This window comes from Schistocerca nitens, chromosome 3 (genome assembly GCF_023898315.1).
Source record: "Schistocerca nitens isolate TAMUIC-IGC-003100 chromosome 3, iqSchNite1.1, whole genome shotgun sequence".
Classification (NCBI taxonomy): Eukaryota; Metazoa; Arthropoda; class Insecta; order Orthoptera; family Acrididae; genus Schistocerca; species Schistocerca nitens.
Genome location: NC_064616.1, coordinates 606,060,159 through 606,204,337, shown reverse-complemented (window position 1 = coordinate 606,204,337; position 144,179 = coordinate 606,060,159). Strand labels below are relative to the sequence as shown.

Sequence of the window (144,179 nt, the reverse complement as noted above, 5' to 3'; positions counted from 1 at the left end):
CATTTCTATTGAGGTAACAGTGACACACACGACTTGACTACTGTGTTTGACGCTTTTCAGGAAGACAGACAACCATCTCTCTCTAAACTTATTTACATCTGCTGATGTCATGGCCGTCATCTTGGATTACGTCATGGAATGGACGATAGCTCTCTTTGGTGGTGGCACTGTGTACTAGGTCCAGAGCTCCTGGTGAACACAGTTTCCCGCCATCTTGGATAATGGTACTAGCATCATCAGCTGACGTCATGGTGGCCATCTTGCATTACGTCACGGATGAGGGCGCTCTCTGGTGGTAGTACTGTGTACTCGGTCAGTTGGACTGCGGATGTCATGGTGAACACACTAGATGGCTGAACTGCATCAAATTGTTTAAATAAATCGTGCATGCAAAATAAAGGCTTATGTCCAGCATTGGTCACGTCCTCTTCCCATCATTTACTAGAATGGGGTGGCGGTTGAGTGACTTAGGTTAGTGGAATTGCGCTTTCATTCCCGCCATTTTCTTAGGTTAGTATAGATAGCCCAATTGACCTAGCTTCCCTCCAAAATTCATACTTCCCGCCAATTCCTAGAAAAGGTGGTGGTCGGACGACTTATGTTAATGGAAGTAGCCCAAGTGCCCTTTCTTTCACACCATTTTCTTAGGTGTGTTGCATTGATCTGATGGAATTCGAATTTCCCATCATTTTCTGGGGGAGAGGGTTAGGTTAGTAGAGGTAGCCAAATTGACCTATCTTCCCACCAAAATCCACCATCTTGGATGATGTCATAGCTACCATTTTGATGACATCATATGCTGTTGCCAAATCTACACGCTGCCATCTTTGATGACGTCGTCACCGCCACATGGAATGCATCTGGCAACACTGGAATGTGGGGTGGAATCCGCCTAGCCCCACTACTAATATCGTTGTGTGTTTTTTAACATATAACAGTTTATAAGACGATTACACCTATCTTTCTAAGACATGGTGGTAGCACTTGCAAGAAAAACTTAAGAGACATGTCCACCCATTGTTGATTTTAGGTCAGTATTGTTTAGTACAATCTGAAATCAGTTACTGACGAACTTCTATACTTAGTTGTAGTGGGGGGGGGGGGGTTTGAGTGATAGGTTCACCATCAGCATCAGGCTTATAAAGCATGTGTTTGTGTTCTGACATGTGCAAAGGTAATGATTATGTCCAGTTGTAAGGAAGGGTATGGATCTTCGACATGGAATACTGTGATAGCAAAGGGGAGAGTACGTCAAGTCATAAGAAAGGTACCGGTATTTCTATTTCCACAGCCATAGCCATCAGCCAGGTGTATTTCTGATACTTTGCTCATTATCGAATGTCATTTAACTGAGACAGCAATTGTAAAAATGTTCAAATGTGTGTGAAATCTTATGCGACTTAACTGCTAAGGTCATCAGTCCCCAAGCTTACACACTACTTAACCTAAATTATCCTAAGTACAAACACAGACACCCATGCCCGAGGGAGGACTCAAACCTTCGCCACGATCAGCCGCACAGTCCATGATTGCAGTGCTTTAGACCGTTCAGCTAATCCCGGGTGGCCAGCAATCGTAGCATTTAGTTGTAAGTACAGGGATAAAATATATATTTGACCGATTTCATAGGATGATTCTGTCTATGCGTGTGCTGTGGTGAGCATGATTCTCATGTTTCCCATTATTGTAGAAGCTGTCTGAATGGTAAGGCCTGTTGGAATGAAGGAATGTAGCTCAGTTAACTGAGTCATCCTCTAGACTGCTGAATAATGAACTAATACGTAGTATGTTTAGGGCAGCTTTTGTGATTACGCAAAAATTTGAGAAGACTCAAAATGGAGGTGTATTTGCGCTGGACCGTTATCCCCTCCCATGTAAATTGTTTGGTTGACTGCTTCTGCACATTTCACGCCTTTATTTAGTTGAGGGAAAATGGGTTGTGGTGTGTGTATCTAGCAGGTGAAAGACACGTTTGCTGGTTCTCTGGACATGAGAAACACCTTAGTTGACTTTGTAAATTATAGGGATAATTTGGGATCTGTTACATCACCGACATCAGTGTTTCTGAGTGGAAATATCATTTTCCTCTATTTGTTTCGAGTTATAACGTAAAGGTCTTTGCAGAGGGAATAAGTTTCTAGTTACTCAGTGGTCTAGAGCACGCTCCACCTCGCTAAAGTTTGTGGTTTGTGGAGAAATAATTTCCAGTCTATATCTTCAGAATTATGTTGCGCGAGCCATCGGTATGATACTGCTGTGTACTTGATATCAAGAAGTACTGCGAAAATGGTATAATATTATGGCAAACCATTCTAAAATACATGAGTTCTTGGAATCCCAGAGTTTGGAGATGGGAGTAGAAATGTAGGCAAGAAAGTGGATCCAGACTACAAACAGTAACGCGTTTGTGCCGAGGTAGAACGTTTCCGAATTTTGTACATAGAAAATTATGTGCGCTATAGTTACTGAGATTTGTTCCAGAACCACAGCTGTCAAGACGAGACGTTACCTGTACATCGATCGGTGTCAGACTGTAGCAGCAATCGTAATATTTAATTGTAGTTACACTGGTAAATATGTTCCTGGTTTCCAATATTCTTGTGAGTATTGTATGCATTGATGACCTGTAGACAACTTTTGCGGGGTTTAACTGTCAATGCAATTTAGTGGTCTGTACAAAACATTTTTACCTCTGAAAGTCTCGCCTGCAGAAAAGAATGGCGAACAGTGCTCCCACAATGACAGCAGCAGTAGATTGATTGGTAAATTCAGTGACGAATGGGCTGTTCAGTTAGGATCGCTAGGAACAGTGCATCATGTGCTATTCTGGGTAGCATTGGAACATCTCTCTCAACACTGGACCTGCACTACAGCTATGCGTCATCACGCCAGCAACAGTAAACACACGCGCACGGTCCAGAGGATGGCTTGGCGCTTATTTAGATAGACATGTGACATCAGTATAACACTTGAAGAACTTTCACAGTGGAGTGAGAGTGATGGCTCACGCTGGCTTGCGCCCTGGGTGGCTTGCAGGGGCACTGACACGCTCTGCAAATAGGTCTTCTCTCCCGTCTGGTTGCATCAGCAACAATGCCTAGGTGAACACGTATTTCGAGAGGAATTTCTCAGGTACCAAGTATGAAAGGAATGTCGCCACCTCATGCTTGTAGGACGCAAACGGGCACCTGAGCATCACTTCGAGAGCCTGCCAGTGCATCCCGACTTCTGGGAGCACGTGCGGTAGCGTCCTGTGCAGTCCAGTGGACAGGTGGCAGCAGGCAGTGCATGCGCGCGTTGTTTGCGTGTCTGTTGCATTATTTTGCAAGCAGCTGTGTAGGCTGTGCTATGCACTAATTCGACAGTTTAGGAGTTGAATTCGTGTCTGTAGAGCATTATTCGTGCATTATTTAGGAGGAGCTAGCATTTCAGTGTGCTGTGTACTGAAATTATTTTGGTGATTTAAGAGTTGTTTGTGTGTCTGTAATGCATTATTTAGGAGTAATTTATAGGTCTGTAGGCTGTGTGGTAGGACCCCAAGCATGTCAGTGCATGTGTTTTGTATCAGTGTGATAAATATGCTATCTCAAATTCATTGCTAAATAAATTGTTCCAAAATAAAGAAAATACACTCCTTCCTCTCTCCAGCAGTCCAGCGCAAGCTGAGTCATTTTCCCCTCCAGACAGGCATCTTGGGTTACGTCACAGAACAGATGACAGCGCCCTCTGTGTGTGGTACTGTGTACTAGATCAGTTGGACTCTGGACCCCATGATGACCTCACTGTTTCCCTCCATTTTCCCCCACCATCTTGGATTACATCACGGAATGGACAACAGAGCCCTCTGGTGGCGGTACTGTGTACTAGGTCAGTTGGACTCAAGACTACATGGTGCCCACACTGTCTCCCTCCATTGTTCCCCACCATCTTGGATTATGTCACAGAAAAGATGACAGCGGCCTCTGGTGGCAGTATTGTACACTAGGTCAGTTGGACTCCGGACCTCGTGGTGAACACACTGGATGGTTGTTCTGCCTCTAATTGCTTGAGTAAATACTGCATGCAAAATAAAGGCTTACATCCAGCACAGGCCGAGTCCTTTTCCTGCCAATCCCTAGGAAGAGGTGGCGGTCGGATGACTTAGGATAGTGGAGGTAGCCTAAGTGACCTATTTTCCCGCCATTTTCTTAGGTTAGTAGGGGTGTGTTGCATTGTCCTGATGGAATTTGTAGTTCCCGCCATTTTCTAGGGGAGGGGAAGGGTGGGGAGAGGGTTAGGTTGGTGGAGGTATCCCAATTGACCAATCTTCCCACCAAAATTCAAACTTCCCACCAAAATCAGCCATTTTGGATAACGTCAAGGCCGCCATCTTGGATGACATCATCGCCGCCATCTTGGACAACGGTACTTGGGATGGCGCTGACCTTGTCCTGGTACTGCAAGTAGACAGTGCTCTAAGTCAAATACAGAACACATTGTGCTTCGTTACAGCTCCATTTCAATCGATTACCCCGTCCACTTCTGTGATTCTGTAACAAAGATGCATGTAACTTTAGAGGTAGATGGTATTTTGTTTTCCTTAAAAACATTAAATAGCGTAGTCAACTCGAGTGTATCACTGTTACTTCAATAGACATACAATAGCATGCTGCCTTGACAGAGAAAAAGAATAACTGTTTCCCTGGTTCCCTTCGCTTCAATGTCGACGTTTTCTCGGATTCCTCTTGCTGTCGCACACTTGTTTCCATGTACAAGAGCTGTTCTGCTCCAACCAGAAGACGCACAAGTACTTCCTCAACCTCCCCGCATTTCAGCATAATTTCCCTCAATTTATACTTATTTTACGTCATTTGTCTCAATTCTATCTATTTTTTATGTTTATTTTACCCAAGCGATCATGATATAAGCTCTCGTTCCGCGTTCTAAAACTGCTTGTAAATGTACTACTGCTGCCAACACCTAGCCCAAATTCACTATTTTTCTGACCAGGAGGCGTAGTATAGCACTGTACTCTATTGAATCCAGTCGCCTCCACCCACATATTCGACATTTTCGGTGCCTTTGCTCTGTTTTCTGTATGTCTGTGTATGAGGAATCACTCGAAACAGGACGCAGAGCCATCAGCTATTCCGTCACTGTGACACATGAGTTTAAATGGAGAGGTCGTCAGTCACCTTTGGACTGCAGTTTGGAAACTCTCCACAACACCGCCAAATTCTTCCAGTTTCTTTAAGTTGTAGCTGTCTTTTATTTAAAATCATCCAGTGTGTGAGGTGTCTATGGTAGCAGCAGTAACAACATGACTTATACAGTGTGACGCCTAGTTTACTGAGAGAAGCAATGGATAAGAACGTGTTAATTTCACTTTAGAACCTGACACAGACCTCGAAGTCGTAGTGGAAAAAACAAAATGTATGGCAGTGTACAAAGTATGTTACAGGAGAAAAAAGAACAATGTGTCAAACAACGTTACAGGGTCACAAAGAGGGTCTCTTCAACTTATAGTGTAGCTTGTGGGATACGGTCATCATCCTGCAGTACATGTGATGAAACTTCAAACTGGTCTGTGCAGTTGATTAGTAGCTGTATATTTAATAGGACCGTCACATGTGCTCGATGCTGGCACGCATCCAGTATTTTTTTTTTCGATATTTGGGAGGAGAGAGATGCGGTAAAAATCTTATCGAGTTTTCTATCGGATGAAGTTAGTGAGTTTTCTATGGGATGAAGTTAGTGGAGCTTTTATAGTTCGTAATTTTTCTCTGTTGGATGGTTCAGAATAATGAAGATAGAATCTTGGGGTAATAGACGTGAATGGGCCCTGAGAGGCGCGGACCTGCTTCGGACTGTATTATCTGTATGTAGTTTGGGGACGCACCGCAATGCATTTGCAAAATCCTTGTCATTCTCCCAGTACCCGTACTGTCTTCTATACTATCTAGTGCAGCAGGAGCAGGCTTCATTTGCATCGAATGGTCAAAACATAGTTCCGTCTCAGTAACTCAGCTTCGCCTGTTTTTACACAGATTGCTGAAGGTGGTAGATATAGCTTTCTCCGACTTCTACACAGGTGCGACTTACATTGGAACGATCACATGCAGCAGGGATGGTAGCGCAGAGTCTGATGGGGCAGTTGCAGGATGCATAGGGGCTACCAAAAACAAGGTGGGAATTTTAATGTAGCAGATAGGTTCGAGGAAGGTGACTCGTTTCGAGCCATGAGAGTGCCAGAAATATGATTCAATAGTGACTGTAATCATTAAAGGACTTCTCCATAGGATCCAACGCATCTACATCTACATCCATACTCCGCAAGCCACTTGACGATGTGTGGCGGAGGGTACCCTGAGTACCTCTATCGGTTCTCCCTTCTATTCCAGTCTCGTATTGTTCGTGGAAAGAAGGATTGTCGGTATGCTTCTGTGTGGGCTCTAATCTCTCTGATTTTATCCTCATGGTCTCTTCGCGAGATATACGTAGGAGGGAGCAATATACTGCTTGACTCTTCGGTGAAGGTATGTCCTCGAAACTTTAACAAAAGCCCGAACCTAGCTACTGAGCGTCTCTCCTGCAGAGTCTTCCACTGGAGTTTATCTATCATCTCCGTAACGCTTTCGCGATTACTAAATGATCCTGTAACGAAGCGCGCTGCTCTCCGTTGGATCTTCTCTATCTCTTCTATCAACCCTATCTGGTACGGATGCCACACCGCTGAGCAGTATTCAAGTAGTGGGCGAACAAGCATACTGTAACCTAGTTCCTTTGTTTTCGGATTGCATTTCCTTAGGATTCTTCCAATGAATCTCAGTCTGGCATCTGCTTTACCGACGATCAACTTTACATGATCACTCCATTTTAAATCACTCCTAATGCGTACTCCCAGATAATTTATGGAATTAACTGCATCCAGTTACTGACCTGCTATTTTGTAGCTAAATGATAAGGGATCTATCTTTCTATGTATTCGCAGCACATTACACTTGTCTACATTGAGATTCAATTGCCATTCCCTGCACCATGCGTCAATTCGCTGCAGATCCTCCTGTATTTCAGTACAATTTTCCATTGTTACAGCCTCTCGATACACCACAGTATCATCTGCAAAAAGCCTCAGTGAACTTCCGATGTCATCCACAAGGTCATTTGTGTATATTGTGAATAGCAACGGTCCTATGACACTCCCCTGCGGCACATCTGAAATCACTCTCACTTCGGAAGACTTCTCTCCATTGAGAATGACATGCTGCGTTCTGTTATCTAGGAACTCTTCAATCCAATCACATAATTGGTCTGATAGTCCATATGCTCTTACTTTGTTCATTAAACGACTGTGGGGAACTGTATCGAACGCCTTGCGGAAGTCAACAAACACGGCATCTACCTGTGAACCCGTGTCTATGGCCCTCTCTAGTGGAGGAATAGCGCGAGCTGGGTTTCACACGACCGTCTTTTTCGAAACCCATGCTGATTCCTACAGAATAGATTTCTAGTCTCCAGAAAAGTCATTATACTCGAACATAATACGTGTTCCAAAATTCTACAACTGATCGACGTTAGAGATATAGGTCTACAGTTCTGCACATCTGTTCGACGTCCCTTCTTGAAAACGGGGATGACCTGTGCCATTTTCCAATCCTTTGGAACGCTACGCTCTTCTAGAGACCTACGGTACACCGCTTCAAGAAGGGGGGCAAGTTCCTTCGCGTACTCTGTGTAAAATCGAACTGGTATCCCATCAGGTCCAGCGGCCTTTCCTCTTTTGAGCGATTTTAATTGTTTCTCTATCCCTCTGTCGTCTATTTCTATATCTACCATTTTGTCATCTGTACGACAATCTATAGAAGGAACTACAGTGCAGTCTTCCTTTGTGAAACAGCTTTGGAAAAAGACATTTAGTATTTCGGCCTTTAGTCTGTCATCCTCTGTTTCAGTACCATTTTGGCCACAGAGTGTCTGAACATTTTGTTTTGATCCACCTACCGCTTTGACATAAGACCAAAATTTCTTAGGATTTTCTGCCAAGTCAGTACATAGAACTTTACTTTCGAATTCATTGAACGCCTCTCGCATAGCCCTCCTCACACTACATTTCGCTTCGCGTAATTTTTGTTTGTCTGCAAGGCTTTGGCTATGTTTATGTTCGCTGTGAAGTTCCCTTTGCTTCCGCAGCAGTTTTCTGACTCGGTTGTTGTACCACTGTGGCTCTTTTCCATCTCTTACGATCTTGCTTGGCACATACTCATCTAACGCATATTGTACGATGGTTTTGAACTTTGTCCACTGATCCTCAACACTATCTGTACTTGAGACAAAACTTTTGTGTTGAGCCGCCAGGTACTCTGTAATCTGCTTTTTGTCACTTTTGCTAAACAGAAAAATCTTCCTACCTTTATTAATATTTCTATTTACGGCTGAAATCATCGATGCTGTAACCGCTTTATGATCGCTGATTCCCTGTTCTGCGTTAACTGTTTCAAATAGTTCGGGTCTGTTTGTCACCAGAAGGTCCAATATGTTATCGCCACGAGTCGGTTCTCTGTTTAAGTGCTCAAGGTAGTTTTCAGATAAAGCACTTAAAAAAATTTCACTGGATTCTTTGTCCCTGCCACCCGTTATGAACGTTTGAGTCTCCTAGTCTATATCCGGCAAATTAAAACCTCCACCCAGAACTATAACATGGTGGGGAAATCTACTCGAAATATTTTCCAAATTATCCTTCAGGTGCTCAGCCACAACAGCTACTGAGCCGGAGGGCCTATAGAGACATCCAATTACCATGTCTGAGCCTCCTTTAACCGTGACCTTCACCCAAATCATTTCACATTTCGGATCTCCGTCAATTTCCTTCGATACTATTGCACTTCTTATCGCTATAAACACGCCTCCCCCTTCACTGTGCAGCCTGTCTCTGCGGTATACATTCCAATCTGAGTTTAGAATTTCATTACTGTTTACGTTTGGTTTCAGCTAACTTTCTGTCCCTAGTACTATATGGGCGTTGTGATCGTTTATTAATGAAAGCAGTTCTGGGACCTTTCTATAGACGCTCCTGCAGTTTACTATTAGCACATTTATATTGTTATTCCCTGTTGCATTTTGCCTACTCCTACCTTGCCGCGTCCCAGGAGGCGACTTGTCGGACCTAGGGAGGGAATTCTCTAACCTAAAAAACCCCCACATGCACTCCACACGTACTCCGCTACCCTTGTAGCCGCTTCCGGCGTGTAGTGCACGCCTGACCTATTCAGGGGGACCCTACATTTCTCCACCCGATAGCGGAGGTCGAGAAATTTGCACCCCAGATCTCCGCAGAATCGTCTGAGCCTCTGGTTTAAGCCTTCCACTCGGCTCCAAACCAGAGAATCGCGATCGGTTCTGGGAACGATACTACAAATAGTTAGCTCTGATTCCACCCCGCGAGCGAGGCTTTCCGCCTTCACCAATTCCGCCAACCGCCTGTACGAACTGAGGATGACCTCTGAACCCAGACGGCAGGAGTCATTGGTGCCGACATGAGCAACAATTTGCAGTCGGGTGCACCCAGTGCTCTCTATCGCCGCCGGCAGGGCCTCAACCACATCTCGGATGAGACCCCCCGGCAATCAGACAGAGTGAACACTGGCCTTCTTCCCCGACCTTTCCGCTATTTCCCTAAGGGGCTCCATCACCCGCCTAACGTTGGAGCTCCCAATAACTAATAAACCCCTCCCCCCGTGCTCGGACCATGCTGAAGGAGCAGCCACATGTCCACTCACAGGCAGAGCGGGCGATGCCACACGACCAGCCTCCACATTTACGCTCCGCCTCGTGCGCCGCGAACGCTGCTGAACCCGCCACTCCCCTTGGGGAGAGGGTGGTCCAACCGCGCCCGGTACCCGCGAAGATGTCTCGACAGCAGGGACAGTGGGTGAAGCATGTAACACCTGGGGTGTACCATGCGACGCACCAGACTCCCCACTGCCGCTACACTCCGAGGCAGCAGCCTGAAGGCGGCTGACCGCAGCCATCAACACGCTCAGCTGTTCGCGAACAGTGGCCAGCTCCTCCTGCGTCCGTACACAGCAGTCACACATCCTATCCTTCCTAAGGAATCAATTTACTGTAGAGAGTTAATCAACTTTTAACTCGACTGCTAATTCACTAAAGGCGGCTGATTGTTGACTAAACTGTGATTGCTAGCCACTTCTTGTAGAAAACAATGAAAATAGTACTACCTGTCTCTGGACTGTATTCAAAACAAACACTAGCACTACTGGCACTGTGGCTGACTAAAGGGATTCTCTCTGACTGTATTCAAAACAAATACGAAATCTATGGAACACTATTACTAGCACTCGACAATTAAAACTTCCTAAAAGCAAAAACACACGGAAGAAGAAGTGACAAGTAAGAAAAGTACAGTTAATACTTAAATAAAGGTAACTCACTGCACAGCAGACGTGAAGCAGGCGGCAGTTACGACGACACTGACACTACTGGCACTATGGCTGACTAAAGGGATTCTCTCTGACTGTATTCAAAACAAACACGAAATCTATGGAACACTATTACTAGCACTCGACAATTAAAGCTTCCTAAAAGCAAAAACACACGGAAGAAGAAGTGTCAAGTAAGAAAAATACAGTTAATACTTAAATTAAGGTAGCTCACTGCACAGCAGACGTGAAGCAGGCGGCAGTTACGACGACAGTTACGACGCAGGTATGTGGTTGAATGGAAAGACTAGATTCCAAATCCCAGACAGAATTTCTACAGGAGAGTGTCACACTAGAGATCTGAAAAGTGTGTGTACATTTCTTATGACCTAAATCAGCACACCATCTACCACTGTTTGTGATCCTTCTCAATCAGCCATCTCCTGTAACCAGTCGATATATCACCGAATCTCTGACATGGCTTTGAGACAGAATATGTCACAAATACTGGAGAAATATCTAGCGGTCCTATGAGGGAGTTGCAAATACCAGCTTCATACTACGTTCCTTAGCTGAATCACTTTCTAAATCCAGCAATTTTATCACGAGGGTGCACCGCTGGTGACGTGTAATAACACTGCTGGTCTGATAATACTCACTCCAGCGATCACCATCAATATTCAGTGTCGCGGTATTTGTCTCGAAAAACCTCTTCATTCAGAGGTAATGCCATACCTCTATTTATAAAGCCGGTATAGCTTTTAAAATGGATACTTGTGTGCACCTGTAGAACCAAGACTGCTAATGATAGTAATATGGTCTTGTTTTTTAACATCTGGCGGTTTGTAAGACGATTACGTCTCTCTAAGATACAGTGGTATCACTCGCAAGAAAAATTTATGAGACATGTCCACCCATCGTTGATTTTCGATCAGTATTATTTCATATCACCGGAAATAAGTTATTGGCGAAGTATTATGCTTATTAGTAGGGGGTTCGTGATAGGTTCGCCATCAGCATCAGGCTTATAAAGTATGTGTGTGTGTGTGTGTGTGTGTGTGTGTGTGTGTGTGTGCTCCGACGTGCAAAGAAACTGACTACGTCCAGTCGTAAGGAAGGTATGGATTTGACGTGGAATACTGTGATAGCAAAGGCACGAGTATGTCAAGTCATAAGAATGGTACAGATATTTCTATTTTCAGAGCCACACCCGTCAGCAGGGTGTATTTCCGATACTTCGTTCATTGTCAAATGTCGTCCAGTTGAAACCGCGATCGTAATATCTAATTGTAAGTACAGGGATAAAATATATAGAGGCAGGTTTTTTTTCCTAGGACGATTCTGACTGTGCATGCTTGGCGTGCAGCAATGGCGGGAATGATTCACGTTTCCGGCTAAAGATAGGAGCTGTCCAAATGGAGAGGCCTGTTTGGGTGTAGGAATGTAGCTGACTTAACCGTATCATCCTGTAGACTACTAATACTTAGTATGTGCTGCACATCTTTCATGATCTTGTGAAAATTTGAGAAGATTCGGTATGGGCTTGTGTTTATTGACTGCTTTTGGACATTTCGCTCCTTTATTTAGTTGAGACAACATCGATTGTGGTGTGTGCATCTAGCAGGTGAAAGGTGGGTGGAAGACTCGTTTGCTGGTTCTCTAGACATGAGAAACACCTTGGCTGACTTTGTAAATTGTAGAGATAGTTTGGAATCTATTACATCACCAACATTGGTATTCGCGAGTGGAAATATCAGTTTCCTCTATTTTTTTCGAGTTCTCACGTAAAGGTCTTCGCAGTTGGGGTAAGTTTCTAGTTACTCAGTGGTTTACAGCACACCCCAACACTCGCAAAAGTTTCGGGTTTGTAGAGAAATAATATCCAGTCCATATCTTCGGAATTATATTGTGTGAGCGATACTGCTATGTGTTGATATCGAGAAGTATGGCGTAAATGGCATAATATTATGGCAAGCCATATGAAAATACATGTGTTCTTGTAATCCCAGAGTCTGGAGGTGTGTGTGTAAAAAAGCAAGCAAGTCGGGTCCAGAAACAGTAACGCGTTTGTGCCGAGAGAAGCCGACCCCCAATTTGTAGAACAGTTCTGAGGGTCACTACAGTCCACTGAGGGTGCTCTGGTTACATGTCGGGAGTGGTTGACTTGAGACCATCGGTTGTGGGAAAATATCTAGTGCTGCAAGAAGTACATACAGTGCTGTCTGTCTTCACGGTATATGTATGAGTGTCTGGTGGTCGACAGCTATACGAATGACGTAAAAGGGACGATTTTGTATGCTGTAGGATATGAATCGTATATTTACTACATCGACACGGTACGTGGTGATATTTATTGCCAGGTTGGAGATCTGTTTCACGCTCTTATATTCAATCTTCCACCCTCAGTGACATAGCAGTGTAATTGAATCAGTGTCTTTCTGTATTGGACGATCTGGAGGCCACTTTGCAGGGTTTAATTGTCTGTGCAGTATGGTAATATGCACAAAATAGTTTTTGCAGCTGAAAGTCTTGTCTGCAGAAATAAAAAAAGCGAACAGTGGTTCCACACCAGCAGAATCAGTAATTTGGAGGGTAAATTCAATAAAGGCCAATCAGAATGGCCCATTCATTCACAAGACGTCCTTCATGCCGGGGCATAGGGGCGTCTACAAACTGATTCGAACAAGAAGGAGGTAAGGTATCTATGGAAAGTTCTGAGAAAGCAAGTGTTGAAAGACAAGTTGAAGCAGACTATCAGTGTCTGGGGGGGATGCTGTCACTCATCTGCCACTGTGGCATTAGGACATGTCCAGACCTGTAGCTGTAGGATACCGAAAATTCCCGCCATTTTTCTCTTCTGGTGGACAGTGCTTCGAATTCTGTTTGCGTATTTGTTCTGATTTCTCCCCATCTGTGCTTAGACAGTGCTCTACTTCCAAGCATTGGAACAGATTTCTATAGTAAAACCTGTGATGTCAGTGCCCACAGGTGGAGAGAGATATCGCACGCGTGGCCCAGAGGGTGAGTTGGCGCTTATTTAGGTAGACATGTGATGTCAGTATAACATTGCGAACCTTTTAGCTACTATACAAACATCTCTCTCGGCTCTGGACCCCCAACACAACTATGCATCATCACGTCAGCAACGGTGCCTAGGTGAGCATATATTTCGACAGGAATTTTTCAGGTGTCAAGTATGAAAGGGATGTCTCCGCCTCATGCTTTCGAGACCCGAAAGGACACCTGTGTGTTGCTCAGCAGCTGATGGCCACGTTGTCACTTTGCAGGGGCCTTCGGTGCATCCCAACAGGTGGGAGTGTGTGCGGTAGCATCATCTGCAGTCCAGTGGACAGGGGGTGGCGGGCAGTGCATGCACATGTTGGAGCCTTTTTTTAATGAGTTGTTTGCGTGTGTGTTGCATTATTTTGTGAGCAGGTCTGTAGGCTGTGCAATGCATAATTTTGACAGTTTAAGAGTAGTTACCATGTCTTCAGTGCGTTTTACATCTGTTATTTTGATAATTTACGAGTTGGATTCGTGTCTGCACTTCAGTGTACTGAATTATTTTGGTGAGTTACGAGTAGTTTGCAGGTCTTTATGCTGTGTACTGCATTATTTCGGTAATTTACGAGTTGTTTGCGTGTCTGTACATCAGTGTACTGCATTATTTCGGAGATCTACGAGTTGTTTGCAGGTCTGTGTGCAGTGTACTGTATTATTTTGGTGATTTACGAGTAGTTTGCTGTTCTGTAGGCTGTGTAGTGCGACCCCAAGCACGTCAGGTTGAGTGTTTTGTATCAGTGTTCAAAATGTTCAAATGTGTGTGAAATCTTATGGGACTTAACTGCTAAGGTCATCAGTCCCTAAGCTTACACACTACTTAACCTAAATTATCCTAAGGACAAACACACACACCCATGCCCGAGGGAGGAATCGAACCTCCACCGGGACCAGTTGCACAGTCCATTACTGCAGCGCCTTAGACCGCCTGGCTAATCCTGCACGGCTTGTATCAGTGTAATAAATATACTATGTCAAATCCATCCCCTCCCTCAAGCATGGGTGTGTGTGTTGTTCTTAGCATAAGTTAGTTTAAGTAGTGTGTAAGTCTAGGAACTGGCGACCTCAGCATTTTGGTCCCATAGGAATTCACATACATTTGAAATCCATCCTTCCTCTCTCCAGCAGCCCAACACAGGCTGAGTCATTTTCCCGCCATTTCCCCCCATCCTGGACTGTCTTCTTGGATTATGTCATGGGAGGGTCAGTTGGACTCCAGACCCCGTGGTGAACACACTTCATGACAGTACTGCCTCTATTTGTTTTAATGAAGACTGCATGCAAAATAAAGACTTATGCCCATCCTATCTAGCACATCCCAGTTTGTTTTCTTGCCAATTCCTAAGAAGAGCTGGTGGTCGGGTGACTTAGGTTAGTGGAGGTTGCCCAAGTGCCCTTTTTTCCCCTCCATTTTCTTAGGTTTTTAGAGGTAGCCGTGGTGTGTTGCATTGTCCTGATGGAATTTGAACTTACTGCCATTTTCTGAGGGGGAGGGCAGGGGGGGTGTTAGGTTAGTGGAGGTAGCCCAATTTATCTATCTTACTGCCAAAATTTGATTTCCCCACCATGACGTCATTGCGACGTTGCCGTATCTATCGCCGCCATATTGGGTCCGCCGTCTGGAATAAATTTGGCAACAATGGAGAGTGGGGTGGTGCCCACTTTGCCCTACTACTACTGTGATCTCTCTCCCTCTTTGTCTATGTGTGTGTGTGCGTGTTTGTACACAAGTTCCTCGGAGCAGCTATACACTTGTAGATCGGTATGTGGTTGTTCTTCCATCAGCGACTGTAGGACAGTTTCCCACCAATTTCGAGCGTTATCGTGGACTAGGTCACACAGCAACATCAACATACAGGGTGAGTCACCTAACATTACCGCTGGATTTTATTTCGTAAAGCACATCAAATACTGACGAATCGATTCCACAGACCGAACGTGAGGAGAGGGGCTAGTGTAATTGGTTAATACAAACCATACAAAAATGCACGGAAGTATGTTTTTTAACACAAGCCTACGTTTTTTTTAAAATGGGACCACGTTAGTTTTGTTAGCACATCTGAACATATAAACAAATATGTAATCAGTGCCGTTTGTTGCATTGTAAAATGTTAATTACATCCGGAGATATTGTAACCTAAAGTTGACGCTTGAGTACCACTCCTCCGCTGTTCGATCGTGTGTATCGGAGAGCACCGAATTACGTAGGGATCCAAAGAAACGGTGATGGACCTTAGGTACAGAAGAGACTGGAACAGCACAATACGTCCACATGCTAACACCTTTTTATTGGTCTTTTCCACTGACGGACATGTACATTACCATGAGGGGTGAGGTACACGTTCGACGGGCGTTTCATAGGACGTGGAGGACGCATAAATTGGCCAGCCCGTTCTCCTGATCTTACACCTCTGGACTTCTTTCTGTGGGGTACGTTAAAGGAGAATGTGTACCGTGATGTGCCTACAACCCCAGAGGATATGAAACAACGTATTGTGGCAGCCTGCGGCGACATTACACCAGATGTACTGCGGCGTGTACGACATTCATTACGCCAGAGATTGCAACTGTGTGCAGCAAATGATGGCCACCACATTGAACATCTATTGGCCTGACATGTCGGGACACACTCTATTCCACTCCGTAATTGAAAACGGAAAGCACGTGTGTACGTGTACCTCACCCCTCATGGTAATGTACATGTCCGTCAGTGGAAAAGACCAATAAAAAGGTGTTAGCATGTGGACGTAATGTGCTGTTCCAGTCTCTTCTGTACCTAAGGTCCATCACCGTTTCTTTGGATCCCTACGTAATTCGGTGCTCTCCGATACACACGATCGAACAGCGGAGTGGTACTCAAGCGTCAACTTTAGGTTACAATATCTCCGGATTTAATTAACATTTTACAATGCAACAAACGGCACTGATTACGTATTTGTTTATATGTTTAGATGTGCTAACAAAACTAACGTGGTTCCATTTAAAAAAACGTAGGTTTGTGTTAAAAAACATACTTCCGTGCATTTTTGTATGGTTTTTATTAACCAATTACACTAGCCCCTCTCCTCACGTTCGGTCTGTGGAATCGGTTCGTCAGTATTTGATGTGGTTTACGAAATATATCCAGCGGTAACGTTAGGTGACTCACCCTGTATAGACATACGCGATCGAAAAGGGGAACAAGATCCATTTGTAGCATCCTCAGCCGATCCCTATACACCAAGGCAAGCACCTTTGGTTCATTCAGTCTGGGGTAGTGGAATAGGACGACGTTGTCCCCAGCACCGCGGATTAACTGTCCATTTTAAAAAACACAAACAGCTCCAGCACAGGCAATAGTCTCTATGAGTTGTGAATCGCATCTTCAGTCACCATTATTTTCTGAAAAGTAGTACCCCTTCACTTGTCCATTATCACTTTCTTCCATTCCTCGTACAGGGAGCTGTGGGTGCAGTCCTCAGCTGTATACTTACAGTTAATACACTTAATAAACTCTTCTCTGTCCATTACAAACATCTTGTCAATTGAACACATTTCCTACCAAAAAATAAATAAATAAAAAAATATCTTACATCCGACCTCTCCAGCCTTCTTCCCGCCATTTCGCAAGTGGAGGAGGGGAGGCCTCTGTAGGACAATCCAATACATCCTTACTATTTAGCATCTCAGCCCAGATTGAGTCTTTTTCCCGATAATTCACAGGTGGGGAAGCAGAGGAAAGGGGGTTTGGGAGAGGGGAGATGAGGGAGGGAAGAGGAGGTGGGAAAGTTTGGAGTAGTGCAGTGGGAAGGACATACGCATTTCCCAGAGGAGTGAGGTAGCGAGACAGGTGGTTTAATTGATCAAATTAATTAATTAGTTAAGTAATTTGATATCAATTTGATGCGACAATTGCGCCTGGACGGCTCTTATTCCCCTACTAAAGCATTCACTATGCTGTTCATAGTAGCTTGCCTGCATTCCTAGTTTCTTATTCATTATTAAACTACTCCTGCATAACTCCCATTTAATTTTGTATTTATAATCCTGTATTCATCTAACCATAAGTCCTGTTCCCCATACCATAGAACTTCAGTAATTTCCACTGTAAATAACTTCAACCTATCCACTTCCCTTTTTATTTTTTATAATCCACCTGCCCAATTAAGAGATTTAACATTCCATAGAACACCTGTTTTGTTTCTCCTGATGATGACATCCTCCTGTGGAGTTCCATCCAAAAATCCAAATAGGGGACTATTCTACCTCTGAAATATTCTACTCAAGAAGATGCCACCATTATACATTATACAGTATACATTATTATACATACAGTAGAGCTGGATGCCCCTGTGCAAAATTTCAGCTGTAGTTTCCCCTTGCTTTTGGCCATTCACATTACCTGCTCAGTGAGGACATTTTTGTTGATGTTACAAGCCCAGATCAGTCAATCGTCTAGACACAGTCGCTGCAGCTAATGGAAAGACTGTTGCCCCTCTTTGAGAACCACACATTTGGCTGGCCGCTCAGCAGATACCCCTCCATTCTGGTTGCACCTACACTATGGCTATCAGTATCACTGCGGCATGCAAGCCACCCCATCAATGGCAAAGGTTTATGGGCAGCGGGGAGAGGGGGGAAGGGGGGGGGAGGGCAGTGCGGTCACAAAATGTATAAACAAATGTTTCAATTTGAGGGTAAAACTTGTACATCGCATAAAATGATGTGCACAGCGTTTAAGTGTATATCAACAGCGTTTCCTGTCAGATCACCATAGTTAAGTGCTGTCAGGCTGGGCTAGTATTTGGATGGCTGACGATCTGGTCTGCCGAACGCTGTTGGCAAACGAGGTGCACTCAGCTCTTGGGAGGAAAACTGAGGAGCTACTTGACTGATAAGTAGCGGCTCCGGTCTCGTAAACTGTCATATGGCTGGGAGAGCGCTGTGCTGACCACAAATATATCTATTTACAACAGCAGATAAAAATTTGCTTGATGCCTTCCTAAGAGAGAGTCTCCATTCCTTCCAAGCTATGGCTCAAATTCAAAGATATAGTAAATTTGATAGATTCATACCGCATAAGTTAATAAGAGACGGAACTGATCCACTATGGTACACAAAACATGTCAGAACACTGTTGCAGAAGCAACGAGAAAGCATGCCAAACTCAGAAGAACGCAAAAACCCCAAGACTGGCTAAGTTTCACAGAAGCTCGAAATTTATTGCGGACGTCAATGCGAGATGCTTTTAATAGTTTCTACAATAAAATATTGTCTCTAAATATGGTAGAAAACCCAAAGAGATTCTGGTCGTATGTAAAGTACACCAGTGGCAAAAAACAGTCAATACCGTCACTGCGCGATAGCGATGGAAATGTTACCGATGGTGGGAACAGCTGTTAGCGTGAGTGACACAAAAGTAGATATCGTAGGTGTTGCGAAACAACTCAAATCATTTAAGAAAGGCAAGTCTTCCGGTCCAGATGGTATACCAATCAGGTTTCTTTCAGAGTATGCAGACACAATAGCACCTTCCTTAGCAATCATATACAACCGCTCACTTGACGAAAGGTCTGTTCCTAAAGACTGGAAAGTAGCACAGGTCACACCAATATTCAAGAAAGGAAATAGGAGTAACCCATTGAATTACAGACCCATATCACTGACCTCAATTTGCAGTAGAATTTTGGAGCATATACTGTACTCGAACATTATGAATCACCTTGAAGAAAATGACTTCTTGATACATAACCAGAAAATATCGTTCTTGTGCGATACAGCAAGCTCTTTATTCTCATGAAGTAATCAGTGCTGTCGACAAGGGATCTCAGATCGATTCCATATTCCTAGATTTCCAGAAGGCTTTTGATACCGTTCCTCACAAGCGACTATTAATCAAATTGCGTGCATATGGAGTATCGTCTCAGTTGTGTGACTGGATTCGTGATTTATTCTCAGAGAGGTCACAGTTTGTAGTGATAAACGGTAAATCATCGAGTAGAACAGAAGTGATATCTGGCGTTCCGCAAGGTAGTGTCATAGGCCCTCTGCTGTTCCTGATTTATATAAATGATCTAGGTGATAATCTGAGCAGCTCCCTTAGGTTGTTTGCACATGACGCTCTAATTTTTCCTCTACTAAAATCACCAGACGATCAATTCCAATTACAAAATGATCTAGAGAGAATTTCTGTATGGTACGAAAAGTGGCAATTGGCACTAAACAAAGAAAAGTGCGAGGTCCTCCACATGGGTACTAAAAGAAATCCGATAAATTTTGGGTATACGATAAATCGCACAAATCTAAGGGCCGTCAATTCGACCAAATACCTAGGAATTACAATTTCAAGCAACTTAAAATGGAAAGAGCACACATATAATATTGTGGGGAAGGCGAAACAAAGACTGCGCTTTGTTGGCAGAAGACTTAGAAGATGCTATAAACTCATTAAAGAGACATTACACTTGTCCGTCCTCTGCTGGAATGTTGCTGCGCGGTATGGGATCCTTACCAGGCAGGATTGACGGAGGACATCGAAAAAGCGTAAAGAAGGGCAGCTCGTTTCGTGTTATCGCTCAATAGGGGTGAGAGCGTCACTGATATGATACGCGAGTTGGGGTGGCAGTCACTGAAACAAAGGAGGTTTTCTTTGCGGCGAGATCTATTTACGAAATTTCAAACACCAACTTTCTCTTCCGAATGCGTAAATATTTTTCTGCCACCCACCTACGTACGGAGAAATGATCATCATAATAAAATAAGAGAAATCGGAGCTCGAAGGGAAAGATGTAGGTGTTCCTTTTTCCCACGCGCCATTCGATAGTGGAATGGTAGAGAAGTAGTATGGAAATGGTTCGATGAACCCTCTGCCAGGCACTTAAGTGTGAATTGCTGAGTAACAATGTAGATGTATATGTAGATGCCCCCTCGATATCCACATCCAGTGGCGCCAGTCGTCTGAGAATGACAAGGCAGCTGGCACCGTTGGGCCTTCATGGCCTCTTCGGGCGGAGTTTAGTTTAGTTTAATAGTTTTTATTACTCACTGCAAAAGACACATGTTTTTTAAACAACATAGGATAACTAGACACAATGTGCCAAGGAGATAAAAGTTTGTACTAAGCATAGCGCAGACTGTGGTCGACTTCTGGATCGGTTATTCTCACAAACTGCGACGTTCGAAATGTGAAATTTCTTACATTATTACAGTCTCACTTAAGCGAATTTCTTTCTGTATCGACGACAGCAACCTTTCAAAACAACCCATGCCCATTTTCACAAAGCTCCGAAATCTTCGGGCCTCATATTCTGCATTAACAGGTAATATATGACTCTGCCTTGGTCCCTTCCTCCCATTCAGGGTCGAACGCAACAATGTCCAGCTCTACAACGTCATCGTCGTTCTGCCCTACTCCCAACGATCTGAGCCACTGCCAGGGCAATACCTGCAAATGTAACTGCGTTCTTCAAGTTCAAAACGCTACAAAAATGTAAATTTAGACAAATATATGAATGCGAAAACAACTGCCATAGCATAAAATGAACAACTGAGTCCATAGTTTCGAACAGTAATATCGCAATTCCGTGATAGCTACATAAGAAAACGATAATTACTTGCCCGCATCTCGTGGTCGTACGGTAGCGTTCTCGCTTCCCACGCCCGGGTTCCCGGGTTCGATTCCCGGCGGGGTCAGGGATTTTCTCTGCCTCGTGATGGCTGGGTGTTGTGTGATGTCCTTAGGTTAGTTAGGTTTAAGTAGTTCTAAGTTCTAGGGGACTGATGACCATAGCTGTTAAGTCCCATAGTGCTCAGAGCCATTTGAACCATTTTTGATAATTACTTAATGCGTAAAAACCTTGACTTCTCAGAAGTTTCCAGAATGAGATTTTCACTCTGCAGCGGAGTGGGCGCTGATATGAAACTTCCTGGCAGATTAAAACTGTGTGCCCGACCGAGACTCGAACTCGGGACTTTTGCCTATAGAGCACTTGCCCGCGAAAGGCAAAAGTCCCGAGTTCGAGTCTCGGTCGGGCACACAGTTTTAATCTTCTCAGAAGTTGTTCATCTGGAAAAAAAAAGAAAAAAAAAGAAAGAGAGAGAAATCAAACATTCCATTTCGAGTTTTTCACAATGTATATCTCTCATGTATCGTGTAACTGGACAAGAACCAATTTGCAGCTACAAACATGTACACTTAGGGGCTGCTGCAGGGGTGTACACCTTTGGTGCACCATTTAATAAGGGCTTTAGAGATAATGGTCAAGTGAGGTGAGCGAGTAAAGACAGATTAATGCTGGATGTCAATGGAATGGATAGGATGGAGACATCACTGTTAAATGGTGGTGTGTTTGGAATGGATAGGATGGAGGCATCACTGTCAAATGGTGGTGTGTTGATACTAGACGGAATGTGAGCACTACGTCGCTTCACAGTGGAAGTGAAGTTGAGAGGTACCATCTGTGATACAAAATGTCGGAATACGTGAGGGTCGTTCAATAAGTAACGCAACACATTTTCGTTCTCAGAACATATTTATTGTTAAAAGTCAGATGGTGACAATATACATCAACATGTCTTGTCCATGTCCTATTTTTCTACGTTGTCTCCATCACGTTCTATGGCCGTACGCCAACGTTGTGGAAGAGCATGTATTCCCTGCTGGTAAAAGCTCTTCTCCTGTGGGCGTAGCCATGTTTTCACTGCATGACTGACATTCTGGCCAACTTCAAAGTGTATACTCCATAGAAGTTCTTTAAGTGGCCCAAAGAGATGGAAGTCCGAGGGTGCCAGGTCTGGACTATAGGGTGGATGTGGCAATGATGTCCAACCCAATTTGACGACATGTTCCCATTTCTCAGACTTGTGTGTGAGCGTGCATTACCGTGTTGGAGTAAGATTTCTGATGGATTCTTGTCTGATCGAACACGTCGGGAACGGTTCTTGAGTTTATTCAGTCTTCACGTATGCCTCTGAATTGGTGGTTGACCCTCTTGGCATCATATCCTCGAGAATGACACCATCACAATCCAAGAAGACTGTCACCATGACTTTTCCGGCAGAGGGGGTTGTCTTGATTTTTTTTTTTTTTTTTTTTTTTTTTTGTGGTGAATGAGGATTATGCCACTCCGTGGACTGCCTTCTTTTTCCGACGCAAAATTGTGCACCCAGCTTTCGTCACCCTTAAGGGGAGTTGGAATGCCGGAAAATGGAAAAAATTCACATTTTCAGTTTTTAACCTTATAACTTAATTTGAAATTTTCTGCTTAAAATGGTGCAAAATTTGTTAAGAAATTCCAATTGGAAGTATTTTTATTTAATTTTTCAAAATTACATGTGCGCCCAGCAAAGTTACCCATCTTGTGATTTGTACACATTTAAATCTTCGCATTTCCGAAAACATTACATATAGAAGGCTGTGGATTTCACTCTTCAGTTGTAGAATCTTTGATCCTTCCATAGGTACCATTGTTTTTACGACTAGCTGTGTTTATTGTTCAGTTTTTGATCTGTGAGTGTTTGTTTTGAGCCTCGAGTTTAGTTTGTCGCTCATTTGGAGTTTGTTATCTGTCTTGTTTTGACTTTCAGTGGTGAGTGCGTAGTTTCTACGATGCCTAGGAGTGCATCATTATTTAAAAAGCGAAAGTTTCGCGGTAATAGATTTACAAATAACGTTTGTTCAAGTGATTCTGCTTCAGCACCTGTTGATGCTGGTGAAAGTTCTGACGTTTGTACAGCTGAGATGTGTGAAGGAGACACGCCCACCAGTGCATCAAAAAAGAAGTTATCAAACTGTGCAAGTGAAATTACAGATGAAGCTTCTAATGAACAATATGTTTTAGTCGACTTTCCTGTTTTTACTGAGTTTATGAAGAAATGTTTGTGTTGTAATCTTTGTGGAGGTTCTTTTGATATGAACATAACAAACTCTATAGGACTTTCCTGCAAAATTGCTATAGTTTGTGCCAGTTGTGAAAATGAGACCTGTTTTTGGAGCTCTAAAACATGCAGTAGCAATTTGTTTGAGAGTAATATCAGGCTAATGTATGCAATGAGAGCAATTGGTAAAGGACATACTGCTGCTCAAACATTTTGTGCCATAATGAATCTTCCACCTCCACCTGCTAAAATTGACAATTACACTGAAGTGATAGGAGATGCTGTTCAGTCTGTAGCAGATTTATCAATGAAAGCTGCTGCCAGTGAAGCAAAATATATAAATGAAGGAAACCCAGATATCCCTGTTGCTTTTGATGGAACCTGGCAGAAAAGGGGTCACACATCCAAAAATGCTGTTGCTACTGTTACTAGTGTGGACAGCGGTAAAGTTTTGGACTATGAAGTGCTCACTAAACATTGTTACCATTGTGCATCTGGTAAGAAAGAAGCAGCTCACATATGTAGCAAGAATTATGAAGGTACGAGTGGAGGCATGGAGGCTGCCGCTGCTGTGAAAATGTTTAGCAGATCAGAAAAAGAACGGGGAGTATTTTACACAAAATTCCTTGGAGATGGGGACTCCAAGGCATACAAAAGTGTTACAGAATCCATGCCATATGTCAATAAGACAATAACTAAACTAGAATGTGTCGGTCATGTTCAGAAACGAATGGGCACTCGTCTAAGGAAACTGAAACAGAATCTGAAGGACAAAATTTTGTCAGATGGTAAAACCATTAGAGGTCGCCTGTCAGATAAAATTATAAATGAATTACAACAATACTATGGTATGGCAATAAGAAATAATGCAAATAATTTGCAGGAAATGAGACAAGCTGTATGGGCCACATATTTACATCGATCATCAACTGATGATAATCCTCAACATTTTGCTTGTCCAGATGGTCCTCAGTCATGGTGCAATTATAGAAAATCTCAAGCTACTGGGGATCCTTATCACCATAAAAATTATATTCCATTGGCTGTTATGGAAGTAATTAAACCAATATATAGAGACTTGGGGCATCCTGATCTTCTGCGAAAATGTCTTCATGGTTGTACCCAGAATCAAAACGAGTCGTTCAACAACCTCATTTGGACTCGTGTACCTAAGAATGTATTTGTTGGGATAAAAACATTGAAATGGGGAGTCAGTGATGCTGTTATTTCATTCAATGATGGTCATATGGGTAGGCTAAAGGTCATGGCAAGGCTCGGCATTGCTCCTGGTATCAACACCATCAGAGGTCTTCAGCTTCTGGACAGCGTGCGAGTAAGGAAGGCTCAGTATGCAGCTGAATTTAATACAAAAAAAGCAAGGGCAGCAAGGAGAAGAAAGCTTCTAGGTGAAGAAGAAGAACTAGAAGATGACCCTGATTACTCTGCTGGACACTTTTGATAATAGAATAAAAGGTATTTGTGAATTTTCATAATAAATTACTTTAATCGCATTTTCTGGCATTTGACATTTTTAGTGTTACATGTACCTTTATCTCATAAACCACTCAACCAACAACATTCAAATTTTCAGAAATGCTGCAAAACAGTTCAAAGAGGCCACTGAACTAGAATCATGACAAGAACTGGCTTATTCTCTGAACTAGGGAAGTTTATGTTATACTTTTTCCAATAAAAAATGGCTTAATGGTAAAAAATTCATAAATACTATACCAACAAAAAGAAAACATTGGTTCTAGTTCAGTGGGCTCACAATATATGCTGAAAACCTCTGCCAGAATTTCAAAGTTCTGAAGATAATAGTTCCAAAGAAAAAGGTACACAAAGTTAGCAAATTTAACATTGGCGAGATAGGGCATTCCAACTCCCCTTAACGTCCATGACAGAAAGGTCTCTCCGTCAGTCCCAAAGCACTCCAACAATTCAGAGCAAATGACCTTTCTTTGAATCTTGTGGTCCGCTGTGAGCATTCGTGGAACCCATCGTGAGCACTTCTTTGAATATCCGAGAGTCTCGATCAGTGCAGACGCACTTACAACGCCGACTGACAACCGTAGAGCCAATTGTCAGCACGAATAATGGCATCCGCACGATTCAGCATGTCTGGAGCACTGGCTGTGACAGGACGCCTCGAGAGTGGATGATCATGGAGCTCTGTTTCTGCATTTCTTGGGCTGTAACTTTCTTTACCCATCGCCCAGGTGTACTCCTATCAACTGCAGCATCGCCATACATTGCACAAAACGTTTATGGGTGTTCACCACAGGTTTTTTTTTTTCACACAAGAATTCAATAACAGCACGTTGCTTGTAACGTGATTCGTATGTAGACGGTATTTTGACGCTGTACTACGGCTCTGCTATCTGCCACAACATCACCAGCACACGGAACAAACATCAAATGTGAAGCACCAACGAGGACGTTTATGTATCTATATTAATGGCTTTTTCAAAAAATGTGGGGCATTACTTATTAAACGACCCTCGTAGAACCAGAATTAACGAACTAGCAGTGAAAAATTTATTACTGGCCAAAGAAACATTCATAACGGAACTCCTTGATAAAGTCTGCATGATAAGCTACTGAGAAATGAAACAATAGAATATATGTCGTCCCAATATTTTAAGATACCGAGATGTTTTTCTAGGGGAAAATACACACACACACACACACACACACACACACACACACACACAACAATAGTTAGAGGGAAATACATTGTTTACCTTAACTATTGTGTATTTTTCTTTCTGATGACAAATAATGTCAAAAACAACAGTATTTTTCTTCCTCAACATGAATGTTCTTTTCACTGTTTTAAAATGTTTTTAATAAAATCGTTTCATAAATTCTTGTTCTTATTTATACACAGTGTAGATTTTTCTTTTTCCATGTATTTTAAAACTGAAATCACTTCCCGCTTTCAGATATCTGGCCTCTTTTCTGGAAGAACACTCATATCAAAAACTCCAGGTTGTCACTGAACTTTTGAAATGCGCCAGGAAACATGGTAAATAATAAATTAAAGACGAAAAAGAAACAAAAGCACAAATATCTGTTATTGCAAGTATGTGCACTGAGAAAAGATTAATTTCTAATGTCAGCAGACAACTCCACCATCCTCCCAATCAATGTCAACATTTCTTTCTCGAGAAATCTTGACCCTGAACTTCCATTACGTTACCCTGACGACTTGTGTGAATACCACCATTTGAAACGCTTTATTGCAAAGTCAACTTTATACAAGATGGTGTCATAAGATGTGGCAAGTCTGCGTGAAGAGTTTGACAGAGCACTGAAAGACCTAAGTCGAAGCAAGGCCCTCGGAGTAGACAACATTCCATTAGAACTACTGATAGCCCTGGGTGAGCCAGTCCTGACAAAACTCTACCATCTAGTGAGCAAGATGTATGAAACAGGTGAAATACCCTCAGACTTCAAGAAGAATATAATAATTCCAATCCCAAAGAAAGCAGGTGTTGACAGATGTGAAAATTACCGAACTATCAGTTCAATAAGTCACGGCTGCAAAATACTAACACGAATTCCTTACAGACGAATGGAAAAACTGGTAGAAGCCGACCTCGGGGAGAAGATCAATTAGGATTTCGTAGAAGTGTTGGAAAACGTGGGGCAATACTGTCCCTACGACTTATCTTAGAAAACAGATTAAGGAAATGCAAACCTACGTTTCTAGCATTTGTAGACTTAGAGAAAGCTTTTGACAATGTTGACTGGAATACTCTCTTTCAAATTCTGAAGGTGGCAGGGGAAAAATACAGGGAACGAAAGGCTATTTACAATTTGTACAGAAACCAGATGGCAGTTATAAGAGTCGAAGGGCATGAAAGGGAAGCAGTGGTTGGGAAGGGAGTGAGACAGGGTTGTAGCCTATCTCCAATGTTTTTCAATTTGTATATTGAGCAAGCAGTAAAGGAAACAACAGAAAAATTCGCAGTTGGAATTGAAATCCACGGAGAAGAAATAAAACTTTGAAGTTCGTCGCTGACATTGTAATTCTGTCAGAGACAGCAAAGGACCTGGAAGAGCAGCTGCACGGAATGGACAGTGTCTTGGAAGGAGGATATAAGATGAACATCAACAAAAGCAAAACGAGGATAATGGAATGTAGCAGAATTAAATCGGGTGATGCTGAGGGAATTAGATTAGGAAATGAGACGCTTAAAGTAGTAAAGGAGTTTTCCTACTTGGGGAGCAAAATAACTGAAGATGGTTGAAGTAGAGAGGATATAAAATGTAGACTGGCAATGGCAAGGAAGGCGTTTGTGAAGAAGAGAAATTTGTTAACATCGAGTATAGATTTAAGTGTCAGGAAGTCGTTTCTGAAAGTATTTGTATCGAGTGTAGCCATGTATGGAAGTGAAACGTGGACTATAAATAGATTAGACAAGAAGAAAATAGAAGCTTTCGAAATGTGGTGCTACAGAAGAATGCTAAAGATTAGATGGGTAGATCACATAACTAATGAGGAGATATTGAATATAATTGGGGAGAAGAGAAATTTGTCGCTCAACTTGACTAGAAGAAGGAATCGGTTGGTAGGGCATATTCTGAGACATCAAGGGATCACCAATTTAGTATTAGATGGCAGCGTGGAGGGTAAAAATCGTAGAGGGAGACCAAGAGATGAATACACTAAACAGATTCAGAAGGATGTAGGTTGCAGTAGGTACTGGGAGATGAAGAAGCTTGCACAGGATAGAATAGCACGGAGAGCTGCATCAAACCAGTCTCTGGACTGAAGACCACAACAACAACATTGACTTTGATTATTGGGAGACGTGCAACGACTGCTAAACTGTTTCCTTCAGATTCCCAATGACCACTGAACTGCCTGCAAAGACGAGTTTCATTACTGAGCTAATAATATAGGAGTGATAGCATTACAGTGTGAAACCATCCAATAAACCGCAGTCACATAATATGTTAGTAAAATATGATGTATTACTTACAGCTAATGTGTATTATTACTAATTAATAACGCTTTTCATGTGACAGGCAAATACTGTCCCAAGATGAGCAGGTAGTTGTTAACAGTGACGGTAAGAGCTGCACCATGGTATATCAGTTCCCAACTAATACTAACACGCCTATAGCAATTTCCAGGAGGTTGGATTATTCCAAGGATGTATAGAGTCCTTGACGAGAATTTGGAAGTAGAGAACATAGTAAGAATTGATATTTTTAAAGGTTTGCAAGGAGATTAGGAAAGCTACTGTGCTTTAACATGTCACTATGATAGAATGATGTGTTACTCAACCTGCACCTAGCCGATGAATGTTGATCACAATAGTTGGAAATTTTATTAGTTAAATAGTTTGAACCGAAAACTGTTTGGAGGTTTCGTAATTTTTTTTGCTTGTGGACAGTTCCAGATGTACGCAGTGTGTCTTAAAGGTGGGTCAGTGATTGCAGTATGAGCACGAGTTGCAGTATCTACTGGGCATTGCATTTGTTCCACGCTTCGACAACCTGACTTGGAGAAGCGGGATGAGCCACAGAGTAAAGAGTGCCCCGTGAAAATTCTGGTGGCGTCACAGTTAAAGAGAAATGTATAGAGAGATCTGTCAAAAATTGATTATTCAGTTGTTGTATCTCGAACTGTCAACTTGACAGTTACATTGAGATTGAGAGCCAAGCAATATTGTGATGTTTCCCCTAAAGAAATGTTCAATGTGAAGAGTTACTGTAATTGAGTTGAGGTATATATGGCACATTGACCTGAGAGGTGTCTATTCATTTACACAATTGTGTGTTGTGCTAAATTCTTGGCTTTCAACGTTTACTGCAGGTTCTGCCGAAAAAATCTGAGATTTTAGTACCTATGGTAACAAGAAGTAAAAGGTGAGCTAAATAATATCAGGTAACACAGCTCACAGACAAATTAATCTTCAACGTAGGGGAACATCACAGTACCTGTGAGCTCAACCAAAAATTACGTGACAATGTGATCCCAGGAATTCCAAGACCGCTAATCTATCGGTAAAACCGAATTTCCTTACTGAGTTATTAATATACAAACAATATTTAAAGACCGCATCATAGTGTGAAACCACATAATAAACTGCATTCACGTAACATGTCAGCAAAATATGGTGTATTATTTATAGTAAATGTATATATTAATAAATGAGGTTTTTCATATTCTAGGCTCATACTGTCCAAAGAGTCCAAAAATTCCGTTCGAACAAGCCTTCAAGACCCAATGTTATCTACCAAGTACCATGTCATCCTCAGCCCATGGGCGTCACTGGATGTGAATGTGGAGGGGCATATGGTCAACACACCACTCTCCAATCTGTTGTCAGTTTTCATGACTGGAACCGCTATTTCTCAATGAAGTAGTTCCTCAGTTAGCCCCACAAGGGCTAAGTGCACCCTACTTGCCAACAGCACTCAGCAGATCCAGACAGTCACCCATCCAAGTGCTATCCAAGCTCAACAATTCTCAACTTTGGTGATCTGATGTGAACCAGTCTTACTGGTCCTTTGGCTTCCCCTATCTACTGCATTAGACTAGGAAACATTTTCATGAAAGACTGAAGTGAGTTAAAGATCTTTGTAAGAGAAACGAACAGTGGCTTGCAGAAAGTAAAAGCTTTAGAGACATGTTGTAACGTATCATTTCCAGATCACACCTATGTGCTCATCATGTGGTTATTGTGTCCACCAGATATGGGGGAAGGAGGCATCCTCTAGCCTGGAGGTGTTAGGTGGGTCTCTCTCTAATCCTCCAAAATAGGTTGTTGCTGCAGACTATGTGGCTGGCTTACTGGAGCATGATTTTCCTAAATGACTGATATTTTCCAACATCTGTTGCAGAGAAACTTGTGAAAGTCATTCCAGAAAGCAATAGCTTTCATAAGCTCTAATGGTGGGAGAAGGAAATAGTCAATGAAAATGTCAACATTTTGCTCCTGATTCTGATTGGCTGGTTAAATAATCTTATAGGGCACTTTGGGAGTTCCCAAAATTGAGTAGTCGACCAGCAGCCATCATGAGGTGTAGAAGTTGTGCACCATCTGGTTTGGAGGCTATGTTTCCACAGCAGTATTTCAGAAATCAGCAGACAGACCCCACCACATGAGAAGATGGAAAACAGAGATTCTATCCTATAAAACCCTAGTACTTTTTAGAACAGGGAGTTCACTTGGCATCAGTCACACAGACGCCAAACCTGTGACGGTGAGTCTCTGATGTAAAACCTCGCATTTTCGCACCTTGACTCCCTGCAGTTAGCCCTGGTAACACTACGCTGAGGTGACACATGTCATAGAATACCTCCTATATCGTGTGGGACCTCATTTTTTGCCTGGTATTGGGCAGCAGCTAGATGTGGCATGAACTCAACAAGTCGCTGGAAGTCCTTTGCAGAAATGCTGAGTCATGCTGACTCTATAACTGTCCATAACTGGAAAAGTGTAGGATTTTCTACACGAAATGATCTCTCGATTATGTCTCATAAATATTTTATGGGGTTCTTGTCAGCGATCTCGATGGCGAAATCATGCACTCGAATTGTCGAGGATGTTCTTCAAATCAGATGCAACCAATTGTGGCCTGGTGGCATGGCGCATTGTCATCCATAAAAATTCCATCGTTGTTTGTGAACATGAAGTCCATGAATGGCTGCAAATGGTTTCCAAGTAGCCAGTGACATGGTACATTGCCATCCACAAAAATTCAGTAATTATTTGGGAACATGACGTCTATGAATGGTTCGAAATGGTCTCAAAGTAGCCAAACATGAGCCTTTCCAGTCAATGATCGGATCAGTTGGATCAGAGGACCGAGCCGATTCCATGTGAACACAGCCCACACCATTATGGAGCCACCACCAGCAAGCACAATACCTCGTTGACAACTTGGGTCCATGGCTTCTTGAGGACTGCGCCACTCTAGAGCCCTGTCATCAGCTCTTACCAAATGAAATCGGATTTCATGATATCATCTGTCCAGCCTACAGTTTTCCAGTCATCTAGGTTCTAACCGATATGGTCACAAGTTCAGGATAGGTGCTGCAGGCGATGTTGTGCTGTTAGCTAAGACACACGCATCAGTTGCCTGCTGCCATAGCCCATTCACACAAAATTTCGTCACACTGTCCTAATGGAAACGTTAGTCGGACCCCCCACATTGATTTCTGCGGTTATTTCACGCAGTGTTGCCCGTCTCTACGCAAACGTCACTGTTCTCAGTCGTTAAGTGAAGGCTGTCCACCACTGTATTGTACATGGCGAGAGGTAACTCCTGAACTGTGGCGTTCTTGACACACTCTTACCACTGTGGATCTCGGAATATTGAATTCTCTAACGATTTCAAAATTGGAATATCCAATGTGGCTAGCTCCAAATACCATTCTGCTTCCAAAGTATTTTAATCCCCATTTTGCAGGCATAATCAGGTCGGAAATCTTTTCATGTGAATCACCTGAGTACAAATAACAGCTCTGCCAATGCACTGCCCTTTTATACCTTGTGAACATGATACTACCGCTATTCGTATATGTGCATATTGCCATCCCATGACAACTGTCACCTCAGCGTATATCTCTCATAGGATTTAAAATTTTTTGTTCAGTTCCTCTGCACGTATAGCTGTTCAAGAATAGAATGTACACTACTGGCCATTATAATTGCTACACCAAGAAGAAATGCAGATGATAAACAGGTATTCATTGGACAAATATAATGTACTAGAACTGACATGTGATTACATTTTCACGCAATTTGGGCGCATAGATCCCGAGAAATCAGTACCCAGAACAACCACCTCTGGCCGTAATAACGGCCTTGATACGCCTGGGCATTTTGCAGGCATAATCAGGTCGGAAATCTTTTCATGTGAATCACCTGAGTACAAATAACAGCTCCGCCAATGCACTGCCCTTTTATACCTTGTGAACATGATACTACCGCTATTCGTATATGTGCATATTGCCATCCCATGACAACTGTCACCTCAGCGTATATCTCTCATAGGATTTGAAATTTTTTGTTCAGTTCCTCTGCACGTATAGCTGTACAGAGCTTGGATGGCGTGTACAGGTACAGCTGCCCATGCAGCATCAACACGATACTACACTTCATCAAGAGTAGTGACTGGTGTATTGTGACGAGCCAGTTGCTCGGCCACCATTGACCAAACATTTTCAATTGGTGAGAGATCTGGAGAATGTGCTGACCAGGGCAGCAGTCGAACATTTTCTGTATCCAGAAAGGCCCGTACAGGACCTGCAACATGCGGTCGTGCATTATCCTGCTGAAATATAGGGTTTCGCAGGGATCGAATGAAGGGTAGAGCCACGGGTCGTAACACATCTGAAATGTATCGTCCACTGTTCAAAGTACCGTCAATGCGAACAAGAGGTAACCGAGACGTGTAACCAGTGGCACCCCATACCATCACCCTAGGTGATAACGCCAGTATGGCGATGACGAATACACGCTTCCAATGTGCGTTCATCGCGATATCGCCAAACATGGATGCGACCATCATGATGCTGTAAACAGAACTTGGAATCATCCGAAAAAATGACGATTTGCCATTCGTGCACCCAGGTTCATCGTTGAGTACACCATCGCAGGCGCTCCTGTCCGTGATGCAACGTCAAGGGTATCCGCAGCCACGGTCTCCGAGCTGATAGTCCCTGCTGCTGCAAACGTCGCCGAACTGTTCGTGCAGAAGGTTGTTGTCTTACAAACGTCCCCATCTGTTGACTCAGGGATCGAGACGTGGCTGCACGGTCCGTTACAGCCATGCGGATAAGATGCATGTCATCTCGACTGCTAGTGATACGAGGCCGTTGGGGTCCAGCACAGCGTTCCGTATTACTCTCCTGAGCCCACCGATTCCGTATTCTGCTAACAGTCATTGGATCTCGACCAACGCGAGCAGCAATGTCGTGATGCGATGAACAGCATGGATAGGCTACAATACGACCTTTATCAAAGTCGGAAACGTGATGGTACGCATTTCTCCTCCTTACACGAGGCATCACAACAACGTTTCACCAGGCAACGCCGGTCAACTGCTGTTTGTGTATGAGAAATCGGTTGGAAACTTTCCTCATGTCAGCACGCTGTAGTTGTCGCCACCGGCGCCAACCTTGTGTGAATGCTCTGAAAAGCTAATCATTTGCATATCACAGCATCTTCTTCCTGTCGGTTAAATTTCGCATCTGTAGCACGTCATCTTCGTCGTGTAGCAATTTTAATGGCCAGTAGTGTACACAAGAACTTCATAATTGGTCCCTCTGGATTCCCTTTCTCTGGAAGTTCCTTTGATAGCTGCGTCCAGTACATTTGTACCAGCACAGGAAACTTAGCTGTCTGAGTTTTCACCGTTAAGTTCACGGCAGATAGGTGCTGACATTCCGGAACACATAAAGGTGACACACAGATCACACAGTCATGACATTACTTGTGTTGACTGTATTTCTTTTCTGTGGCTGCCACCTGGAATTTGTGCTGAGTGTGAACAGTTCATTAGTGTGTTTTTACTTCAGAGCATTTTTAAGGAGAGTGAAACAAAGAAGGAAACTGAAAGAAAGTAGACCAGATCGAAAGGGTCTATTAAAAAATCGCTGGTACAGTTGGAGACAGATAAGGAAGTGAGGGAAGCAGAAAAAAAGAGTAGGATGCTAGGAAAGCACAGAGGGAAGCGAAAAAGGAAAGAGATGTAGACGAGAAGAGGGCCAAGAAAGAACATAAGGGGAAGCAACTGGAGGAAGAAAGAAATATGACGTTATATCCAAGCAGTTCATATTATGGCAGGAAGCACCTAAAAAGAAAATAGAGGAACAAGAAGATGAAAACTCAGCGTCACTAGATTGGAAAGGTGATGATGATAATTATTCAAAAGATGATCTTCCCCAAGATAATTTGGAGAATGATAATGTTTTAGCCAGGTTAGTAGTTGAAGAGATGTTGCCTGTTGCCACTAATATTAAATGTAGACTACATAAATTCTTCAGGATCAGAGCATGAATTAGAAATGTGTGGTGGAAAGGCTGTGTTAACTTATTGTAGTGCACTTTTGCTAGACTTTTGATGATGATGATGTTTGGTTTGTGGGGCTCATACAAATTCCAAATCTTTACACAGCTCAATATCGCCACTTTCACGAATGATGATGAAATGATGATGACAACACAAACACCCAATCCCTGGGCAGAGGAAAATCCCCAACCTGGCAGGGAAACGAACCCAGGACCCTGTGATCCAGAAGCAGCTATGCTAGCCACTAGACCACGTACTGTGGACTGGGTACACTTTTGCAAACTAATTCAAACAATGGATAGAATAGCCAATGGTAGGAACAAAAAAACTGTCTGAAACTCTATCAGAGCAATAGTACTAAACATCAATTAAAGACGCATCAATGCATAACAGAGATATATGGAGACAGGGATTCGATAATGAAGTTTCAGCAACTCAGTTCATTCCCTTTTGATGTAAGCAGTGGAACATGAAAATTGTGTGCAGGTTGGTAGTACACCCTTAGGCTGAAACACCAGAGCCTTTGGGACGCCCATAAGAGATGTACCACAGTCTAAAAAAACACTCCCGACACTCCGTCTGGTTTTTGTTACCCACAGCGGTAGCAGCTCGCCAAGAGGCCAGCAAGTGACACTTCTGAAGACGATATCGGATGGATGCGAATACTATCGTTTATACTGATTTGTAACATAATTGTTACCCTAGGGAGGGTGTGTATTGCTACAAAAAGACGATAACTAAAAAATGGCAAGACGTTTGTCATTTCTTAGTGTTCTGAGGACCTTGGGAGGTATGAAACGGTAGATTACAGCACAGTTTATTTACTATTCTCTTTTTATACTTACTGAAGAAAGCCATTTTATTTTAATAAAAAAAATTGCCAGTAAATCACAGAAGATCTGACTTTTTATTACGTCCAGACTTGTCATCAAATGTGGGGTGTCTAGGAATCCTTCATACTCGGTTTGCAAGACAGTCAAATCAAACAAATCGTATTAATGAGTTTCATTACAGAAAAGTAAATGACAATACTTAACTTTGACAATTACACAGAAGTGTTGCAAACAAAGGGCGACATAAAAAATAAGCAATCTTCTTCAGTATATGAAATTCCAAGTCCGAGCTACAGTACAAGCGAAGTAACAAGCTCTGACACTTCTACCCAAGTCGCTAGTCTTGAAGTTACTGTTCAGATGGGAGATCGTCAGTCGGTCGCGGCACTTATGTCCTCTTGACATAGGGCCACTGCTGTCACGTTGTCGCCCTGGAGAGGGTTTGGTCAGCTTGCGATTGGCTGACGTCTTCTCACAGCCATCTCTTCTCTGTCGTTCCCGACTTGCGTGCTAGCACTTGACTTCATGCCGTAACATTCCTCCCTTCCAAACCGACGGACCGTCGTTGTATATGGGACACGGCAACTGGAGGATGGCAGGAGCGTGGATACTCATTTGGACCGGGAACTGTGGTTGCAGGGGATGTCGGACTTACAGTCGCAGCCTGCCATCCAGCCTTCGCTCTGGTGGAAACGTCCAGCAGAAAACGCCCAGAATGGTATGTGTCCATCTCCTGAGGCCCATAACCAGATGTAGAAGGTGGCGGCTGCTATGGTGGCGTTTAGGTCCAGCTCCATCGGTAGGACAAGAATAAGTAGAGGAGGCGAAGGCTCCATCTCCATGGGGCCGTCCCGTGGTGTTGTGATGACACCCTCTGGTGGCTGCTGTGGCCGCACTGTCCTCGGGATCCATGAATCTGGGGGAAGAGATATAAAAGGATCACAGTCCACGTAACAGTGGCGAATTTGATTGTGATGTCGGCACTGCAATCCGTCTGGACCTGAAGTGAGATACTTACATGCGCCAAGTAGACGAAGGATGTCGCCTCGTGCCCACCGTCTGCTGCCACTAAAAACCCTGAAAAACACGATATCATACGGCGCGAAGCGATACTTGTGGCTTTCCTTTGGCGCCGGATGCTGAGGATAGTGGAGCAGGTAGAGCAGTATGAGATGGCGGCAGCCATGAAACAATTCCGCCAGCGATGGTCCATCTCGTTGATAGGAGGCTACGAAAAGTTGCAATGTTTGATCCCTGGTGTTTGCGGTGCGAAGTTTGGCCAACTGCTGCTTGAATGTTCTGACAAAACGTTCCGCCTTGCCGTTGGACTGTGGATGGAACGGTGCACTAGTTAGATGCTGTATGCCATTGCGTTCACAGACTGTTTCAAATTCATTTGACGGAACTGACGTCTGTTGTCTGACACTATGACTTCCGGCAAACCTTCGAGTCAAAAAATAGAGGACAACACCTGAACTGTGCTACGTGGTGTTGTCGAGTTCATTGGCACAGCAAAACGAAACTTGCTACAGGAGTCTATCACAATCAACCAACGAGTGTTCCAAAAAGGTCCAGCAAAATCTATGTGCACACGTTGGCATGGTGATTGCGACTTAGGCCAAGCAGAGAATTTTTGTGGTGGAGCGGACTGATTTTCCGCACATGAGCGACTCTGGAACGTTATCTGTTCTATTTAGGTGTCCATACCCTGCCAAGTATAGTGTCGACGAGCTAACTGTTTCTTGCGAACAATTCCCCAGTGTCCTTGGTGAAGTAAGTGCAACACTTCTTTTTGCAAAGCTTTGGGGATCACCACACGTGACTGTCCACTGTCATTCTGAACAAGAATCACACCTTGCTGTATAGCGAGGCTATGCCGATGTGCGAAGTTCAAAAATGGTTCAAATGGCTCTTAGCACTATGGGACTTAACATCTGAGGTCATCAGTCCCCTAGAACTTAGAACTACTTAAACCTAACTAACCTAAGGACATCACACACATCCATGCCCGAGGCAGGATTCGTACCTGCGACCGGAGCGGTCGTGCGGTTCCAGACTGAAGCGCCTGGAACCGCTCGGCCACCACGGCCGGCGATGAGCGAAGTATCGGCGCACTACCTCTGCCAGGCACTTAAATGTGATTTGCAGAGTATCCATGTAGATGTAGATGTGGCGAGTTATCTATGCTATGCAATGAGCGAGGCCAAGATGTGCGAATATATCTTAGCAAAATGTTCAAATCGGAATCAGCTTCCGTGGCCTGTGCAATTTTCTGATAATTCAGAGGAAAGGATTGCCGCAATTCAGAATCCTGATCATCAATGTGACAAAACGCAGTAGAAGCGTCAGAGTGCGTAACAGGGCCAATCGGAAGACATGAAAGTGTGTCCACATTACCATGCTGAGGTGTCGGACGATACACAATCTAGTACTGGTATTAAGACAGTAACAAAGCCCATCTTTGCAATTTTTGGGCAGTTCGTACAGGAACCGGCTTTATCGGATGAAACAAGGACTGCAATGGCTTGTGATCCGTTACTAAGTAGAATTTTCGGCCATACAAATAGTTGTGGAATTTGGTGACACCATATACAATAGCCAATGCCTTTTCCTCTATTTTTTAATAGTTACACTGAGCTTTTGACAACACTTTTGATGCGATAGCGATATGCCTATCTTTATCACCAAATCTGTGCGAGAGCACTGCCCCAATTCCGTAAGAAGCAGCGTCAACTTGCTACACAACTGGTTTGTCAGGATCAAAGTGAACCAAGCATCGATCACTGAGCAATGCATGTTTCAATTTTTGAAAAGCTTGTTGGCTCTCATCAGTCCAAACAAAGGGGACGTTTTTGCGACGCAAGTGATGCAATGGAGCTGCGATTTGTGCAGCATTTGATATGAACCGAATATAATAGTTCCTTTGTCTCTAAAACTGACTTCAATTCCGTGACATTGCGAGGAACTGGCGGCTCTCGTATGGCTAACAAATGAGACTGAAGAGGATGTACACCCTGACTATTCATGACATGACCAAGATAATGCAACTAAGATTTTTAAAAAGCACACTTGTCCAGTCTACACTTAGTCCTGCATCAGATAGCACACAAAATAAAGCAGGCAAATTTGCAATGTGTTCTTCAGGTGTACTACCTGCTGCGACAATATTGATCAAATAGTTTGAACAGTTTGGTACTTGGGCAGTCAGCTGTTCCAAATACCATTGGAAAATGGTGGGTGCGGAAGCACCGACAAAAGGCAAAAGCAGATATTTAAACAAACCCAAAAGAGTGTTCACAACACACACGGTTTGAGATTCTTCATCTAGTGGTATTTGAAGATATGCATCGCGCAAATCAATTTTTGAAAAGTAGCGACCAGCGCCTAATCCGTCCATGGGATCCTCCGGACGTGGCAATGTATAAGTATCAATCACAATTTGTGGGTTGACTGTATACTTAAAGTCAACACGGAGGCGAATGCGACCTGAAGGCTTGAGGAGCAAAAAGAGTGGACTTGCCCATTGACTAGCTTGTATGGGCGCAACAGCTCCGCTATCATGTACGAGGGCTATTCCGAAAGTAAGGTCCGATCGGTCACGAAATGGAAACGACTATGAAAATCCGATAAAGCTTTGCACAGATGTGTTGGGTAGTGTCTCTAGTATAACCCCAGTTAGCATCACGTCGCTCTTCTCATTTCTGAGCTCGCAGCGAGTGCGTAAAGATGTCTAGAAAATAGTGTCTGCCGCCAAGTACGGGGGCCTGGTGAGAAATTTCCCCTGAAGCTATGCAGCTAACATTACATAACTGTCGTGCTGTTTCGTCTTCAAGACAATTCTCAGCCGCATTCTGCAGGGGCAATGAAGATGCTCCTGCATCGTTTTCAAATGGAAATGTGAGAGTACCCACAATACAGCCCGTAATTGTCTCCCTCTGAGTTTCAGCTCTGGTCACATGAACCGCTGGTTATGAAGACAACATTTCGGCACAAGACAACGAGCCGTAGGCCAGCGTAGAGAATTGGCGGAGAGCACTGGCGGCTGCCTTCTATAGCGAGGGTATGGGAAAGTTGGTACAACGCTACGATACACGTCTAAGTCGGGTCGGCGACTATGGAGATAAGTAGCTGCAAGGTGTATCTAACTGTTGCAAATAAAACATTTTTGATTTTTACCGTGGTTTCCATTTCGCGACCTATCGGACCTTGCTTTCGGAATAGCCCTCGTAATTCTTTAAGTTTGGCAACTACTTTGTCACGTAATGCATTGAGAACAATTCTGGCACGGCAAAATTTCGGCTGAGCATTGTCTTTCATAGTAATATGTGCAACAAAATTGTTATTATCCTGTATTTGAAAGCCAAACAAATCAAACGAATCAAGACCAAATATATTCTCAAAACCGCGTAATTCTAGACGGTGAAAGTTACAGTTCGCGTATGCCAATGATACATTGCAGGCAACGTACATTTTCTGAGAACGGGAATGTCTTGTCCATTATAAGCCGTCAGGTGCGTGCTAGTTTCAGACAGGCATGGGGAGCCTAACAGTTCATATGTGTTACGATTCAGCAATGTAACAGAGGTACCCGTGTCCAACTGAAATTTCACAAGTCTTCCACTAATATGCAAATTAACAAAAAGCGTAGCACTGAAGAAACTGTTCGCTTCCTAGTTTTGCTAATGCCTGCAGCAGTCTTTGAATACACTGCATCGATTACATGGGCCTTGTGACTAGATTTTTGTGAGCAGGCAGATTTTTTATGTTTGTTCTGTTACAAACATACGGATAGTACGTGACCTTTCTTGCCACAAGCATAACACTGTGCTTGTCTTGACAGGCAATCTTGACGTTTGTGCCATGAACAGCACCAAGGGCATGACTTAATTCTGTTCGCCTGTGTCGAGGACTGTTTATACAGCTTTACGCCCACGGGCTGTTGATGTCTACTGGGCAGACTGTAAGCAAGGGACGCCTAAGCTCAACAAATTGGTGGCTGCTCAAATTTATTGGCCAACACAGCACCTGAATCACACTGATCTAGAATTTGCACTGCATGCTAGGATGATGGATGTGTACACGATAACATCAGGCAATATAACGTCTGAATATAAAGCATCACAAGGGCATTTGAATTTGCATTTCCTCGTCATAGCCTGCAAATCTGTTACCCATTCGCGACGAGTTTGTTCTGGCCGTTTCTTGCAATGACATGCATCACATTCACTTGTTGGTAACAATAGTTAGTTAGAGAATCTACAACCTGATCATCGGAAAGTTCACTTGGCGTGGCGTTAGGGAACAATTTCTGAATGAGGTGAGAGACTGCACTGCCTACCCTTCACAAAAAGTAATGTAGTTTCACAGTACCTGGTACGTTGTGAGCAGTGATGTGGGCTTTATACTGTTACAATCACTCGAGCCATTCCTCTTCGTTTACATTAAACTGGCAAAAATGTGGTACAGCACCCAAAGCTACAGTTGTTTCCTGTTGCACTATATTGGGGGCTTGATCGGCGAGTTGCTGCTGTAGGTACTGTGTTTAGCAGCGTGGCTATCTGCTGTGTCTGAAACTGAAACATCTGTGTTAGCTGTGTTGCATCTATTGCTTGCAGCTGAGGCGACTGAGCAGGGGGCGGGAGAGGTGGGTTGCTCATTTCAGAAGCGGCAAATGCAATAAACAAACAATGCAAGCAATAAAAATAAGCACATAAGCAAAGAAAATTTCTGCAATGCCCACCTGCAAACTCTGACTGGCAAAAATACTATACTGTTAAAACATGTAAACGCACCCCTGCAAATAAGAGAAAAAGTAGAATTATGGCGCCAGCAAGACGCAAAAGCCCACAGGAAAATAAAACTGTGGCAGCCAGGCACTGGGTTTTCGCGTTGCTGTTCTCAACCTTCTCTTCTCCAAATATTACGTCCAGCCTTGTCGTCAAATATGGGCTGTCTAGGAATCCTTCATACTTTGTTCACTAGACAATCAAATCAAACAAATCGTATTAATGAGTCTTATTACAAAAAAGTGAATGACAATACTTAACTTTGACAATTACGCAGAAGTGTCGCAACAAAAGAGCGACATAAAAAAGAAGCAATCTTCTACAGTATACACAATTCCAAGTCTGAACTGCATAGAGTGTACAAGCGAAGTAATGAGCATTGATGCTTCTATCCAACTCACTAGTCTTAAAGGTATTGTTCAACTGAGGTGTCGCCAGTCTTTTGGGCGCTTATGTCCTCTTTACATAGGGGCCGCTGCTGTTGTGCTGTCATCCTGGAGAGTGGTCGGTCAGCGTGCGATTGGCTGACATCTTCTCACAGCCATCTCTTCTCTGTCGTTCCTGACTAGCGTGCCAGTGCTTGACTTTACACTGTAAAACGTTTTGCAGAAAGACGTCAGTGTCTACCCACCAACACGAAGTTTTGTTCACTAGACGTCCACGCTAATTCACTCGATGTGGAATGTATGAAACCTGTATGAAATGTAATAGTTACATTATTTAACGTACCACATTACTCAGCAAACCTGTTGCAGAAGGGAAAACCCCACAGACATCATAATAAAACGTCAAAAAGCAATAAAAGTGTTTCCCAACAGAGAAGAGACCAATTCCACAATTGTCACTGCATCTGAGCCACAAATGGATAGAATCTCCAACATATTCGGTTTCGAAACAAAAGTAATTACATTTACAAAAATATTTCTCTATCAGAAAGTCGAATAAAGTGTAAGAATGGGTGAATCATTAGGCTCCATAATTTTTTTTTTACTTGACAAAGAAAGTGTCTTTCGCTATAAGACACAGCAACAGAAATATATACTGTTCATGCATGAAATATGTAGTTATTTTCTCTCGCTGTCAACGAAGTAATCTGAAATTATCCACATAATTGAAAACATTTCTTCATGAATAACTAGTACCTTATGTCACTGAATCAGTGAAATTCAGTTGTTTTTACATTTATTTCACAATGATTGATGACCCTGGGTATCTTAGAAATGCACATAACGCAAAAATATAACAATTATTTCGTTAATTAAGTAGAAAAATAAATAAAACTTTCACTATGTAAAACTTTCACATCAGAGAGTGCCACGATTGTTATATTACACTGTGGCTGTACTCTGAGGAAACCACACCTTGAAACCTCTGCTACATAGAGAAAAGTGGGATTTCAAGGTGCAGCCATAAAACTAGCTACTAAGTGCTCAGAAAATATCATGTCACATCACATATCAACAATTACAAATACGTTGACCAGCATTGTCTAAATCCATGTGGGAAATATGTGACATGTGTTCTGATAATTTATATTCTGTAATACATTATTGAGAAATTCATTTTAATCTATATTTTGGGGCAGCACCATCTCAGAGACTTTAATTACGAGCTGCACCAGACCATAGCGTTTGCTTGGAACAATTTAGGGAAATCACGGAAAACCTAAATCAGGGTGACTGGATGTGGATTTGAATCCAATCGAGTCTAGTGCGAGTTCAGTGTGCTTACCACTGCACCAACCCACTTGGTGCCACTCTGTGTAACAAATAGCCAAGTCGTCATGGAACATTTGAAACTATCACGAAAAGACGCAAAAATCATGAAATACAGTAAAATAGTAGTAGTAGCAGTTATTCATCTGTAGATGAAAGGTATTGGACATGTCTAGTATCCAACAACATAATGCATGCTTATGCAGACAATTACATATCTACAGGTCTAGTTTGGGACAAGTAGCTAGACATGGCTTATAGTAGGAGCTATCCCAGCATTTGCCTGAAGTAATTTAGGGAAACCACAAAAAACCTTAATGTAGATGGCCAGGTGAACATTGGGGCTTCCACTCTCCTGAAAATAGTTTTTTACAAAGTTATTTAATAATATAAAAGGCTAGTACTCCACTGTTCGTTTATTTCTCACTCCTAGTCACTGCACGGGCCACACACATTGTTCCATAACGTAACATTATACACACTATCAGCTGATGTCAGGACTATAATGATGTTGCCCGGTTACCATTTTGTGTGCCGCAACTTCCCACTTGCTAGCTTGAAAAACTGAGTCACTCTATGATGAGTGAGATGTTGAGCTCAGAAAGAGAATAAGGTGTTAGTATTACACATTGTGTAGCTCTTGGAGTAAGTTTTTCCAGGAAATAAAATGCGAAGCAAAAAAGTAGTGTGAAAATGTCATACAAAATAATAAATGTTTTATTATCATTGTTTTGATTTCCTACATGTGTCACATTTTTACCAAACCACTTCTCTGTGTTGTCTAAGTGATCCTTCATTGTGCAGGCCTATAACGGCTTGCTTAACAGGTATTTTAACCACTTTTTAAATACGTTTTTTAGTAATCTCTTTAATCTCCTTTGGTAATTTATTGTAGTTTTATTCCTTAATGCTATTTTGAGTTTTATGTTTATTCTTTCTTGGTAAATGTAAGATCAGTGTACTGTAAAATAGGGTGAATAGAAACAGCAGGGTGAATAGAAAAAAAACTTGATATACACAGTTACTTTGAATGCTATAAGGTTGTACACGACATTAATTTTAACTACTTTTGGGTTGGCAACACTTCATACTAACAAGGAAATTATGTTTTGTTGGGTCGGTAGCATTATAGGTTGATGTTTATCTTTGTGCCAGGGTCTATAGTTTTTAAGTTGTTTTCCTACCTACTTTAAACTTCTCTAGTAAGTAAACATGTATTCTACATATGACAGTTAATGGCATTGTAAGTATGAGGTATAACAACTATATAAAAGAGTAAAGGCTGGTTTTTGTTTCACTTTCAATGAAATCAGGTCTGTACATTTTCAATTTTTTTAGATTATGCTCAAAACTTCGTGGAATGAATAGAAACATTGTGGACAAATTGAAAATATGCAGCGAATGGGGCTATCCTATTGACTTTACAACCTTAAGACTTCTAGTAAAGGATTCTCTGGACAGAAGGGGGAAGAAAGTGAAAAGATTTACGAATAATCTCTGTGGTCGTGATTTTGTGGAATCATTTACGAGGCGACACAAAGACCAAATAGCAGTGCAAATGTGCCAAAACATAAAACGCTCCAGAGCTGGAGTTACACCAGAAACTATCAACAGTTACTCTGATGAACTGTCAAAGGAATTGGAGAATGTGCCGCCATCTACTATAATAAATTATGATGATACAAACCTTACAAATGATCTAGGAAAACGAAAGGTAGTCACATGGAGGGGAAGTAAATATCCCAAAAGGGTCATGATCTCCTCAAAGGCATCAATCTCCGTAATGTTTGCAGCAGCTACAGATGGCACTATTACTACCCCCTTATGTCGTGTATAAGGCTTTGCATTTATATCTAAGCTGGACTGAAGGTGGGCCAAAATATGCAAGAGACAATCGGACAAAATCTGGCTGGCTCGATTCGTTCTACTTCGACGATTGGGTCCCTACAGTTTCTGTCCCATACCTGAAAAAGCTGGAAGGTAAGAAATTTCTCATTGGAAACAATTTATCTTCGCATCTGTTCATACAATCAGTTAACCTGTGTCAGAACAATGACATAAGATTTATATTCCTAGCAGCAAATTCAACACACATGACACAACCACTGGATGTGGCATTTTTTTTTCAGCCTCTTAAAACTACTTGGCGCCAAATATTAGAAGAATGGAAGAAAGACCCAGGAAGAAATGAGGCAACAATTCCTAAGGATGAATTTCCTCTGCTCTTGAAAAAGATGTGTGACTCCCTGAAGGAAAAATAATGTTTTGGAGGTTTTAGGAAATGTAGGATTGTACCTCTAGACCACAATAAAGTGTTGTCAATGCTCCCAGGTACTGGTACTAGTATACCAATAATTGAAAACCAGGAAGAGAATACTGAGCGAGGTGGTGCAGTGGTTAGCACACTGGACTCGCATTCGGGAGGACGATGGTTCAATCCTGCTTCCGGCCATCCTGATTTAGGTTTACCGTGATTTCCCTAAATCGCTCCAAGCAAATACTGTGATGGTTCCTTTGAAAGGGCACGGCCGATTTCCTCCACTGTCCTTCCCTAATCCGATGACGCCGATGACCTCGCTGTCTGGTCTCCTTCCCAAAAAATAACCCAACCTCAACCCAGGATGAGAACAATCTTGAAGAATCCACTAATGCTGTTGACAATACTTTTAAAGAACTCTTCCAGAGTCATAAACAAGACCAGACTTTTAAACAAAGGAGAAAAAGGACAAAACTTAATGTCCAACCTGGGAGAAGTGTTAGTGTTGATGACTTTGAGGACATGGATGGGGAGGATGTAACCCCCCATTCTTCACTTTACAGTGATCCAAGCCCTTGTACATACAAACAAGCTAAGACAACGGAAAGAAATACCAAGATAAACAGAAAACATCAGAGGGTGAAGATGTACATTCAGTGCAGGGCAGTGATGAAGACTTGATTTTGTCCTCTTCAGATTCTTCAGATCAAGATGAAAATACTGGTATCTCCATAAGCCAAGGTGACTATATGGTGGTCAAAGTATATGGTAAAACATCATCCATTCGATGTTATGTTTGGAAAGTTAATTACCTTCTTCACAATGGTTTTGATGGAACATTTTCCTCAAACCAAACAGTTCACAATGACTGATGAAGAATCTTTTGTCTCAAGAAACGATGTCGTCCTAAAATCGTCGCCACCGATTCTCAGTTCAAGTGCCCGATTCAAAGACATGCTATGTGTTGAGGATGATCTGTCTGATTTAACAATTTGTTAATAATACAGTACGAGGCTCATGGTAAACAGATGTGTTCAGTTTGTTCACCTTAAGTTTGAATAGATTAGCCATGTGATGACACAAACATTATTGTATATTTTACTTACTTTTAAAATTAATAAACCATTATCTTATGAAATAAATGTTTATATGTTAATTTTATAATAGAAAAAAATATATTCCATTGCTTTTATCAACCTTTCTTTGCTTTGAAAAGAAACAATGATAGTTTTATAAACGTGTTTCTATTCACCACTATGTGTGGGGTGATGAGAAACACCATGTTTAATTTTTTTAAATTTATTGAAAGAAAATAATTTTATAATAATATCATAAGCTGATAAGAGCAATGCAGACCTGAATTTTGGGTAGTATTTTTTTGTTTAAACTTGACGAACAATAAGTAAATTTTTCAACCACAGTTCAGATTTGTTGCTATTCACCACTTTTTACGGTAGCTCTTGTTCCATGATAATGGGCTAAGCTGTTTGTGCAATAATTATCAATGTAATTTTTGATGTGTGCAACTGATTGGTAAATGTACTCATATTGAGTCGTTAAGAGCCCACAGGGTTTTGAACCGGTCTTTACATTGCACTCGACTACTACTATTTTCGGCTATTATTCTTATTGACCTGGATGTCTCTTTCCGTTCCTTTGACAGCCTAAGTGAATTCCGTCATTTGAAAAGCGTTGTGGAATGTTTTGATTTTTTATTCTGTCCCGTTAAGTAGAAATCGGTCTTTACTGAACGGTTAAGACTTTAAAGAGTGAGGTAAGAGATAGACCAACAAGAAAGTCGAAATCTTGCAATATGAAACTAATAACGGTCGTCAAACGTAAAATTTGTATTTGACGTTCGTAATAAATAGAAAAACAACAAATAATACTTAAAGGTATTAAATATATTGTTTCTGCCTTTATCCTTTTGCATCTCGTTTTCTTTATAATTGAAAAATAGCGCATAAAACTGTAATTTATGATTCAGTGCAACTTGTATTTAAGCAGTATGGAAGGAGATGTAGAATTTTCAAGTAAGAAAAACATTAAAAACTATCTCTGTTCTCATAAATAAACAGTGTACACTCTTCCTTTGTTTGGATATGGTAAAACTTTTGCCGTTTGGATATTGGGTCCTTTTTGGTGGGAAAACGATCGGACATAGAAAGAGAAATGTCAGTTTCTGATGCAACCTTTGTAGTATGTTACGGGAAAAGGCAAGCAATAAAGGAATTTTAAGCAAATATGCACAACAACAGTACAACTACATGGATGCGGCTAAAATAGGTTAAATTCCTGGCTAGCAGACGACGCCACAATAAAAACTTTTTCCCGAGCACATTTGTGTCTTGACGCTGAAGGCCTGTGCAAATATCACCATTTGAAATGCATTGTGCAATGTTTTGACGTAGGTGTGGCGTGAAGCCCAGTGTGAATCGCCCGTAACGTGGAAATCTTCAAAATAATAGCTGTGAACGTTATAACCGCGTCACCACCGTCGCCGATTTCCATGGAGACAGACATACTGTAGTTGTAAATGGAACCTGATTGGTGAAGGTGAAGGTTATGAGGGGAAGCTGTATACAGAATTCACCAATGAGCGAGAAACACATGAGAAATACGTAAACATAACTGTATTTACGTCGATGTGACAGTTTACGCGTTGGTGTGGTCGAGGGGTGGGGAATTCGCTTGTTGCGTGCGTTTGCAGTACTTTTCACTGATAATGGTTGATAAAGTGGTTGCTTCGAGTTATTGTGTATGAGTAAGAGTTCAAGTGACGTTTTCGTGTGCAGCACGAATAGAAACTTCAGTCTCAAAACTCAGACTGCTATTACCTAGTATTGCAACAGCTGATGTAAGGTGAAGCTGTTCTTCCATGTCTTAATTTCAGGAACAGCGTTACAGGTTGACACCAGTGTCTGTTTCGTGGTATCAAGCACAAGTCATTCCAGACAACATTGGGTTACGCTTACACGCGTTTAAGCAGTAACGTTTTGTGTAAGGAAGAGGACATTTATTTGTTTCGTTGATGTGAAGTAATAAGGTTCTCATTCAGTTTTATACAAACAAATTAATTATTGCTGCGCCTAGTTACGATGAACAGGTGTATCCTCGTTTTTGCTATTTTCGTTCATGCTACAGGTATACACGGAGATGACAGTGTTTTACACAACCAGTGCTTTTGTCAGGTGAGTTGCTAAATGGCAGACAGTGTAGTGTATATATGACAAACCAAATGGAATTATGTACTGTTATAAGTCTGTTAACACGTGTGTGTGTGTGTCTGTGTGTGTGTGTGTGTGTCGCAAAAAAGCTTAAGAGAATAACCCATAAGTGGTGGAGGGATGGAAAACTGTTCACATGTTTAAAACTTAGCCCTATTTGAGGAAAGCTTAAACTGCCCCTTTCGTAATTTGTGCATACTTAATTGAAACCACGTCTGTAAATGCTTCAGTTATACAAAAGAATATGATCATTCTGGTAGATGAGCAAAGATGCAAACACACCATCTAAAAAAGATGTAATAAATTGTTACACCACAATGTTTTCATTTTCGTAAGAGCAAACTATAGACAAGCTACTGACAGTTTCAGCCCTCAACTAAACAGTGACCCATACAACTTCGACTTTGTTATGGCCTACCCTTTGTGAAGCAGAATGTTTGGTTAAGTGCTATGGTGACAAAGAAATGTTGTGTAGTGTGGGAATCTCGCTAATAACTCCTTTTAAAACTTCTTGCAAAGTATGTGTAATCATTTTAGTAACTGTGTATAGTGTCTGATCTTATAGTTTTGCTCTTAACAATAATGAAAACATCATTTGTGATGTTCCATGCCATACTTGCTTGTGACATATATTTATGTGGTAATTCATCAAAGTGACTTGGTGGCCAATTGGGTGAGTACCAGACTGACAACCTAAAGGTATAGGACTCAGTCTGCAGTTACCCCTGTTACTTTTGGGTCAACTGAAACTACAGAAATCAGATACGGACATTGTAACATAATCTAACAACAATGTGGCAGGTGAAGACACAGCATTCACTAACAGAAAAAGAACAGAATGTTGACAATTTTTCTTGTGCTGCTATATTATTTGTAGGATGTTTTAGGCTTCTAGGTTGTGTTGACATAATGATCTGTAGTGTAGTCGGAGTTCTAGGTTTGTCTGAAAGGTGAGATTTTGCATGTGAGTTTGCAAAGCGGTACCAGTCGCTTCAGTTGAAGCACGTAAACTGCAGATAACATTATGGTCACATAGTGAATCTTTTGGATGTGAATTCACAGTTATGCAAATTGGTGATCAGTGAATTCTCAAAATGAAATACAGATTTTCAGTGTTGGAATTGATTGATAAAGTATTAAGATTGACCCTTGTGCTTCAAAATGCTGTGTTAATTAATGGCATTCACTTTAAGTGACAACAATGAAGTGCAGATGCTTTCTTTTTAACGAATACAGTAAGGAATATTGACATGCATAGGCAAACAGTTTTGAAAAAAGTTGCTTCAGGGTGGTAGGCTTGTAAGGTATAGGGCCTATGTATAATTTATTTTATGACTTTTAGTAGGTTTTAAATTGTCCAGGTTGTACAAATTACCAGCCTATTACAGCTTTATATTACAACATGAAATTCAGATCTGAAGTGTAGATAAGGTGGGAAGTGTGTGTGTTGTACCACAACTAAGTCCATGAAATGCCACATGTGAATTTTATTTCCTGAAACAAACTTTCCTAAAACAAAATGCTTTAAATGTGAAATGTCAAGGTCCTAAAGGGATCTAGGCACATTACTGACTCCGCAAAATATTCGTACAATTGATTTTGTAGAAAGAAATAGATGGGACTTTAGCTGCATTTTTCTTAACTTTCAGGAAAGTAAATCTGCCACCAACCCAAGGTTTGATTTGAATAGCACAGTGCTTTATTAGGCATGCTCCTAATGGGTTTTATACTGTATGCCCTTGCCTTCCTGCGAATTTTGAGTTGACTTACCCTGCCATTGATTATTATTGTTATTATTATTATTATTATTAGTAGTAGTAGTAGTAGTAGTAGTAATTTATTCATCCGATGGTCATTTTACAGAGACACAAGATATGGATAAAGGGACCTACAGTTTAATGTAGAACCCGCAGCATGCAGAAACTTGGTGTATTTCACATTAACAAATCATTACCAGAGGTGAAGGAGTGATAAGTGATGGAAAAAATAAGGGCACTTACCGAGTTTAGGGGGACACCCATGAAATCTTTGATTTTTTACCGATTATTGTCAGTTTGACTATGCTGATCACAAATATGATGTATTTCTCATCAGTTTTGAAACAGTAAAACAACATATTGTCATTTAATCAAAATGTAGCAATACAGCAACATAATAACAAATTTACCATACGAAATTCGGTCAAATCAGGGAAAATTCTAGTCATTATGACGTAGTAGAACAAACACATAGAACAAACACCGAACTAACACTTAACTATACTCTTATTTGACTTTAGTGTAAACTGAATGAGGCGATTTTATCAGAGTGCTTTGATGTGCTACGATTTAGCTTGAATGATGTTTGCAAATAACATATTTGTGGTCCGGTCAAAATATGAGAGAAAGAAAGTTTCAGTAAAAATTTTTTTTACTCTTGATATATTAAAAAGTTTTTATCAGGGATGAAAGTAAATAACATCTTAGAGATCGACATAGTGTAACTGATCAAAAAGTGAGAAAAAATATTTTCGAAAATTTTGGCCCCCTAAAGTCGATAAGTGCCAAAATAAGTGTGTACTGAACTACCAATGTTGGACGTAAACTTTGTCCTGTGACCTAATGATGTTACATCCTGTGACTGTGTACAGGATGAGAATAGAGCATTGATTGTTTCTTTCCCCATGGCTATATTATTTTTTGGAATGTCTGTTGTGGTGACAGACTGATATCTTGTATAGGCCAGAGCATCTTTGACAAGATACATGCAATAAACAAAGATCTATGTTTTGTAACTTTTGTGAGTAGTGTAAGCTCTAATAACAGATCTACTACAAGATTCAAAATGCAATTTTAAGACTTGTTGTTGTTGTTGTTGTTAATTTTACTTAAGTGACAATACAAAATTACTATTTCATTCTCTCCACATAACATTTATAATACTCAGGGGGAATAAGTAACTTCTGGTTACTGTTTGCCTATATACTTGGCTGCTCTACATAATTCTTTGTTTGTCAGAAATTTTTTCGTGGTTTGTGAGAAAATTCTTCTCAGTTTTGAGCCTAAGTAATTTTCTTGTCAGTGCTAAAGCTAATGTGATACTATAATGTGGAGGTAACTTTTCTCTGAAATATTTGTAGCCTGTATGAAAGGCAGTTCAGTTTTTTTCTGTTTCTTGTGTTGTGGAATGAATGATTTCGTTGAGCTCCAGTTTTGTGGGATCTCGCAATGCCATCACAATTGTATTTGATATATACTGTCATGGAAAAGTTAAAATATTAAGGCCCTTAAAATGGTACAAGATTCTTTTTGTCTCTCTTTCTGCAAGTATGTGATCATGGTTTTTGTAGTGGGGGCCTTCGTTTCATTCCTGTGACGGTAGAGTTTCCCCATACTGTGACTCCATAGTGTATATTTGGTTCAAAATGACCATGGAGAGAAGCATTGGATCTCTTGATAGGCATATTGAGTGAGTTGTTTCAATAGATATCAATGAGCTTAACTTCTTGGTAACAGTGTTAACCTGTTGCTTCCATTTTAACGCACTGTGTGTTGTTATTACCTAAAAATCTAACTGAAACTACTTCTTTCAGGCCCTTTTCAACCAAAAATATATCCATGTGTCCCCTTTTTTTGTGTATCTTGGAGAACTCTGTGCATTGTTTTTACCATGTTAATGATTAGCTCATTTTCCACTGTGTTGTATTATTGACAGATATGCAAGCATTTTTCTCCAGCGTCTCACAATTTTTGGCTATCATATGGATATAGTATCTCTTTCATTTTCATTTGTTTGGACATTGTGTACAAATAATCTGAATAAAATATATCCCAGTGGAGGATCTTGAGAAATGACATACCTTACGCTTCTACTTTCTGATCTGTATAAGTTTTCAGTTACTGAGACGCTGTTTTTCAGTCAGCTGTGTGTTCAAAAATACCTGAGTTCCCTAATTTCTTTGGTAAGACTGTTGTCTTCAGGGAAACATTGTTGCTGGTAATGTCCTCTACTAATAGAGGTTAACATGTATATGAAGTATAAGGTGTGACCAAATGAAAAGGAGAGTGTAATTATATGTAAAGAAATTTTAATAATAATATTATAATTACAGTTCATGTGGAGCAGTACAACTACACATAGTTGCCATTGATGTCAGTACATTGATACCAGCTTGTACGAAGGAAGTGGATGACTTAATTGCAGACGCTCCTTTGTTGCTGGTTTATCCAATTTTCCATGGTGTCCTGCACTTCCTTGTCACATTTGAAACTCTGACCCTTCACAGTTTGTTGTAAGATACGAGAGTCCCAGGGGAAGATATCGAGGGTGCAAGGAGGATGTTCCTGGTCTTCTTGGCCAGTAAAGGTACTTGCTCAATAAAAAAGAAACTGAGCATTACTTTCCCAGCCTTCAGGGCAGAGTGGGCTTTCTTTGGGTAAGAGGAGCTTAGATGCGGCCACTCCATGCTCATCTGTTTGGAGGCAGGTTTGAAGTGATGACACCACATTTATTGCATGCCACAATCGGAGTAATGGAATCTGTTCCTAGCTCTGCATATCTCAGCAGATGGGTCTGGCAGACATCAGTTCTTGCCATCTTCTGATTCTCTGAAAGACGGTGTGGCATCCACTGTGCACAAACTTTGCCGTAATGAAACTCCTTGTGGATTATGTGATGCACAGTTTCTTTGCTTATCTATAGTTTAGCAGCAGTTTCATGTGCAGTGACTCTACAGTTTATCCATATGATCTGCTCCACAGCCGAAATTGTGGCACTGGTGGTGACAACATGCACCTGCCCAGGGCATGGCCTGTCCTTGATGCTAGCATGTCTTCATAACCCGCACACATCGGAATGTTGTGCGGGGATAATGGAAGTGTCCAATTCCACCCCTCCGCTTTGGGTCAAGGGAAGTGATCGATTCCAGTGGAATTTGGGAAGGTTGTGGGGTCTTGTTATTTTAGTGTTTTTTGTCATTTGGTGTATTGTTGTGTGTTTATATTTAATTTGGCCCCACCCAAAACCCCCCAATTTCCCCCGCTTGTTCCGTCAGTTTCATTATATTTTTGGAGGAATATCTGTTTGGTGGTTTTCCGATCTATTTTCGTGTTTGTTGTCATGTTTACGTGATGACATCATAGGAGCGGTATGGGAGTTGTTGTGAATGGTCGTTTCCGCCCTATTGGTGACGTCATTGGTCAAAGCCGATGGGTGGAATCGGATGCTTCCGTTGACCCTTTTGTGCAACGTGAGGCATACTGCTCTCAGCACAACTCCATCCTGTGATGAATTTGTGAAGCATTCTCCCTTCTGCACCAAGAAATAGGATCAATGCTCATTGTGTTGATCAAGAGCAATCCATCATGCGAACTGCGTAAACTCGTCTTGAGAAATGAGGAAATTCCTGTGAAGCTGTTGTTCAACTGGGAATACACCACACCCTCTTTTGGCAAACACATTCACCCATTGGGATTACATACCATGATGTTACAGCGAAGGTCTCCTTTCCAATTGGGCATACTTTATAGCTTATAAAAACAATAAGTGTGTTTTGGAATAAAACTATATTTCAGAAAAAGAACAAATTCTCTTTCTAACTGTCCTATGTTTCCTTTCTCACAGCTGAAGGGTCGAATTGATGACTGCAACTGCACAGTGGATACAGTTGATCACTTTAATAATGTTAAAATATACCCAGTATTGCATAGTTTGCTGATTAAAGATTATTTCCGGTTTTATAAGGTATGTATGTGAATGCAGATTCTTTTTGAAAGCATTAAAGTTGAACAGCTGCAGTGCTTATGTTATTGGACAATCTTTTCTTTTTCACTCTTTAGGTGAATCTTAAGAAAACATGTCCTTTCTGGGCAGATGACAGTAAATGTGCCATGCGCTATTGCCATGTACAACCGTGTCTGGATGTGAGTACCTTTGACAACATTTTTTGGGGTAAGAGGATGGCTTATAATTTTTCAGTACCATTGGATGCGTGTGCTAATGCTGTGTGTTTGATAGACACAAATACAAAAATCATTTTTGCCATTATACTGTGAATTATGATGAGTGTGTGCATTTCTTTACTAAATAGAATACACCATTCCAATTTCAGTAATATGTAACACTGTATATAGATTTGCAAATCAGTTTTAGATCTGAATTCTGCAGAGCATCTTAAGAGAATGTTCTTGAGGATGTTTAGGATTCCCTACTGTGTCATATCCCATCACTGCACCTGCTTGCTGTTGACTAGCCCTTGATGAGTTCCTTGTTGATATGATGATGTAAGGAAAGGTGTAGAGAAGTATTTTGGAGTCTGTGTATTATTCCACTCAATGGAGAAGACAATAATGTGATGACTGTTCCCTGAGGTAAATTTGTAATCTCACTTTATATCCATACTAACTTTTGGTCGTTCTCATTTGTCAGTTGGTTGGTGTTAAAATTTGTCTCACACCTACTGGGAGATGTCGGTGTCAGAAGACTCTTTCAGTAAGTGAAAGGAAATTTGTGAATGTAAGCATGAGCCTGTGTGTGAGAGAGAGGATGTGTTGCCCCATACCTACATTAGGGCTTTGCACAACATAAAAACGGCGTCCAGCAGTGAATGGATTGTAATACAAATGTGGTCCGTCACCACCCTGATGCATCACTATTGAAGGCTTTTGATCAATTCAGAAGGAAGCCACTTTTTCAGCTAGTTAGATACATGTTCCACAGATAATTTTGCGCGAGATAGCAGTGATGTGGAATTGGTCATTTTACATTCACATTGCAAATTAATTTGTACATACAGTTACATTCTGAACATTTCTAAGGTTTTTTTTTTTTTCCCCCACGAAAGGAGAAAAAGATATGTAGATGCAAGTTAGTAATTTCTTTCAACCACCTTTTACACATTACAATAATAGAAACTTTTCTACCAAATAGGAGAAGTTGTCAAGGAGAAATTTTCTCAGTATGTTATCAAATTTTACTTTGCTGCCTGTCAGATATTTTATATCACTGGGTAAGTGATCAGAAATTTCTGTTGCAGCATTGTGCACCCCGTTTTATGCCAAAGACAATCTTAATGTGGAGTAATTAATGCCATTTTTCTTTATGGTACTGTAATTATGTACCTCATTGTTCCTTTTGCACTGTTGTGGATTATTAACAACAGACTTCATCAGGGAATAAACATACTGGAAAGCAGTAGTCAGAATGCTCAACACCTTAAAAGATGTCTACAAGATGATTGTGGGTGAGCACCACATATTATTTGTACAGTACATTTTTGCACAATGAAGACTTTATTTATTAAAGATGGGTTACCCCAGAATGTTATTCCATATGACATTATTGAATGAAATTATGCAAAGTTTGCCAACTTACTGATTTGTGTCTCCCCAAGGTTTGCAATGATTCCAAGTGCAAATGTGTCTGAACTAAGTTGTTTTAGGAGTTTGAAAATGTGTTTTTTGCAATTTAAATTCTCATCAGTATGAACCCCTAAGAATCTTGATGTTTCCATCCTGTTCATTGGTGTAGTACCTCTAGATGTGCAAATATGTTGTGTCCTTTTAAAATTGAGAGTGAGACCATTCACAGGAAACCAATCAGTGATACTTTTAAGAACTTTGTTTACCATTTCTTCTGTTTCTGTACAGATGCTTGGATTGATTACAATATTAGTGACATCTGCAAAAAGAACTAATTCTGCTTGTTTACTTGATGGAAGATCATTTACATATATGAGGAACAGTAGCGCACCTAAGGCTGAACCTTGGGGAATCCGATATGTGATTTCTCCCCAGTCAGAATTGTCCCTGGACGATATTTCTTGAATTTTTATGTACAACTTTCTGCAATCTTTTTGGTTGGATATCACACTACCCACTGGTTGGTTATACCATCAACCCGATAATATATCAATTTACCTAAGAGAATACTGTGCTTCATACAGTCTGTTCAATGCTTGTAAAATCTGGTGAATGAAGTGTAAATGACATTATTAGTAGAGAAACCCAAACTGTGATTTACTAAGTATATTTATTGTTGCTAAGGTGAGATATTATTCTAGAAGAGATACTTTCTTAAAAATTTTGGAGAATGATGTCAGCAGTGAAACAGGTTTGTAGTTAGACATCTCCCTTATCACATTTCTTAAAGATGGGTTTAACAATGCCATATTTCAGTCTCCCTGGAAAAATCCCTTGAATTAGTGATGCATTACATATTTCAGATAAGACGGGGCTTATTACATGGGAACAAATTTTTTGTACTCTATTGGAAACACATCAAAACCAGATGAGATTTTATTTTCGAGAGAATGTACAATTTTCTTAATTTTGGAAGAAGAAATGGTGATACGTTCATATGATTGAATTTTACAAAAGTTACATTTTCAACATTCTGCTATTATTTTACTCTTGAACTGTTTGCCCCTAAGATTTCTACTATATTTAAGAAATGATTATTAAATGCATTTGCTTGTGACTCGTTATTCACAGCCCCTTTCATTGAGTTCAGTAGTGATGATGTATTCTTCTGTGAATGGTTGTCCTGTCTCTCATTTCACTACATTCCATATAACCTTAAGTGTGCTGTTGGAAGTACTGATTTCTGATGTTATGTGCATGTTCTTTGATTTTTTAATACCTTTTGTTAGTAATTTTGAGCAGTTTTTTACTATGCAATTACTGCAGGTTCCCTGGTTGTTTTTGCCAAAAGGTACATTTGCCTTTTCTTTTCACAGCATACTTTAATCCCTCTAGTGATCCATGGTTTTTTACCTGGCTGTTTCATGTCCTTTTTGATTAGCTTATGTGGAGAGCTATTTTCAAATAATGATATGAAATTATCACGCAATAGATTAAATTTTATGTTTGCAATTGGTTCATTATAAATTACATCCCATGTCACCTGCTGTAAACTATTCTTAAAAATGTTTGTCTTGGAGTCATTAGTTATTCTAACTGAGGAGTATCTATACTGTAAGGCACTGTGGAATTTATCCTAACTTAATGTGCATCATGATCAAAGAGAGCGTTTGTTCCTGGGTAAATAGTTATTTTCTTACTTTGAGCTTCATCAAGGAAAACATTATAAATTAGGGTTCTACTGTCTTTATCCACTGTTTTGGAAATTTAACTACTGAGACAAAATTTTGGGATGCAAATAAGGTTTCCAGATCACTTTTCGTACCAGAACCCTTTAGCAAATCTACATTGAAGTCACCACAGACTATTAACTGCTTGCTGCTGTCTAACAGATAGTGCAGTAAGGAATCCAGATTCCTCATGAATAGTTCAAAATATCCCAGTGGGTTTCTATAGACAGTTACAATTAAAAGTGAACTATTTTTCAGCATTAATTCACAAGCACGTACTTCTGCATGCTGATCAGTATAAAGTCTACTTGTCTCAATATTTCTGAACTTGTGTTCTGTTGTGATGTATGTAACAACTCTTCCTTTTCCTGTGTTATTTCTGCATGAGTAACCCACAATATAGTAATAATTCAAATGTAACTTATCTAACCTTGTGGTTATGTGGTGCCCAGACAGGCACAGGATATCTGTCTCTTCACAGCTCTCTAAATTTTCCAAACAGACAAGAATCTCTTCTATCCTCAGTCCTCTAATATTTTGATGAAATAAGCTAACCTTACTTTTCTGTCTATTATTAAGCATTTTGTGGGGCTCTTCTGTTATTTTCACTTCTTTCAAGACAGTGTAACTGTATCATGACTCTAACCGAAAAAAGGTGCCCCAGTGACACCAGTAAACACAGGAATCTTGCGATGTGTGATGGTGACCCCATGTATATTATCTGCAAGAAGCTCAGCCAACCTATCTTTCCCTCACCTATTCCGTGTAAGCCATGTCTAGTATATTCCCATCTCCCAATTGTTGCAACTGGCACTGCACTCATATGAGATTTTGTTTCAGTCACCAGCAGCCTGCATAACTCAGTGTTCTCATGGCTCAAGGCAGTGTTTACCCAGGACTGGTCATGGCACTGCAGGACATCCTCAAAACTGAAATTTGTGTGTGTAGTTGCTACTCTTATATCATCCAGGTCACCCCTAATGCAGTAATTACTGTTCTTAGCCAGGCTGTTTCCTGCTCCACCACCTAGAAGAACCTGATACTTCATGCCAAAACCTTTGCACATGTTACCTGTGTCCTCTGTCACCTGGCTAAGGCTAGCACTTGGCTTCACAATACTTGTCACTTGGTACTCTGGCCCTAATTTGTCCTGTACCATCTGGCCTACACCCCTCCCATGACTACTGCCTTGCAGCAAGACTTTTCTTCCTACTCTCTTTCGGCACCGTCTACATTGAGTTTCTTTCCTAGAAGTTAGCTGCACCCGACTGTGACCTACAGCTGGATGAGACTCTTTCCCTCCTACTTCAGGTAAAAAGTCAAATTTATTGGATTCCGTTAGCTTGAATGTAAATGAAGTTGAAGAGCTGCTCTTCTTTTGCTCATTGCTTGTTACGTTTACCTAATTCCCAAGATCTTTTACCCTCTCTAACCTACCCAGTTAAAATTTCATGTGATCTAGTTCAGCCCGAAGGGCACAAATCTTTGCCCCCTGCTCAGTGATTCTCTTGTCTTTTTTTGCGAGGCCTACAGTTCAGTGGGAGAGCCTCATTGAGTTCCCATTCAGTTTCCCACTACAGTCACCCAAATGAAATTCCAACCCACAGTCTACGCATACCACTCCCTCTTTGACTATCCTACAGCAACATCCACTCTTATCATGCATTGCAAAACAGATTACACACTTCCAGGTGGAATTGAACCACTTAACACTACACGAATTTTCGTTAATTGCAGAAATTAGGCCTATAGATCAACGCTTCAGGTGTATTATACAACATAAAAAAGTTATTTATTTCTGCATGCAACAAAAACTTAGTACTTTCTCAACTGCAGTATCCGTTAAATTATCTTCATCACAACAGAACGTAACTTTATTGCATGCAAACTGCACATAAACAACACAGTAGTGCAAAAGTTCTAAATCAAACAAATTAAGATTTATGCTGCTTTCCAGAAATACGAACTTAACAGTGAATGGACATGCTCAAATTAAATTGTTGGGGAAAAAAAAAAAACACACAGAACAATTAAGACAGATTCTCTAAGTTAATTGTGCCAAAATATAGTAACTGATGCCTTTATTGGTACGCTTAATAAACACACTGATACACATATTTAATGAGTAGTTTGTAGTGAACTAACTGTTATTATTAATATAAATAACTTGTCCTTACAAGAGCACAAAAACTGAATGTCTTGCTGGGCACAGGGAATAGTAAGAACTGTCACATGGTAATTGGGGGTAGGTATTGGACACAGGAGGTTAAAGTGCGAGAACTGCAGAGGATCTCTGAACATTTCTCAGTGGGTAGTGTTGAGTGCATTGTATTGTGTGGCTAGGATTTGTTTGCTCTGTAGTTGTTTACCAAAATGCAGCACCTGTCATTCCTGTTTTCTAGTTGACATACTCTGGTTGAACGTTAATAAAACCAACAAACTGCAGGGATGTATTCCTGACTTGAAATGGAAAAAAAAGGTGCTTTGAACATGTGTCTGGAAATGGATGGTGTGCGTGCAATGAAAACAAATTGTCCCAGAACACAGTACAGAGTTGCATCACATCCATGGCACAAGAGATGTTGAAAGTAATCTCCAAGGGATGCAAAGCATGAATTGATGTGTCACATCCTGGATTACTACACATTTTCCCATGTTCCGGCCTCTCTCTGAATAGCATCACAGGCATTGTGAACTTGCTGTTGAAGGATATGCACATCAGGAACTGGTTCAGCATACACAACGCTTTCCAGATGCCTCCAGAGGTAAAAATCCAGGGATTTTAAGTCTGGTGACCTAGCAGCTGAAAAGTTCCCGCTACTTTGTGAAGCATTCCTATTACTATCGATGTGATCAGTGAGTTCTTCACATGTTAAAGATTGCATAAAATAGTAATATCCGCACTTACAGAATTAAGCACCTGTTTCTTTGTCTCCTCCACCACCAGATTAACATCTGGAAAAACTTAAAAAAAAAACTTCTATTTATTGAGTCAGTTTTCTGTTGCTGGTTGAGGAGCACTTAACCTAAATTCCTTTGGATGTATGTTGCTCCACTAGGAAAGAGAATCCATGGTTTTACTGCAGCTGGTCTTGCTATATGTGTATGTTGCAATAATAACCTGCCGAATTTTTGAGTCATTGTCGTTTATTCATGAAAAATACAAAACATTTCCACTGCCAAATTGTTCCATCAATACTGTTGTTGTTGTTGTTGTTGTTGTTGTTGTTATGGTGGTGGTTTGGTCTTCAGTCCGGAGACTGGTTTGATGCAGCTCTCCATGCTATTCTATCCTATGCAAGCTTCTTCATCTCCCAGTACCTACTGCAACCTACATCCTTCTGTATCTGTTTAGTGTATTCATCTCTTGGTCTCCCTCTATGATTTTTACCCTCCACGCTGCCCTCCAATACCAAATTGGTGATCCCTTGATGCCTCAGAACATGTCCTACCAACTGATCCTTTCTTCTAGTCAAGTTGTGCCACAAACTTCTCTTCTCCCCAATCCTATTCAATACCTCCTCATTAGGTATATGATCTACCCATCTAATCTTCAGCATTCTTCTGTAGCACCAGATTTTGAAAGCTTCTATTCTCTTCTTGTCCAAACTAGTTGTCGTCCATGTTTCACTTCCATACATGGCTACACTCCATACAGATACTTTCAGAAACGACTTCCTGACACTTAAATCTATACTTGATGTTAACAAATTTCTCTTCTTCAGAAACACTTTCCTTGCCATTGCCAGTCTACATTTTATATCCTCTCTACTTCGACCATCATCAGTTATTTTGCTCCCCAAATAGCAAAACTCATTTACTACTTTGTCTCATTTCCTAATCTAATTCCCTCAGCATCACCCGATTTAATTCGACTACGTTCCATTATCCTCATTTTGCTTTTGTTGATGTTCATCTTATATCCTCCTGTCAAGACACTATCCATTCCATTCAACTGCTCTTCTAAGTCCTTTGCTGTCTCTGACAGAATTACAATGTCATCGGCGAATCACAAAGTTTTTATTTCTTCTCCATGGATTTTAATACCTACTCCGAATTTATCTTTTGTTTCCTTTACTGCTTCCTCAGTATAAAGATTGAATAAAATCCGGGAGAGGTTACAACCCTGTCTCACTCCCTTCCCAACCACTGCTTCCCTTTCATGCCCCTCGACTCTTATAACTGCCATCTGGTTTCTGTACAAATTGTAAATAGCCTTTCGCTCCCTGTATTTTACCCCTGCCACCTTCAGAATTTGAAAGAGCGTATTCCAGTCAACATTGTCAAAAGCTTTCTCTAAGTCTAGAAATGCTAGAAATGTAGGTTTGCCTTTCCTTAATCTAGCTTCTAAATTAAGTCGTTGGGTCAGTATTGCTTCACGTGTTCCAATATTTCTACGGAATCGAAACTGATCTTCCCCGAGGTCAGCTTCTACCAGTTTTTCCATTCGTCTGAAAAGAATTTGTGTTAGTATTTTGCAGCCGTGGCTTATTAAACTGATAGTTCGGTAATTTTCACATCTGTCAGCACCTGCTTTCTTTGGGATTGGAATTATTATATTCTTCTTGAAGTCTGAGGATATTTCACCTGTCTCATACATCTTGCTCACCAGATGTTAGAGTTTTGTCAGGACTGGCTCTCCCAAGGCCGTCAGTAGTTCTGATGGAATGTTGTCTACTCCCGGGGACTTGTTTCGACTCAGGTCTTTCAGTGCTCTATCGAACTCTTCACGCAGTATTGTATCTCCCATTTCATCTTCATCTACATCCTCTTCCATTTCCATAATATTGTCCTCAAGTACATCGCCCTTGTATAGACTCTCTGTATACTCCTTCCACCTTTCTGCTTTCCCTTCTTTTCTTAGAACTGGGTTTCCATCTGAGCTCTTGATATTCATCCAAGTGGTTCTCTTTTCTCCAAAGGTCTCTTTAATTTTCCTGTAGTCAGTATCTATCCTATCCTTAGTGATATAAGCCTCTACATCCTTACATTTGTCCTCTAGCCAACCCTGCTTAGCCATTTTGCACTTCCTGTCAATCTCATTTTTGAGACGTTTGTATTCCTTTTTGCCTGCTTCATTTACTGCATTTTTATATTTTCTCCTTTCATCAATTAAATTCAATATTTCTTCTGTTACCCAAGGATTTCTACTAGCCCTCGTCTTTTTATCTACTTGATCCTCTGCTGCCTTCACTACTTCATCTCTCAAAGCTACCCATTCTTCTTCTACTGTATTTCTTTCCCCCATTCTTGTAAATTGTTCCCTTATGCTCTCCCTGAAACTCTGTACAACCTCTGGTGTAGTCAGTTTAGCCAGGTCCCATCTCCTTAAATTCCCACCTTTTTGCAGTTTCTTCAGTTTTAATCTACAGTTCATAACCAATAGATTGTGGCCAGAGTCCACATCTGCCCCTGGAAATGTCCTACAATTTAAAACCTGGTTCCTAAATCTCTGTCTTACCATTACATAATCTATCTGAAACCTATCAGTATCTCCAGGCTTCTTTCATGTATACAACCTTCTTTTAAGATTCTTGAACCAAGTGTTAGCTATGATTAAGTTGTGCTCTGTGCAAAATTCTACCAGGTGGCTTCCTCTTTCATTTCTTAGCCCCAATCCATATTCACCTACTACATTTCCTTCTCTACCTTTTCCTACTACCGAATTCCAGTCACCCATGACTATTAAATTTTCGTCTCTCTTCACTATCTGAATAATTTCTTTTATTTCATCATACATTTCTTCAATTTCTTCATCATCTGCAGAGCTAGTTGGCATCCATCAATACCTCCTGTTTCATGTGTGTGAGGATAGTGAGAAGAATAACTCCCAAAATGCCTCTGTGCATGCTAGGGGGCTTTTGCATACTCTTAGACTGGGTTGCACAGGATAGTTGACATCTGTGTTCCTCCACCTGCCACTTCATTTTTTTCAGCACTACCTAGGACCATTTGTGCCGCCCTTCTGTGAATAGAATTGGTATCCCCACTTAGTCCTATTTGGTATGGGTCTCACACTTTAAAAAGTAGCTCTTAGTGAGGAGTACAATACCGAATATTCATAGTATTCTTTTCCCAGCAAGAATCCAGAAAAAGTGCAAAAAATTGTTGTACTCACTTTGGCAATACATATTCTAAAATTGTAACGATACAAAGAAGATTAGCATTGTCCCTGTGCAAGGATGGCACACAATCACAAAGCATTCCAAATTTTTGCTTTAAGGTCCAAAGCCAGGCCTGGATTATAGGACCCCCTGCCTATGAAAGAGTCCAAGGCTACTTGTTGAACTGACTGGATACTGGAAGAATTGTACCTCAGACTATATTTTTAAAATTAAATGTAATGACATTTTTAAACCACCACGTGGATGTTATTAGTATTTACGTGGATGGGTCTGTGCAGGAGGATTTTATTGGCTGCTCTGTCATGTTCCCTGGCATAGTCCTCCCATAGCAGTTTTCAGTTTTTTATGCAGAATTGTTTGCTGCATTGAGGACACTGGAGCAGACGAGATGGCATTGTGGCAAGAAATTCCTCAGATATTCAGATTCCCAAAGTGCCCTTTGTCTGTTGGTCAGATGGACCCAGCAGATCAGATGGTGCAAGACCTACAGGATGCTTTTCCTTTTGCAAAGGCGGGAAAAAGAAATACGTGTGTGAATCAAATGAAAACCTCAAATTTGTAATAACAAATCGAAATTTTGCGCAGTTATCGTGTAAGTTGGTAAGTGTGCTACAGTGTGCAGAATGGCCTGTAGGTGGCAGCATAGTGCAGATGCACACATATCGTTGCAGTATCAGTATAAAGATGGCGACTTGCACCAGGGAAGAACAGCGTTCTGTTATTTGGTTTTTGCGTAGTGAAGGTGTGAAACCTATTGAAATTCATCGACGAATAAAGGTTCAGTACGGTGATGCATGTTTGTCACAGCAGCAAGTCTACGAATGGAGTAGGAAGTTTGCAGATGGTGTGACTTCAGTGGAGGATGCTCCTTGTCCAGGTCAGGCACAAGAAGTTGTGACTCCACCGAACATTGCAGCAGTTGAAGCCATAGTGAAGGAAAACCCCAGAGTGGCACTGAATGATATTGCAGCATGTTTACAGATTAGTCATGGGTCAGCACACCACATTGTGCATGATGTGCTCCAGTTTCACAAAGTGTCTGCAAGCTGGGTGCCACGGCAGCTGACTCCTGAAATGAGAGAACGATTTGTTGATGCATGTGAAGAACTTCTTCGGCGCTTTGAACGAGAAGGTGATGGCTTCCTTGCAAGAATCGTTACTGGGGACGAAACCTGGATTCACTTTCACCAATTGGAAACAAAGAGAGCGAGTAAGGAATGGTGCCATTCCTGATCACCAAAACCGAAGAAGTTTCGAACAGAACCATCAGCAGGGAAGGTTATGCTGACTCTATTTTGGGACAAAAAAGGTGTCGTTTTGGAGCATTACATGCCTAGAGGGACCACTGTCACCAGTGCATCATACACAGATCTCCTAAAAAATCAACTGCGACCTGCAATTAAATCAAAGTGTTGTGGATTGCTGTCGGCAGGTGTCCTTTTGCAACATTACAATGCAAGGCCCCACACTGCCCGTACAACAGTTGCAACAATCACAGACCTGCATTTTGACTGTCTTCCTCATCCACCATACTCACCAGACCTTGCCCCAAGTGATTTCCATATGTTTGGACCACTCAAAGACGCAATGGGGGGAAAGAAGTTCCGTTCTGATGAAGAGGTACGCCGCATGGTGCACAAGTGGTTGCGCGGACTACCAAAAGAATTTTTTTCTAAAGGAATTTATGTACTTTGTAAGCACTGGAGACTTGCATTGAGCGTGGGGGAGATTATGTTGAAAAGTGATACAGATTTGTACCACTTCTGCACAATAAATCATATTTTAAAAAATATTTAAGGTTTTCATTTGACTCACCCTCGTAATTTTGTGTTGGGTTCTAGGGTGCACAAGGATCTGGGGAACTGAACTTGCTGATGCAGCTGCCAAAGAGGCTGGCTTCCTTTCGTCTCCTGCTCGCTGTTCAGTTCTCGTGCAGGATCTTACCACATTTGTGACTAGAAGACCATATGGTTGTGGGAGGCTCAGTGGCTGCAAATGGGGAATAAGAATCGGCATTCAGTGAAACCAAAGTGTGACTGTGGCTTACCTCCTACCTACCATGACGAGCTGAAGAAGAAACCCTTACAAGGCTTAGAGTAGGAGATTACACATTAACATATGACTTTCTCTTACATTGGGGGAGCCCCCAGTGCGCCATGGATGTGGTACATAGCTATTGATACGACATATTTTAATTGAGTGTGTTTATATAATGACCTGAGAGCAGACATGGGTCTCCCACAGGACCTGCCCTCTATTTTCACTGAGTTCATGTTGTAAATTTTGTGTAATGTCTGGGCTTCTTCCCAAAATACAGTGTGTGAGATTTTAATGCGTCACAGATTGGCTCGGCCACACATTATTTCTAAGTAGTCACCCAGCCACAGTCATCTGCCTCTTTTTGAACTATCTCTGTACTAATACTTTATTTTATCTAGTTATTCTGCTGATTTGTCTGACATTTATAGTTGGTCTTTTATGAATCTCACCATCTCATGGTTGTGTTTTCAATTGTTGTGCGCACATACAAAAAATATCAATGCACTTAGCATAATGCTGTATTTATAAGACCTCTGTAGAAAATGTCTCATTTCATTTCATTGGTCTGCTAGATAGCTATATATGCAGATTTGTTTTTGCTGACAACATTAATCTTTTTGTAGGAACATATTCCACCCGGACTGAAAGGCCATTTAGCAAACCAGAAGCAGAATATAGCACATGCTGCCTACAAAGTGAGTAACAGTAAACTATCTCAAAATGTGTGTGTGTTATTTGGACTATATGTTGCTCTTCAGTAAAATGAGTGATCTTGTGATTATCTGTCTTATTTATATCAAAGTTCATATCTTTCTGATTTCGCTTAATCATTTGAGATGAAATTTATATGTCCTTACCTAGTGTGGTGATGCAGTGATTAGTATTAATGACCCATTAATCACAGCTAGTTCAAACATTCAGGAACTTCATTCAGTATGTTTAAGATAATATCCCAGCCAAAATTAAAGGCACTGGTTGCAAACAGTTGCAGCTTGTTGCCCACCTCGGAACAAGTGGTGCTGTTATGTTTGCGGAGGCTACACTAGGTCCCTGCTGACATCTGACAAAAGTAGAGCAATCAGCCTTGCTTGTGGTACATCATTGCTCACAATGTCGAGAACAATTCTCAGAACTTGCTGAGGCTTGTGCTTTTGAGCAAAGTTGAAATCCTGCACTAAAGACTTCGGTGAGTCTGTGATCATTGAAGTGTCTAGGTTTGAAAGCTAAAGGGTCTCACTAAACAGTGGAGAGATGAGTTCCCACCAGAGGAAGCTACCAATGTCTGTCCACAGAATACATACATTTATTTTAATTTATATGTAAAAGGTCAGTCTGATCATGGCCCTAGGTGGCCATCCAGCTCACCTGATCTGTCAGTGTGCAATTACTTCATGTAGGGAGCTCCCAAGTCTTAACATGTTTTGCAACAACCCTCAAAGTCTTCAAGAACTGCAGCAGAACATTTCAGATGAGACTGCAGGAATTCCAGCAGTCCAGTTTCGATCCGTCTTCTGCAATTTGCTGACTGGGGCCCAAAAGTGCCAAGATATGAATGGTGGTCACTTTCAACATCTGCTGCATTTCCTTTCCTCTGCTGTGTTTCTTTGTACGCTGGAACTCTGTTCTCAGGACCACTTTCATTTGCCCCACCCTGTATAAGCTCGTAGAGAAATGATTGATATTGACTGCTGAGAAAAAGTTTGATTCGTTCCCTGTCACACATTGCAAGCAAAACTATTTTCTACCTTTCTTAACACTAGTTTTACAGCCTATAGTCATTGATGCAATAACAGCCTTATTGTCACAGATTCCCTCTCTTTGTTAACCAATTCAGAAAGTTTGGGTGTGTCCATTGCTAGACAGTCTGAGACCTTGCTCTCGGTAGTTGGTTCCCTAACTGTTGTAAGTAATATTCAGAAAAGACATTCAAAACTGTCTCACATGGTACCCATTTTAATCATGTGACTGTCTCACATGGTACCCATGTTAATCATGTGACTTGCCTGTTCAATAGTTGGCAAATAAAGTAGTTCCCTATTACAATAACATATTACTGAGCTTTCCAAACAGTTAAGCTCAGCTACTCCCGCTCTTCATACAATTGCTAATTTTGAAAACAAACGATCAACTTCCTGGCACATTTCCATTCAATAATTTTGTATGGAATCATTTTCTTGGGTAACTCATCATGCAGAAAGAAAGTACTGATTGCACAAAAGTGAGCAGTAAGAATAATATTTGGTGTTCACCCACTGATATCATGTAGGTACCTTTGCAAGAAGCTGGTCATGTTAACTGCACCATCACAGTGCATATGTTTGCTAATGAAATTAATCATATATAATCTGTCACAATTTGAGAAGAACCGCGATGTCAATACCTGCAACACCAGAGGGAAAAATACCTTTATTACCCATTATTAATCCTTTTGTGGCTACAGGCATACATTTATGGCCTGCAGGTAGAACACCCAGATGGCTACAGGTGTACATGTTTGCCCAGCAGGTAGAACAGTCAGACAGCTACAGACGTTCATTTGCGCCCTGCAGGAAGGAAAACCTGACAGGTAACGACATTCGTGTATGTCTATGGGAGCAGATAAATGGGCACTATAGAATGATGACTCACTGTTTTCTGTATTTGAATGTTCCTGCCAACACTGTCGTTATCTGTTTTTCTTGTCGGAAAGTGCTGAATTTTCGCCAGCTTGTGGTTCCTCTTGCCTTGAGAGTGGATCTGTTAGCTGCAATTTGATTTCCTAATGTACCCAAGACAGAAGATACAAAGACATATAATCTGAAGGGCTGGAATTATCCTAATGAACTGACATATCAGATCTTGCAAGTGGTGAATAGTGCAGCAAAATACATGCAGTTTCTCTGCAACAGTTCCTGCCATGCGGAATAGCAAACTGCGCACACTGGCAAGAAAAAAAAAAAAAAATGCAATTTGATTTCCTAATCTACAAAGTACATACAGTACAGCCATATGTAATCTGAAAGGGCATGTATTTTACTACAGAAGTGATGTATCAGAAGTTGCCAAAGGAGAACGCTGCAGCAGATACCTCAGATTCTCAGCAACACTCACAACTGCGCAGAACAGAAGATGGTCCTAGTTTTGGGCATCTTCACTAGAATCGCTCGCTTTAAAACTATACGTCTTGAAATGGATTTGTTCAATGTTAATGAAATTTAAATAGGTTATAGGAACATATATATAGGTAGTGTAAATCTCACTGCAGAATTTTCCAATCACAAATAAAAAAGTTCTTATAATTTTTGTAAAATAATTTTTCTCAAACCAGAACAAATATATAATAGGAAGCTTGGATTAGTTTTGAAGCTCTCTTTTGTGGCTATCATAAACTGCAACCACTGTGATAATGCAGTGTGATACTGATTTTAAAGACTGTTTCTGAAGAGTGGTTCTGTGTGTGCTGGAATGTATGATTAGACAACAATGACCATAGCCAGCAGTGATCATTGGGCTGTGTCGGCCATCTGCCAGCTAGGCACCCAGTACATTCACCCCATTAGGCAGTTAGGCAGGCAGGATGCTTGACGCTACCAGCCGTGAAAGGATTAAATCTGTCATTGGCATTGAAAGGAGTTCAGTATGCTGCAACAAAAATTTTGGATAATTTGCCTAATAACGTAAAGTGTCTGACAGGTACCGAAGCAAGTTTTAAATTTAACATAAAATCATTGCTCCTGGACAACTCCTTTTATTCCATTAACGAATTTCTACTTAAAAACTAGCAGCCATTTAAAAGAAAAAAAAACCTTGTCTTTGAGTCTAGTTGCTTGAGTAAGAATAAAAAAGGTGTTCATTAATGTTAACGCTAATCATATATATGTATCCTGTAAACTGACTCATTCCACATCATTTTGATAAAAGAATAGTTCAAACGACATATGGGACATGAACTAACATGTCAGGAAACTTACACCTTATATTTTCCAAATTTCCTGTGAGACACTAAACCACGAAAAAAGCATCTAATTACTAAATTCGCTCACCTTTGATGCTTACTTTCATCCCATTAATTCACATTCAGGATCTTTAATAACCTCAATAGATACTGCTGAGTTCTTTATAGTAATAAATATGCTACCATCATTGCACGCCAATGGCAACCAAGCTGCGTCTTCCTGAAACTGTCCCACGTATCTCGATGAGCCGGCCGCTCAGGAGATGCTCCATGAAGGACATGGCCTCGCAGACATTTGACCTCAAATTCAGCACTGCAGTTGTAAAATCGCACTGTCACGGTAGCATTCCCATTTTCTCCTCCAGCTGTGCAGCAAGCCAACAAACTTTTGGCTCACAGGGCGATGTCACCTGCTACACAACCAGCAGGCCAGAAAGTACAGAAGGGATACTCCTGCGAAGACTATGTCCCTCCAGCCAACAAACATCCGAGCTTCCTCTGCCAGTTGGAAAGGCTCCAAGAAATAAAATAAATGCAAACGGACCTCTCCTTTGCCAACTCGGAGATCCTCTTCGACAGTGTTGCCATGTGTTACCCTCGCCCAGCCAACCTCCGTGTTGCCGGTGTGCACTGCTAACCATTTTTTTCTACCCTGGACTGTGCAGACCAACAGAAGGAGAACGCCGACGCCTGTGTAGATCTCGTGGAGCAGGATCCTCCAGCCTCTGTGCCCTGTAGCAGTGAATCTTCGAAGACTGGCACTTGGCAGCCACTGAGGTGACACGACTTCATTTTTTCCCTCCTCCCCTTTCCGCGTCATGACTCTTCTCCAATGGAATGTTCATGGCCTTTGATTCAACTAAGATGACTTATGGCTGCTCTTGGAGTCGCATTGCCCGCTTGTTCTCTGCCTCCAGGAAACAAAATTGTGTCTTCACAACCGCTTTGAGCTCCTGCATTTCTTCCCGGTCCACTTTGACCTCCCCCCCCCTCCCCCCTTCCCCCCCCAAGGATGGCATTCCTTCTTGTGGGGTAGTCATGCTGCTCATCTGGGATGGCATTCCTTCTTGTGGGGTAGTCATGCTGCTCATCTGGGATGGCATTCATAGTCAGCCCATCTCCTTGACTACCTGGGTTCAAGCTGTTGCAGTCCACATTTTCCTTGCTCACTTGGCCTTTTCACTATGTACAGTTTACATTCCTCTGTCATTCAGTGTCACCAGGGCAGACTTCCTCCAGCTTATTGGGCAAATCCCTCACCCCTTTCTGCTGCTCGGTGACTTTAGTGCACACCATCCCCTTTGGGGTTCTCCCACAGCCTGCCCAGGAGGTGTCCTTTTGGTTGACTTTCTCAATCAACATAACCTCATCTGCCGTAATGCTGGAGCACTCATGTTACTTTCAGACTCCACGCACACCTATTCCCATTTGGACTGCTCCTTCTGCACTGCCCAGCTTGTCGACAGTCTCGAGTTGCCCAATCTCTCTGACACATACTCGAGCGACCATTTCCCGTGGGCTATCTGTTTGCTGACTCCTACACCACCTACATGCACACCCAAATGCCAGCTTTCTAAGGCTGATTGGAGGCTTTAATCCTCCCAGTGACCTTCAACAAACAAAATTTCCCCAGTCGTGATGACCAGGCAGAATATCTTACAGGCCTTATCCTTACTGTCGCAGAACGTTCCATTCCTTGCACTTTCTCTTTACTGCACCGTATCCCAGTCCCTTAGTGGACCGAGGCGTGCCACAATGCAATTCGTGTGCGAAGACATACTCTCCACATTTTTAACCATCATCCTACGATGGAAAACTGCATTCGTTATAAATAGTTGTGTGCACAGTGTCGTGTTCTTCGGGATAGCAAAAAAGCTAGCTTGTTTTCCTTTACTAGTTCTTTTAACAGTTCCACTCCCTCTTCAATCATGTGGGGCAACCTGCGATGGCTCCCTGGGACCAAGTTCCATTCCCAAATTTCTGGCCTGACAGTACCAGATTATGTCATAGTGGTCCCTATTGCTATCTCAAACACCTTGGGCCACTGTTTTGTGGAATGTCACCTTCATTGTGCGGGTGCTAGATCGAGCTCTCATTTCATACTGATCCTCCGCCCCAGGACCAGACGATTTTAACATTCAGATGCTGCAGAACCTTTCTCTCATGGGAAAGCACTTTCTCCTCCATACGTACAATTGCATTTGGGCAGAGGACACATTTCCCAGAAGCTGGTATGAAGCCACTGTCCTACCCATACCTAAACCAGGTAAGGACAAACAGCTTACTTATAGTTATTGCCCCATTTCTCTCTTGAGCTGTGTTTGCAAGGTGATGGAACATACGATTCATGCCCGACTCGTAGGCTGGTTGGAGTTTCACAATTTACTAACTGCTGCACCGAGTGGATTTCGAGCGTGCCATTCTGCAGTTAACCATGCCATCACTGTATCAACCCATGTTGTGAATGGTTTTCTGCGGAAATACCAGATTGTACCAGTGTTTCCGATTTGCTGTATGCCTGCGACACATGCTGGAAGACTGGTATCCTCTATACTTCTGTGGCTGCATGCCCCGTCCCCTTCAGGAATATTTAAAAAACAGAGTTTTCAAGATACATGTGGGTACTGCCTTGATGGACACCTTATTCCAGGATAACGGTGTGCCTCAGGGTTCCATCCTGAGCATCGTCCTCTTTGCTATTGCCATTAACCCTATTATGGCCTGTCTCCTGCCGGGCATCTATTTTGTGATCTATTGCAGTTCTCCATAGACTGGTTTCCTGGAGCGGCGTCTTTAGCAATGTCGCAATCGTCTTTACTCGTGGAGCATCGACAATGGCCTTCGCTTTTCTGCTGACAAAACTGTTTGTATGAATTTCTGGTGGCACAGTTGGTTTCTTCCACTGAATTTCTGATGATGCAATTGGTTTCTTCCACCGTCTTTACATCTTGGGCCTGTTGCTCTTCCGTTCATCGAAACTAGAAAATTCCTTGGGCTCATGCCTGATAGGAAACTTTCTTGGTCCTCACACGTGTTTTACTTGGTTGCCCACTGTACGCGGTCCCTCAGTGTCCTCAGCTTTACTTTCTGGAGAGCAGATTGGACCACCCTACTCCTTTTGTACTGGTCCCTTGTCTGTTCGATACTAGACTGTTTTGTGTATGCTTCTGCACATCCATCCCTCTTATGCCATCTCAATACTATCTGCCATCATGGCATCCGTTTGGCCAGTGGCACCTTTTACACTAGCCTGGTCAAGAGTCTGTATGCAGAAGCTGCCGAAGTACCGCTGTCATGACTTTCTCTGCAGCAGATACACATGGCGTTTGTCTGCCGTGCCTGGTCACCGATCCTATGCTCCCTTCTTTGATGGCTCCTTTGATCGCCAGTATGGGGCACGTCCTTCTGTTACGTCGTGGAGTTACTTTTGACTCTTCCTCTGGCTGCTTAACTTCACGGTACCTGCCATTTTGCCAATGGGTGTGAGACCTTCACCAACTTGGCTTCATTTGGCAGCCCATGTTCACTTTGGCCTTCATTTACTTCCTAAGGACGCTACTCAGCCTTGCTCTATCACCAAAGTTTCAAGACCTTCACGTGGAACTTCGTGATAGTACCTTTGTGTAGAGTGATGGCTCTCGGACTGACCATGGTGTTGGGTGTGCCATCATCATTGACGCTAACAATTTTCAGTATCGGCTTCTGGAACACTGCTGAGTATTTACAGCAGAGCTCTTCACCCTGTATCAGGCCACATAGTACTTTCGGAAACACAGGCTTTTCGATTATGTCATCTGCTCCAACTCTCTTGTGCCCTTCAGAGCCTTTGTGTTCTGTCCACTGTGCATACCTTAGTGCAACGGGTCCAGGAAAGCTGTCGCTTGCTCACTTTTGCTGGAGCCACTGTCATGTTTATGTGGGTTCCTAGTCACATTGATTTGATGGGAAATGAGATTGCTGCCAAGGCTGCAGTCCTCGTATCTCAGCCTGCTAGTTCTCCCATTCCCTTCGACGATCTCTGTGTTGCCATCTGTGAGCAAGTTGAGTCACTTTGACATCACCACTGGTTCTCCCTTCATGGGTGCAAGCTCCGGGGAGTTAAGCCTCTCCCAGCGGCTTGGATGACCTCCTCTTGGCCCTCCCACTGTGAGGAGATCATTTTAGCTAGGTTATGTATTGGGCACTGTATTTTTAGCCAACGTCATTTGTTAAGTGGTACTCCTCAACCACTTTGTGCTAATTCCTGATGGAACACCCGTTTTTAACCACTTGTGTTCTCATGTATGTTTGCTGTGTGAGTTATAGGTAGTTTTAGCGAATGATGCACAGGCTGTTGACTGCTTTTTACTTTTTATGCATTGTAGCAATATGGCAAAGGACATTTAATCTTTAGTTCAGGACCTCAGTTTCTCTATGGTGTATTTTATGGACATTTCTCCAAGTTCCAGTTTTTAGCTGTCTTTCCTTCCATCGATTGGCCTTAACATGCAGTCGGTCTTAGCCCCTTTCTTTTGTCTTTGTATTCTATGGTTCTGACATGGGCACATGTGACCCTAGTTGTTTTTGCACCTTAAAACAAAACAAAACAAAACAATCATTACCATCTAGCCTACCTTTACAATATGAGCTTATGAGCGAAAATATTATGACCACCTGCTTCATAGCGTGTTGGTCCATCTTTGGAATACTATACAGCAGTGATTGTTTGTGATGTAGATTTGGCAAGTCCTCAGCAGGTTTCTGGTGATGTGTGGCTCCTTATAGTTACACACAGGTCATGCAGTTCCTGGAAATTACTGGTCGCCGGTTTCTGGGTGTGAAACTGGTGCCCCGTAGCATCTCAGTTACGTTGCATTGAATTCAGATTGGGGAAATTTGATGGCAGAGACATTGTCAGTTCACTATCATATTTCCTCAAACTTTTGTTGGGCAATTCTGACCTCCTGACACGAATAGTTATCCTGCCGGAAGAGGCCACGACTGTCAGGGAGGAAATTGAGCATAGGGGGATGCAGGTGATCCTCAGTAATGTTCACGTAGTCCACAGCCATCTGTGGTGCTTTTGAATACTACCACAGGTCCTGTGCAATTTCAGGTGAATGTCCCACATAGCATAATACTGCCGCCACCGGTCTGCATCTGTAGCAGTGCGAATGATTCAAGCAGCTATCCACATGGATGGCAGCATATACAGACGTTTCTGGGAGTGTAACAATAAATGTTATTCATCTGATCAGACAACTCATTTCCATTGATCCGTGGTCTAATCTCAATGCTCTTGTGCCCACGGAAATCATAATTGATGTCTTTGGGTAACTGTGGGACCATACAGGGGTCGGTCGTCTGTCTGGAGCCCAAGGTTCAGTAATGTGTACCAAATGGTGTGCTCCAAAACACTTTAGCCTGCATTGACATTGTAGTCCATTATGTGGTCCGTCACATATCACCAGCAGTCCTGCATTATAGAGTGAATAACCCTCTGACCTCCAAGTTCTGTCACGAAACGTGGACGTTCTACATCTTGTTGCCTGCTGGTGGTGTCACCATTGTCCTACCACTTTCCGTAGATGCTTATGACAGTAATGTGAAACGTTGCCAGGTGATGAGGCCTAAAATTCTACTCTTTGTCAAAGTTACTGACGTCAGTGCATTTCCCCATTTGTGGTCCCGTATCATTACTGTAACCATCTGGCGTTATCTCTGTTCCACTTTATACGCTTTCTTTATGGTGTCACATACCTGCGAGGACATGAGGCAGAATTCACTCTCACTGTGAGAAGCTGTCATAATGTTTTGGCTCACCAGTGTTTTGCAGTCTTAATTTAGGATTTTGTTGCTGCTGTTCACTTCTTGCAGTTTTCTGTTCCTAGTACTACGTGGAAATTATTACCTTTAAATAAGTGAAATCAGTTCTAGGAAGTTACCTTGGACACTCTTGCAGTTAATTAATCCCACATTAACATTTTCTCTCTTTGAGCTGCCAAGACAAATGTTCCAATATTAACTTGAAAAACATGCATATCGCAAAAAAAAAGGATGCCATAATTTGAGCAATATTCAGAAGCTGTGGGGCCCATCATATCAATGAGAGCAGGAACTGATAGCCGCGAGATCTACAGGACAAAAGACAGGCTTCATTTACATCTACATCTACATTTATACTCCGCAAGCCACCCAACGGTGTGTGGCGGAGGGCACTTTACGTGACACTGTCATTACCTCCCTTTTCTGTTCCGGTCGCGTATGGTTCGCGGGAAGAACGACTGTCTGAAAGCCTCCGTGTGCGTTCGAATCTCTCTAATTTTACATTCGTGATCTCCTCGGTAGTTATAAGTAGGGGGAAGCAATATATTCCCAGAAACGCACCCTCTCGAAACCTGGCGAGCAAGCTACACCGCGATGCAGAGCGCCTCTCTTGCAGAGTCTGCCACTTGAGTTTGCTAAACATCTCCGTAACGCTATCACGCTTACCAAATAACCCTGTGACGAAACGCGCCGCTCTTCTTTGGATCTTCTCTATCTCCTCCGTCAACCCGATCCCACACTGATGAGCAATACTCAAGTACAGGTCAAACGAGTGTTTTGTAAGCCACCTTCTTTGTTGATGGACTACATTTTCTAAGGACTCTCCCAATGAATCTCAACCTGGTACCCGCCTTACCAACAATTAATTTTATATGATCATTCCACTTCAAATCGTTCCGCACGCATACTCCCAGATATTTTACAGAAGTAACTGCTACCAGTGTTTGTTCCGCTATCATGTAATCATACAATAAAGGATCCTTCTTTCTATGTATTCGCAATACATTACATTTGTCTATGTTAAGGGTCAGTTGTCACTCCCTGCACCAAGTGCCTATCCGCTGCAGATCTTCCTGCATTTCGCTACAATTTTCTAATGCTGCAACTTCTCTGTATACTACAGCATCATCCGCGAAAAGCCGCATGGAACTTCCAACACTATCTACTAGTGTCCCATAACACTCCCCTGTGGCACGCCAGAGGTTACTTTAACGTCTGTAGACGTCTCTCCATTGATAACAACATGCTGTGTTCTGTTTGCTAAAAATTCTTCAATCCAGCCACACAGCTGGTCTGATATTCTGTAGGCTCTTACTTTGTTTATCAGGCGACAGTGTGGAATTGTATCAAACGCCTTCCGGAAGTCAAGGCAAATAGCATCTACCTGGGAGCCTGTATCTAATATTTTCTGGGTCTGATGAACAAATAAAGCGAGTTGGGTCTCATACGATCGCTGTTTCCGGAATCCATGTTGATTCCTACAGAGTAGATTCTGGGTTTCTGAAAATGACATGATACTCGAGCAAAAAACATGTTCTAAAATTCTACAACAGATCGACATCAGAGATATAGGTCTATAGTTTTGCATATCTGCTTGACGACCCTTCTTGAAGACTGGGACTACCTGTGCTCTTTTCCAATCATTTGGAACCTTCCGTTCCTCTAGAGACTTGCGGTACACGGCTGTTAGAAGGGGGGGGCAAGTTCTTTTGCGTACTCTGTGTAGAATCAAACTGGTATCCCGTCAGGTCCAGTGGACTTTCCTCTGTTGAGTGATTCCAGTTGCTTTTCTATTCCTTGGACACTTATTTCAATGTCAGCCATTTTTTCGTTCATGCGAGGGTTTAGAGAAGGAACTGCAGTGCGGTCTTCCTCTATGAAACAGCTTTGGAAAAAGGTGTTTAGTATTTCAGCTTTACGCGTGTCATCCTCTGTTTCAATGCCATCATCATCCCGGAGTGTCTGGATATGCTGTTTTGAGCCACTTGCTGATTTAACGTAAGACCAGAACTTCCTAGGATTTTCTGTCAAGTTGGTACATAGAATTTTACTTTCGAATTCACTGAACGCTTCACGCATAGCCCTCCTTACGCTAACTTTGACATCGTTTAGCTTCTGTTTGTCTGAGAGGTTTTGGCTGCGTTTAAACTTGGAGTGAAGCTCTCTTTGCTTTCGCAGTAGTTTCCTAACTTTGTTGTTGAACCACGGTGGGTTTTTCCCGTCCCTCACAGTTTTACTCGTCACATACCCGTCTAAAACGCATTTTACGATTGCCTTGAACTTTTTCCATAAACACTCAACATTGTCAGTGTCGGAACAGAAATTTTCGTTTTGATCTGTTAGGTAGTCTGAAATCTGCCTTCTATTACTCTTGCTAAAAAGATAAACCTTCCTCCCTTTTTTTATATTCCTATTAAGTTCCATATTCAGGGATGCTGCAACAGACTTATGATCACTGATTCCCTGTTCTGCACTTACAGAGTTGATAAGTTCGTGTCTGTTTGTTATCAGTAGGTCCAAGATGTTATCTCCACGAGTCGGTTCTCTGTTTAATTGCTCGAGGTAATTTTCGGATAGTGCACTCAGTATAATGTCACTCGATGCTCTGTCCCTACCACCCGTCCTAAACATCTGAGTGTCCCAGTCTATATCTGGTAAATTGAAATTTCCACCTAAGACTATAACATGCTGAGAAAATTTATGTGAAATGTATTCCAAATTTTCTCTCAGTTGTTCTGCCACTAATGCTGCTGAGTCGGGAGGTCGGTAAAAGGAGCCAATTATTAACCTAGCTCGGTTGTTGAGTGTAACCTCCACCCATAATAATTCACAGGAACTATCCACTTCTACTTCACTACAGGATAAACTACTACTAACAGCGACAAACACGCCACCACCGGTTGCATGCAATCTATCCTTCCTAAACACCGTCTGTACCTCTGTAAAAATTTCAGCAGAATTTATCTCTGGCTTCAGCCAGCTTTCTGTACCTATAACGATTTCAACTTCGGTGCTTTCTATCAGCGCTTGAAGTTCCGGTATTTTACCATTGCAGCTTCGACAGTTTACAATTACAATACCGATTGCTGCTTAGTTCCCGCATGTCCTGACTTTGCCCTGCACCCTTTGAGGCTGTTGCCGTTTCTGTACTTGCCTGAGGCCACCTAACCTAAAAAACCGCCCAGTCCACGCCACACAACCCCTGCTACCCGTGTAGCCGCTTGCTGCGTGTAGTGGACTCCTGACCTATCCAGCGGAACCCGAAACCCCACCACCCTATGGCGCAAGTCGAGGAATCTGCAGCCCACACGGTCGCAGAACCGTCTCAGCCTCTGATTCAGACCCTCCACTTGACTCTGTACCAAAGGTCTGCAGTCAGTCCTGTCGACAATGCTGCAGATGGTGAGCTCTGCTTTCATCCCGCTAGCGAGACTGGCAGTCTTCACCAAATCAGATGAGGTGTGACATATTCATAGCAATATACAACAATCATAAATCATCTTGGGTATAAATTGTCTGGCCTTGAATAGGTATCAAGAACAAGATAAAAATTTGTAGTTTCAGACTTGTATTGCCCATTGGATGTTAGCAAAAGTGATGGAGATATTTGTGGTCAATAAAATGGACAAGGAAGATTTTACCTCATCTTGGACAAGAGCTAGAATGATTTACTTGGAATAGTAAACATGTAATGGAGCTGTTGGTAAAGTTCAAGTGAAAAGTTACTCATACTCCAGAAAAGTATGAACCTAGCAACTTTATTAAAGATGTATAAGAGAACCCTTGCTGTACAAAACATCACGAAGCATCATACGAGATAATCCAGTAAGTATAAGTCATAGCATAAATTTATAGATAAAAAGGACAGAGTCTGAGTTAAATTGGGGGAGGTTATAGATTGACAACGAATGTTCACATGCATTTGGCACATCATGAGCTGCTATACTGCAAGTAGTGTTTGGGGTCATGCGTCTTGATGTGTGTGTCAGAGAAAGAGCTGCTATATACTAGATGAAGAAAAACTGTCCAAAAAAAGCAAATGAAATACTTGTGAAGATAATAGCATCCCCATCACAAAGTGTATCATGGATTTTTGGCAGGAGAGGTGGTACTCTTCTGCCGCTGTAAATATTGCTTCTTCCCAAATGTTGGATGTTGTTGTTGTTGTTGTTGTTGTTGTTGTGGTCTTCAGTCCTCAGACTGGTTTGATGCAGCTCTCCATGCTACTCTATTCTGTGCAAGCTTCATCATCTCCCAGTACCTACTGCAACCTACATCCTTCTGAATCTGCTTAGTGTATTCATCTCTTGGTCTCCCTCTACGATTTTTACCCTCCACGCTGCCCTCCAATACTAAATTTGTGATCCCTTGATGCCTCAAAACATGTCCTACCAACCGATCCCTTCTTCTAGTCAAGTTGTGCCACAAACTTCTCTTCTCCCCAATCCTATTCAATACCTCCTCATTAGTTACGTGATCTACCCACCTTATCTTCAGCATTCTTCTGTAGCACCACATTTCGAAAGCTTCTATTCTCTTCTTGTCCAAACTATTTATCGTCCATGTTTCACTTCCATACATGGCTACACTCCATACAAATACTTTCAGAAACGACTTCCTGACACTTAAATCTATACTCGATGTTATTAATTTCTCTTCTTCAGAAACGATTTCCTTGCCATTGCCAGTCTACATTTTATATCCTCTCTACTTCGACCATCATCAGTTATTTTACTCCCTAAATAGCAAAACTCCTTTACTACATTAAGTGTCTCATTTCCTAATCTAATCCCCTCAGCATCACCCGATTTAATTTGACTACATTCCATTATCCTCGTTTTGCTTTTGTTGATGTTCATCTTATATTCTCCTTTCAAGACACTGTCCATTCCGTTCAACTGCTCTTCCAAGTCCTTTGCTGTCTCTGACAGAATTACAATGTCATCGGCGAACCTCAAAGTTTTTACTTCTTCTCCATGAATTTTAATACCTACTCCGAATTTTTCTTTTGTTTCCTTTGCTGCTTGCTCAATATACAGATTGAATAACATCGGGGAGAGGCTACAACCCTGTCTCACTCCCTTCCCAACCACTGCTTCCCTTTCATGCCCCTCAACTCTTATAACTGCCATCTGGTTTCTGTACAAATTGTAAATAGCCTTTCGCTCCCTGTATTTTACCCCTGCCACCTTCAGAATATGAAAGAGAGTATTCCAGTTAACGTTGTCAAAAGCTTTCTGTAAGTCTAGAAATGCTAGAAACGTAGGTTTGCCTTTTCTTAATCTTTCTTCTAAGATAAGTCGTAAGGTTAGTATTGCCTCACGTGTTCCAACATTTCTACGGAATCCAAACTCATCTTCCCCGAGGTCCGCTTCTACCAGTTTTTCCATTCGTCTGTAAATAATTCGTGTTAGTATTTTGCAGCCGTGGCTTATTAAACTGATAGTTCGGTAATTTTCACATCTGTCAGCACCTGCTTTCTTTGGGATTGGAATTATTATATTCTTCTTGAAGTCTGTGGGTATTTCGCCTGTCTCATACATCTTGCTCACCAGATGGTAGAGTTTTGTCATGACTGGCTCTCCCAAGGCCATCAGTAGCTCTAATGGAATGTTGTCTACTCCCGGGGCCTTGTTGCGACTCAGGTCTTTCAGTGCTCTGTCAAACTCTTCACGCAGTATCTTATCTCCCATTTCATCTTCATCTACATCCTCTTCCATTTCCATAATATTGTCCTCAAGTACATCACCCTTGTATAAACCCTCTATATACTCCTTCCAACTTTCTGCCTTCCCTTCTTTGCTTAGAACTGGGTCGCCATCTGAGCTCTTGATATTCATACAAGTGGTTCTCTTCTCTCCAAAGGTCTCTTTAATTTTCCTGTAGGCAGTATCTATCTTACCCCTAGTGAGACAAGCCTCGAAATCCTTACATTTGTCCTCTAGCCATCCCTGCTTAGTCGTTTTGCACTTCCTGTCAATCTCATTTTTGAGACGTTTGTATTCCTTTTTGCCAGCTTCATTTACTGCATTTTTATATTTTCTCCTTTCATCAATTAAATTCAATATTTCTTCTGTTACCCAAGGATTTCTATTAGCCCTCGTCTTTTTACCTACTTGATCCTCTGCTGCCTTCACTACTTCATCCCTCAGAGCTACCCATTCTTCTTCTTCTGTATTTCGTTCCCCCATTCCTGTCAATTGTTCCCTTATGCTCTCCCTGAAACTCTCTACAACATTTGGTTCTTTCAGTTTATCCAGGTCCCATCTCCTTAAATTCCCACCTTTTTGCAGTTTCTTGAGTTTCAATCTGCAGTTCATAACCAATAGATTGTGGTCAGAATCCACATCTGCCCCTGGAAATGTCTTACAATTTAAAACCTGGTTCCTAAATCTCTGTCTTACCATTATATAATCTATCTGATACCTTTTAGTATCTCCAGGATTCTTCCAGGTATACAGCCTTCTTTCATGATTCTTGAACCAAGTGTTAGCTATGATTAAGTTATGCTCTGTGCAAAATTCTACAAGGCGGCTTCCTCTTTCATTTCTTCCCCCCAATCCATATTCACCTACTATGTTTCCTTCTCTCCCTTTTCCTACTGACGAATTCCAGTCACCCATGACTATTAAATTTTCGTCTCTCTTCACTACCTGAATAATTTCTTTTATCTCGTCATACATTTCATCAATTTCTTCATCATCTGCAGAGCTAGTTGGCATATAAACTTGTACTACTGTAGTAGGCATGGGCTTTGTATCTATCTTGGCCACAATAATGCGTTCACTATGCTGTTTGTAGTAGCTAACCCGCACTCCTATTTTTTTATTCATTATTAAACCTACTCCTGCATTACCCCTATTTGATTTTGTATTTATAACCCTGTAATCACCTGACCAAAAGTCTTGTTCCTCCTGCCACCGAACTTCACTAATTCCCACTATATCTAACTTTAACCTATCCATTTCCCTTTTTAAATTTTCTAACCAACCTGCCCGATTAAGGGGTCTGACATTCCACGCTCCGATCCGTAGAATGCCAGTTTTCTTTCTCCTGATAACGACGCCCTCTTGAGCAGTCCCCGCCCGGAGATCCGAATGGGGGACTCCAAATTGTGTAGAGCTATAGATACACATAATCACATCCTCTGGAATGTCCAGTTTGAGTCCTTGATGTTAGGGAAGGGAAACAGCAACTTCAGGACATTCCTGTCTACAAGACAATGTCTAATGACTTGGAAGTCAGCTTCTTGAATGAAATAGCTTGATTCTTCTCAGAGCCAGCCAAAAGGGAGAGTGCAAACCAACTAATACACACCCAGAAAGAAAGGATGTGACATGCTATGTAGGAGGGGGAATGGCTTGCTACCAAGATTGGAATGCAGCAAAATGGGTTTGGTAAACTGACAACTTATCTTACTTTCCAAATCAGAGTTTTCTTCTTATCTGAAATTGAGTCTGAAAGGGAGACAAGATCTTCAGTACAACTGCCATAAGGGTGGTGAAATGGGAAATACTCTAGTACACCATTGACTTGCTGTAGGATCAACGAGGCCATAACACTAGTGCAAAAAGGAAACTGGATGTAGAGTACCCCGGCTGTTAAGATTACATGAGGTAACTCAAAAAGTGTTGTAATTTTGTCCCTCAACATATTTTTTGGAGTAAAGACAAATTTCTTCTGTTTTTCCTTTCCATTTCCTCTTTAACTTCTTTTTGTTTTAGTTCTCTTTTATCTGATTTTTGTAATATTTAGTAGCTGGTAGTTTTAATGGATAAACTAGTAATAGCATATAATTAGTTCTTGGAAGAAGCAAGTACAAAGGAATGCATACTTCCGTAATGGTTGTACATCCACTGGCAGGTAACAAGATCATGAGTATATATCATTGACAAAGCTTTCAGCAGCTTTATAATGAAAAAACTGTCCATTAGTTGGCTAGATGATGGACAATCAGTGAAGTAATAATTGTAATAACAGTAATGGAAATGAAGTGCCTAAGACAGATCCAAGGAGTAACCATATGAGCTAGAGAACAAATGTATCGATAAGGAATCGACGTGGAATCCAAGATATAAATAAATGGATGAAGATAAGGAAAAGAAATTGGAAGGATTATGTGGAAAGGGCGGGTGGCAGTAGTACCGGGTGGTTATAATGAAACTGGCAGTGTTATGAGTGCTACAGCGCATGCTGTATACATCTTCGGACACTGAAACATTGTAGGTATGTTCATTGATGTACATAGTATGCTGAAAAAATTAAAAGTTCCACTTTCTGCCACCAGGTGAAAATATGACACTCTAAGCTGTCAGAATGTAGCGTGGGTGGTAGAAACTTGAGTTATTATTTTTTTCAGCATACTCTGTTACTACACCAATTAATCAACATACATAATTATGATGTTTCAGTATCCTGCAATGTATGCAGCCTGTACTGCAGCACTTGGCACACAGCTAGTTTGATTGTAACCACCCGACAGTATGCCTAGTCGGGCACCTGCAGGCAGCTTTCCCTAGATTTTACTATAAGTATTTGTTGTTTGTAGATGATTTCTCTGTCTTTCGTTTCTCCTCCAGTCTTTCAGCAACCCACCTGTTGTTGCTGACAATTTAACTTTCACCGAGCGAGGTGATGCAGTGGTTAGCACACCGGATTTGCATTCAGGAGGATGATGATCCAACTTGACAGGCCATTCAGATTTAGGATTTCTATGATTTCCGTAAATTGATCCAGGAAAATGCTGGGACGGTCCCTTTGAAAGGATGTGGCCTATTTCCTTCCCCATCCTTGTCACAATCTGAGCTTGTGCTCCATCCCTAATGACCTCGAACTCAATGGGGTGTGAAACCTAGTCTTCCTTCCTTCCTTAGAATTTAGCTTTCCTCAGTAGAGGATGAGAGACACTGTTCTTAATATTAAAGAAAATAGTGATGTTTTTGGACTCTCATTTGATTTTAAGCTTACCCTGAACTGACACTTTAAAAAACTGAAAGCATAGTTCCTTTAAGCACTAAATATTTTAAAATGCATAAATCATAGTTTGTGGGGAGCAAACCCAGCCAGTGTGCTCCAGTTTCACAGAGCCTTCTTGTGATACTGGCTTGATCAGGAGTGTGTGCTGTATGGGTCTGCAAAATACACATATTTAAATGACATTGCACACCATGAGGGAACCGAGCTAACAACCGGAGCCTTTAGGCCCAGCCATATTCCAAGCCTATCTGCTGAGATTGGTGAGCGACCAAACTTCAGGCAGTGACTTCTCGTGGAGCAGCAAACCTATGAAACAATACCCATGCCTTAGATGTCTGCGTACCATTCTCACTCATTGTTGGACTGTTTTTTTCAGGTGGTGTGAGGTGGTTATTAATATATGTAGTTTATTTTTAAATAGTTTCATACATAAGGTTTCATGAACACCAGATATGATCCTCACAGTGCATTTCTGTGCAGTGCGTACTTCATGCCTGTACGTGGAATTGCCCGTGAAAATTAATTCCATATGACATTGATGAATATAATTATGCAAATTAAACTAATTTTGATTCTTTCATCACCAAAACTGGTAATTACATGTTGAGCAAAAGTTGCTGAACTCGTACATTTGTGAAGATATATTTGATTACCAGTTCAAGTTTTGATTAATATGTACACCTGGGAATTTTGAAATGGAAATATACTGTGAAAATGTAGATGAATGGTAAGAATATCAGTAAATCCAAAGAAAACAATAAGAAGGAGGAAGTAGTACCCACTTGCTCTGGAATATGTGTAGATACACTCAGGATTTGGTTGAGGAAGCCATACTGACAAAACCTTTCAAAGAAGATGGATATTGAGTCACGTTGCACCTGCGAATGAAGATGATTAGTGACAAAGCAGGTGGTGGATGCAAAGTGTGATGAGTCTTCAGTTTGATGATCCTTAAGACCAGTATTCTCACAACATGAGTGCTGTATCCTGCCTGACATCAATACTGCTTCAGTGCGTTGTGATCTCTGTGAGTAAGGCGTGCCAACTGTTTTCGTTTTTTACAGATGCACTGAAGTATATGTGTACATTTAAATATTTGTGGTAATATTTTTAATTAACATGTGAATAGTGATAGTTTCTATAGTTGTTTTGCTGCAGCTCCTTCACTTTACCACATGCTGGGGATAAGAGAGTATTAGCTCCCCATAAATATTTACCAAGTAATTTTACCATCTATTATGTCATTATTTGAATGTATTTAATGACATTTTGTTCTCTTTTTGTTCTAGTACTTAGAGAACACACAGAGTGATTGTGACGATGAGTTGAGCTATATAAACACAACCATTAGGTGAGTGTGTCATTCTGTATTTCTTCTTTGTTATTTGCCATTTCTTATAGCTTTCAAAGTATTTTCTCATACTGCCTTTTTTTGTGGTGGTGTAAGATCAGTATTTGAAAATTCATTAAAATTGGGCTTAAGAACCTGTAATTAGACATCATTTCATTCCAGATCTCTGATTTTTATTGTGTGTCTGCAGTTAGCTTCAACAGGATGTGTACTGCGTTCCAGAGGGACTTGTAGTGTTGTATAGAATATTTTAACTACACCATCTTATTTTTTAATGTCAAATCTGTCAAATATTTTTTTTATTTCTGGGCATAATTTTGAGTGCTAGTATCTTTTTATGGAATATTTAGAAAAAAATCTTGTATTGTTGTGTGCCATGACCATAAAATGGAAAATTTTCTTACTTTACATCTACTGTGAATTGCAATTATAAGATGCAACTTGTGGTTCATGTTAGTGTTTTCTTATAAATAAATGGAATGGCTGGCCAGTACGTAGCTTTTTCGTAGTGCATTTTTTTTTTCAGTTTTGCTGATAGAAATGCTTTAGGAACTTGTGTATCCATTCTTTGATGGAGGGATTGGGATGTTGGGAAGGTGGTGTAGATACGCAGGTCTCTTGAGTCATTCTGTAGAGCATGCTTAGCAAATGGGTGCCGGGTGTCCTCAGGGCAGACGGTTCTGTGTACATTCATGTACTCATCCAGTTTAGTGGTAATCATCCTTATATAAAAAACAGTGCAGTGAACACTTTAGTTGGGAAACAACAAGAGTGGGTTCTTTTGTTGCTCTGCCTTTGCTGTATGATTTGTTGAAGGTGTAGTGATGGGTAGTGTGCAAATGCCTGAGATACATTTTACAATCTGAACAATTTCAAGGATAAGAATATTTGTGTAATAGTCTAGGATGCTCATATGGTTTATCAAGGAAGTTGTAAAGCTTTGGAGGGTGACAAAAGGCAACAGTGGGTGGTGTGAGAAGTACAGGGTGAGGGCAAGATCATCTCATTTCGATACTTGATTTGAGAAAGTCGTAACATTGGTGGAGTAATGTATGAGGCATTTGTGGACTGGCAGACAGGGTGCTTATTTGTGGGAGAGGAAAACCTGGGATAGGTTATTTGTATAGCTGTTGAAGAATTTGGCTTAGGACAAGATAAATTTATCTTGGATGCTTGAACAGCATGGAAATTGGGAGGCAACTGTTGAAGGAGAGGATCTGTTGCTTGTTGGATGGTTTTATAAGAGTTATGTTTTGTGTGTGAACCTCAGTAAGATGTAGGTAAGTTAACGAAGGTGGCTTCGAATTTGAGTTTGATCATCAGCAAGTCTACCAAACCAGGAGGCCAAGATTCTGGGTGTTCAGAATTTCCCCTTCCATGTAGCCCAACAAAAGGTTGCCGTAGAACAGGTTACCTTAGCTGTCACCCTTAGTTGTTTGTCTGTGTGTCCATCAAAGGAAAAATAGTAATGAGTTAGGACGAATTTGGCTTGTGTGACACTTTTTTTTTTAAGAGTATCTGGTGGGTGTTTGCGTAGTTCATGTTAAAGTGCTGAGAGGCTGTGGGTATGCTGGTTGTTGGTGTAAAGAGAGGCTGCATCAGTAGTGACATTGTGGACTTCACCGAGCGAGGTGGCGCAGTGGTTAGACACTGGACTCGCATTCGGGAGGACGACGGTTCAATCCCGTGTCCGGCCATCCTGATTTAGGTTTTCCGTGATTTCCCTAAATCGCTCCAGGCAAATGCCGGGATGGTTCCTTTCAAAGGGCACGGCCGACTTCCTTCCCCATCCTTCCCTAATCCGATGAGACCGATGACCTCGCTGTCTGGTCTCCTTCCCCAAACCAACCACCCAACATTGTGGGCTTCAGGTAGTAGAGGAAATGGAAGTGGGTTCAAGACATTGCAGGAAATGGTTGGAGTTTTTTTTTCTGTGGGATGGGAATCTCTGCATGATGAGTTTTGAGGTGCTGGTATAGAAAGGTCAAGATGTGTTCAGTTGTAACTTTGAAACATGCTACACAGGGATGGCCAGGATATTTTATTTTGTACAATTGGGGAAGTAGAGGTATGTAACTCAGGAGAGGCAGAAAAGTCTATGAAGGCAGTTGGGAGACTTTGTTGGGGGTCTAGGGTTGTTAGGATTTTTGCAACTCAGTTTCGATGGAAGGAATGGGGTCTTTATGAAGTTTGATATGCCAATGTGTTCAAAAGCTGATAAAGCACCTTTGCCACAAATTCCCCACAGTAGAGGTACTATAACTACAAAATTATCAATTTCATGTATTGATTTACAATTGACAATAACCATCAGAGTATAGGTGCATTTCTTTAAAGAGTTATTTCTTAACAAAAGGCATAAAAAACTTTGGTTTCAAAGAGTGGAACTACAAAATACGTTTACTTTCATTCAGGTTTTATATTATTTTAAAGTGGCCATAAATTGCATCTACATAAAATTCAGTTTTCCAATAACTGAATCCATTAACCATGTAGGCATTGTTTGCTCTTCTGAAAAATTCTGTAGGTAATCATGTTACAGTAATTCATTGTGCATAAAACAAGCAGTGTCATACACTAAACAAACTATGCATTTTATTACATATCAAAAACACTTTAATCAAAAGGAAGGAAAACTCAACTTTTTAATTTGAAGGAAAATGCTCAAGGCACATACATTATTATAAAAATGTTTTATTTTACGAAATATAATATGGATGGATAAAAATCTGTTCACCAAACTGTGGCAGAAGAAAATACATAATAGGTATGGAAACAAATCAATTTCGGAGCCAGTGGCTGCTCCTCATGGCAGAAGGGTTGAGGTGATGAGGGAATAGGAAGAGGTATGAAGGAAAACAACAGATGAGGTGTAGGAAATAGGAAAAGTTATGAAAAAGTCACTGAGAATCCCAGGTCAGGAGAGACTTAGTGGATGGGTTGAGAAGGAAAGAGTGATTGTTGATGCCTGCACCATCTAATATTTGAAAACATGAGAATGTAAAAGTGGTAGATACGATAATAAGTAAGACAAAGACTATATTAAAAAAGGTGGAAGTGCCAGTAATAGCATAAAGCTAAGCGCACACACACACACACACACACACACACACACACACACACACACACACACACACACACACACACACAGAGAGAGAGAGAGAGAGAGAGAGAGAGAGAGAGAGAGAGGGGAAAGAAATTTTGAGAACCAGCCACATATTCTAAGGAGTTCTGAGGAACTGTTATCATGAGAGGGAGTATCCAGATGGTCACGTTGTACAGTGTGCTCTGCAATAGGGTATTGTATATTGCTAGCCTACTCTCTCTGTGATAACTTGTCATAACAATGCAAAAGGCCGAACAGTGTATACATAACAGCTGGTACACAACATGTTGTTTCACGGGCAGCTCTCCCCTTGATAGAAAATGTACTGCCAGTTAGAGGCCTTGTGTACATAGGATAGGAAGGTGCATGGGCAAGTCTTACAGTGGGCTTAGTCACAGGGCTAGGAGCCATTGAGTAGGGGAATTGGTGCTGGAGCAACATAGGATCTGACCAGGATATTTCAAAGATTGGTGTTGGGAGGCGTGGGGGGAGGGGTGGAAAGCTATTCTCTGTTGGGTGTGCAAAATATCAGACAGAATAGCGTTTCAAGGCAAGATTTTAGGAAGTCATAGCCCTGTTGAAGTAGCAGATTTATACACTCAAGACCAGAGTGACAGAGGTGTATTCCTAAGTTGTTTCCTTAGAGCATCCAGCAGTACCAGAATGAGATATAATGGCTTGGAAATCTGCTTTTGAACTAGGCTCGTGGGGATAATTATGTAGGGCAAAGGCAGATGTGAGATAGGTGTTGGATTACTGTAAAGAGTCTGCTTCTGAACAAACAAGTTTGCCTTGGATATAAAGGCTGCATGAGAGGGAATGTTTCACATGAAAATCCAAAATCCAGGTCGGACCTGACTTTATAAAATTGCCAGTCTAAGACATTTGTTTTATAACAGATACATCAGTAATTTGTAAATTATTTGTACCCCGTTTGGCACATTTTTTGAGGCACTACTTCATGTTTTGTGAACACTTGGAGGGTAATGGCAGCTTCATAGTTCTTGAACTTTTTTTTTTGTGGAGGTGGAGGTGGAGGTGGAGGTGGAGGTGGAGGTGGAGGTGGAGGTGGAGGTGGAGGTGGAGGTGGAGGTGGAGGTGGAGGTGGAGGTGGAGGTGGAGGTGGAGGTGGAGGTGGAGGTGGAGGTGGAGGTGGAGGTGGAGGTGGAGGTGGATGTGGATGGGGGAGGGGGGGGGGAGAAAATTGCACTATTTTATTCAGGGTAAGATCTTATGTTTGCTATTGACGAAAGCTACCACTCTCATGCTCACCAGTGTATAGGCTACATGAAATAAAATATTGTTGATACGTTACTAGTAAATATAAATGTTCATACACCTGAAAAAGTACATAAATTAAATCTGCATTATCATATACTCCCCCACATCTTTATTCTCTTTCTATCTTTTACACTTTTATATATGAGGTGCGTTCAATAAGTAATGCAACACTTTTTTTTTTCCAGCCAATTTCAGTTGAAAAAAATGCAGAGTTTGTTGTGGGATGTCATGGAATATTCCCACTTCAGCCCCTGTTATTCAATGTAGTTCCAATAGGTGGCAATGCTATATGTAGGATTCAGACTGGTGTCTGTAACAGAGGTGCATTTCAAGTACAGTTCTGTTGGCAGAAAACCAGAGCATCAGAGATATTCGTAGGTGCTTGTAGAATGTTTATGGAGACCTGGCAGTGAACCAAAGTGTGGTGAGGCCTTGGGTGACGTGTCAGTTGTCATCATCATAACAAGGTCGCACAAACCTGTCTGATGTCCCGCATGCTGACTGGCTGCCCACAGCTGTGACTCCTCTGTTGTTGGAATGTGCAGACACACTCATTTAAGGTGATTGAAGGATCATTATTGAACACCTCATTGCACAACTGGATGTCTCTGTTGGTGGTGCGACACACTCGTCCAGCAGTTGGGGTTCTCGAAGGTGTGTGCCTGCTGCGTTCCTCGCGCTTAACAGAAGACCATAAAGAGTAATGAAGGACCTTTTGTGCGAAATTGCTTGCACCTTACAAGGCTGATTGTGACAAATGTTTGCCGAACGTCATCTCAGGTGGTGAAACATGGGTTAATCACTTTGAACCGGAAATGAAACGGCTATCCATGGAATGGCACCACACAATGTCTCCTCCAAAGGAAAAGTTTAAAGCCACACCCTCAGCTGATAGTCATGGTGGCAGTCTTCTGGGACTGTGAAGAGGTCCTTCTGTTTGATGTACTCTCCAATGGTGCAATGATCAACTCTGAATTGAATTGTAATATCCTCAGGAAACTGAAGAAAGTACTTTAGTGTGTTTGTCATCACAAAAATGCAAATGAACTTGGCCTTCTTCATGACAACACAAGGCCTCTTAAAAGTCTGTGCAGCCAAGAGGACTTCACAAAACTTCATTGGACTGTTCTTCCTGATCCACCATACAGCCCAGATTGTGTGCTTTTAGACTTCCATCTGTTTGGCCCAATGAAGGATGCACTCTGTGGGAAGCAGTATGTGGATGATGTGGAGGTTATTGATGCAGCAATAAATTGACTCCTACGTCAACCAGTAGAGTGGTACGGCGGTGCGGGCATACAGGCCCTCCCAGCAAGGTGGCGTAAGGCTGCTGCATTGAATCATTATTATGTTGAAAAATAGGCTTTTGTAGCCAAAAGAGTGGGGAATAATATGGTGTATTGCAATCCTGAATAAAATCGACCTGCTTTCAGAAAAAAAAGTGTTACATTACTTATTGAACATTCCTCGTATATATACCTTGTAACAAAATAATTTAGTTCTCCCATTAGAGACCATTATTTTTTAAATTACAACAATGTTCTGTTGGTAAATCGTGACCTTCATTCATAAATTGAGCCAATGCCGTATTGTTTCCTTACTTGGCTACAACTCTTCAAACCTCATCACCTGCGATACTGAGTTCATGTCATATTGCTTGCTGAATGACATTTCTCCCACTCCTTCTTGTTCCTTACATCACTCATCTTTGACAGGCTTCTGTTCACTGGGTCAGCTGTTTGGCTGATGTGCATCTTCCAACCAAAGCATTGCTCCGTGCATTTTCCATCAAGCTATAATTTTATGTTTTGTAATGCTTCATTTACAACAGACAATCTACTTTCCTCCAGTATGACTGACTACAAATCAGTGATATGGCCAACTGCTGCCAGGGTCATTCAGTAGGTAAAGCAACACTTTTGTTTCTCAAACAGGATGGTTTTATTCATGATTTAAATACAACACATTGTTCTCTGATTCTTTGACTATAACCCACATCTTCCAATGTAATCTCCATTCAGTACTGTGAGCCTACACCACCTTAATCTGGTAGTTTGTAGACTGTCATGATATTCTGCTGGTCTGTGGCTCAACCAAGTTCTTGCTGCATCAGTAATTTCCCCATCATTGTTGTAGCACTTATTGTGGAGTCCATCCTTCAGTAATCCAAATAGATGGAAGTCAGAAGATGCAGGGCTGTTGGGCAGATGAGGAAGAACAGTCCACGAAAGTTTTGTGATCTCCTTGGGTGCACAGACTTGTGTGTGACCTTATATTATCGTGGAGGAGGAGAAGGGCATTCACAGTTTTGTGGCCACAAACATGCTGTAATTGTTTCTTCAATTTCCTAAGAGTTTCGCAATAGACTTCTTTGTTGATGGTTTTTCTGTGAGGGAGGACATTGAACAGAATAACATTTTAATCATCCCATAAGAGTGTAGCCATGATTTTACCAGCTGAGGGCACTGTTTTGTACTACTACTACTACTACTACTACTACTACTACTACATCGAAGGTGATGGATACTATCACTCAACGAACTGCTGTTTTGTTTCTAGCTCAAAGTAGTGATCCACATTTCATCACTTGTGGCAGTGTTCAACATGAAAATTGTGACCATCAGCTTCATGACAAGCAAGCAGTTTGGCACAGATGTCCCATCTTTCCTCTTTATGCTCATCAGCTAGTCTTAGGGGAACCCAACATGCACAAACATTTGAATACACTAACTGGTGGACAAATATGTTGGCGCTGCCAACAGAGGTGCCAAGTTGAACACTGAGTTATTCAGTTGTCATTCGTTAATCACCTCAAATAAGTGTGTCCTCATGTTGCAACATTGTTTGCATCATAGCTGTGTGTGGTTAGTCTACACATAGGTGATCAGATTTCCTTTCCCTTCTCCTTTTTCTGGTGATGACAGATGATTCGCTCAGTGACTTACTGTACTTTTAGCCATTGCCCTGTGTTTGTAGCCATTCTGTAAATGCCTGTGAATATTTGTGATGGTCTGGTTTTTCACCGAATGAAGTTCAGTGACTGCTTTTTGCTTGCAACATGCCTCAGTTGTAGATGCCATTTTGAAGACTAGTTATGGGACTGCCATCTGCTAAGAGTTATTAGTAGTACATGAGATGATGCAGGAATATTTAAGTATGTCACAAACAAAATTACTATTTTTTTTATCCAAAATTGGCAAAGGAAAGAGTGTTGCCTCAATTATTAAATGCCTGACAACACACACACACACACACACACACACACACACACACACACACACACACAATCAATTTCTAATAAGTGTTTTATGTTGTGTTAATATGCTGTTTATACTACTAGCATTCTCCCAGAAGATAATTCTGTACCTTACTATTGGGTGGCCTGCAGTCCTGTGCAACTGACATGGAGACACAAAAGATAATGTCATTACAAATTATACATTGTTTAATTTTTTATCAGTTTGTGTGTGTGTCCAAAAAATGAGAAAATCTGTTTCCATTAAGCTTCTGGTTTTTGTGGGTAATTAGAAATAAAACCAAATGTGAATTCTTTTTAGTGTTAATTGTTAGCATTAAATAAAGACAGAATGATGAAAGCAATTCAATTTGCTGTGGGTATTGCACATTAATGGCACTTGAGCTAATAAATGCGTGAGTCACATGTTGTTTTGTGATCGTTAGCATGTCTTCTTGAGCGTGAACACGTGGTAGTGGATCATATATTTTATAAACAGTAGAGTAAAAAGAATTCAGGGGTCACAGGCTGTTCGAGCTCTCATACCCACTCACAAGCTCCATGTGCCTGGAGGCACAGGTGGCTTAATGCCATTGTGCAGGCAGTCAAGGAGCTTGGGTGCAGCGTATGCTGTCATATATGCTTGCCGAGTGCCTGTCAGCAGGAGTGGACAGATGGCTTGTGCCAGGGGCAGCAATATGTTGCTTATTTTTGTAATCAGCATCACTGAAAACCCACAAACCCCTATGCAGAGCATAGATATCCAAAATGCGAACATTATTCTTCATTTCCCACTTCGTATTTCAGTTTGTCGACACACTATGAAGACACACAAACTCAATACTCATGCAACTAGTGTCGCCAAAGTTGGAACACGCTGAAAGTGTTTAGTTTGACCGAGTTGGACAAACGCGTCGCGGGGACCGATGACCATCGCAGTCTGGTCCCTTTAATCCCACAAACCAACCAACCAAACGCGTCGCGTACATGCGCAGTGGCCAGTAGCGCAGTTGCTTGCAACCTAGTGTCATGGTATAAACTAGGCTTTACTTTCAAAGTAAATTTGCTTTTACGCAAGGTGAACTATGTGTGAGAATGTACGATGAATTTCTTAAATCATAGAGCGTTTGACTCTCATTTAAAAATCGACTCTTTGAGGATGAGCCAGTTAGAAGAATTTCAAGCCCAGAAGATCAGACATCTATGTCATTATTAAACAATTTATTGGCACATTTATGTGATATATCTTAAAGTGTAGCAGGTGCAAAAAAGATCATTATATGTGGAAGCTTAGCTTCTTGTGCAGCTTATTAATCTGTAGGTAGTGGAGAGCGGGTGTGGCAGTTACGACGATAAAAAATCACTCGCACTCCCATCACTTATGAATATTTTTATTCTCGCAGCATATAAACAATGCGTGTAGCATAGAGTGCATACTACAGAGAACTAATCTGGCAAAGATACAATTGTTCTCGCTGCGGTGTGGTAGTGGTATTATTGGGGGGTGAGCTAGTGGTTCTATGTCTGCACATATCTTAGAGACCAATATTACATCTGAAAGCTTTTCTTTTCTTGTAGCAACACTGTGTATTAATTTAAACCATTAACTTTTCCTATTTGTCTGTTCGTGCTACTCAACAGTGATGTTCCTATTGGCTGACCACATCACGTACCCTATACTCTGAATATCCGCTGTCATTGGCTGGCGAGATCGCATGACATGAGCTGTAACTTGCTTACAAAAGTACGTTGCAATCTCAATTTCAATGCTTCAGAAAGTAACATGCAGTGTTTGGTGGAATTCGCATTTATACTTCTGTAATACGAAAATATGCAATGTACATGTTGCTGCACATCAAAGATCTTTCCAAAACCTGTTTTTTTTTTGCCCCTGAGTTTCATTTTCTAAAGTGCTGAGAAGTTCTATGCTAATGTATAAAACCATAGCCATTCAAAGGATTGATGACTTCTACAGTTCCGATGGAATGTATACTGTCACTTAACATGGAAAAAGTGTATTTTCACCTGGAAGAAAATGTATTTTTAACCGAGAAATCTGGGAAAAATCCAGGAATTTTTTTTCCTTGTCCACGTATACACCCTGATTGTATGGGAGGATAAGTGTGTTAGTGGTACATCATGAGAAAGATTGGTGTCATTGGAACAAAAGTTAAAATGAGCCCATTTGAAGAAGTTTATAGAGTCCATTTGAGTTCGTAAAAGTGATATACTATGTACACTGATCGATCAAAACATCATGACCACTTATTTAACAGTGTGTTAGTCAACCTTTGGAATGCATAACAGCTGCAGTTCTGTGTGACATAGATTTGACAAATTCGTGGTAGACTTCTGGCCATATCTGTTGTGCGATTCCTGTAAATTATCGGCCGGTGACTTGTGGGTGTGGAGCTGCCATTAGATAGTGCTCCACATGTGTTTCACTGAGTTCAGATCAGGTGAATTGGATGGCCAAGGCATCAGCATGAGTTCGCGATCATGCTCCTCAAACCACCATCATGATTCTCACCTTGTGGTGTGGACAGTTATCCTGCTGGAAGATGGCATTGCACTCGGAGTCAACATCAAGCGTGAAGGGATGGAGGTGGTTCACGATAATGTTTACGTAGTCCACAGCTATCACTGTGTTTTGGATTACTGCTATAGGTCCCATGGAAACCCAGGTGAATGTCCCGTATAGCATAATACTGTTCCCACTGACCTGAGTCCATAGTGTGGTCATTGTTTCAAACAGCCATCCACCTGAACAATGGTATATATTGACACAACCATCAACCTAGTTTAACAAGAAATATGATTCATATGACCAGACAATATTTCCATTCATCAATGGTCCAGTCTTGATTATCATGTGTCCACTCTAATTGTAATTGACAGTGTTGTAGGGTTGACATGGGAACACGTGGAGGTCACCCACTGCAGGATCGCATTTCAGCAGTGCATCCAGAATGGTGTGCTTGCACACTTTTGGCAGCACCAGCATTGTACTCAGTCATCAGATCTGCCTCAGATGTCCACTTATCCTGTTTTACAGAACTTGAGCAAACCTCTGAACACCATATTTTGTCATGCGGCATCAATATCGAACAACAATATCCAATATATATTTGTGGTTTTACTGTCCTACATCCAATTTTATAGATTATAACATCAGTAGCGCAACTGCCAAACACGTTCACCATTTTTCAATACGCTTGTTCACAGGCACAGGTCACTTATGTCAGTGTATTTCCTTATTTTCAGCCCCTATCAATGCTATAGTGATCCTCTGTTCATCTTAGCTCAACTTATATACTTTTCTTACCACAAGACCTTATCGGTGTGCGTCAGTATTTTTTGGAAATGTTGGTTTAATCTATTATCTCTGTACAATTAAGATGTTTGTTTTTCATCTTGTACTAAATAAGATTTTCTAGTATTATTTTGCTCTTATTTAGAAACCAAAGTTTTCCTTATTACAGGGTCTGTGTAGCATAAAATATATTCTTGTTATGAAATCTGTGTTCTTCACCCAGTATGAGATGATTGATGTTCACATTGGGATAAAAGGTCCAAAGTTTTACAGTAAACTTGTTACTTTTATAGTGCTTCTACATATGAAGATTTCAAACGATGGCAAGAATATGACAATAAACAAGACAATTTCTGTATGTATGATGATGAGGATGATGAAGAGTATGTAGATCTTCTTCTTAATCCTGAACGTTATACGGGATACAAAGGACAGTCTGCCCATCGTATATGGAATAGTATATACAAGGAGAATTGCTTTCGGTAAGTGTGTCATTGAAATAGTGCAGTGATGATCCATATTTCTATCTCATATCTTATGTATATACAGATTTATACAGATTTTTCTGTAGAGATCCTTTTTCTCTCTCATTTTCACATGTGGTACATTCCTTTTGAACTTTCTTACTATGGATTCTTTTTTTCTGTAGCCCAAAGGACATCTATACTCCATACATACAGTCCTCACATCTTAATGGTAAGCAAAACAGATGAAATACCTCGTGACAGCATTGTAATTGCTGTTGTCAAATCATGATTATTAAATTTCAGGCATGTGTCTAGAACAGAGGGCATTCTACAGAGCTATATCAGGTTTGCACACAAGCATTAATATTCACCTGTGTGCAAAGTATTTGCTTTCCGGTAAGTGTTTGCATATATTAATGGAATTACAACAAAATCTGAAGTTAATGTTCTGATAATATTGTTTAAGTATTGCAGACAGAGTTTCACTTGGAATTGATGAACCGGGAGGTAAATGGGGACCAAACTTGAGCGAATTCAAATTTCGCTTCAGTCCAGAAACTACAAATGGTGAAGGTCCAAATTGGCTAAAGAACTTGTACTTTTTGTATCTGTTGGAACTAAAAGCAATATATAAAGCTGCACCGTATCTCCATGATGAGCTTTATTATACAGGTAACGAGGAAGAGGATCTTGAGGTACAGGAGGCCATGAAGGATTTTCTGAAGCTTGTCCAGTAAGAACAAGACAAATTTGTATAATGTTTATTTTACCGATGGCTTTGAAGTATCGTATTTTGACGTTTTTAATTTCATACTCATGTTTAAGTGTAATACTATGTGTGTTTTATCTTTTAGACAGTTCCCAGAACACTTTGACGAGTATGTGATGTTTTCTGCTGGTAAACAAGCTGAAAGGCTGAAAGCTGAATTTCGTGAACACTTCCGCAACATTTCGAGAATAATGGACTGTGTTGGATGTGACAAATGTAAGCTCTGGGGCAAATTGCAGGTAATTGATGTCTTCGGCCTGCTGCACTACACTAGAAAAATTAAATTTTGCTGAGCCCTTTCAACAGCTGAATGTCGCTCTCATTTTTGTGTTAAGTTAGCATCTGGTTTAAAATATGTAAATTATTTGTTCTGATATGGCAAGTTGTTCTTTGATAACAGTCAACAGATACTTGCTTGAGGACATATGTGCTTCTTAATTATGCTGTGTGCATTGTTAAAGATTTTGACATTAGTGATCTGTTTTGGAAAAGTGTCTTACGTGCAAAAATCTCCACATGAAATTAGAGGACACTGTGTTCTCACAGGCACCAGAGAAACTTGAAAGGAAAATGAAACAATAAATAGAAAAGTTCAGTTAGCATATGGTTAAAGTAGTAATACCTCTTGATTGTGGGCTACATATGCTTCTGCCCAGAAAGTGTGCATTGAAAATCTTATACGAAATTCATGCTAGCTGTCACATTTACACAGCTAGAGAGTGTGAAATTGTTGTGAAAATTATATAAAGAGGGTGATGCAAGGTCTTTCATTTTACAAATGATAAAGATTTTTGGTTCTGCATTTGTGACCATGTTGTTTTTATTAATAATGCTCTAGTTTGACTGATTCCTGAGTATCTATCATCAATCTGGTGCCCTTACCAGGTAGGGTTGTCTGAGAGTGAGAGTGAGAGTGAGAGAGAGAGAGAGAGAGAGAGAGAGAGGGAGAAAGAGAAAGAGGGGAGGGGGGGAGATCCAATGAATAGAGGAGTGTTTTGTCATGGGATCGTTTAGTTAGTGCAAGAGCTTTACAGAGATGCTCAGCAAACTCCAATGGCAGACACTAAAAGAGGGGCATTGTACTTCATGGTGAGGTTTACTATCGGCTTCGTGGTGAGTTTACTATTGAAAATTTGAAAGAGTACTTTCTGGGAACAGTCGGACAACAAATTTCTTCCTCCCACATACATCTCACAAAATGATCACAATGAGAAAATTTGGGAAATTAGAGCATCAGGGATAATACAGAGGCTTGCTGACAATCATTCTTCCTAAGCACTCTTTGCTAATGGTGCAGGGGGGTACCAGAAGTGCCCTCCGCCACACACTGTCAGATGGCTTGTGGAGTATTGACGTAGATGTAAAATTTAGAATGGTAAGTAGTGTCTCCCTGTGTTGAACAGTGTACAGGCAATTAGAAAGGTTTATAAATAGCTTTGTCCAAAAACTAAACTGTTTATCATTCTTTCTGTATGCCTGCCCAATGCTCAGTGCCTCCTTTGTTTTGTGAGTAGTTATATATATTCACCTATCAAGACACCACATCTGTACTGTCTTTTGTAGGTTGTGGTAGTAATTCTGTTATCAGTTTTGTCTGTCTCAAGGGTTTCTTGGTAGGACTGAATGGTAAATTTTTGTGTGTCCAGTATTTCTTTAATCGGGATTGTTATTTTTGAGAGGGCCGCAGACTATTTCGTCATGTTCAGTTGTCCAGTCCAAACTTGTGCACAGAATAATAATGACATTGTTGACCATACATTGCTCTCACCTTGTCTGTGATCACCAGATAGTACTATATATACTCCTGGGACTTCCTACCTCTTTTGATGTACATTTATTATCTGGTGCACATGCTGGCATTCTGTGAAATGTATATCCCCCTTGAAGTTTTGGCTTTGATTGATGAGAAGATTGGAAAGATTTTAGTAAATTCAGTGCCAGTTCCTGTACCTTGTTTTCTCCATGGGTATGTTGGACAGACTGGTTACCTGTAAACTTTTTCTTTACCATCTTTAGTGATCTGAACATTTCTTAATGAATTAGAATATCAACATCACTGTACAGATCAATCTGCGGTACAATACTTTATAATTTTTCACAGTATGTCTGTATTGTTAAGAGGGATGGATAAAAAGTAGTGGCAACACTGCTATGACATGAAGGATGTGCATCAAATGGCATGTGTGCTGTCTGTAGCTGATAGCAGAAGGTCAGCTGAAGTAGTGCAGTGAGTGACATTGGCTGTGTTTGAGATGGCTGTAGTGTGCACTGTCTGAGAGTAAGAGACGCCAGTTAAAGCACCCTAACAGGATGTTTGGGAAACAGTGTGTGTGGATAAAGATTGAAGCTGCACATGGTTGTAACACATAGAAATGTTTTCAGGCACTGTGTGAGGCATGTGGTGGTGCAGCATTGCCATAGCAAACAGTAGTGAGATGGGTGAAAGTGTTTTGCGATGGCAGGGATGTTATTCAAGATTGGTCTAACTTGGGACAACCCCAATGAACAACATGGCAGTTGGGTGCCTTGTGTCCCCAATGGATGTGGATCATTGATGGACTGCGCACAAATTAGCCACAGAGCTAGGTGTCGATCACGGTGCAATAGTGGAATTTTTATGCTCAGTCACTACCGCAGGGAGGGTGAAGACTTGCTAGAAATGACAGTCACTATGCTCAAAACCTGGGCTCAGTTATACAAATCGTGTGTAAAGTGACAATCCAATGAATGGAAATGTTCCTGCTTTTCCTTCAGAATGTGCACTGTGAACCAAAGTGATCGTTATTGTGCCTTTCGATATCCATGGGTTAATCCTGCATCATTTTATATTGAGAGGGCAGACAGTCACTGCAACCTACACATGCAATTCCTTGCAACATTAATCCTCATCACACACTGAGAAGAAAGCAACAGCACCATCTGGCACTGCATCCCATCAGCCTTCGTAACAATCCACGATGCCACAGGGTGAAGTTTGTGCATGCAGGAGTTCCTGTGTATATGGGGATGGGAGGTACTGTAACATCCTCCATATTCACCCAGTATGAGTCTGTATGATCATGACCTGTTAAACAAAATGAAGAAACCTCTTTGTGACATGTGCTACGGCATGGGAGAGACATCATCCGTCCCCACAGGGGGCCCCACAGCTCTTTTGTGGGTATGTACCATACTGCCATTGCTATTGACCCTCATATCGTACTGGCTTGTGTTTGTTTTGGTTAGTATAGCTCAGTGTTGGATAGGCCGTCAGTGCCAGAGCACCTCGTGTTCCTGTTGCTAAGAAACAGAGTACACTGTTCATTTGTTGCATATTTTTACGAGCTTCCAGCAGGAGCAACTTACTTACTTATTTACAGATACCTGTGTAGTTAGTAGATTATTTTTGTAATTTCTTGCGTGTTTGAGTGCCTACTAGGCACAAGCTTTTATTTTAATACCAGTGTAGCGTACTGTACCACTGCTGCTATCGACCCTTATATCAACACTCGGATCGTACAGGCTTTTGTTTGTTTTGGTTAGTGTAGCTCAGTGTTATTTAGACTGTTAGTGAGAGAGCACTTTGAATTCCTGCTGCTAAGAAGCTGAATACACCTTTGGTTTGTTGTATATTTTTACAAGCTTCAAATGGGAGCGACTGCAGTAATGTATAGGAACAGTGATTGCTGTGTACAGATGTGAGCCGAGTTGGCGACCCTTCACTCGCAGCTCCAGGCTGCGATGGTTTCTGTCACACAGCTTGAGGCTGCTGCCAAGGGGCATCACTGTGAGGGGTCCGATGCGGGGATGCAAGAGATGTCGAGCATTTCCCATGTGTCCCCCGTTTGGTCCACTGCTGTGGCCACTCTGGGTACTGCCTGCACTGAGGTTGGCCCCTCACCCGTGGTCGAGTGGGAGATCATTCCAAAGTCTGGCAGGCAGTGAAAAACTTTGAGGGACCGTTCGTAGGGCCTCCCCGGTTCATTTGACGAACTGGTTTCGGCCATTATCTGTGGCTGACGATGTGTCTGAGCCAGATGCAGTCGTCCACCCTGTTCCAGAAGAAGCTTCTCGGCCTGCAGTGTCTGGGCACTCACAGAGGGTGGGTTTGCTGGTAATTTGGAGTTCCAACATTAGGTGCATAGTGGGGACCCTTAGGAACATGGCTGCCAAGGGGGGCGGGAAGGAAGCCAGTGTGCACTCTGGCTCTGTGTACATACTGGGGAGAATCATTTTGGATGTGGAAAGACTGCTTCCAAATGCCATGAAGAGTACAGGATGCAGCCAACTGCAGGTGGTGGCTCATGTCAGTACCGATGATGTATGTTGCTTTGGGTCGGAGGAGAGTCTCTCTGGTTTTGGGTGGCTAGTAGAAATGGTAAAGACTGCCAGTCTTGCTTGCGAGATTAAGGCATAGCTCACCATCTGCAGCATCATCGATAGAACCGACTGTGGTCCTTTGTTGCGGAACTGAGTGGAGGGTCTGAATCATAGGCTCAGGCGGTTCTGTGACCGTGTAGGCTGCAGCTGCCTTGACTTCCGCCATTGGGTGGTGGGTTTCCGGGTTCTGCTTAATAGGTCAGGAGTCCACTACATACAGGAAGTGACTACATGGGTAGCGGGGGCTGTGTGGAAGAGACTGGGCGATTTTTTAGGTTAGTAGGCCTCAGGGAACCACAGAAAGGGCATCCGTCTAAAAGGGTACAAGTAAACTCAATAAGTTAGTTGTAGAAACAATCGGTATTGTAGTTGTAAATTGTCGTAGGTGTGTTGGGAAAGAACCAGAGTGCCAAGCCCTAATAGAAAGCACTGAAGCTCAAATTGTTATAGGTACAGAAAGCTGGCTAAAGCCAGAAATAAGCTCAGCAGAAATTTGTTCTAATGATCCAACAGTGTTCAGAAAGGATAGATTAAGTGCAATTGGTGGTGGAGAATTATTGCTGTCAAAATTAGTTTGCCTTGTAGTGAAATTGAAGAAGATAGTTCATGTGAAATAGTATGGATAGAGGTTATACTTGGCAATTGGACTAAACTATTAATATAGTTGCTGAACAGTTCAAAGAAAACTTGAGTCTCATTTCAAATAGGTACCCCACTCATAGAATTATAGTCGGTGGTTACTTTAATCTACCCTCAACATGCTGGAAAAATTATACGTTTAAAGCCGGCGGCAGGCATAAAACACCATCTGAAATTGTACTGAATGCTTTCTCAGAAAATTATTTTGAACAATTAGTTCATGAGCCCACTCGAAGCGTAAATGGTTGCGAAACCATACTTGACCTTTTAGCAACAAATAATCCTGGACAAATAGTTAGTGTTGTGACAAATACAGGTATTAGCAACCACAAGGCAATAACTGCTAGGTTGAATACCGTAACTCCTACAACCATCAAAAAGAAACGCAAAGTATATCTGTTTAAAAAATTTGATAAAAATTCTCTTAACGCCTTTTTAAGAGACAGTCTGCACTCCTTCCGATCTGATCATGTAAACATAGAAAAGTTGTGGAACGATTTCAAAGAGATAGTATCGACAGCAATTGAGAGAGATATACCACATAAATTAATAAGTGATGGTACTGATCCCCCATGGTACACAAAATGGGTCAGATCGCTGTTGCAGAAACAGCGAAAAAAGCATGCCAAATTTAAAAGAACGCAAAACCCCAAGACTGGCAAAATTTTTCAGAAGTTCAAAATATAGCGCGTATTCAATGTGAGATGTTTTCAATAATTTCCACAACAAAACTCTGTCTCAAAATCTGGAAGAAAACCCAGAGAGGTTCTGATCATACATAAAGCACACCAGTGGCAACACACAATCAATACCTTCACTGCGCGATAACAATGGTGAAGTCACTGATGACAGTGCCACTAAAGCAGAGTTATTAAACACAATTTTCTGAAACTCCTTCACCAAAGAAGACAAAGTAAATATTCCTGAATTCCAATCAAGAACAACTGCCAAGATGATAAATATAGAAACAGATATCCTGGGTGATGAAAAGCAGGTTAAATCACTTAGTAAAAGCAAGGCTTCTGGTCCAGATTGTATACCAGTCAGGTTCCTCTCAGAGTATGCTGATACAATAGATCCATATTTAGCAATTGTATACAACCACTCGCACACAGAAAGATCCATACCTAAAGACTGGAAAATTGCTCTAATCATACCAATACCCAAAAAGGGAAGTGGGACTAATCCGTGAATTACAGGCCCATATCACTAACGTCGATTTGCAGTACATATACTGTATTCGTACAGTATGAAGTACCTTGAAGAAAATGATTAATTGACACGTAGTCAGCATGGATTCAGAAAATATCATTCTTGCGAAACACAACTAGCTCTGAGTGCTATCAACAGTGGATGTCAAATTGATTCCATATTTTTAGATTTCCAGAAGGCTTTCGACACCGTTACTCACAAGCATCCTCTAACCAAACTGCCTGCTTATGGAATATCGCCTCAGTTGTGCAACTGGATTGGTGATTTCCTGTCAGAAAGGTCACAGTTCATAGTGATAGATGGAAAGTCATAAAGTAAAACAGAAATAATACCCGGCATTCCCCAAGGAAGTGTTATAGGCCATCTATTGTTCCTGATCTGGATTAACAACATAGGAGACAATCTCAGGAGCCGTGTTAGATTGTTTCCAGATGATGCTGTCATTTACAGTCTTGTAAAGTCACCACATGACCAAAATGAATTGCAAAATGATTTGGATAAGATATCAGTATGGTGCGAAAAGTGGCAATTGACCCTGAATAAAGAAAAGTGTTTGTTTATTCACGCGAGTACTAAAAGAAATACACTAAATTTCGATTATGCGATAAGACACACAAAATCTGAAAGCTGTAAATTCAATTAAATACTTGGGGATTACAATTACAAATAACCTAAATTGGAATGATCACATAGATAACATTGTGGGTAGAGCCAACCAAAGACTGCAATTCATTGGCAGAACACTTAGAAGGTGCAACAGGCGTACTAAAGAGACTGCTTACACCATGCTTGTCCGCCCTATTCTGTAGTATTGCTGTGCGGTGTGGGACGTGCATGAGATGGAACTGATGGATGACATCGAAAAAGTACAAAGAAGGGCAGCTTGTTTTGTACTATCGCACAGTAGAGGAGATAGTGCCACTGACATGATATGTGAATTGGAGTGGGAATCATTAAAACAAAGGCATTTTTTGTTGCGATGGGAGCTTTTCATGAAATTTCAATCACCAGTTTTCTCCTCAGATTGTGAAAACATTCTGTTGGCACCCGCCTACATAGGGAGAAATGATCATCATGATAAAATAAGAGAAATCAGGGCTCACAAAGAAAAATTTAAGTGCTCATTTTTCCTGAGTGGAACGGTAGAGAGACAGCTTGAAGGTGACTAATTGAACCCTCTGCCAGGCACTTTATTGTGAATAGCAGAGTAATCACATAGATGTACATGTATGTGGAGTTCCCTTTTATGACGACTCGGCTATTCCCCAAGTTCTGCTATTCCTTGACGGTCTTGTCTTGCTTTCTCACTGTCCCTTTTTTATGGCTTTTCCTGGTGACCATTGGGGTTTGACCTCCCATTCTAAATTGTTTCTGTAGTGTGAGTCTTTTGGGGATGAACTACCTACCTAGCATCCATGGCATGGTTCCTCTCACCTCTCTTCCTCCCCCCTTCCCATTCACTGTAGCCTCCTCCCCCCCAGTGTTAGGTCACCAGCATGGTAGCCAGTCAGTGTAGCGGGGCTGTTACGTACCCATCTGGCTGAGCCCCCTGACAACATGGGGATCACACTTCTGGTTCGTGAGCTGTCAGCGCCTCATTTATGTCTGGGAGTGGTTGCTCATTTTTTTGGTGCATCGGAACTCCTGACAATGACCACCGTGCCAGATGGCCCTTGCTGCGGCTGGATGGCACCCATGGGGTGAGCCCCTGATGAGACTTCCCACAATTCCCTTTTTGCCCTTGTACACTGTGTTTGTGTGGTGTTCTTTATCTAGAGCCCGGGTCACAATGGGATCCCAGAGAATGAACTTACTGACAGGTTGGACAAATTGGCTACCAGCAAGCTGCCTGTTGAGATGAGTATTCTGGCACCAGACCTTCGATTGATACTATGTTGTCATGTCATGAGGATTTGGGATACATACTGGATACTGTGACTTTTCTAAACATGCAAGGGCGATGAAGGAGACCACGGATTTGTGAAGGTTCTGGTGTCAGGAGACAATGCTGCAGCAGCTGACCCGGTTTTATGGCTTATTCATGAAGGGAGTTTTTATCTCTCTCTCTAAGGGAGGGCACCTCAGCCTTTTTGGCCCCCTCTGCCCCAACCATTCAATGGCTGGCTGCACTTGGTGGTCTGCCCCAGCCCTTACCCTACCCAATCGTTTTTTGCTCTTCTTCTCCCTTCTTGCACATTGTGTTTTACTTGGTGTTCTTCCTGTGCTTCTCTCACCCTGTCCACGTCACTTATCTTTTCTGAGTATTGTTGGGTGGGGTGCTTCTGGTAAGTGATGGGGAGTTTGTTCCCCATTGCACTTTCTGCCTTTGAGGGCTTGTAGTAGGCACTGGTATTTTCTTTCCTTTGGTTTTGCCCACTGGGTCCTTCGGTGTGCAGTTTTGGTGACTTGCCTGTTCCAGGTAGGAAGCATTGAGGACCTTGTAGTTCGGTCCCTTTAATCATTAAACTGACGGACCAAGACATCATCTGTGCCATAGGGCAGCCCTTGCAAGACATAGACGGAGATAGGTGGACTGACGGTGTACAGCACATTCCATTTTTGTGGGAGAAGGTTATAGAGATGTGAGGCAGTTATGTTGAGGGCATTTGATACTGTGAATGTCTGCTAGTGAAGTCTGGTATCATGATAGTTTTGTCACTAATTTTTCTCCAACTCGTGGAGTATGTCAAAAAATTTGAGCTCTAAAACAGTCTTCTGTTGTTTGATCCTTAACACATTTGACATCCACCATCATTTGAAAGGCAAATCCTTATGTAAAGCCTTTGTTGTCCAAATTTTTCAAAGCCTTTGATCTGATAAGTAGGATTTGTATAGATTTGTGTTCTTCATCGTCTCATCGATTAAAGAATATGTATTTCTACTTATGAATGGAATATATACTATTGTGAAGATTTGTGACATGTTAAAACAGACATATTTAAACTTTTAAGTTGATCCATGAGGTTTATTGAACAAGGTTAAGACACTAGACCGACATTTGCAAGGATTCACCTTGAATCCTCATCCAGCCATCAAGATTTAGGTTTTCTATGGTTTCCCTAGTTAATTCATAAAACCATTGATAAACACATGGATGTTTTCTTTTTCCAGCCTTCTCTTTCCTGAACTTGTTCGACCTCTTTGTCGATGAGATGATAAACCCTAGTCTTCCTCCTTTCCATTAAGTAGGCATGGGTAGTGCAAGAGGTATTGTACTTCTCGTGGCGGACAGTGATTTGTATTAAGAATCGCAATCCGGAACCTATTTATAACTAGTCACAAATTTTCAAAATACGTTTTGTCATATTCTCAGAAAAGGTACCATTTTGGGGAGTTGTCACTTATAATTACAAAGGATAAATATAATTCTACATATCATAGTGCCTTTTTTTATCTTGGCACTGTTTTGTGTGGAACCACTTTTAATAGTTAGTTAAAGTTGGTGTGAAATAAAATGCGACACAATTTTCCTGTTATAGCTTCAGGCTGGACGTATTTTCTGTTTCAGATTAAAGGACTTGGAACGGCATTGAAAATACTTTTCTCTGGTAAATTTGACAAGAGAAATACCCCTTATGGTGCTAAATATTACGATAATGGCAGATTTCAGTTGGAAAGAGGAGAGATTGTTTCTCTTATCAATGCCTTTGGAAGGTATGTTCAGTAAATTATCCACATCTACAGTATGTCTGTTTTGATTGCTTGGATTCTATTATATTAAGAAAGTACGTTGAGTGTAAAAAGGTAAAAAGTATTACAGAAGGAGGAATCTTGTTGCACTTCAGCAGTTGACAAGAGGGAATGACAAGGTTTCATATTTGTCTTAACCTCAGTATTGGTTGTATTTATTAAACTGTATGTTTGTGGAACACATTTGCATGCTGAGCAGTTGCAAAGCTACAAAAATGACAGAAATTATGTAGTACCAGTGAAATCTCAAGGTTTGTTAAGCAGCCTATAAAATGATATTTGACAAAGACTTGTATCATTTTTAATAATATAGTTCACATTAATGGCTGTAGGTGATTAGGGACCATAAGAGTTGTTCAGGCTATGTGCAAGAAATCCATTCTTGAAGATCCATTTATGCGTTTAACATGATCCCTATGTCAATATGTCAAACATTACTGGACTGTCGTGTTGGATTAACTTTTTTGATGAAATAAATTGCAGTTCATGTTGAAATGTCTTAACAATTCTGCAGTAATGTAAAATTATAAATGCATTTTATCACAACATGAAGACTAGACTTCCAACTGAAAGTATAAAGTGGAATCCATGTAAATGGTCATGGAAAACATAATGAAAGTAAATTGCAGCCTGTAATTTTATACTTTGTTCTGTAAGTAGTGTGCTCTGATTGTTCCCATTGGTCGTCTTGGCAGTTATTGTACTTTGGTGTGTTCATTTCTGTAGGCAAACAGCCACATTTCCATTAAGTGAACCTCTGGCCAGTTTTATGGTACTGATCAAGAAAATTCTGCACTTTATGGTGCAATATTTTTTAAAGTGACTTAAGTAGACTTTCATTGGAGGAAGAGGGTAAAGTTCAGTGTTACATCAGTATAGGAATCCTTAGAGATTGATAATTAATTCATTTGGGAAGGTAGCAAGAAGCTATCAGCTCTGGCATCATTGAAGGACCTGTTGCATTTACCCAGTTGATACAAAGTATCTGCAAAAAATCTAAATTAGGATGAACAACTAGATACTTGAACTTAACTCGTACAGAGTGTGCATTCTGTACCATAACTACTGTAGTTCTTTATAATGTTAAGGTTCTGCTCCCCAAAATAATAATGCATGGTGTAAAAGCCACTACCAGTTCAGATTGTATCTCCTGTGTCTCACCCTCCCCCAGCCTCCTCAGAAACCTACTCAAATTGGATTGGATTATTTAAATTTTTACTGCACAATAAGCCAGTGATCCAAATTGTACTACATTATTGTATTCTAAAACATTTTTTTCTCAGAAATCCATCACTAGTGACTGTATAATGTTATATCCATGGTTAAGACTTGCCACATGTCAGGTTGTTCCCACAACTACTTTTCATATAGCATTTATTTAATTGAAAGATTGTGTTATTTGATATCATAAAAATAGTACGCAATTGTCGACTGTGTTGCAATATGGTGTAACAGAAAAGTGAGTGGAGCCTTCATATGCACTCAGATCCCTCATACTGTATTCTCATGGCCCCTATGCAAAACATATGATGGAGGCAACAGAATTGCTCCACAGTCTTCCTTGAATATTATTTCCCTAAATTTAGTAAACATAATATAGCAAGAACCAGTTCTTTCTCTCTTTTTTTCCAAACATTCCCATTTAAATTCACTGAGCTTCACGACAGTGCTTCTGTATGGACTATACCAACCTGTTACGGTCCACTATTATCAGTAGACATAGGAGTACTATAAGGCAGCAAGTTCTGCAGTGCTATGAAGAGTGGAGGGAAATACTGTGTGAACTTGACAGCTTTTCTTGCACAGAACAGGGCTGTGGCAAATAGCAAAGAAATCATCCGAAAAAAATTCAGTTCTGAAAGGTATGACAATCAATAAGTGATAACATGGGAATGAAAAAACAGTTAGTAGATTTTTATGAAGAAATATAACATCAAAATTCGAACACAGCATGTGATTTGTGTGAAGGAAATGTTCCTCCTCGAACTTTACACTGTAAGTAAATGTTAGTCGGTCAGTGTGTGAGGAGTGTCGTTCAGTGAAAGTGTGTTACTGTGTTCCTGTCAGAATCTCTCCCCCAAGAATACTTGAGTATACGTTGCTCCTACCCCCACCCCCCCTTCTCTCTCTCTCTCTCTCTCTCTCTCTCTCTCTCTCTCTCTCTCTCTCTCTCTCTGAAAATGTGTTTGTTCTCAGTCTGCCTGCAGTCACATTGCTGATGGAACATTGTTTAAGTCATTGAAATATAGCTTTAATCAGGAGAACTTACTTTACTTGTAGCAGCTATTGTATACGCACGACCAGGCTCGATGTATCAAATTTCATTTTCAAGTGCATCTGTACAAATCAACACCATCTTCCATATCATCACGATATGATTGAGTCATATGTTCATGACATCCAGGCTGTAAGTACATACTACCGATGTGAAGACTTGAGCACATTTTAACACAGGGATGTACATGGCAGTATGCTAATTCTGTATTGCTACTCCTATGGTATGCATGCATATTTTGTCTTTACTTTGGCAGTATTTATTTTGGATATTATGAACACCAGACCAAGCCACATTGTGATGTCAAGAAAGGTGTTAATTATTTCTAGAGGTGTACTAGAAAATGAAAGTTGATATTTTGAAAGCAGTGGAACTGTAAAAAAAGGAGCAAATAAAGTAGCTTTTACAAGGAAATTAAGTGATCCATTAAAGGCTTAGCAGCTGTAGCTTCTGCACCCTGTCATCAGTGATCTGGAAAAAAACTGAGCAAAACGTAACTTGCCGTGCACTGTTACATCGAGATATAAGTGGAGACTTGTGATACTAATAAACACGTGCAAGCAAACTCAGGGTATACACTGCTTGTTATCATTGCAAGAGCCTCAGGTACTGCCTCATAATGTTCCAGCATACATTCTCAACTTCACATTCAGGCAACCTGAAGAAAAACTGCTTACAAAATGCTTAAAATGTTTCCCAAAGTTCATGCTTGATGCTGCCCTGGACCTAACTGAAAACAAAATGCGATTTAAGTTTGAAATTCTATTTGCTCATTTGATAGAGCAATTTCAGACTAGTTTGGCATGATATTTGATGCAAGGATACTTGTTTACAACATTATAAAAGCATGAATAACAATCACTGGAGTACTGATCTCATGTTGTCAACCGACCAACTTCCTTGTTACAGAACGTGCCTCAGCATTGTGTCAATTGATTCGTTCCTTCCCGAGCAATGTTATCCTGGTAATGTGATACTAATCGAGGCCATTTCATTTCCACTGTTTACACTTAAAATAAGAGCTATGGAACAGTTATTTTGAGTACACAGAAAAAAGTTCCCATTTGGCTAAAATTCTAGGCAGCTTTCCTCTTTTATTACACATTTATTTCATAATGCATACTTCACACACCAGTCTCGGAAACTGACATACGGCCGGGAGAACAGTGTGCTGACCACATGCCCCTCCATATCCGCATCCAGTGACGCCTGTGGGCTGAGGATGACACGGCGGCCGGTCGGTACCGTTGGGCCTTCGTGGCCTGTTTGGGAGGAGTTTCGTTTAGTTTTAGTTTTATACTTCACACATATATGGAAAAATACCAGTGGTGGTAGTGGTGAACAAGCAGTGCAGAATAATCACAAAATGTGAGCAAACCCAGGCTGTACATAGCATTGCCTGGAGGTCTTGACAGCTTTAAATAGCAGCTTGATGTTATTGGAAAGAAATAAAACTAATGTCAAGTATTATTGTGAGTATTAGTGATGAAAGCTATAGAGACTAGGGATGGGCAATATTTAACTCAATTATTAAAATAACTTTGTTATGAGTCATACCTATCAAGCAAATAATGAGTTCTGTGCTAGACCCTTTTTAATTGTTTATAGGATAAGTTCCACAAACAGAAGGGTGTGTTTTCACCGTTCACCTAGATTTTGGATAGCAAGGAGAAAATTATTTAGTTGCACACAAACAGTTTTGTGTGGCGTGTTTGTTACTTGCGCACCTGCAGTGTCTTAATTCCTTCTGAATGTTTCCTCACAGGCATTCCATTCAACAATTGTGACTCATTAATAACTCCACGTGTGTACTGTGTCACTCATAGCTGGAATGTATGTGTTTGTTCAGTAGCTGTTAACAGGGCAGACTGCCTTAACACAGAGTATTTATAGCTTCAAGTGTCTTCTTGACTGCAGTTCAGTACTCATGTATTATACAAATGTGTCATAGTATTGGAAAGTGAAGTATAGGAATTTTACATTCAATTTTGTGTGTAGTTGTGTATGGTTGCCAGTAATGAATAAAAGAGAGAAATATCCTTATTTATGGTGATTTTTTTTTTTCAATCGGAGACAAAATTAACTAAATTTCTCTTGATTGTACATGCTAGCAACATCAATGACTTGCAAGAGGATTTTTTTGAAAACAGGCATGTAATAAATGAAAGTCGCACCCTCTGAAGCCAAATGCATCAAAGGGTGTCAGGGTCATCCATGACCATGTTTTTTGTAAGTGATCAGCCAGCTACATGTTCTTGAGTAATTATTTTAGTTTTCCTCTTGTATTACTTGCAGTTTAGTTGTTTACACAAAGTTCTGGCTGAAAATCTGGATTATTTGGGAGTAAACGAGATGACTGTCCGAAATGCAGAGAAGCACTATTCATACATAGGTACGCAAACAAAAGGTACGGAGCATGGCTAGCTTTCGGAATGCACTTCCTTTTTCTAGCTGTAAGAAAAACATGCATGCGCGTGCGTGCCTGTCTCCCCACATTGTGCTCAGTTGACTGCCAGATCTTTACATGTGTGAATGAGTGAGTGTTTGTGTGCCTGATTTTCCTACAGCTAGAAAAAGAGAGTGCATTCAAAAAACCAGCCAAGATCTGTATCTTTTGTTTGTGTGCCTATCAACAACACAGTGCTTCTGTCTTTCATTGCATTTCAATTAAGAAGTTTTATGACATCTGTCCCTATTAATGTTATCTTGAAGGTTGAGAGACAGCGTGATTCTGTGGTTGATAGTGGATGAGGTTGGGAGAGACGGGGTACAATTGTGTAATACTTGCTCTTCCTTCTTTTATAAAATTTTAGACATCTTAACCACATTTGTTTCTTCTAATTTTTTTAACGGGAACTGATAACCTGGTCATTGAGTGTCCATGAACCACACACAGCAAGTGTTGTAAAGATTTTGTTTTTAAATATGAACTCTTATTTGTTGAAGGAAGCATGAATACACTGTTTTTGAATAAATGATTTCCTTTGCCGCATAAAATACCTATAAGACCTTCCTACACTAATGTGATTTCAGGTTTTTGTCTTCTACATGACCTATCCATCAAATAATTAATAGGTTTCTGGTTCAGACTGCAATGACATAATCTATTATTTGTAATTAACAGTGTAGCCCATTTCTAGTAGAGTCCAATAAATTTCTGCTGCAAAAGTGATTTTATTTAATCCTAGTAGAGTCATGAGGCTGTGAGGAATACAGCTGGTGGCGTAGGAGAAGTGATACTTCGACACATTGAAGGAAATACACATTTAAGGTGGAGACTATAATGAATCTAGGTGACAGCTACTATACCTCAACAAAGTATTAATCCAGCAGTTCTATTTTGATTGTGCAAGATTAAATTTAAAAGCATTTTCTGTTTTCCAGTGCCATGTGCAGTAGGTAGTGTTTTGACTGGGACACTATTGAAAGTTAAAGTGCAAAGTTATGTTTTCAGTGAGCCGTTGATTGCTGATGTGTGTCTACCTCACAGCTTTGCATATGTTACCATTGCAGGAATATTGAATCTTGTATGAGTAGTGTTAAACTTTTAATAAATACCCCATGTACTGAACCATGTAAACCTGCCAACTGTCATTTTGCTGATACCGAACCACGAAATCAATATTGCTCTTTAATTCATAATAACCAGTAGATACAACATGATTGCTAAGTAGTAATACAAGCAATTATCTTACTTTCTCAGGCAGACCAAGAGCAAGGGGCAGTGTCTAATATTGACTGTATTAGTTGCATTTGAATTGCCTTCCCACAGATGGGTCATGTCTGTTGTGAGCATCTGTGTGGGCCCTGGCCATTGGAGCATCTCTTCCTCTTCTGTGCTGCTGTTATATTATATGACCCATTTTTCGACTTCAGGTCTATTAAATGATTCCACTCAGTGGTGACCTTGCCATTCTTGAAGTTCATAATTCTAGTTTCTCCTTTTCTTACCACCTAATTTTTCACCTGCTTTTGTGAGCTTAAGTGTTGCCACTGCTGCCAGGTCTAATTTTACGATTTCTGAATTTTCTAGTCAATGACCCGTGTGGGGAAGGTCACTTAATGTCGTGTGTGTCCCACCCATTGTGCAACTCCATCTTGAGCACCTTTAGCGGGAGTGGTTACAGCAATATGCCTAAAACTTCACATGGTAGCCACTCAATTGTGAAAGGGGGGATGGGGTGGATTATCAGGTACCTGCGTGGTAATTGAAATATATTCAACTTTTGCATGCTAGTGGCTGAAAAACACTCAGCAGTCTCATCAAAAGGAAAGGATGGTTCTAATATAGAACAATATAACTCTGACTTTCCTCTCACAGTGTAGCCAAGGAAGATAGTCAACTCAAGAGACAACCTAGAGATATACTCCCACAATATATGATTTGATCTGGGACCAACTGAGAGCACTTTCTGAAAACTGTTAATTCTTCGTAGTTTCAGTCAATAAAATGAAAAAGAAATTCATCTCAATGTGTCCACCCAACTGATCATGGGCATTGCTCTCCTGTGATGAGGTCAAGAATATTCCTGTTATTATTACACTCAATAACCACCTAACTGTTGTTTGGGGCATTAAATTTAGCTGTCACTAGATACCGCAGACATACAAAAAACTGTGCTGCAGTAACATAGAATAACGTCTGTCCATTTTGTCTGCGATGTACAGCAGGAAGCGAACAATAATAGTCAATACCATTGCTTTCATCTTGGCCTATTAGGGTGCCACTTTTTTTGAACTTGGTAAAAGAATGATACACAACTATGTGAAAGCATATGCCATTCATTTGTCCATCTGTGATCTGTTTTGGAAACGTATCTTCATACTGTGCAAGCAGACTTGTCTGAAGTGATTGGAAGACTGCTGCATGTGAACATCCTCTACAATCAATCACCAACCTGCATCAACTGTGGGGAGCATCATTCCCTGAGATGACTGATTTAAGCTGTTTTTAATATAATGTAAGATAAAGGTAATACATAACTTTTGGTTATCTGACATGCCATAAGGCCAAGAATCAACATGGTTACATTTTGAGATGAGTATTAAATTTGCTACAACACTGAACATCTCGAAACTTCCTGGCAGATTAAAACTGTGTGCCCGACCGAGACTCGAACTCGGGACCTTTGCCTTTCGCGGGCAAGTGCTCTACGGTAGAGCACTTGCCCGCGAAAGGCAAAGGTCCCGAGTTCGAGTCTCGGTCGGGCACACAGTTTTAATCTGCCAGGAAGTTTCATATCAGCGCACACTCCGCTGCAGAGTGAAAATCTCATTCTGGACTGAACATCTCATTTGGAACAAAGGTGACTACATCCTCATGCCACATAACATCCAGCCCTGGTGGCCACCTGCATATGCTAATTCACATGGGGGACAGGAATGTCCCTCCCTGTGTTCCTTCTACACCTGCATTAGGAATTTCAGTTTTCAGTGTGCCACCCCAACCAGAAGTGTGTCCCACAGGAGCTACCCTCCTCTGGTCTCTCACAAACCTTCTGCTGTCTTATGGCCAGACAAAAGCCTGCAGCTGAAGTGGACACAGTCTACAAAGTGAGCCTGTTGTCCTTCATCTCATATTTCTGCCTCAGCACCTCTCAACTAGAGATAAAATATTATGAGGAGAAAAAGGATGAAAGGTGAAAGAAAGGTTAGGTTAGGGTAGATATGACAGCTTCATGTACACTGGAATCACCCCTCCTCCTCCTCTTCCTGCCCCCCCCCCCTCAAACAGAACCATTTAAACTATATGTGAAGGTGTGTAATTCCTAACCAGTAGTGATGCAAGTAGAATCTGAAACTTGGCCACCTTGTTGTTTTCATAACCTCTGGGTACATCCACAGATAGCAACCAGTAGAACTGTTATCGCTAATTTAGCCATCCCAGTAGTCTCTGGTGGCTATCATTTTAGCCAGCAGTTTGCTCTGACCTTCAGCAAAGCTATTTTACTATTTCTCTGCAAAACACACATATACCTTACCATATACAGATAGCAAGTCGTTTTACAATATCAAGCGTTGGGCCAAGGGTGTGTATTGATACAAAGACCATCTACAGTGAAAAACTATGGCTCAGTAATCCATTGGAGGCTGCAGCTGTACACATAGTCTTTTATCTTGTGTTACGAGTATCTCTTTGTGGATAGGGAGGTGACATATCAAGAGAGAACTGTGCTGATTTCTCAGCCATACCTGCATCTTTCATCATATTAGGTGACTTCAGCGCCAATGGCCCTTTATGAGGCTGAAGCGAGACCTCAGCCTGAGATACTCTAATGGAACAAATGTTCTCAAATCATGATCCGCGTCTGTTGAACAACGGTGCCATAACTCACTTTAGAGTAGTTCATGAAATATTTTTGACTGTAGATGTCACATAATAGTCTTCTCCTATTCATCCACATGAGAGTGCATGACAGTCAATGTCCAGATTGTCTTGCCTGTAACACCCACACCCGATTAGATGCCAAACTCAATGAACCCTCAAGATAAGCTCCTTTAACTGGGGTCGATATCCTTAAAATATGGGTGTGATTGGCCTACCTGAAAGTCTGCTGCCCCTAGATTTGTGGGTTCACTTCTTAAATGTATCTCTTCCTTCCTGTGTGAATCTCATGATTTTTAAGCTAGTGACATAGAATTTTTTGGAATATGATTTGCAGACAACTCCGGGGATGACATGAATTATATTCAAGAAGAACTTTCATAGAGTTCAGGCAAATTACATTTAGAGGAAAATAGATGATATTCTGCTGAAAGTGCTTTTGGTACATAATGCCAAAGTGGTTTTATTTCCAAATATGACTTTGTGCAGTAGAATCAGCTTTGTAATGTCGACGCCAAATCACTGAAAGGACAAGCAGTGATATTATTCCACTGGGCATTGTGCATGAAAGACCAAGATTGACAGAAAACAGTGAGGAAAACTAGATGACCACTGATCATGAGCCAAATACTGCTGTATCACCAGGGTAATCCAGATAGGGCAGTGCAAATTTTAGATACTTAAAAACTATATAATTAGTATTGTATATAATTACTATATAGTTATTTATTAGTATATAATTAGTATTTTATATTATTGTATATTATTGTATATAATTAGTATATAATTATTAATTAGTATATAATTAGTATTGTACTGAATGCAAAGTCACACTATGTGAACTGCAGTGCTTCAATATTTACCTACAAAGCAGAAAATTTTCATAAAAACTCCTCAAAGATGATTACAGTAAATAATGCAAGCTTTATGCTTAATTGTTATATGTTTTGTGTCGAAGAACCATGATGTTTTCTCAAATTCTGTGCATGTGCAGTTGACCAATTTTTCCTCTCCTGAAATCAATGTTAGAAAAGATATTGCTTTGCACATGTCAATTCAAGACCAGGGTATCTCGCCACTTTATATAAGAAAGTCAAGTTTTTTCATTAATTCAAGTATTATTAATAGACTCCAAAAATTTTAATGGTTTATAAGCTGAAAATGTGGTAAAAAAGGAAGGTTTATCAGCATGGGTTTCCATGTTATTGCTAGCCAGGTTTCAGTGTATATGTGACTGTAGGCTTTCCCGGCGTAAACTATTGATGAAGGTTTCTCGGGTCTCCAGCCGGGTGGTAGCGTTGATATCTCGCGATGTTTTGCGAAGTGTCATACTACCCATCTTCTGGCGAAGTGTCGAGATTCATATGCACGGTCGCCCCCCTCCACTAGACCTAGGGTGGCTGCGGTGGACCAGCAGCATGTGCGCAGTGGTGGATACGGTGGCCGCGTTCGGTTCTCGGTGTAAGCATTCTGTCTGCGTCCGCGGCAGAGGACGTTGATGGGCGTGCTCCCGACGGATTACTGCTATCGCAGGGTTCCATGCTGCGCTGAGTTGGTATCCCTCATCGCTGTTGAGCAGAGGGGACAAGAGACTACAAAGGGAGGACCTACTCATGAGCTTCGACGTGACGTCGCTTTTCACGAAAGTGCCCCTTCAAGACTCCTTGGCACTTTTAGCCCAGCACTTTGAACCACAAACAGTCAGCCTCTTCGAACACACACTAACAACCACCTACTTTCAGTGCAACAGGGAATTCTTTGAGCAGATCGAATGTGTGGCCATGGACTCCCCATTGGCTCCTGCGATTGCAATACTCAATATGGAACATTTCGAGGAGGTGGCCCTTCAAACTGCCAGACAGAAACTTCTTCCACTGTGTCGACGACACTTTTGTCGTATGGGGACATGGCAAACAGGCGCTAGGTGAGTTTCTGGAACACTTCAACAGCATCCATCCGAACATCAAATTTACAATGGAAATGGAGGGAAATGGATGCCTCCCCTTCCTTGATAATTTAATTAAGAGGAAGGCAGATGGTTCACTAGGCCATGCAGTGCATAGGAAGAAGACACACACAGACCTACACCTTCATGCAAGAAGCCACCATCCAGCACAAAGATAAACAGTACTGACCACCCTGGTACATAGGGCGTGCGCTGTCTGTGACAAAGACATCCTGCCATCCGAGCTGCAACAGTTGGAAGTCTTCCAACAAAATGGCTACAGTGAAACACAGATCAACAGACATGGTGCCTTAAGCATAGATGCAAACTTGTGTTGATCTGTTTTGCCTTCCAGAATGATGAGATTACCCCTGGCCTGGACCCTTTAATTGATTGTTGGAGAGTTTTTGCTTTCAGATGTTTCAAGCTGTTCACACCAATGGCCATCTGTCCACTGTAGCATAAAACGTGATTCATCTGAATAGACCACCTGTTGCCATGCAGGAGATGTCTGATTGTGGCACTAGTTTGCAAATTCCAGCCTTTGTCACTGATGAATAGCAATCAGCATGAGTGCATGAACCAGGCTGCTGCTGCGGAGGTCCATACACAGCAACGTTCACTGAACAGTCATTGAGGAGACACTGTTGGTAGCCTCTTGGTTCATGCTGGTGGTCAGTTGCTCAACAGTTGCATGTCTGTTCTCCCATACACATCTCTGCAGCTGTCTTTCATCCCTTTTATCTGCGGCCAATGGTGCAGCACAGTTGCCTCTGCATCAGTTTTGGATAGTGCCATTTTGCAATGCACAGTATACTTTAATCATGGTGGCACATGAACAGTTTATGAATGTAGCCATTTCAGAAATGCTTCCACTCTTGGCATGAAAGCCAGTGATCATGCCCTTTTGGGCATCAGATAAATCACTCATTGCTCCGTTTCCACATTATGACAATGACTGCACTGTTTACGGGTCCCCACAACCAGCTTTATACCCTCCACTGTTAGTGCTGCAACCTATCATCTGTGAGTGGTTATTGCACATTGATGCTGAGCATAGGCAGTGGTCACATTTAATGTACTGGACCATGTATAATGCATTTTCCCATTGTAAAATAGTTAGCCTGCATCCAGAACTTAACTTCCCTCATGTCTTGTCGAATTATGTAGTCGTCTCACTTTATTGGACTCGTATTTGATACCCAGTTGTCGTGGATTCCCCATATTCACCAGCTGAAGATTGTGCTGGTTAAAACACAACACTATGCACTGCCTTGGCAGCGTCTCCTTGGGTGCAGACCACTCCACCCTTTTGAGGCTTCACGCAGCCTTTGTTTTATCTTGTCCATGTTATGGGAGCCTGACTCACAGATTTGCAGCCCGTTGGCACTGGCTGCTGGAAATGACACACCAATATGGGATCAGAGTTGCAGTTGGTGCCTTTTTTGAAGTAGCATTGTGGACAGCCTCCTGGCAGAGGAAAGGGTTTTGTTCCTACAGCTTATATGTCTTAAGTTGCTACTCTGTTATGCAATCCAGGTCTGCAGCTTCACTGAACATTTTGATCACCCCATCCTTTTTCTTGGCCGTGGCATTAGACTGCCATAAAAGAGGCTCTGTTCTGGAGTTCCAATAGTGGTTTGTGTACAGTCCCTCTGCTCAAACTGCTGCCTTTCCCCACTCCATAGTAAATGACACACACTCTGTTTTTCAGCATTTGTTCCTTTCAGTCCTTGGTGGATTTCCCAGTTTAAAGACAGTTTTCACTGATTGCTTAATGGTTAAATGTTGAACCAGTTATGCATACACACATACCAGAGGCATGAAGTAGATCCTCTACTGGCAATGTCTTACTGGTAGAACTGATGGCCATTACCTAATTACGTATTAGGATCTATATCTGCAATACTTGATACTTAGTGGCTATGAACCTTGTTTCACCTTTTATCTGTGAATGAAATTAGTATATCCTTGGCCACTATGGTTTTGTTGTCCACTGGATTGATGCCTGCTATTTCTACTGCATAATCAACTTTGGGGAGGAGCTGGTACAGGTTAGGGATATGTAAGCTGAGGGTATTTGTCTGGTTCCCATTTCTCATATGTTTGCCATTGTAAAATGTCATAAAACATCAACTGGGAGAACTAAATTAATTTCCAAAGGAGTGTATGTGTGCTCTATTTGGAATAAAAATGTTACTGTTATAAATTACATTTACAGAATGTAAAGCTGTTACAAAAATGGAATGGCCTTGAGCTGTTTTACAGTAGTATTGATGGACCAAGTTTCTTTTATAAATTTCATCACTTAAAATTTCTGTTAGGTCTCAAGTGTACTATTCAGAACCCTTGAAATTTCAGTGGGGTGTGTTATGTCCTCAGGAAAAAATTAAAAACCATTATTTGTTACCAAAATAAAAAATATATAAAGGAACAAAAACCCCATTAATGTGATTTTCCCAAGTGATAGCCCATGCTTTGAGGATTAGTTTGGAAAAAATAGGGATTGTTCACTTCCCTCAGTGTTATATTCAATGTAATGGTGAACCATTTTTTTGCAAAATAAAATACAAAGACATAAATAAACATTTTTCCTGTCTTTGTGATTTCATTTATTTAAAAGTGAGAGAGAGGTTTTTTTTTCTTTTCCTTCCCTAGAATCCTTATATCGTAGAATATACAACCTCAAAATTTCAAACTGTATCGGTGACAAATAAAACGTGGTACCTTTAGCAAATGTCATTTTGTACCATCACAATGTTAAAAACAACAAAACTTCCTATCTTTGAAGTGACATAAAGTGGAAGCAGTGATAAAAGGCTGAAATTTGGTGGTGTTCTCCCTAAAAACAACACATAAGCCAATTTACATCGAAATCTGAGATGGTGGGTGAGACAGCCTGGATAACTTGACATAGAACTGAGCTCTTATTAACTCATCAATGCAGTATATTCAGTTAATTACAGGAGACATATATAATTTTATTTTACACAACTATTCATATATTATTAATGAAAGACCATACATGTGAAAGATCAATGCAGACAGTTTTTATCAATACATCTTTGTAATTTTGTATTAATATACTGTTATATCTAACACATTGTTATGGAATTTACAGATTATCGACAAGCATATATGAGCTGGGACACTTCCGCAATATGATGAGCCCTCATGTTGGGAAGGATTTTGTTTAAAAAGAGGTCTGCAACTGAAGGATTTCTGAGGAGAGCAAAACATCACAGTGTTGTGCAGGCAGTGTTATTTATTTTTAGTGTTAAATGTAATTTAAGTAAATGGTGTATTTTTCCTTTTCTAGCTTGTTCCTAAAACATGGTCTCACAAGTGATGGAGCCCTCGGGTGTCATCAGTGACTCTGTGAAATCCTACTTGTCAATCAGTTCTGCCATCAGTCATGCATGTCCGAATTTTGACAGCTTCCATACAAGACTGCTCTGCTGACCGTATCAGTGATTGGAAATTAAACCTTAATCTTCCTTCATTACTTCCATACAGATATACCTCTCCTACATATCATTCACAACTTTTTGCTGTAGTGATAAACTGGTTTCTGGATTATATGTCATAATGCCAGTATTCATCCAATATTTTTGTCACTCTTTCTTTTGATCTGTACTTTGGCTGACTACTGTTTAATATGTGCACTAAACATGGAAATTGTGTTTGTGTGATTGGTAGATGATGATTGGAAGTTCAGATTGTGTCAATGAAGTGTACACTGCTCACAAATCTGTTTTTGTGTGGGTATGTGTTAGTCCATCACTCAGTTAATCCTAAACCAATTGATCTTAAGCTAATACTGTGCAGTACTGCTGACTAACTTGTTTCTCACTGAGTGGCACTGGTGACTGAAGTTGACAGGCTTCTCCTACAAAACGTATCATGGTCTTCTTCGTGAGTTTGTCTAAAGACACTGTACACCAAACTATGGAACTATAACAACTTGAGAGAGTAGCAGTGTCATGTATCAACTTTTTTGTACCATAATTTATGTTTACTGTGGCTAACAAAATCTTCCTGTAAAAGCTAATCACAATTGCTAAACAATTTTCTGCACCAAAGGTGGACTATATGTTGGTTGGATGTTCTGCACAGTCCAACACCAGGTGCTTCAGCATTTGCCTTACCATTGCTTCAGAGTCTTTCTTTCTGACAATTTATTGTTTCAAATGTGCAGAAAAATAATTTACTACTTAACCTATTTTTCCATAATCCACCTGGCATGAACAATGAATAGAGGGGAATGAGCATTTATTTGCTGTATTTACTTACATAGGAACAGAAGAATATCTCCATCAGTTTTATTTAAATTACTTAGTGACAAAAGAATATCAGTTTTATTTCAATTACATAGTAACGGAAGAATATCAGTTATATGTTCCTTTCATGAAAGTAATTGATGTAAGTTATGTAATACACCGTACTGAAAGCAAGTGATAGTCAGATAATTAATGACACAAAAAAGGATACAATTTTTATTACGAAGTTATCAGTATAGTTGAGTTTTAGGAGCATGGCTGATGTGAATACCTTAATTTCCATGATCTCGTAGGAAAAGGTTTTGTTTACATATGTACCATTTCAGATATTGTGTGTACCGGTTCTTGTACTGTAAGCAGTTGCAGATTACATTGTTGTTGTATTTGTACACAGTTTCAGAATGATGATAGCTGTTTTTGTTGCTATTCATTGTTGCTGATATTGTGCAGTTAAGATAATTTATGTACAAAGGTAACAGTAAATTAAAAATAAAAATGTACCAAATTTAGGGCCAACAATCTGAACTATGAGAGCAGGAGAGCGCTGTTCCACATCTCCTGCTTTTAGATGCAAGAATTTCTTCTCCAGGAATTAAGGGCAGAAGAGTTTGCATTTGAAAAAGTGAAAATACAGTAATACAATGGATAAGTTACATGGATTGTTATCTTTTTTTATAACAACTTTCTTGTATTTTCAAAGGAAACAATTTGCCCACTTTTATAACCTCCTTTGAGAAGTGGCACCTAGAAACTCCAACTTTTGGCATCTGTTTCATTATCTGAAAAATAGTGAATAATGTATTTTACAAGCTAATTTACTTCAATATTTATTTTTTGGGTCTTTATTATTGCATAGGAACATTGTTGCAAATAATGTTATTGGAAATTTACAGAATAAGATAACTATTTTGCATTCTTGATTGAAGAGTGCTCTTAATGGTATTTTTTCAGTATTTGTTGCTACGAAAAGAAATAGTGTGTTCTTTTGACTTGTGTAATTTATTGCACAGTATAGATCTTCCACTTGGTGCAAAGCATCACAAAAGAGAGAGAGAGAGAGAGAGAGAGAGAGAGAGAGAGAGAGAGAGAGAGAGAGTGTGTGTGTGTGTGTGTGTGTGTGTGTGTGTGTGTGTGTTTGTTTTATGGTGTAGCATATAGCTATAATGAGAGTAGTAGTGGTTAAAGTAGACCAATATTGAACCATGACATCTTTAATTGTAATATTACAGGACATACTCTGTTGAATGTGCAGTACAACTGCTCAGCAACTGCTACTGTTGTACTGAAGAGGTGTATTGTATGTGTGTGAATTACGCAATTACTGCACTGATAGTACTTATTATATTCACATGTTACTTATATTATGGTGCTCTGATTTATATTTTATTTCTGTGCATATCATTCCTGAACATGAAGTACTGGTTTTCTTAAAATGATTTGCCAACTCTTTATAGTATCACTAAAAATAACTTTTTCTTTTACCAATATATGATAAGGCAAAATTTTAATAGTTACTTACATGAAAATCTTGTTTTATGAACATAATTAAAGCCATGTTATTTCATTTGTCATATCTGCTTTGGAAGTCAGATGTATAATGTATTATACTTTGGCAAAAATTTGAAATAAACAGAAAAAAAAGTCTTTATTCATTTTGAAATAAAAATAAAAGTAGTCAAGATAAAAAAACCTTCTACTCCACATTTGGCAACAAGCCTATGCTTTTCAGAACTAGTGATTCATTCATCTTGTAAATTTAAGTAGGAAAACCACAAAAGACATCATAGACCAAGAGAAGTATTGTGAGGTAGCACAAGAAATTAAAATCAATCATGAAATTGATTAATGGGATGTAAGGTAGTCACAAATTTCCTTGTGGGTAAGTAGGGGAAAGGAGGGTGGGGATCATATTCAACAAGATTGAAATTGTAATTGTTTCAGAGGAAACTTGTTGTTTTCCAAAATGTTCTGGTACTGGATTAATAAAGTTAATCAATGTTAATATGGTGGTTTTAAGGCTTCAGATGTTTAACGTAGTCTCCGCACAATTGAGAACAATGCACAGTACATTTATAGGGCCATGTAAAACTGTCAGAAAAGTCCTCCTTTGGGATGCTGTTCAACTTGTGCGTCACATTGTCTTGAATGTCTTTTATGTCTGTGCTTTGTCATTTTGTGGTAGGTCCATGTTGATAACACAGTCTCATCACCCATGATGATTTTTTACAGAAAAAAATTGTCTGCTTTTTGCATTCAAATCAAGTCATGGCAGTTGTCCACACGTCTTTCATGTTTGGGAGTCAAAGTGTGCTGGACAGTCTTTGCACATTCTATTCTCTTTGTCAAAATGTTCTGGAGAATGTCTTGAAAACTTGATTTAGATGTGCAGTTCGTTGCTCCATTGAAATTTGTGACAACAATGTTGACACGCTACGCCCACATGCCTACTACTTCACACTGCCTGCTCGCAACTGATTGGTCGAATGCACATCTTTTATTTAAAGTTGTTAGTTGAAGCTGCCACTTTAGTCACTGTGCTGACTTCGCTTACACGCCGGGAATGAAATCAGTCAGACAACTTTTTGAACAGACGGTTTAGGGAAATTCATAAATTGTAATTATAGCTCTTAGAAAAGAACAAAATGTGAAATTTGAGATTTCAGTTGACACATACTTTTGTTGCCATACTTTTGTTGCCATACTTTTGTTGCCATACTTTTGTTGCCATACTTTTGTTGCCATACTTTTGTTACTTCCTTACCATGGGTCACTTTTCAATGGGGAATGGGTTACCTTTCAGTACTTATGTAATAACTTCCCTTTTTATTTTTAAACAAACAGAACATATGTTTTATTGATGATGTTAGAGGCCAACGGTATACATTGCAGGCCATTGAGATTGCAAAACCCCGAAGATAGCATGAAACAAATTCGTGATTTCCTGTCAGCTAGGTCACAGTTCGTAGTAATAGATGGAAAGTCATAAGGTAAAACAGAAATAATATCCAGCATTCCCCAAGGAAGTGTTATAGACCCCCTATTGTTCCTGATCTGTATTAACGATATAGGGGACCATCTCAGGAGCCGTCTTAGATGGTTTGCAGATGATGCTGTCATTTACAGTCCTGTAAAGTAATCACATGACCAAAATGAATTGTAAAATGATTTAGATAAGATATCTGTATGGTGCGAAAAGTGGCAATTGACCCTGAATAAGGAAAAGTATGAAGTTATTCACATGAGTACTAAAAGAAATGAGCTAAATTTCGATTATGCGATAAGTCACACAAATCTGAAAGCTGTAAATTCAACTAAATACTTAGGGATTACAATTACAAATAACCTAAATTGGAACACACACGTAGATAATATTGTGGGTAGAGCAAACCAAAGACTGCGATTCATTGGCAGAACACTTAGAAGGTGCAACAGGTCTACTAAAGAGACTGCTTACACCATGCTTGTCCGCTCTACTCTGTAGTATTGCTGTGCGGTGTGGGATCCGCATCAGGTGAGACTGACGGATGACATCGAAAAAGTACAAAGAAGGGCAGCTCGTTTTGTATTATCACGAAATAGGGGAGATAGTGTCACAGACATGTTACGTGAATTGGAGTGGCAGTCATTAAAACAGTCATTTTTGTTGCGACGGGAGCTTCCCATGAAATTTCAATCACCAGTTTTCTCCTCCGACTGCGAAAACATTCTGTTGGCACCCACCTACATAGGGAGAAATGATCATCACGATAAAATAAGAGAAATCAGGGCTCGCACAGAAAAATGTAAGTGCTTGTTTTTCCTGTGTGACGTTCGAGGGTGGAACAGTAGAGAGACAGCTTGAAGGTGGTTCATTGAACCCTCTGCCAGGCACTTTATTGTGAACAGCAGAGTAGTTGCGTAGATGTAGATGAACTGGCATAATTTGTACAACATGCTTTGATGTGCAAATGATTAGCATTGCAGCCAAACTGTACAAAATAGTTTGGAGTAAAGCCTTCTAAATTCAGTGTGTAAGGAAGAGTTATTCAGTGGCTTTTTCATTCAGAAACTGCATTTGAATGTTTGTTGTGTTTGTACTCAGGTGATTCACCTCAAAAGGTCTCCAATGTGATTATACTCACATGACGAGAGTTAAGACTGAGCATGGAATGGTAGTTGGAGCTAGATGCATGGGACATTCCATTTTGGAAATCGTTGGGGAATTTAATATTCTGAGATCCACAGTGTCTAGAGTATACGGAGAATCCAAAATTTCTGACATTACTTCTGACCATGAATAAGGCAATTTCCTTCACTTAACAACCGAGAGCAGCGGTGTTTGCATAGTCAGTGAAAATAGACAAGCAACACTGTGTGAAATAACGACAGAAATCAATGTGGTATGTACAATGAACATATCCATTGGAACAGTGTGGCAAAATGTGGTGATAGTGGGCTACGGCAGCAGACAACAGACATTAGTGCCTTTCCTAACAGCACGACATTGCCTGCAGTGCCTCTGCTGGGCTCGTGACCATACTGGTTGCACCCTAGATGAGTGGAAAACTGTGACCTATTAGATGAGTCCTGATTTCAGTTTATAAGAGATGATGATAGGTTTTGAGTATGTCACAGACCCATGAAACCGTGGCCCCAAGCGGTCAACAAGGCACTGTGCAAGCCGATGGTGGCTGCATAATAGTGTGGGTTGTGTTTACATGGAATGGACAGGATCCTCTGGTGCAACTGAACCAATCATTGACTGGAAATGGTTGTGTGTGGCTAGGAGACCATTTGCAGCCATTCAAGGACTTCATGCTCCGAAATGACAATGGAATTTTTATGGATGACTATGTGCCATGCCAGAACATTCTGGCAAATTCAAGTGGCTGATTTGGGCACCCAGATGGCCCGACATGAACCCAATTGAACATTTATGGTTAGTTTAGTGAACACAATAGTAACCATACGAGAGAAATTAATCAACAATACATTCTCTAACATCATCTAAAAGTCCGACAATGCTCAGGTGAAACCTATTCTTTCCAAGTTAAAGATGTCAATGACGGTTGTTCGATAAGCAGCTAGGAAGGCAAACATTTGAGGGTGCAAGATCAGAAGTATAAGTGCTTAAGGGATGATTTCCCACACAAACTGGGTAGTTCTGTTTCTGAAATCACTAGAGTGCGTTATCGTGCAGTAGTGACAACTGAAGCTGTTCTGTTGGTCTTTTTCTTATACAGCGATCGAAAGGTGTCTTAGTTGTTGCCAAAAATGCCAACTGCGATGGGAACACTCCTGTGGAGGAGTTCATAGTGCACAACACCCTTTTTGTGCCACTAAATGCCAAATATTATCTGCTCACACTGCCCTTTGCTCGTGAAGATGTCGTTTGCTGGGACTATTACAAAGTTAACATAAAGGCATTATAGCTTGTCACAAGCAACAGCACTGCATAGGAATGCTCAGTGAGTGAATTGGTGATGTTCGAGCAAAAATGTAATAATAGTCACCTAGCCCATTGACAGCAAATGTCACAATTCATCACTCATGTCAAGTATCAAGAATTCTTGGGAAAACATTCATGCCAAAAGGATCTTTTTTGGAACAATCGTGTTTTTTTTTTCTGGTGTGATTTGCCCAATAGCATTCGAGCCACACAATACAAATGCTTCGAGCTGCTGCTGCTGCCTGCACACCTCCTTTATACCGAGAGCGCAAAACATGTCGCAAATGTTAGACATTTTTCCACGTGTGACTATATTTTATAAGCCTTAAACAACTTTCGAAAGACTGAAGTATGCAAAATCTGATATGTAACTGGACAACAAATACTAGAAATACAAATACGAAAATGACACTTCATAAATACATTCATAGTAACGTACGCATCTTGTGTAACTGCATGATACTAGAATTATCGAAGTTATTTCGCATGTAAAATAAAACTACACCAAGAAACAGTTTCCCGAAACTTCCTGGCAGATTAAAACTGTGTGCCGGACCGAGACTCGAGCTCGGGACCTTTGCCTTTCGCGGGCAAGTGCTCTACCAACTGAGCTACCCAAGCACGACTCGGCCACTGCACGTAGAGGAAACTCTCTAACATGAAATGTTCTGATCTTCACGCAACCTCGAGCTCTTTCGTGGAAGGTTTTAATATTACTGGTGGATTAGAAAATGAAGCAAATTATCTTTGAGGTTCTGTCAAAGTGATACCTTCAGCAGACAGCCAAAATGCAATTAAAACCAGCGGAATGAGTGGACCTAAACGCGAGAAATTGCGTCTACTTTGCGCGACGTTTACCACTTTTTTCCTACCTCCCTATCAAAAATCATTGGCAGAAGTTGGAATCGAACTCACACCGTAAGAATACGAACCTATCATTTTTTTTATGAACCAGCGAACCATGAAATGCGATAATTTATTAATCTATCACGCTGCCGATTCCGCATTTTTTTTTTCCACCACACAGGAAACACACCGAAATATACACTGAAATGGCAGTGTATTCCTTCAAAAAACGAAAATATTCTCGTTTTTTCCAAAACACTTATTGAAGGCAATCAATTAAAATAAAACAAAAGAAGTCATTTCGACAAAATCAAAAGGGTGAAATCAGAAAAATGTATAGGAAGGAATGGGGCGGCAATTTTAACGTGTCCACTCATTCTTTGTTCCGCCACTTCTACATCGTGGAACATCTAAATCCATAAAAGTGTCCACAAAAATAAAAATAAATAAATAAAATAAAAAAGGGGGGCATGGATGGCAACTCATCCAACACCTTGGCGATGAAAAACAAGGTACAACATATTAGAAAAAAATTCACGATAACGGGGCATCCGGAGCCGCGTCCAATGTGCGGTGGCCATATAGTGGGAAAAGGCAGACGGATCTGCATCATATCCACTCACCATCACGTAGTGGACATAATGGCCAACAAGCCACATGACGATATTGTTCTTCGATCGAGGAAAGAAGGTTGAATCGTGACGCACTAAATCTCCCCCGAGATAGCCGCCCCGACGTCCTGAGGAGAAAAGCCAGTTGCCGGCAAAGCCATCTCCAATGGTCATGACCGCAGGAAATCAGCCGATGAGATAATGTTTCAGGTTCATGGCAACGATTGCAGCGATCCGTTACACTGAGGCCAATACGAAAAAGTCGCACGTTGGTAGGTACAATATCATGAACAACTTGGTACCATGAGGACGCCACTTCCATTGGGAAAATCGGGAGGCTGATGTTAGACCAAACAATCTTCCAGTTCGTTTCTGGCGACAGGGCTTCCACAGAGGGAAGACTATAAGGAACTGGCAAGCAACTTAACAGCATTTTTAGGGAGAGATTCACTTGGGAAAGGATATTTACTCCTAAATAACTGACCTCAAGAAAAAATTCCCTGACGTGCCGTAATTTACAACTAATCCTACCAATATCTACTGGAGGTGTTAAACTCGCTGGTAGGATACAGGCATAAAGGTGAGCTGTAAGTAGCTGGGGGGCGTGTTGACACGTTAACATGGTGCGACGGATGAATAAGGCAGACGCCTTAACCCGAATGTCAGGGAGGCCCAAACCTCCCTGCAAATGGGGCCGAGCCATGACCCCATAACGCGCGCGAAATACAGAATGGCGCCAGATAAACCTGACAGTTAAACTTTGCAACTTGCGGGACACCATCGCAGGAAGTGGAAAGATTTGTGCAATAAAATATGCCTTACTTAACACATACGTTTCCATGGTCTGAACCTTATGAAGAAGTGAGAGGGAGCGACACTCGTGTTCAATGATTGCACCCTGAATCTTATCTGTGACAGACTTCCAGTTTATCGTAGCCATCTTTAGTTGACAGCTGTCAGTTATAACACCCAACGATCGATATCGGGTGACCTTTGAAGCCCATGGAATTTCAACAGCGTCAAATCCTCGCAAATTGAGTAAACAACATTTCTGGTCATTAACCTGCGCTTCCGTAAGATGACAAAAGGCATCCAAAATTTCCTTCAGCAATGGTATACCATCATGGGTATGGAGAAGAACCATAACGTCATCAGCATATGCACGAATGGTAAACCTTTCTCCCAGCAGCGACCAGCCACTCAAATGAGCAGCTATAGTTCGCAATAATGGTTCCAGAAACAGCACGTAGAGCGACACTGATAATGGACTCCCTTGAAGGACATCCTGACACCCCGCGATGGAGGAAGTAAGACAGCCATTTACGTCAATGGACGCCCGAATACCAGTGATTAGAGAGCTAAACAGCCGTTGTGCAGCATTATTAAAACCAACAGTCGTCAATACTCGCATAAGAAATCCATGATTGACGTGGTTGAACGCTTGGTGAAAATCAATGAAAAGCAAAGCACTTGGCATGGGAATGTGGAAGCAATCGAAATTAAGTCTCGACATTCAGCAATGGGAGTCAGGAGAGTACGACCTGGAAGAAAACTTTGATGATTCGCGATGATGGTAGTCAACATACCGATAGTCGGCTATTGACCGCTCACGCCACTATTTTATAATCATAGTTGAAGAGGGTTATTGGGCGGACCTGATGCACATGCAAACGTCCCCGCTTTTTGGGAATGAGGACTATTTTAGCAACCTTAAAGCTGGGTGGGAGAAGGTCTCCCTGGAACACCTCATTCACCATGGAAGTTATCGTATCTCCTATTAATGGCCAAAATCGAACATAAAATTCTTTGGAAAGGCCACCGGGGCCAGGTGATTTGTGGGAGGGAGAACGAGCCACAATATCAAGTATATCATCGCGATGGAATACAGAGAAAAACTCTTCCAGGAGAGCTGGTGTAACAACACAATCAAGGAGGGAGGTGAAATCAACAGACGGTGGACCGTCTGAATCCACTTCAGCATAAAGCTCAGAATAGTACTGGTAAAGTTCACGTATGATATCAGATTGGGAGGACCACTCACGCCCATCTAGAGAACGAATGGTAGAAAGACACGTCCTTTGAGATCACTTGTGAAGCCGGAGAAGATGATAGAGAGAGGTCAACTCATCCTGTACGGTTGAACGAGGCTGGGAACGCAGTCAGACCCCATCCATTTGCCTATGTTTGAGTTGGAGAAGTTTTGCCCTCGCACGGTGGACGTCGACGACCCTCAAGGGGGCATCACAAGCATTATCGTAAAGACCGCAAAGGACTGCATAATAAAATTCCTTAGTGCGCCTTATTTCAGCAGCTTTTTCAGTGCTAAAATGCTTGAGTGCATTTCGAATTCGGGGTTTAGCAAAGGTAACCCACCATTCGAGAAGTGAGGAATAACGCATCTGGGACTGGGTTGTCCACTGCCATACGTCTGCGTTGATGCCTTCCAGAGAGGGGTCCGTGAGATGTAGAGTGTTTAGATTCAATAAAGGGCGTGAGAGATGGACCCACTGCGGGACATGGTTAAAAGTCATTGAAACAGCATAGTGATCAGTGAAACTGGCAGGAATTACATCAATCTATAGAAGCTGACTACATATCGGGGCTACTTGAAGTAGCAGTAAAAAACGTGAACCGCACCAATGTAGGATATCTGCAAACCCAAGCATCCTGGAGATGCAAGGACGTCACCATATCATTGAGTTCACGACAAAATGTATGATTGGGGGTCTGATCAACATGGTGTAAGACGCAGTTAAAATCGCCCCCTAACAAAAGCTTGCACGGGTTCCGTCAGAGTAAATAAACAACTTCTTCCTTATAGAAATGCGCGCGATTGGATGAACGACTGGATCCAGATGGAGAGTAATGGAAAATTAAGGTGAGGCCATAAAAACTACAGCCTATACCGCGACCATCATCTAGCGTTTTGAAGTCCGTCAGTGGGATTCCATCTCGATAAAGCAAAGCGATGCCAGTAGAATTTTCAGGCACGACATTGAAAAACATAGAATATCCAGGAAGACAAAACACATCAAATAATACTTCTTGTGAACACACGATATCAGCTTGGGAATCGTAAATAAACTGACGTGACGCAGCAAGCCGTAATTGGGAACGTATCCTATTAACATTGAGGGTTAGAAATGTATACGCCTGCATCCGTTAACACATGTAAGGTCAATAAAACAACATTAAGGAAAAAGCACTATCACCTCTGTCTCTCCTCAACGTCCAGGGGCAGGGAAAAGAAGATATAATGCTAGTCCTCCCCACCTGACGCCGAGGAATCCTCTCTTTTCTTTTTGCGACGCGCCGCAGCACGGGCAGGTTGAAAACGCTGTTTCACACCACTCCGTGAAAATATACACTTGATGTGGAGGGGTTGGGGGCATGTCAAGCTCCGATTTGACAGAGGAGCCATTGTCACCGCACTTATCGGAAATTGGGGAACACAACTCAGAACGACCAACAGCAACATCAGGTACAGAAGAGACAGGTAATGCAGTGCCGGTGTCGGGAGGCATTTCCTGAACATCAGGAAGAGAACCTGTAGAATCCTGTTGCTCGACCGACTCAGTGTGGAGGAGGGGTGGTACTGTACTAGAACACTGTAAAGGCTGGCCAGCAGGTGACGTGTCTGCGGGAACAATGGAACCCACGGGAACCGTCACGTCGATGGGTGAAGTGGGGCATGCAGATTGAACGCACATTTCAACATCAACAGAAGCAGCTACATCCTTTCTGGTAATACTGGAATCACAATTAACATCAGTAGACAACGCATTACCGCCAGAATGTGCACCCTCTGTCAATGCCGTGTCAGAAGAACGAGACTGAAGTGGGGCGTTTTCAAAATCTGTACCATCCTCAGTCCGCCGGCGTTTGACATGCGCTGCAGGAGCTGTCGTCCCCTCATGGACAGAAGCTGCACTGGTATGCATCGGTAATGGTGGAAATTCACGACGAGTAGTGGGTAATGTTGCCCCTACATCGCTTGAAGCTTGAGACTGACTGACAGCTGACTGTGAAGTTACTATGTCTGCTGACGTTAAAGGAAGACGTTTTTGATAAGACGACGTCAGAACAGTAGTACGGCACGGGTAGTCAGATCTGAGATGGCCGCTTTTGTTACAGAGAAAACAAGTTCCTTCTTGCCCTGTATATGTAACATGGATGCAGTAACCACAGACAGTTAAGTGGGAAGGAATATTCTTTTTGACGCACATGTACACAGTCTGGATACCATTATAACACTGGCAGCGATGTTGTGCTGACCAGCGTTCCCATTGAACATGCCATATGATTCCAAACGGAAGCAACGCAGTTTTAAGAAATGAATCGTCCACTTCAGGAGGAAGGTTATAAATTCTAACCAGAGTATACTCGAGTGCCGCATTTTCAAGAAGGACTTGACTAACAGAACCATCACGATGTGTAAACAACACTTTAGAACCAACCCGGGACAGAAGTCTTTCAACTTCAATTGGATCATAAAACTTCACAAAGAATGCATACAAATTAGAATCAAAGTAAGCAGTATCTACCTGATCAGGTGTAGCACGGATAACATCAGCCAACCAATCGTGAATTTCTAACGAGCCAGGTTGAACACGACACGTACTCTTGTCAAAACTGAAACAAACAGTAGCTCGATGAGGAACAGATTTAGGAGACTCGACAGACACCATGGTGCAGGCAGAAAACACTGCCACCAAGAAGAAAACGACAACAAACTCCGCTATGCAACTACGATGTGACTCCGGCCAATACACCAACAAGACTGAGTAACTTCGACACAAGTGGCGCTGCGGCACAGGCGGAAGTCAACTACAACCTGCTCGATCGACGCGCAAGGCGACACTGACCACTAGACCACTCGCAGATACAACACTGGAACGCTCGAGCGCAAGACAACACAGTTTTCATTCAGATGGCTGGACTCAAAATTGTGAGGAGGGTCTGTTTAATTGGCACCTTAAGTGGACGTCTCAGACAGTCTCTGTGGCAGCTGGTTAGCGGCCAGGTTTAATGCCTAAGACTGTACCTAGTGCAAAAGATATGACAGTTTTATTTCTGTTAAACAAAAAGGGGACAAAACAAAGTTAGTATCTACACCTTCAGAGTCTAAGAGAGCATTGAAGGACTAATAATCATGGACTTGAGTCCCTTTACCATCATCGTCATCATCGTCGTCGTTGTCGTCATCATCAATATTCATATGTTTTATGACTAAAATTTTGGTAGTGATTTAGATCTGGACAATCAAAAACTCATCTTGTAATAAGCTTTGCATCAAAAGACTCATCCAGCAAAACTTGTTTAACAGCCTTACATTCATTTTTTGTCTAATTTCTATTATTTCGTTTATTAAGGCAACTTTTCACTTTTTGTATTTTAAAGGTTTCCAGTTCACGTAGTTTTATTTCTGGTGCCTCAGTTAACGATGTAAATTTCCCTCTTTTTTCTTTCATCACACAAAGGAGAATAATACCTACTATATGGATAGAAGAGGCATGCTATCTTCTACTACTTCAGAGGCCTTTACAATTTTTTTCTCAGTTACTTTCAGATTAGTATAATCTTTTTGTTTGTTCACACCATTTTGCTCAAATCTAAAATAAAGCAAACTATGTAGCTACCATCATTCCATATGGCCATATATTATTGTAAAAATAAGTTACTTACATAGACTGGAGGTACATTTCAACAACGTTGACATATACCCACAACTGTTTATTGAAATCTGTCCCTTGTGCAGCCATTAATGTTATGTTAAAGTAGTTTTACTACATGTAGAAAACCTGATTCAAGTGGTTTCTAGAATATTTAGATGTAGAATCTCTTAACTTGGTGAATAAATCTCATTTAATCCTCAGTCAGTATTAAGTGCCAAAAATACAGCATTGAAAACAGAACTGAGCCATAAATTTAGACGCCACAAAAAAGCATTAATTGATTAGCAATATTTTTATTGGATGATAATGGAGAGCCACCCATTGTTAGCTAGTGACCTGTTGTGGAACTAGATTGTTTACTCCGTGGGCAGTTAAACAGAGCTTCCAGTGGTGAGAAATTCAAAGTGTTAAAAGGTACAACTATATGAATTCTCCTCTTCCCTGTTTCCTATAACTTCTTTGCTGAGCCTCCGCTCCCCAAGATCCTAATGTAATTCTTTCATTCATGGTACTTGCGTCTTTCTCTTTTCTGGTAGGTCAACATCTTACTTGCTGCCCTTTCTGTTTTTAGAAGAACAGCGGAAAGTACAAAGTTGCTGCACTGCATTAGAGCAAATGGTGGGACAACAAGAACATCAGCATGTTTTGTTATTGCCGGTTGCTTACATCAGGGGCAGGTGTACACTCAGGGGCAAACCTATTGTTCTCCTTTGATTGACAGGTCCTTAACCTATTGTTCCACCGCCTACTCCCGCCCCCTTTCAGGAAACCTCCAACCCACCCCCTCCCCCTTGCTGATGCAGCTACACTTTCAGGTCTGAGTTATTCGAATAGCCTTCTCTCACTCGTATTAATTTGATTAACTATTTAATTAAATTAATCAATTAATTAACCACTCCCCTTCTGTTAAACCCCCCTCCTGGAAATTGACAGGAAACAGACTCAGTTGATCGGTCATGTGGAGGGAAATTGATTGCAGTTTATGGAATATTGTTTAAACAATTTAGACAATGTATACAATATTGCTTAATTATTTATGGCAATGTATGGAATATAATTTATTTATTTAGTGAAAGAATTTGTCAGAAAATCGATTGCAGTGTATGGAATATTGTTTAAACAATGTAGACAATGTGTGGAAATTGTTTATTTAACCAATTTATGGGATTCAGGGCAGTGTATGGAATATATGAACTTGGTGGCTCTATGGTGGAGAGGAAGGATCTCATAACAGGAAATTCAAGGGTTGTTGTTGATGTGGTCTTCAGTCCTGAGACTGGTTTGATGCAGCTCTCCATGCTACTCTATCCTGTGCAAGCTTCTTCATCTCCCAGTACCTACTGCAACCTACATCCTTCTGAATCTGCTTAGTGTATTCATCTCTTGGTCTCCCCCTACGATTTTTACCCTCCACGCTGCCCTCCAATACTAAATTGGTGATCCCTTGATGCCTCAGAACATGTCCTACCAACCGATCCCTTCTTCTGGTCAAGTTGTGCCATAAACTCCTCTTCTCCCCAATCCTATTCAGTACCTCCTCATTAGTTATGTGATCTACCCACCTTATCTTCAGCATTCTTCTGTAGCACCACATTTCGAAAGCTTCTATTCTCTTCTTGTCCAAACTATTTACCGTCCATGTTTCACTTCCATACATGGCTACACTCCATACAAATACTTTCAGAAATGACTTCCTGACACTTAAATCTATACTCGATGTTAACAAATTTCTCTTCTTCAGAAACGCTTTCCTTGCCATTGCCAGTCTACATTTTATATCCTCTCTACTTCGACCATCATCAGTTATTTTGCTCCCCAAATAGCAAAACTCCTTTACTACTTTAAGTGTCTCATTTCCTAATCTAATACCCTCAACATCACCCGACTTAATTCGACTACATTCCATTATCCTCGTTTTGCTTTTGTTGATGTTCATCTTATATCCTCCCTTCAAGACACCATCCATTCCGTTCAACTGCTCTTCCAAGTCCTTTGCTGTCTCTGACAGAATTACAATGTCATCGGCGAACCTCAAAGTTTTTATTTCTTCTCCATGGATTTTAATACCTACTCCGAATTTTTCTTTTGTTTCCTTTACTGCTTGCTCAATATACAGATTGAATAACATCGGGGAGAGGCTACAATCCTGTCTTACTCCCTTCCCAACCACTGCTTCCCTTTCATGTCCCTCGACTCTTATAACTGCCATCTGGTTTCTGTACAAATTGTAAATAGCCTTTTGCTCCCTGTATTTTACCCCTGCCACCTTTAGAATTTGAAAGAGAGTATTCCAGTTAACATTGTCAAAAGCTTTCTCTAAGTCTACAAATGCTAGAAACGTAGGTTTGCCTTTCCTTAATCTTTCTTCTAAGATAAGTCGTAAGGTCAGTATTGCCTCACGTGTTCCAGTATTTCTATGGAATCCAAACTGATTTTCCCCGAGGTCGGCTTCTACTAGTTTTTCCATTCGTCTGTAAAGAATTTGTGTTAGTATTTTGCAGCTGTGGCTTATTAAACTGATTGTTCGGTAATTCTCACATCTGTCAACACCTGCTTTCTTTGGGATTGGAATTATTATATTCTTCTTGAAGTCTGAGGGTATTTCGCCTGTTTCATACATCTTGCTCACCAGATGGTAGAGTTTTGTCAGGACTGGCTCTCCCAAGGCCGTCAGTAGTTCCAATGGAATGTTGTCTACTCCGGGGGCCTTGTTTCGACTCAGGTCTTTCAGTGCTCTGTCAAACTCTTCACGCAGTATCGTATCTCCCATTTCATCTTCATCTACATCCTCCTCCATTTCCATAATATTGTCCTCAAGTACATCGCCCTTGTATAGACCCTCTATATACTCCTTCCACCTTTCTGCTTTCCCTTCTTTGCTTAGAATGGGTTTCCATCTGAACTCTTGATGTTCATACAAGTGGTTCTCTTGTCTCCAAAGGTCTCTTTAATTTTCCTGTAGGCAGTATCTATCTTACCCCTAGTGAGATAAGCCTCTACATCCTTACATTTGTCCTCTGGCCATCCCTGCTTAGCCATTTTGCAGTTCCTGTCGATCTCATTTTTGAGACATTTGTATTCCTTTTTGCCTGCTTCATTTACTGCATTTTTATATTTTCTCCTTTCATCAATTAAATTCAATATTTCTTCTGTTACCCAAGGATTTCTACTAGCCCTCGTCTTTTTACCTACTTGATCCTCTGCTGCTTTCACTATTTCATCTCTCAAAGCTACCCATTCTTCTTCTACTGAATCTCTTTCCCCCATTCTTGTCAATTGTTCCCTTATGCTCTCCCTGAAACTCTGTACAACCTCTGGTTTAGTCAGTTTAGCCAGGTCCCATCTCCTTAAATTCCCACCTTTTTGCAGTTTCTTGAGTTTCAATCTACAGGTCATAACCAATAGATTGTGGTCAGAGTCCACATCTGCCCCTGGAAATGTCTTACAATTTAAAACCTGGTTCCTAAATCTCTGTCTTACCATTATATAATCTATCTGATACCTTTTAGTATCTCCAGGCTTCTTCCATGTATACAACCTTCTATCATGATTCTTAAACCAAGTGTTAGCTATGATTAAGTTGTGCTCTGTGCAAAATTCTACCAGGCGGCTTCCTCTTTCATTTCTTAGCCCCAATCCATATTCACCTACTACGTTTCCTTCTCTCCCTTTTCCTACACTCGAATTCCAGTCGCCGGCCGCGGTGGTCTCGCGGTTCTAGGCGCGCAGTCCGGAACCGTGCGATCGCTACGGTCGCAGGTTCGAATCCTGCCTCGGGCATGGATGTTTGTGATGTCCTTAGGTTAGTTAGGTTTAACTAGTTCTAAGTTCTAGGGGACTAATGACCACAGCAGTTGAGTCCCATAGTGCTCAGAGCCATTTGAACCATTTTGAATTCCAGTCACCCATGACTATTAAATTTTCGTCTTCCTTCACTATCTGAATAATTTCTTTTATTTCCTCATACATTTCTTCAATTTCTTCGTCATCTGCAGAGCTAGTTGGCATATAAACTTGTACTACTGTAGTAGGTGTGGGCTTCGTATCTATCTTGGACACAATAATACGTTCACTATGCTGTTTGTAGTAGCTTACCCGCATTCCTATTTTCCTATTCATTATTAAACCTACTCCTGCATTACCCCTATTTGACTTTGTGTTTATAACCCTGTAATCACCTGACCAAAAGTCTTGTTCCTCCTGCCACCGAACTTCACTAATTCCCACTATATCTAACTTTAAACTATCCATTTCCCTTTTCAAATTTTCTAACCTACCTGCCCGATTAAGGGACCTGACATTCCACGCTCCGATCCGTAGAACGCCAGTTTTCTTTCTCCTGATAACGAAATCCTCTTGAGTAGTCCCCGCCCGGAGATCCGAATGGGGGACTATTTTACCTCCGGAATATTTTACCCAAGAGGACGCCATCATCATTTAATCATACAGTAAAGCTGCATGCCCTCGGGAAAAATTACGGCCGTAGTTTCCCCTTGCTTTCAGCCGTTCGCAGTACCAGCACAGCAAGGCCGTTTTGGTTATTGTTACAAGGCCAGATCAGTCAATCATCCAGACTGTTGCCCTTGCAACTACTGAAAAGGCTGCTGCCCCTCTTCAGGAACCACACCTTTGTCTGGCCTCTCTCCGTTGTGGTTGTACCTACGGTACGGCTATCTGTATCGCTGAGGCTCGCAAGCCTCCCCACCAACGGCAAGGTCAATGGTTCATGGGGGGAATTCAAGGGTATATTGTTTATTAACAAAAAATTCGGTTTGTGGGGGGTGGATTTCTCTTGCTCATCATTCTCTGCTGTTTGGAAAGATGTAGGTCTTGTAAGAAGCAATGACATGGGGCAAACATGTTGCATAACCTAATATTCGGCACTATACTCTAGGTGTCTTAACCTACTGTTTGGCCCTTTGTCAGCAGTTAACCTAATGTTCTGTTAAAAGGTTTTCCATAATGAAATTTTCACTCTACAGCGGAGTGTGTGCTGATATGAAACTTCCTGACAGATTAGAACTGTGTTCCGGACCGAGACTCGAACTCGGGACCTTTGCCTTTCGCGAGCGAGTTTGAGTCTCGGTCCGGCACACAGTTTTAATCTGCCTGGAAGTTTCAGGTTTTCCACGTCATCCACATCCCCTTAAACTATTGTACCACCTTTGATACCAAATTAAGTAATTAGTTATGTTCTCCCACCATTTTCTGGTACACTTTTCGAATTTCGCACGCATTTGAACGCCATTTCTGGCGCACACTTCTTTGTCACCCACTCCCACACCTTTAAGCTATCGCACCGTGTTTTACATAAAAATTAAGCATATTAATTATGCAAATTAACCTAGTGTTCTGCACTTAACCTGCTGTTCTGCTCCATGTCACCCACCCACCCATACCCTCCCCTTAACTATTGTACCGCTAACACCACGTTGATATAAAAATTTATGCAAATCAATTATGCAAATTAATTAAATCGATATCCTTCACATTTATGTGGTAGTTTTTTTAATTCCCAGCATCCTATTGGTGGGGGGGGGGGGGGAGGGGGAAAGCGATGGAATATAGTTTAAACAAAAGATCGCTAATAAACATATCCCGCCACCCGACGCCTGACACCGACGCCACCGACTCCGCTCTTGCTGCCAGGAGTCGGGATGCACCGGTGGTCCCCGCAAAGTGACGACGCTGCCATTAGATGCTGAACCATGCTCAGGTGTCAGTTCTGGTCCCACAAGGATGAGGTGGCAACATCTCTTTCATACATGACACCTGAGAAGGACCTGTTGGAACATGTGTTCACTGAGGCACTGTTGCTGGCGCGATGACGCATAGCTGCGGGTCCAGCGCCGAGAGAAATGTTTGCATAGTGCCTCACCCTCACAGGCCCAGCTAAAAGGCTGTCAGCGCTATACCGAAGTAACAAGTTCAAAATGGTTCAAATGGCTGTGAGCACAATGGGACTTAACATCTGAGGTCATCAGTCCCCTAGAACTTAGAACTACTTAAACCTAACTAACCTAAGGACATCACACACATCCATGCCCGAGGTAGGATTCGAACCTGCGACCGTAGCAGTCACGCGGTTCCAAACTGAAGCGCCTAGAACCGCTCGGCCACCGCGGCCGGCAAGTAACAAGTCTATGTTAATAACAGCCAAGTCCCCCTTTGAATGCGCTATATAAATCTTTTACAGTGCTCCTCAGAACAACACAGGATGCATTCTTCCTAGCGATCCTAATGGAATAGTCCGTCCATTACACATCAGTCCCTTCCGGGAAATAGTAAAATGCTGCAGAAATAGTTAACGGTCGCTTTTGTTGTTGTAGGAGCTTTCGTGATGCCTCAGCTTGTCTGCATGGAAATTCTTGTCCTAACAGGATCTATTTAAAAAAGTAGTCCCGAATAACACCGAATGGATTCTTCCTGATGGTCCTAATGGGTCAGCACGTCCGTCACGTCTCTTACTGAATTTACCCATTAAACTGCTGCTGCTGCCAATGTGGGAGCACTGCCCGCCATTGTTTTCGATATCTATAGCACACATAATTTTGCACGTAGAAAAAAATCTTTCATTCCCATTATGGCTATCGATGTGCTGAATCTGTACCTTTCTCACAATAGAACAAAATGGATCAAACGGCTCTGAGTACTATGGGACTGACCATCTGAGGTCATCAGTCCCCTAGACTTAGAACTACTTAAACCTAACTAACCTAAGGACATCACACACTTCCATGCCCGAGGCAGGATTCGAACCTGCGACCTTAGCAGCAGCGTGGTTCCAGACTGAAGCACCTAGAACCGCTCGGCCATAACCGGCTCACAACAGAACACACATTATCGACCACCAGACACTGGTACATATACCGGGAAGACTGTTGTACAAAGGCTAGGACGGTTCCCTCGGTACAAAGGCGTCACTGTTTGTACCCCTGACCTGCTTGCTTGATTGCCTTCCTTCTACACCCATCTCCAGAAACAGGGATTACAAGAACACACGTATTTTCACATGGTTTACGAGAATATTATACCACTTACGCGATGCCTCTCGATATCAAGCACATAGCAATATCGCTTGCATAGCAGTATCGCTTGCACAGTATAATTCGAAAGATATGCGAGGGCGGTTCAGAAAGTAACCTCCGATCGGTCACAGTGCGGGTTGTGGGGGGAGTAGCGACGCCATCTGTGCGTTCACGCACTCAACAGGTCAGTCGGCATCAAGCCGTGGTCGAGTGAACGTCGTACCTGCGCTAGTTTAGTTTTTGTGGCAGTTTGAAATGTGTGCTGCAATAGAAAACCCCGCCAAATGTGAAGTGCGTGCTGTCATAAGGTTTTTTACAGCCAAAGGATATTCTGCAGCAGCTATTCATCGTGAGCTTTGTGCCGTGTACGGACCAAGAGTTATGAGTGAAGGAGTTGTCCGTGAATGGGTACGTTTATTTAAAAGTGGACGAGAAAACGTTCATGATGAAGAGAGGAGTGGTAGACCATCATTGGTGACTGACGAACTCGTTCAGACAGTTGATGCAAAAGTTCGTGAAAATCGACGTTTCTCAATGTCGGAGTTGTCTACTGGTTTTCCACAGATTTCTAAGACTCTCTTGTACGAGATAGTGACAGCAAGATTGGCTCCAGGCACAAGCGGGTGATTTTTATGCAGAAGGAATTTCAAAGCTTGTGAAGAGATACGATAAGTGCCTCAATCGCTATGGAGACTATGTAGAAAAATAGTGCAAAGATGTAGTTGTAAGATGTATATATTAAAATATTTTTATTTAACTTGGTGTATTTTTTTAAATCAACCGGAGGTTACTTTCTGAACGGCCCTCGTAGAATGGAAATTATTTCTCTAGAAACCCGAAACATTAACGAGGTTCAGCGTGCTGTAAACCACTGAGTACGAGAAACTTATCCCGTCTGTGAAGACCTTTACTTGTAAACTCGAAAAAAATAGAGGAAACTGATATTTCCACTCGCGAATAGTGATGTCGGTGATGTAACAGATTCCAAATCATCCCTGTAATTTACAAAGTCAACTAAGGTGCTTCTCATGTCTAGAGAACCAGCAAACGTGTCTTCTCCAGCCTTTCATCTGCTAGATGCACACACCACAATCGATGTTCTCTCAACTAAATAAAGGCGGGAAATGTGCAGAAGCAGTCAACTGGGCAATTTACATTGGATGGAATAATGATCCAGCGCAGACACACGTCCATACTGAATCTTCTCAAATTTCCATGAGGAAAACACACGATCACGAAAGCTGTGCCCGCATCTCGTGGTCGTGCGGTAGCGTTCTCGCTTCCCACGCCCGGGTTCCCGGGTTCGATTCCCGGCGGGGTCAGGGATTTTCTCTGCCTCGTGATGGCTGGGTGTTGTGTGCTGTCCTTAGGTTAGTTAGGTTTAAGTAGTTCTAAGTTCTAGGGGACTTATGACCACAGCAGTTGAGTCCCATAGTGCTCAGAGCCATTTGAACCAATCGAAAGCTGTCAAACACATACTGAGTATTAGTTCACTATTCAGCCGTCTAGAGGACGGCATGGCTAGGTCAGCTACATTCCTGCACCCCAACAGGCCTTTCCATTTGGACAGCTCCTGCCGTTAGTTGGAAACGTGAATCATTCCCGCCACAGGCCACCGCCGCCGTGCACCACGCACCCCAGACAGAGTCGTCCTAGGAAACCGGCGACATATACACTCTATCACTGTACTTACAATTAAATGTTACTATTTCGGTCTCAATGGACTGACATTTGACAATGAGCGAAGTATCGGAAATACCCTCTGCTGACGGCTGTGGCTCCGGAAATAGAAATATCTGTACCATTCCTATGACTTGACATACTTTTCCCTTTGCTATCACAGTATTCCACGTCAAATCCATACCTTCCTTACGAGTGGACACAGTCAGTTTGTTTGCACATCAGAACACACACACAAACTTTATAAGCTTGATGCTCAAGGCGAACCTATCACGTATCCCATGCTACTGACAAGGGGAAGGCCTCAGAGACGGCCAACCGATTCGCCTCAGATTTGGCAGGTCACTTGTGTACAACCTAAAACGAAGGAATCTATTTGGGTCAACACCCCCACGTTTTTGAGAAAATCACCCCTAAATGTTATGACGAGCGATCGACTCAAAATTGGCGGGATCGATACATAATTGTAAATAGAGCATTTTTCATCATCAGGTATGGGGTCCGAAAACGCATACTTTTCCAGAAATCGA

At 41.3% G+C, this 144,179-nt stretch overlaps 1 protein-coding gene and 1 non-coding gene across 2 annotated transcripts; both read left to right on the top strand.

Annotated features, from left to right (window-relative positions):
• The first annotated feature begins 47,333 nt into the window (after positions 1-47,333).
• Positions 47,334-123,518, top strand: LOC126248539 (ero1-like protein). The gene is made up of 12 exons (XM_049949598.1): positions 47,334-48,151; positions 53,789-53,908; positions 54,004-54,087; positions 66,043-66,114; positions 85,424-85,485; positions 96,714-96,902; positions 97,070-97,116; positions 97,191-97,283; positions 97,362-97,620; positions 97,742-97,895; positions 107,375-107,520; positions 121,223-123,518. Exons 1-12 carry the CDS (start codon positions 48,059-48,061, stop codon positions 121,296-121,298), a joined length of 1,395 nt encoding a protein of 464 aa, XP_049805555.1. The 5' UTR covers positions 47,334-48,058; the 3' UTR covers positions 121,299-123,518.
• Positions 63,365-63,469, top strand: LOC126250461 (U6 spliceosomal RNA). The gene has a single exon (XR_007545696.1). It is a non-coding gene; the product is annotated as a U6 spliceosomal RNA (small nuclear RNA).
• Positions 123,519-144,179: the final 20,661 nt, after the last annotated feature.

Bases quoted from the DNA above. Each gene is read 5' to 3' on its own strand.
- LOC126248539 (XM_049949598.1), top strand. From the start codon at position 48,059: ATGAACAGGTGTATCCTCGTTTTTGCTATTTTCGTTCATGCTACAGGT. The intron at 48,152-53,788 runs GTGAGTTGCTAA...CCTTTCTCACAG, and splicing joins ACAACCAGTGCTTTTGTCAG to CTGAAGGGTCGAATTGATGA. The intron at 53,909-54,003 runs GTATGTATGTGA...TTCACTCTTTAG, and splicing joins ATTATTTCCGGTTTTATAAG to GTGAATCTTAAGAAAACATG.